Genomic DNA, 144,179 nt, shown 5'->3' with positions numbered 1-144,179 from the left:
CTTCCAATCCCACCAGGCTTTATGTTAATTAGGCAACTACTGGAAGCACCTAAGGATGCGGGCTGGTTGCCAGGGGAACCAACCATCCATCTGAGGTTTGGAATTTTCAGCCCCACTCCTTTGTCCTCCCACCCCCAACATACCGGTAGGACACAGGGGCTGGAGGTTGAATTAATTACCGTGACCAATGACTTGATCAATCATGCTTATGTAATGGAGCCTCCATAAAAACCTGAAAGGAGGGGGCTCGGAGAGCTTCTGGGCTGCTGAACAGCCGGAGGTGCTGGGAGGGTGGTGCGTGCAGAGAGGGCGTGGAGGTCCGCATCCTCCCACACACCCCACCCTGGGCATCACTCCCATCCGGCTGTTCTTGAGTTACATGTACCCTCTTAGAATAAACAGGTAATCTGATAAGTAAACTGCTTCCCTAAATTCTGTGAGCTGCTCTAGCAAATTAATGGAATTCAAGTAAGAGGTCATGGGAACCTACAATTGGTAGCTAGTTGGTCCACATGTGACACCCTGGACTTGTAAGTGGTGTCTTGGGGGGAATGGGCAGGGCTGTGGGACTGAGCCCTTGACTGTGGATCTGACGCCGTCTCCAGGTAAACAGTGTCAGAAGTCAGCTGAACTGTAGGATGGCCCAGCTGGTGTCACAGAACTGCCTGGTGAGGGGAAAACCCCACATATCTGGTGACCTTAAATGTCAGAAGTGTTGAAAGTAATGTAGACGAGATGTAGATGGGAAACACAGGAGTTTTTCCTTTAAAAAATACCATATGCCGAAAAAGAGAGAGAGAGAGGAAGAAAGAAAGAAAGAAAGAAAGAAGGAAAGAAAGAAAGGGAGAGAAAGAAGGAAAGAAAGAAAGAAAAGGAAGGAAGCAAGGAAGGAAGGAAAGAAAGACAAAGAGCTCCTCAATGTCTGTAAGCAAAAGTTCTTGGAAAAATCTATAAAAAGCAATTATTCTCCCTTCTGAACAGTGTAAAATAAAGGAAGTTGTCCCCCATCCAGATCTACGAGGACCGTGTCCTCAGCCACTGCAGTCGCTGTGCACCCTGAAAGGAATTCAGGGCACTGGACTGGGGAAAATGAAGCCGGAGGGGTGACCCAGGGAACAGCAGTGCGGACGCGGTGGAGACGTGCTCAGGGTTGGAACTGAGCGTCTGTGTGCGAGCCCGGCGGGTGGGGAGTCCGGGGCGGGAGGGCCAAGCACCATGAGCCCTCCCAGCCCGCCACTGGGTCCTGGGGCTGCTGGCCACGCGAGGGGCATCTCGGAAGGGGCGGGCCTGGGGCCAGCGCGGGAAGACTGCGGCCTGGGCTCTGCTGAGGACGACATCTAAGCCACGGTGTCCAGGGGCTGGTGGATGCACTCGACCAGCGTTCAGAAGGGAGCCTGGGGCTACAAGGGGCTGTTTCAGGACTCTCCAGGGTAAGGCTGTCGTCGAAGGAGCCTGGCAGGGGAGTGCAGACCTCCCAGGGAACAGAGCCCCACGTGTTTGGCCCATCATACCCTGATGTCTCCGAGCCGTGACGGCCACAACCTAGGTGTCTGTTCCACCAGTCAGCAAAGGGCACCGCAGGAGACAGGAGAAAGGCGTGTCGGGAAGCAGAGCCTTCTCGAGAGAACCTGAACTCATGTTCATCCGTGGCTGCCGGGGCGTCTGCCCTTAGGGTCGGCCCCCGGTGGAGACGCCAGGTCCGTTCTTAGGCGATAAGGTGCCACCCAGGGGCAGCGCCAGCACCGTCCCCAGGAGGCCGTCGGGGGCTCACCTGGCTCTGCCCGAGGACTCAGCCCAGAAGAGACTCACTCCGGGGCACTTGGTGTCTTTGTCTTTCCCAGTCAACCACATAGGAAGGTCCTGAGGACAAAGGCCTTTTCATGGTTGTCCTCCCCACCTGGTGCTCACAGCAACGCCTCAAAAATATCAAGCTTTCCACCAAGGCTTGTCACCCAGGCCCTGGCATGTCAGCGTCACACCGTGCTCTGCCGATGGGTCACAGGCAGGGCAAGGCATTGGCCACGTTAGGGGGTCCACATCTTCCCCTTTCTCATCAGCTAGAAGCACCAGAATTAGAAATGAAAGCTGTGTTGCTCTTAGTAACACGTGAAATGCAGGAAAAAGAGATGAAATAAACTGAGTGCAAATCCTAATAGTTTGTGTAAATGTGTTTCTAACACCACTTATTTTATTGTTCTTTGATAAACTGAGCTACAAAGCTGCAGGCAGCACCTCCGCCAGGTGAGGTGCTGAGGACACGCTCAACGGCAGCGTCCTCTTTCCTTCTGGAAGCCATCAGGGGGACAGGACACTGGCCACCTCCGGCTCCACTAGCTGCCAGGTGTTGCAATACCGGGATAAGTGAGCGCTCCCGGGCCAGAGTCATAATCCTGGGAGGGGACACCTGGAACAATTTGATGGGGAAGGTCCGGTTTTCCTTGACACACGTTATCATTTTCGCTTTTTGTGAATATGGATTGTAAATACCCAGACATAACTAGTCAACAGGCAAATATTCAAATTCAGGTCAAAGATCATCCCTGAAGTGTAGGCCAGTTTTACTGGCTTTTTAAGATTCCCTTCACTTGGTTTAGATGGGACCACTGACCATGTGAACAACGCTGCACAGACGTTCTGGCTCAGCCAGTGACTGACGATGGAGCCCAACTAGATCGGTCCGTCCTCTGAGCCTCAGCTCTCTTAACTGTAAAATAAGGGTTGTCTACAACCACCGTGAATCTCCAGAAATTCTAACAGTGATTCTGTGATGGAAACAAGACAGATCCCGACCCGCTGTGTGCATGTCCGTTGCAGCTCTAACCTCATCCCGATCACACCGGTGTTTTCAGGGTCCAGTTCTCCCACAGAGACAGCTGGGGGAGCAGGCTGGTTCCATCCACCGTGCCTGCAGCCCTGGGGCAGGGTCAACCACTCTCGGTGCCTTTGGGCCCAAGTTCCCCATTGAGTGGAGCCCCTGTGCTCCTCCTCTACCCCGTGGGCACCCCGCCCCCGCCAGGGCTGGGGCAGCCCAGAAAAGTGGCATTCGCACACATGCCTGCACATCTGCCCTCACCTCCCACTCGTATGCCCTTTCGTTCTCAGGGAAACCACAAGAAACAGCAGACATGACTCTGCAAAGAGAGGCAGAAAGTGAAGAAGCCGGGCCTTCACACCTGCCCATGAGGCTTCTTTATTAATCAAGGGTTCTTTATTATTTATCTGGACCTCTCTTTAACTCAAAGTCTAAGTTATAAGATAACAGCTTCATGGAACGTTAAACAGCACTTTAAACAGCATACGCTTAACCTAAGACCAGGGAAAGGAAGTAATTTACAACGGTTATGAATCTGCTGTGAATTCTTCTAACATTTTCATTACATTGAGCCATTAAAAGAAAGTAGTATTTGAAAAAAGAGTCAACTGTATTGAAAAGACTGATTTCGTTCATCAACCTTTTATAATATTCCATTTGAGGGGCTTCCCTGGTGGCTCAGTGGTTGAGAGTCCGCCTGCCGATGTGGGGGACACGGGTTCGTGCCCCGGTCCGGGAAGATCCCACATGCTGTGGAGCGGCTGGGCCCGTGAGCCATGGCCACTGAGCCCGTGCGTCCAGAGCCCTGCTTCACAACGGGAGAGGCCACAGCAGTGAGAGGCCGCTTACCACAAAAAAAAAAAAAAAAAAAAAAAAAAAAGAATATTCCATTTGAAATTCATTATAAAGTAGTACTAGATTTTTAGGCACACTGGCCTTCCTCTGCGTCCAGGAATGTTAATACTTCCTGAGTGAGTCTAACCAGTATACTCATACTTATAAGACGATACCAAAATAGCACCAGTTAAGTATATCTTGCATCAAGAAAGAAATCATTCCTGAGATGCTAGAAAACAAGTACACATAATAAGTACAGACTAGGAATGAGACAGTTTGCCTGAGAATTCCAAATGCTGAACCCAAAGGCTTCACAGGGTTGCTTTTACAAAGAACATGGCATTTTGTTTTGTTTTGTTTTGTTTTCAATTCATGGACCATTTTACAACTGAGCACACTAAAACTGAACTGCGTACAAACACATAACATCTGCTCCATATCCTGGTACAGAGTAGGAGTCCAGAGCATCCGTACCATAACCCACTGCAAGAATAAGTGGATGAATATTAAACATTCTCACTAATGCAAAGTACCATAAAAATGTTTCTCTTCATGGCAATGCATTTAAAATTGTCTGCTATTGTAGGATCATTTATAAGAATACAATGTCCAAGAATTTATTTTGGGAATATAAAGAAAGAAAAAAGAAAGAAAGAAAGATAAAAGTAAAATTTTGTTCTCTTAACTTTGACACATTTATTCTCTTTCTTAAAATATTTTTAGGGGCTTCCCTGGTGGTGCAGTGGTTACGAATCTGCCTGCCAATGCAGGGGACACGGGTTCGAGCCCTGGTCTGGGAAGATCCCACATGCCACGGAGCAGCTAAGCCCGTGCGTCACAACTACTGAGCCTGCACTCTAGAGCCTGCGAGCCAAAACTACTGAGCCCGCGTGCCACAGCTACTGAAGCCCGTGTGCCTAGAGCCCGTGCTCCGCAACAAGAGAAGCCACTGCAATGAGAAGCCCGCGCACCGCAACAGAGTAGCCCCCGCTCACCGCAACTAGAGAAAGCCCGCACGCAGCAACGAAGACCCAATGCAACCAAAAGTTAATTAATCAATTAATTAAAAATATTTTTTTAATATTTCTAGATGCTAAATGCTTTTGGCCGATTTCTTATTAGCAACAAATTCCAAATAGTCAGTCAGCAAAAATATCTGTTTTGTCCTCCTTTTAGATTAGAACAAGCCTTTCACTTAGGACGCATGGCCCCTGGTAACATCCCATAACTGCACAATTTGAAGTGTAAAAACTTAATAAACAGAAACCTCAATTAAATAGAGCCGGGAGGCCGGAAGGGGGAGCTCTCATGCCTGTGCCGATAGCAGACCCCAGCAGGAAGAAGACAGACTCCTCTCTCCTGGCCAGGACTTGGCCAGTGACAAGCCATGGACCCTTTGTTTACTACATCCCTCCTCAGTTCCTTTCCCCTCTATAAAAGATTCTCCTTCCCTTGCCCTGCGGGGACTTGCTGTGGTTGCCATGGTTGCAGACCCCGAATGGGAATTCTCTGCAGCTCTGAATAAACCCACCTTTGCTGGAGAAATATCTGGCAGGATATTTGTTCCAGGTTGACAGAAGCACAAGTGACCTCCACAGTCACTGATCTGATATTTTCATCTGAAGTCGGATTATGCGGTAGAACTAATATCATGACTACCAAACAGCTGGAGAAGACACAAAAACAGTACTAAATTCCAAATATCATTTTGTCTTCCTCTTTTTAATTCCCATCTGTTTGCTGAAAAGCCTACATCTCACCCAAGTATTTACAAAACAAATACAGATTATAAACAAAAGCAGATTCTAGATTTCAAACAAGCTTACGTATTTTGTTTTTCTTAGATAGATCTGTGGCAAAGATCAGGTCTAACAAAGCCTGTAAGGGCGCCATGGGTGCAGCGCCTGCCCTGTGGCAGGCAACCCTCTGTAGCTATTGTACCACGACACCAGTGCATCTGCGAGGTGGGGCTCATCAGCGTCACCCAGCTGGTTTTCCAACCATCCAGCCATCCATCAGTACAAAACCACAAGGCAGTCACATGGACACTAAAAGCTTTCCTGGTCCAAATCCCGGGTACGTGACTTTAATTATTCTCTGGGTTGTGCTAATCCGATGGCTATTTCCTCATGTGAGTTTATCATATTTATAATTAGGTTAATGTAAAAAGTTAGATTTAGGTCCTTAGAATTAGATTTAGAATTAGATTAAGGTAAAAAGTTGAAAAAACAAATCTCACAAATTACCATTTAAGGCATGAAATTAAATTAAATTAAATTAAATTACCATTTACACCTAAGAAATCGTTTAAAGTTGGAAAGAGGAGATTCTCCACGCGGTAAGGAAGAAGCCGTGCAGGTCCCGGTGGAGCCTGAGGGGACGCCTTCAAAGGCTGCTCCAGCCTCAACGCCTAACCAACAGCAGGGATGGGGCGTGGCCACATGAATACTACGAACCAAAACAAAAGGGTAGCAAAAGCCACCCGAAGGAAAGAATAAAGGAAAATAGTTTCTCTTCAAAGCATTTCTCCTGCATCACGCATCTGTGTATATCTTCCCCTTTACATCTCCTACCTTTTATAACAATACTACACTTCCTATCTGCAAGGCTTAATATCTTTATCACTTTTATAGTGATTGCCTGCGAGGCAAACATTCACTGCGAGGCCAGACACCGGGCACCTTGATGCGGAGAGAGCAGGAACACAACCCCCCAAAGTCCCAGCGTTCCTGGAACACACGCAGTGGTGGGTGGACAGGTATGGGTCACAGAGACGGAAAAGGTGGACTTGACAAGACCACAGGGGGCCCTGAGAGGAGGTGGGAAGATAACTGCAGAGGACAGTGGGACAACGATGGGCATGACACCCAGAGACAAGGGGCAGCCATGCAGGCTAGCGATGGCATCAGGGGTGCCTCTCAGAGAAGGGGACACTGCAGGGGTCCCGTGAGCCAGGACGAGCCGGCATCTGAAAACCAGGAGTTTGAGCTTTTCCCAGCACTGACTCAGCAAACTGAGAACAAGGGTTGGGTCCTGGGAGAACAGAGAGCAGCTGGGAGGGGGCAGGACCAGCTCAGATGGACAAGCCCTGGCCCCTGAAGGCGGTCTGAGTCCATCCCAAGGACAATGGACACTGCCTGGAAAGTCTTAAGCAAGGGGGTGTGACAACACAAGTTGTGTTTTAAAAAGATCACCCTGTGTGATATTGTGTAGTATTTTATTTGGCCGCTGCAAAAGATCTATGATGTAGTCAGCTCAGATAAATTACCTTATATATATAATATCAGATATAAATATAAGGATTTTGTATTTTATAACCTTTTCAAAATGTAGTACCAATCTTAGTAGAACTGGGGTTAGGAAAGAGCCTTAATGATGGGGATTTGGTATTCCTAAGGGACATATATAAAAGCTATGCATTGTACTCTACAATAATCATGTTTGTAGAACAGTTTTCAGTGGAGAAGCACTTAATTAATTAAAAATCAAGTTCCCTATGCAAGCAGGAAAGCTTTTCAACTTTCCTTTAAAAGTCAGCACAGGGCTTCCCTGGTGGCACAGTGGTTGAGAGTCCGCCTGCCGATGCAGGGGACACGGGTTCGTGCCCCGGTCCGGGAAGATCCCACATGCTGTGGAGCGGCTGGGCCCGTGAGCCATGGCCACTGAGCCTGCGCGTCCGGAGCCTGTGCTCCACAACGGGAGAGGCCACAACAGTGAGAGGCCTGCATACCGCAAAAAAAAAAAAAAAAAAAAAAAAAAGTCAGCACAATCTCAGATGGCATGATTATCTACATAGAAAATCCAAAAAATTGACAAAACAACTCCTGGTACTAATAAGCAATTACAACAAGGTTGCAAGTATACAGGTCACTATACAAAAGTCAATTGCTTTCCTATATACTATCAATGAACAAGCGGAATTTGAAATTTAAAACACAATACATTTACATCAGTACCCCCAAAATTAAATCCTTAGGTAAAAGCCTAAAAAATATATACACAAAATCTACCAAATTCTGATGAAAGACATCAAAAAAGAGCTAAATAAATAGATATCCCATGTTTACAGACTTTTGAGGAAGACTAAAAATCGTCAAGATGTCAATTCTTCCCAAAATGACCTACAGATTCAACACAATCCCAATCAAAATCCCAGCGAGTTATTTCGGGGAGATTGACAAACTGATTCTACAATTTATAAGGAAAGACAAAAGACCCAGAATAACCCACAATACTGAAGGAGAAAAACAAAGTCAGACAACTGATACTACCTGACTTCAAATTTTACTGTAAAAGGGAAACCTCTCCCAGCAGCCTCAGAAGCAGCGGATTAAAGCTCCACAATCAACTTGATGTACCCTGCATCTGTGGAATACATGAATGGACAACAAATCATCCCAAATTGAGGAGCCAGGAGTCAGTGCTGTGCCTCTGAGGTGGGAGAGCCAACTTCAGGACACTGGTCCACAAGAGGCCTCCCAGCTCCACATAATATCAAACAGTGAAAATCTTCCAGAGATCTCCATCTCAACACCAGCACCCAGCTTCACTCAACGACCAGCAAGCTATAGTGCTGGACACCCTATGCCAAACAACTAGCAAGACAGGAACACAACGCCACCCATTAGCAGAGAGGTGGCCTAAAATCATAAAAAGTCCGCAGACACCCCAAAACACACCACCAGACGTGGACCTGCCCAACAGAAAGACAAGATCCAGCCTCATCCACCAGAACACAGGCACTAGTCCCCTCCACCAGGAAGCCTACACAACCCACTAAACCAACCTTAGCCACTGGGGACAGACACCAAAAACAACGGGAACTACGAACCTGCAGCCTGCAAAAAGGAGACCCCAAACACAGTAACATAAGCAAAATGAGAAGACAGAAAAACACACAGCAGGAGAAGGAGCAAGATAAAAACCCACCAGAACTAACAAATGAAGAGGAAATAGGCAGTCTACCTGAAAAAGAATTCAGAATAATGATGGTAAAGATGATCCAAGATTCTATTTCTCAGATCCAAAATCTTGGAAATAGAATAGACAAAATGCAAGAAACAGTTAACAAGGACCTAGAAGAACTAAAGATGAATCAAGCATCGATTAAAAACACAATAAATGAAATAAAAAATACTCTAGATGGGATCAATAGCAGAATAACTGAGGCAGAAGAACGGATAAGTGAGGTGGAAGATAAAATAGTGGAAATAACTGCTGCAGAGCAAAATAAAGAAAAAAGAATGAAAAGAACAGAGGACAGTCTCAGAGACCTCTGGGACAACATTAAACGCACCAACATTCGAATTATAGGGGTTCCAGAAGAAGAAGAGAAAAAGAAAGGGACTGAGAAAATATTTGAAGAGATTATAGTTGAAAACTTCCCTAATATGGGAAAGGAGATAGTTAATCAAGTCCAGGAGGCACAGAGAGTCCCATACAGAATAAATCCAAGGAGAAATACGCCAAGACACATATTAATCAAACTGTCAAAAATTAAACACAAAGAAATCATATTAAAAGCAGCAAGGCAAAAACAACAAATAACACACAAGGGAATCCCCATCAGGATAACAGCTGATCTCTCAGCAGAAACTCTACAAGCCAGAAGGGAGTGGCAGGACATAATTAAAGTGACGAAGGAGAAAAACCTGCAACCAAGATTAGTCTACCCAGCAAGGATCTCATTCAGATTTGATGGAGAAATTAAAACGTTTACAGACAAGCAAAAGCTGAGAGAGTTCAGCACCACCAAACCAGCTTTACAACAAATGCTAACGGAACTTCTCTAGGCAAGAAACACAACAGAAGGAAAAGACCTACAATAACGAACCCAAAACAATTAAGAAAATGGGAATAGGAACATACATATCGATAATTACCTTAAATGTAAATGGACTAAATGCTCCCACCAAAAGACACAGATTGGCTAAATGGATACAAAAACAAGACCCATATATTGCTGTCTACAAGAGACCCACTTCAGACCTAGAGACACATACAGACTGAAAGTAAGGGGATGGAAAAAGATATTCCATGCAAATGGAAACCAAAAGAAAGCTGGAGTAGCAATTCTCATATGAGACAAAATAGACTTTAAAATACAGACTACTAGAAGAGACAAAGAAGGACACTACATAATGATCAAGGGATCGATCCAAGAAGAAGATATAACAATTATAAATATTTATGCACCAAACATAGGAGCACCTCAATACATAAGGCAAATACTAACAGCCATAAAAGGAGAAATCGACAGTAACACAATCATAGTAGGGGACTTTAACACCCCACTTTCACCAATGGACAGATCATCCAAAATGAAAATAAATAAGGAAACACAAGCTTTAAATGATACATTAAACAAGATGGACTTAATTGATATTTATAGGACATCCCATCCAAAAAGAACAGAATACACATTTTTCTCAAGTGCTCATGGAACATTCTCCAGGATAGATCATATCTTGGGTCACAAATCAAGCCTTGGTAAATTTAAGAAAATTGAAATTGTATCAAGTATCTTTTCCGACCACAATGCTATGAGACTAGATATCAATTACAGGAAAAGAGCTGTAAAAAATACAAACACATGGAGGCTAAACAATACACTACTTAATAACAAAGTGATCACTGAAGAAATCAAAGGGGAAATTAAAAAATACCTAGAAACAAATGACAATGGAGACATGACGACCCAAAACCTATGGGATGCAGCAAAAGCAGTTCTAAGAGGGAAGTTTATAGCAATACAATCCCACCTTAAGAAACAGGAAACATCTCGAATAAACAACCTAACCTTGCACCTAAAGCAATTAGAGAAAGAAGAACAAAAACATCCCAAAGTTAGCAGAAGGAAAGAAATCATAAAAATCAGATCAGAAATAAATGAAAAAGAAACGAAGGAAACGATAGCAAAGATCAATAAAACTAAAAGCTGGTTCTTTGAGAAGATAAACAGGAGTGATAAGGCATTAGCCAGACTCATAAAGAAAAAAAGGGAGAAGACTCAAATCAATAGAATTAGAAATGAAAAAGGGGAAATAACAACTGACACTGCAGAAATACAAAAGATCATGAGAGATTACTACAAGCAACTCTATGCCAATAAAATGGACAACCTGGAAGAAATGGACAAATTCTTAGAAATGCACAACCTGCCAAGACTGAATCAGGAAGAAATAGAAAATATGAACAGACCAATCACAAGCACTGAAATTGAAACTGTGATAAAAAATCTTCCAACAAACAAAAGCCCAGGACCAGATGGCTTCACAGGCGAATTCTATCAAGCATTTAGAGAAGAGCTAACACCTATCCTTCTGAAACTCTTCCAAAATATAGCAGAGGGAGGAACACTCCCAAACTCATTCTACGAGGCCACCATCACCTTGATACCAAAACCAGGAAAGGATGTCACAAAGAAAGAAAACTACAGGCCAATATCACTGATGAACATAGATGCAAAAATCCTCAACAAAATACTAGCAAACAGAATCCAACAGCACATTAAAAGGATCATACACTATGATCAAGTGGGGTTTATTCCAGGAATGCAAGGATTATTCAATATACGCAAATCAATCAACGTGATACACCATATTAACAAATTGAAGGAGAAAATCCATATGATCATCTCAATAGATGCAGAGAAAGCTTTCGACAAAATTCAACACCCATTTATGATAAAAACCCTGCAGAAAGTAGGCATAGAGGGAACTTTCCTCAACATAATAAAGGCCATATATGACAAACCCACAACCAGCATCGTCCTCAATGGTGAAAAACTGAAACCATTTCCACTAAGATCAGGAACAAGACAAGGTTGCCCACTCTCACCACTCTTATTCAACATAGTTTTGGAAGTTTTAGCCACAGCAATCAGAGAAGAAAAGGGAATAAAAGGAATCCAAATTGGAAAAGAAGAAGTAAAGCTGTCACTGTTTGCAGATGACATGATACTATACATAGAGAATCCTAAAGATGCTACCAGAAAACTAATAGAGCTAATCAATGAATTTGGTAAAGTTGCAGGATACAAAATTAATGCACAGAAATCTCTGGCATTCCTATATACTAATGATGAAAAATCTGAAAGTGAAATCAAGAAAACACTCCCATTTACCATTGCAACAAAAAGAATAAAATATCTAGGAATAAACCTACCTAAGGAGACAAAAGACCTGTATGCAGAAAATTATAAGACACTGATGAAAGAAATTAAAGATGATACAAATAGATGGAGAGATATACCATGTTCCTGGATTGGAAGAATCAATATTGTGAAAATGACTCTACTACCCAAAGCAGTCTACAAATTCAATGCAATCCCTATCAAACTACCACTGGCATTTTTCACAGAACTAGAACAAAAAATTTCAAAATTTGTTTGGAAAAACAAAAGACCCCGATAGCCAAAGCAATCTTGAGAACAAAAAAACAGAGCTGGAGGAATCAGGCTCCCTGACTTCACAGTATACTACAAAGCTACAGTAATCAAGACAGTGTGGTACTGGCACAAAAACAGCAATGTAGATCAGTGGAACAGGATAGAAAGCCCAGAGGTAAACCCATGCACATATGGTCACCTTATCTTTGATAAAGGAGGCAGGAATGTACAGTGGAGAAAGGACAGTCTCTTCAATAAGTGGTGCTGGGAAAACTGGATAGGGACATGTAAAAGTATGAGATTAGATCACTCCCTAACACCATACACAAAAATAAGCTCAAAATGGATTAAAGACCTAAATGTAAGGCCAGAAACTATCAAACTCTTAGAGGAAAACATAGGCAGAACACTCTATGACATAAATCACAGCAAGATCCTTTTGGACCCACCTCCTAGAGAAATGGAAATAAAGACAAAAATAAACACATGGGACCTAATGAAACTTAAAAGCTTTTGCACAGCAAAGGAAACCATAAACAAGACCAAAAGACAACCCTCAGAATGGGAGAAAATATTTGCAAATGAAGCAACTGACAAAGGATTAATCTCCAAAATTTATAAGCAGCTCATGCAGCTCAATAACAAAAAAACAAACAACCCAATCCAAAAATGGGCAGAAGACCTAAATAGACATTTCTCCACAGAAGATATACAGACTGCCAACAAACACATGAAAGGATGCTCAACATCTTTACTCATTAGAGAAATGCAAATGAAAACTACAATGAGATATCATCTCACACCAGTCAGAATGGCCATCATCAAAAAATCTACAAACAATAAATGCTGGAGAGGGTGTGGAAAAAAAGGAACACTCTTGCACTGCTGGTGGGAATGTGAATTGGTACAGCCACTATGGAGAACAGTATGGAGGTTCCTTAAAAAACTACAAATAGAAGTACCATATGACCCAGCAATCCCACTACTGGGCATATACCCTGAGAAAACCATAATTCAAAAAGAGACATGTACCAAAATGTTCATAGCAGCCCTATTTACAATAGCCTGGAGATGGAAACAACCTAAGTGTCCATCATCGGATGAATGGGTAAAGAAGATGTGGCACATATATACAATGGAATATTACTCAGCCATAAAAAGAAATGAAATTGAGCTATTTGTAATGAGGTGGATAGACCTAGAGTCTGTCATACAGAGTGAAGTAAGTCAGAAAGAGAAAGACAAATACTGTATGCTGACACATATATATGGAATTTAAGAAAAAAAAATGTCATGAAGAACATAGGGGTAAGGCAGGAATAAAGACACAGACCTACTAGAGAATGGACTTGAGGATATGGGGAGGGGGAAGGGTAAGCTGTGACAAAGTGAAAGAGCGGCATGGACATATATACACTACCAAACGTAAGGTAGATAGCTAGTGGGAAGCAGCCGCAGAGCACAGGGAGATCAGCTCGGTGCTCTGTGATCGCCTGGAGGGGTGGGATAGGGAGGGTGGGAGGGAGACGCAAAAGGGAGGGGATATGGGAACATATGTATATGTATAACTGATTAAATTTGTTATAAAGCAAAAAAAAAAAAAAAAATTTACTGTAAAGCTACAGTAACCAAGACAGTGTGGTGTTGGCGAAAGCACAGACAAATAGATCAACAGAGCAGAGTAGAGGTCAGACCTAGACCCACACATTTATAGTCCAAGGATCTTTGACAAAGGAGCGGAGGCAGAATAAGAGAGAAACTACGGTCTTTTCAACAAATGGTACTGGAACAAGACGCCCACGAAACCAGAAAAGAATCCAGACAAAGAACTTATTCTTCACAAAAATTGACTCCAAGTGGATTATAGACCAAACGACAAAATGCAAAACTATAAAACTCCTAGAAGATAACATAGAAGAAAATCTAGAGGACTTTGGAGTTGGTGATGCCTTTTTAGGTACAACACTAAAAACGCAATCCATGAAAGAAAATTGATAAGCTGGACTTCATAAAAATTTGAAACTTCTGCTCTGCAAAAGATAGATCAAAAGAATCAGAAGACAAGCCACAGACTGGGCAAAAATATTTACAAAAGACATATCTGATAAAAGATTGCTAGCCAAAATAGAAATAGTGCTCTTAAGATTCAACAATAAGAAAACAAACAATCTAACTAAAAAACTGAACAAAAGACCTCAATGGACACCTCACCAAAGAAGGTAAAAACATATGGCAAATTAGCATATGTGGAGATGTTCCATATAATACATTTGGGAAATGCAAATTAAAACAATGAGCTACCACTACACACCTGTCAGAAGGGACCAAAATCAGAGCACTGACAAAACCAAATGCTGGTGAGGATGTGAAGCAACAGGAACTCTCATCCACTGTGGGTGGGAATGCAAATGGCACAGCCACTTTGGAAGACAGTTTGGCAGATTCCTACGAAAGTAAACATACTCTTACTATACTCTTACTACGCTCATACTCTTGATATAATCTAACAATTGTGCTCCTTGGTATTTACCCAAATGAGTTGAAAACATATATCCTCAGTATAACCTGCACACAGATATTTATAGAAAGTTTATTCACAATTGCCAAAACTTGGAGGCAACCAAGATATCCTTCAGCAGGTGAATGGATAAATAAACTATGGTCCATCCAGACACTGGACTATTTAAAAAGAAACGAGCCATCAAGCCATGAAAAGACAAGGAGGAACCTTAAATGCATGTGAGTAAGTGAAAGGGGCTCATCTGAAAAGGCTGCACACTGTGTGATTCCAGCTATAAGACATTCTGAAAAAGCAAAACTACAGAGACAATAAAAAGATAAGTGTTGCCAGGGGTTAGAGGGAAGAGAGGGATGAACAGGTGAAGCACAGGGGATGTTTAGGGCAGTGAAAATACTCTGTATGATAGTATAATGCCTGTATACATTTGTCAAAGCTCACAGAATGTCCAAAACCAAGAATGAACCCTAATGTAAACTATGGACTCTGGGTGATAATGAGGTGTCAGTGTAGGTTCGCTGACTGTAACAAATGTACCATCTGGAGGAGGATGTTGATGGCGGGAACTTGAGCTTGGTAGAGGCTGTGTCTGTCCGGGCGGGCGGACAGGGAGTATACGGGAAATCTCTGCATTTGCCACTCAGTTCTGCCGTGAACACAAAACTCTTCTAAAATATAAAGTCTATTTTTTTAAGTCAACACAATCAAATAACCTTTCCTGAATTTTGTCTCTCTTTCCTTCATTAGACATCCCATATTTCAGAACCAGTTTTTAATTATAGCACATTCTGTGAATAAATTATAGCTTTATTTTCACAATCTGGCTTTGATCAAACCACAGTCCTTGTTTTGCAGTGATAAGGGGGAAATCTCTAGTCTATGAGCAGGTTACCAATTGTCTACTATGCCGGTGATTGTCTATATGCTGTGGATACAAAGATAATTAAGAGGAAAGCTCTGACCCTATGGTCAAAGTAAACACTCATAAGAGGTGTTTATGCATAAAGAAATACCGACATGGGATCCCACGTGTGTTCCACCGATGCACTGTTCTCTGTTCACTACAAACACTCAATGCCTGTGGCTGCTTCTGGAGCAGGTTCTTTCCTAACAGCTCTAATGATAGTCTGAGTTGGGTGTTCTTTCTGAACGGTGCCCATCGTGTGGTCAGTGCTCAGCAACTGTCTGGGGCACGAGCACAACTCTGGGAACAGTCACCTTAGAATCCGATCTGGGAGTAAAGCTAAGGCCAAGGGGAAAGGGAAAACCCTGCCTTGGCCTTGCCTGGGATGGTAAAACTTATTTCAGGGGCATTTGGAAGAAACCAGATAAGTAGCACAGTTTTTGCTTCCCTCTTCTCTCTTTCCATCCCCAAAGGGGCGACCACAGCTCCCACTGTGCCCAAGGGGCTGCCCCAGGACTGACAGACCTCTAGGAAATGTAACTCAAGCATACTCAGATGGGCAGATTTTGGTTTTGGAAAATTAGAGGGGTAAAAGTTCTGCACACCATGCGCTTACCATCAATAAATCAAGTTTATTGATGATTCATTTTTGGAAAAGGAGGATACATGAAGGAGAAAGGAACAGAGAGAGTGGAATATAAAGAAAGGAAAAAAGCAAAAGAAGAGATACAGGGAGGTCTGCCTGGCCCAGAGTGCATTTTAAGTAACACACCTGCACAAGAATATTTCATTTCATGTTAACAAACCTCTTGAATACCTACTTTGTCATTAATACCAAACATCCTTGTCTAAAAGTGTCTTTCTTTGCTTTTAATTTATTTATTGAAGTATAGTTGGTTTACAATACTGTGTTAATTTCTGCTGTACAGCAAAGTGATTCAGTTATACATATATACACATTCTTTTTCATATTCTTTTCCATTATGGTTTATCACAGGATACTGAATACAGTTCCCTGTGCTATATGGAAGGACCTTATTGTTTATCCATCCTCTATACATAAAGTTTGCATCTGCTAACTCCAAACTCTTAGTCCATCCCTCCCCCTTAGCAACCACAAGTCTGTTCTCTATGTCTGTGAGTCTGTTTCTGTTTAGTAGATAAGTTCATTTGTGTCATATTTTAGACTCCACATATAAGTGATATCATATGGTATTTGTCTTTCTCTGACTTACTTCACTTAGTATGATAATCTCTAGGTCCATCCATGTTGCTGCAAATGGGAGTATTTCATTCTTTTTATGGTTGCGTAATATTCCATTGTATATATGTATCACATCTTCTTTATCCATTCCTCTGTTGATGGACATTTAGGTTGCTTCTGTGTCTTGACTTACTGTAAATAGTGCTGCTGTGAACATTGGGAAAGTGTATCTTTCAAGCTGAGGAACGATGGTCTCATCGTATCAGCAAAGAAACTTCACTTTCAGTATATTACGGAGCTTTGGTCAATAGGATAGCATCTTTCTAAGTTTCTTATTTTGGAAATTATTTTAGAACTTACAGCTCCAAGAATTTTTTTAAGAGTCTGTTAGGGGAGAATAGAGATAAACAATGAGTTCAGACTAACTAGTTTTTACATCATTTACTGAGAATAAGAACTGAAGAGAACTAAAACAAAAATAGAGGACATATCTGAAAATACCCTATCTTTCCAGTACCCTAAATTCCTTTCTATGTATGGCATAGATAAATTGGTCTATTTGAGTTCCAGTTGTTCTTTCAAAATGATGGAAACAATTTGGTTATGACAGCTCGGCCCTGAAAAAGGGAATCTCGGAAGGAGAGTGAATAGTCTCCAGCCCTTCAGGAATTCACAGCTCATCAGTATCAAGACACAGTGTTTGTATGAGAATCTTAATGTTTTAATAGGAAAGAGATAAACGACATAGACAATACAAACAGTCATTCTGCCCGGCAATTTCAGGCATGCATGCCTCTATATATAAGGCAGAGAAAAACAGACCAAACCATCCACTACCTTCTAGGTTGACACCTAATAAATCAACTGTAGACAGTATTTCCTGCCCTGCTCTTTCAAACCTCCAAGGAAAATTAAAAGACAGTGTTAACTCAAGTGTGGGGTCACTGAGACTCAAAATTATATTACTTGGCAATATTAGCACCGCAGAAACCTGAGAACACGAGAGGTGAGTCCCATGACCCTCCTGGAAGTCTCCCACACGGAACGCCGAATTAGAATAGTCACGACCAGTCCTTCACCCTGGTGTTCTAGAAAGAGATGCTGAGGCAGAGGGACAGTTCCGTGATAAAGGCTGCATCTCTGGACAGGTTTGAAGGCTCCTCTCAAGAGCCATTGTCTTTCTCCCTAAATGTCTGTCAAGATAAAGCTTCCAGCTTTCAAAAAAACCTCAATCACTAGTCAAAACAAAATAATACAAAACAAAATAACCAAATAAGGGGAAGAAAATCAATCCAAACAAACAAAACCCCTGATTCTGTTAGTCCAGCTGGTCTTCCATGCTTCATTTAGAAGCTGTCCACCTCTCTAGCAAGGTTTTAAAATAAGTTATCTTCAAATTTATATTCATAAAAAAGATAGATATCAAAAGGACGTATGTGCTAGAGTAGCGGATTTTATTCACCTTCAGACTATTTAATCGAAACCAGAAGGCAAATCACTACTCTGCTCCCAGGGTCATAAATCAATACCTACCGTCCTGAGGCACAGTCCTTACCTGAAGGCAGAGAGCAGATGGGGTCCCCCGTTACACACTCCCTTCAGGTAAAATCAGAGTCAGCAATCCTCACAGAGTAAACGCCCTTACATCCTACAACCACCTCCAGTTCTCATATGGGGCTTAAGTCTGCAACACTCTGGTGCAGACTAGGAATCTGCAGTGTTGTGGTGCTGTCAGGAAGATCAAGCAGAGAACAGAGAACTGAGGCTCTATCTTTACCTGTGCATACTGTCCACATTAAGGCACCCGATGAAGGGCAGACACCATTTCAAACAGGAAGGTGCGTTCCGATCTTCAGGGGACCTGGCGGAAATGCACAGTCTGAGTCAGAAGGTCTGGGTGAGATTTAACCGCCTCCCATGTGGTACCAATGTTGTTGCGATTAGTTGTTCAGGTATAAGAACATTCCTTCCATTACTAAATACTATGTTATTATTACCATCAGCAGATGCTGCATTACTGTTGTTGTAGGCTGAATAAAGTTTGCCCCAAAAGGTCTATGTCCTAATCCCTGGAACCCATGAATACGTTAACTTACATGACGAAAAGAACTTTGCAGATGTGATTAAATTAATGATCTTGCAATGGGGAGATGACCCTGAATTATCCAGGCGGGCGCAGGGTAACCACAAGGGTCAGAGGTAAGAAAGAGGCAGGACGGTGAAAGTTAGAGAAGACGGAAGGTCAGAGGCAGAGGTCGGACAGAAGAGAGGACGCCATGCTGCTGACTTTGAAGCTGAGGGAGGGGCCCTGAGCCCAGACACACAGGCGCCTCTAGAAGCTGCAAAAGGTCGGGAAACAGACTCTCCCCTGCAGCCTCCAGAAGGAGCCAGCTCTGCCCTCACCTGGACTTCAGTGAAACTGCTTTCAAACTTCTGTCCTCCAGAACTGTAAGAGAATAAATGTGTGTTGTTCTGAGCCACAAAGTTTGTGGGAGTTCATTACAGTAGCAATAGGAAACTGATACAATGAATATCAACAGTAACGGTTATTAAGAGCTCACTATATGCCAGGCATTGTCTTAACTGCTTTATATACGTAATTTCTCAAAGCAACCCTATTGCTACACGGATGAACCTTGAAGACATTATGCTAAGTGAAATCATCCAGTCCCAAGAGGACAAATACTGTACGATTCTTATATGAGGTCCCTAGAGCATCAAATTTACAAAGACAGAAAGGAGGATGGAGGGTACCAGGGACCGGGGTGGGCGGGGATGTTATTTAATGGGTACAGAGTTCCAGTTTGGGAAGATGAAAAAAAATTTTGGAGATGGATGTGATGCTGCTTCCACAGCAGGTGGATGTAGTGAATGCCACTGGACTGTATATTTAAAACGGTAAGTTTCATGTTAAGTTTATTTTTACACCATTTTGTAAAAACCTATCATCTAATGCAATCCTTGGAAGACCTAGAAAGCAACGCTCTGTGTCAGGAAGAGCCCAGGTGTGAGGTGAGGCGACCCAGCCACTCACAGGTCACCCTGTCCGGGGCCTTTGGGTCTTAGCTTCGGCTCAGGAAAGAGCTGAGGGCTTCCCAACATCCAGCCGTGAGCAAATTCCTGATGGGAAAAGAAGCTGTTTTTTAAAAGCTACCATTGTGGGTTTTATTACGATGATTTATTAATAAATCCCACACAGAGGCTCCTGACCCCAGACATATGTTGCCCAAAATGAAATAACTCAACCCAAGGAGCTGAATGTCTCTTTCTAAATAAAAGATGGCAGGTATTAGAAACAAAGACTGATCATGATAGTATTTCAAGAAAGAAGCCTCCCGTGATTAAATTCTTTCAACGACTCTTTGGGAAACTGAACCTTTATAGTAATAACACGGAGTTTTTCACTTCTTTTAACGTAACTTCGCCAGGCAGGATTTCAGTAAGTCTCTCCACAGTAGAGTCCAGGCTCAGCCGGGCCCTGGAGCCCGGCTCTCAGTTCTGCCCTGTCATTTGTGTCTCCTTGGACACATTGCTGTTCTCTTATTTCTATAATGGGGACAATAATAGAACTCTTCCCATAAGTTTATTACGAGGATTAAATGAGTTAATCATTGAAGGTACTTAGATGAGTGTCTAGCACATAATATGCATTATAAGTTTTTGCTATTTTATTATTATGATTCCTCCCAAACTCAATACAGAAACCTATGACCATGATATTTTAAAGGCAAGTTAATGCTGTGGGTAGACTACTAACATACTGACATAGTTATTGCTAGTTAATATATTAACACTGATCTCTGTCTAAAGACAAAATATAAATAGCTACAAAAGATAAAACATAAATACCTATAAAGATATCCAAAACTCTATTAACCCTCAGAATCAGAGACATAAAAATTAAAACAGCAAGCCAATAACAGGAGTGACCAGGACGGTATCTCAGGAAGCCCCGACCCAGCCTCCCAGGGGCCCCAAAAAGCCTGCAAAGCCACGACTCTCCAGAGCATCTCCATAAGCAGCACCTGAGCACCGGCAGAAAGGAGCTTCTGGAACTAAAGACACGAAGAAGGAACCACAAGGAGACGGGGTGGGCGAGGTGTGGTTTAGCTGAGCCCCACCCCAGGATGGGCAGCCAACAGACGGAGGCTGACCACACCGCAGAGGTCCAGCCGGGAGCAGAGGTCTGCGCCCCACGGGGCTCCCCAGCCCGGCTCCTGCACCAGGAGACGAGCCTCCAGAAAGTCTGGTGCCAAGGCCAGTGGGGCTGACTCTCAGCGGAGCAGAGGGCCAGTGGGATGGAGGCTCCAGGCTTAAAAGATGTGCAAAACCTCCCAGGCTCTGGGTGGAAGCAGTGACCTGATAGGAGACTGGGCACCTCCACCAGCTGGTCCTGGAGGGCCTCCCGAGGAGGAGGCCAGGTGAGAGACAGGGAGGGGAGGGGACCCTGTGCTTCCCAGGGACACAGACAGGGCACAGCCCTCCTGGGAGCTCACTCTACCGCCAGGGCATCTCCAAGTCATTTGCAAACATCTTCTCCCACTCAGTAGGCTGCCTTCTCGTTTTGTTGATAGTTTCCTTCACTGTGCAAAAGTTTTTCAGTTTGATGTGGTCCCATTTGTTTGTCTTTGCTTTTGTTTCCCTTGCATATTTTTATAGAGACAGATCCATAAAGATATTGCTAAGACCAATGTCAAAGAACATACTGCCTACGTTTTCTTCCAGGAGTTTTATGGTTTCAGATCTTACATTTAAGTCTTTAATCCATTTTGAGTTTATTTTTGTATATGGTGTGAGAGATTAGTCCAGTTTGTTTCTTTGGCATGTAGAAGTTCAGTTTTCCCAACACCATTTATTGAAGAGGCTGTCTTTTCCCCATCGTATATCCTTGCCTCCTTTGTTGTAGATTAAATGACCACATAAGTGGGTTCATTTCTGGGATCTCTACTCTGTTCCATTGATCTATGTGTCTGTTTTGGGGCCAGTACCATACTGTTTTAATTACTGTAACTTTGTAGCAGACATTGAAATCAGAGAGGATGATACTTCTAGCTTTGTTCTTCTTTCTCAAGATTGTTTTTGATATTTGGGGTCTTTTGTGTTTCCATACAAGTTTCAGAATTATTTGTTCTAGTACTGTGAAAAAAATGCCATTGTTATTTTGTTAAGGATTACATCTGTAAATTGTCTTGACTAGTAATCTTTTAACAATGTTAATTCTTCCAATCCATGAATATAGTATATCTTTCCACTTGTTAGTGTCATCTTCTATTTCTTTCATCAGTGTCCTATAGTTTTGGGAGTATATGTCTTTTACCTCCTTGGTTAAATGTATTCCTAGGTATTTTATTCTTTTTGATGCAATTGTAAATGGGCTTGTTTTCTTAATTTCTCTTTCTGATAGTCTGTTGTTAGTATATAGAAATGTAACAGATTTCTGTATATTAATTTTCTATCCTGAAACATTACTGAATTCATTTATTAGTTCTAATATTTTTTTGGTGGTGTCTTTAGGATTTTCTATATGTAGTATCATGTCACCTGAAAACACTGACAGTTTAGCTTCTTCCTTTCCAATTTGGATTCTTTTTATTATTATATTTTTTAGTCTGGTTGCTATGTCTGGGATTTCCAATACCATGTTGACTAAAAGAGGTGAGAGTGAGCATCCTTGTCTTGTTCCTGATTGTAGAGGAAATGCTTTCAGCTTTTCACTGTTGAGTATGATGCTGGCTGTAATTTTGTCATATATGGCCTTTAATATGTTGAGATATTTCCCTCTAATCCACTTTGTTGAGAGTTTTAATCATAAATGGATGTTGAATTTTGTCAACAGGTTTTTCTACATTATTGAGATGATCACATGACTTTTATTCTTCAACTTGTTTAATGTGGTGTCAGCAGGTTGGTGGGTAGGACTGGAAGTGATAACAGTACCTTCATCGGCATCTTCTGTGAGGAGCAAATGAACTGCTGCATCAAGAGTGCTCAGTCAAGGGACTTCCCTGGTGGCGCAGTGGTTAAGAATCCGCCTGCCAATGCAGGGGACACGAGTTTGAGCCCTGGTGCAGCAATATCCCACATGCCGCAGAGCAACTAGGCCCGTGCACCACAACTACTGAGCCTGTGCTCTAGAGCCCGTGAGCCACAACTACTGAGCCCGCATGCCACAACTACTGAGCCTGCGCTCTAAAGCCCGTGCACCACAACTACTGATGCTGTGCTCCAGAGCCTGCGAGCCACAAGTCCTGAAGCCTGGGTGCCTAGAGCCTGTGCTCTGCAACAGGAGAAGCCACCGCAGTGAGAAGCCTGCACACCGCAGTGAAGAGTAGCCCGTGCTCGCCACAACTAGAGAAAGCCCGTGCACAGCAACAAAGACCCAATGCAGCCAAAAATAAATATAAATAAATTTTTAAAAAATAAAAGAAAATAAAAATTACCTGGGAAGGGCGGTGCTCATTTTCACAATTAGGGCACTAAAACTAAGCAGAGAATGTATTTTATTTAAGAACCTCATTTGCTTTAAAACTACCTGTTGTTTCTTTCAAGTTTATTTAGATTTCATTATAAATTCAAAGACTTAACTAGTCTAGGTGTAAGAGGATCAATTTAGCGCATAATAACCTGAAAAAAAAAACAATTTTAAAGGAATTAGGGACTTTCCTGGATGCCCAGTGGTTAAGACTCCACACTTACGCTGCAGAAGGTGCAGGGTTCGATCCCTGGACAGGGAACTAAGACCCCACATGCCACATGGTGCAGCCAAAAGGTACAAAATAAGTAAGTAAAAAAGTGTAAAAAAGGAATCATTATGAATTCTTTTAAAACAACTGTAAACCTTTTGATACCAGTATTCACTGCATTGGTCTGTAGGCTTTATTCATTGACACCAATTACCTGATTCAAGGAATGTGTGCAGATGATCGTATTTATATAAAAATAATCTTCCAAATTACGTCCTAGGACCCTCTAGGAAGGCTTGAGATGTAAATGGACAGCAATCTATTTGAGATAAATGGTCGGACAATTAGTTTACACCCAAAGTAGCACCTGAGCCAGAGCTACTTAGAGGGCAGGAGACAAGATCTCTTACTCACTTACCCTTCCAGTTATGGAAGCTTCCTGAAAGCCTTTTCCTTGGAGTCAGTCCCAGTGCCCTGTGGTATCTAAGAAAACGTGATGTAGGCTCCAGAATCCCAGTCCTCTGAGGGCAGAGCATCCCGACACACGGTCCCTCGGCCGCCCCTCAAGGTCTCATCAAGACGCGAGGGGACCTGCGCTGCCCGCAGTTTCCTGGGCAGGAGGCAGCCTCCCGGGGTGGAGAGAACCCCCCTGTCAGAGTCCCAGCCCTGGCTGACCTCCAAACACTCCTTGTAAGGCCTTCAAAGCCCTGTTTACAAGAGTCCACCAGCCTAGACCCAGCAGCCACAGGGATCACTGGGCGTTTTCTGAAGCTCTGAGCAAAGGTGTGGACTGAACTGGGAGACACCGCAGATCCAGAACCCAGCCAGATCCCTTGTCAAGATCACCTTCAGCATCTTTCGTTTCCTCTCCTGTTAACTTAAATACTTATCTACCCCATAGCGAATGTGGAGGCTGATAAATGTTGTTGAATTTAACTATTAAAATACTTTAGAAACGTCTTCAATAAGACAAACGTGATTCACAAACTTGGGATGAGCCATGCTGACCCCATGCGCACTGCCTCTCTCTTTCTGGTCCCCTGCTTCTCACCCAGAGTGTACTCTTCTGTTAGGGCAGGTGACACAGCACTGACTGATGAAAAGCATCCCAGGCCAGGTTTAGGATGATGCACAGCACTGCCTCCAAAATCCCTCATCATCAACACACACACACACACACACACACACAGGCACACACACACACACACACACACACACCCTCCAATAATAAGGGAGAAAAGGGCACAAATGACGTGAAGTGGAGGACAGGTCAGTACCTTCATGAACATGAACCGCATCAATACTCACAATTCATCCCGAGTTTCCATCTGAACCAGAGGCCACAGGTGGCTTAAATCACCCACATCAAGCCCCGCAAACATCATGGAAGAGGCAACAGAAAACAAAATCCTTTCTTTCTTTCTTACGCTGTCTACCCAACACTCAACCTAGAAAACCTTCTAAAAAACAGCAGGCCTTAAATACACACATTGTCAAAAAAAAAAATACACACATTGTCTTTGCTAATAAAGAGGCAGTTCAGACAGAGAAGTTTCCCTGGCTTGGGACAAGAGCTGCTATGGCTTTGGCAGTCTCCAACTTTCTGCTTACGGCAGGGGAAATGCAAAGTCTCTCCAGAGAAAATGCCAGTTATTTAAATATATATATATCCATAGAGGAAAAGTGCTTACAGACAGTCACAATGATTTTTCAAACAGAAACGTCATCACTCTTATTTTGCCAAAGAGAAACTGAGAGACCTCATCGTGGGTCATATCAACGTGACCTGGTGACAAAATGCTCCACACATCATGCTAGATATGGAGCAGACCCCTTCTAATTTTAATTACTTGAAAGCTTAAAATTACTAACAAAATACAATTTACAATAACATAAGAGACACTATAGACATACAGCGCCACTAAAGACTGTATTTTCAAGATCAAATACTATCCAGTTTTCGTTTTCTGAGCACTTTCTCGGCAGATTTTATCCCTGTCAAAATGTTTTTTATTTTCCTTCTAAATTTAAACCACCATTTCCAATCAATGATTTCTCTGTGAGGTGTGAATAAATGAATTGGCATGTTTCTTTTACACTATGCTCGAGCTCATGTTTTCTCTGAGCTAAATCTCATGTATTAGAGGATGCTGTCTAACTCCAAGTCACCATGGATTCCAAAGGTCCGATAAGAAAAATAAGGAATGTTGCATTAGAATATTTGGTTTAATCCCAACTGCGTCCTCCTGGCTTGCCCTCTGATCATGTCCAGACTCAGCAAAGAAAACCCGGATGCAAGAAGCTGGGTGGGGGACAGAAGGGGTTTGCTTTTATTGTCATCCTACCTGGTCCTCGATAATCTCAAAAAGACAATCAAGGTTTATAAAAGTAAGTAGTTTTTTGGTAGTTAGTGTATTCTCCCTCCAAATTCCTTTCTTTATCAGCTAAGATACGTACTTCTGTGATTTCAATTCACACTTAGTTAGGGCTGTTGTGGGTTTTTTTAATTTATTTTATTTGTTTGTTTGTTTGTTTGTTTGGCTGTGTTGGGTCTTCATTGCTGCGCGCGGGCTTTCTCTAGTTGCAGCAAGCAGGGGCTACTCTTTGTTGCGGTGCTCAGACTTCTCATTGTGGTGGCTTCTCTTGTTGTGGAGCACAGGCTCTAGACGTGTGGGTTTCATTAGTTGCAGCACGCAGACTCAGTAATTGTGGCACACGGGCTTAGTTGCTCCGTGGCTTGTGGGATCTTCCCAGACCAGGGCTTGAACCCGCATCCCCTGCATTGGCAGGCGGATTCTTAACCACTGTGCCACCAGGGAAGCCCAGTTAGGGCTGTTTTAATATAGATCGTGTATTCTAGCATCATGAACCCAAACTAAAGACCACCACCCACCATCTCTGGCCAAATGGGTTCAGATGGGGGAGGTTAGGTGTTGTCCACACACCTGCAGTAAGGTTTTCTGTCCTCATTGTTCATTTCCTCAATGCCTACCTTATTTAAAATTACTGTCATGACATCAGTGATACCTGCTTGCATTGTGACAAAGCACCAAGTTACAGCAGCCCCAGGAATTCCTTTGGCAGTGGGGAAAATCCTGGCTTTGCAGATGGAAGTGAACTTGGTGGTCACGTCTCAGCTCCCCAAGAAAACTTTCCACATGACAAAGTCTGCTCAAAAAGGATGAGCAAACTATGTGTGTGGGCGGAGGTGCTCTCCAAGCTGGTCGCTGAGGTATCTCAGGTCAAGATGGAGGTGAAGACCTGGAAAGGCGGGGCATGCCAGCCAACACCGGGCACCTCCAGCGGGCACCACTAGCCCTTCATCAGTGAGCACGTGACCATTTACACAGCAAAACGGGAAAAGCACAGTCACCATTCAGGGCACGGATCCGTCCTCCAAACAGATCTCTCTTGCTCGTGTAAAATCTAACAGAATAGTTTCCAGAAATCTAATTCCCCTTTCCATTGTTCAGTAAAGATTATCCAAAGCCGTAAACTGCTATTGGCTACTTTTAAAAACTATTTTTGAATACTGATTACTCATTTTCCTCTTGAATCTGCCATCACATGACCTCCCAGGTGTGAGACAATGAATACCAGGCAGAGTCCTTAACAGAGAACGTCCTGAAGGAAAGAGTAAAGACCCACAGGAATTGCAACCATCCCTCTATTTCTACCAAACCGGTGGAAAATGAGGATGCATTTCAAATGTTTATAAACTGACGTCATTTCATTTGGAACTGCTTTTTAATAAAAAAGAACACCTTTTTTCTGTTTTCACTCTGACCCATAATATCACAGTCATCCTAAAATAGCACCTCAGTGAAGTCCTGAAACCCGCACGTCTCATGCCAAATGGTTCATCAGTGATCTGGTTCATTTTCTGCCGGAAGCAAGCAGAATAAAAAAGAACAGAACGGAATTCAGCTAAGGTCAAGCTGGGAAGATTCCTTCACAAGGATGGAAAAATGAAAAAGAAATAAGGTGCTTAAGGGGGTATAAAGTTTTCTGAGAAAATTATAGCAGCTAAAAACAGATCATCTATAGCAAGCAGAGTAAAGGTGTTTCCAAAAGCAGATTTACAATTAAATAAGCAGGGCAGGAAGATCCTGACCCAAAGCCTGGCTGTGATGAAGCTCTGGTCCACACAACCTCTCAGACCCACTAGCGTGCACTCCTTTCTTTGACTTTATAGAAAATTACATTTAACCTCAACAGATTAATGCATCTTTGACCCTCAAACTATGTATTTCTTTGATCAAGCCACCAGAGATCTGAAACTTATTTTTTTCTCTTGGCTATTTTGATGACAACTTATAAAGATTTACCCTGAAACATTATAAAAATCATTCACCAGTCTCAAAATGAACAGTGTCTGTTATGCACGTATTTAATACAAGGTTAAAAAATCTGCAGCAAAAGGACAAAACCACAAGTACTTATTTCATAAATGTGGAGGAATAGGGATTTTACTATAGGATTTATGTATACTAATTTCTTAAAATATCATAGTCAGTAAAAGAAAAAATGTACTGAATACCCCCATGCCAAGTCCTGTGGGAAGCTGCAAAGACCAGTGTGTTTGCCCTAAGGCTGCTGTTGACACAGGGACAGAGGGGATGCTGAGAGCATCTGGAATGACCCTCTGTGGGACACAGCCAGACGTAAGGTCTGCAGAATGGCAGAGGGAGAAGCGATGGCTCGGGCTGATGGGGGATGGGAAATGCTTCCCTAAGAATGAGCCAGTCCATCCAGGCTCTGAAAGGCAAGTCGTAGTGACAAGTGGAATTGCAGGAGGGAGTACCAGGTAATATGCATTCATCTGGCAACACTGATTGGGCATCACTTCACACGAGGTCCTGGAGAACACAAAAGGCCCCCGCACTGAATGATGGAGGCTCGTCCACCCAGGCCAGCACTTCCACTGCAGAGTCTGGACAAGACTACAGATAGACCCACACTGTGCGTCTACACTGTAAAGTAATGGAAACCAAGCTATTAAATAAAATATATTCTGCCACTCTCTCCTGACAAGAATACCTCCGTAATCATAAGACCCTTTGAATATCATAATCATCACCTGTGCTGAGATGGTCTGATGATGGACCAGTGGTGGTGGATGACTAATAAAATGAAGACCTAGAGAACTCATACTCACATATTTATGCCACAAAATTTATCTCTTGCCTTCATGTCAAAACAAATCACTAATTATGTGTTTACAATCCAGATTGTCCACATAATCTTGCTCTGTTGAGAATAAGGCCAAATTAAACCTCATTTCTAGAGCCACACTAATTCCTGGAGAGATGTTTTCAGTTTGGAGAAACTGTATTCACTGGGGCAGCAGCAACGGTTAATAAAATTCTTAAAGTGATACTTAGACGCAGAAAAAAACCCAACAGATGTTACATATAGACTTGTAAAGGCGGATTGAATATGAAAAATTAGCATTACCATGGAAAATACCATGAAATATTTTAACTTCCTTCATAGGAATCATTATTACAGATCTCAACAGCTCTTAAAGAAAGATCTAAACAAGAGTGGCTATATGTATATGTATAACAGATTCACTTTGCAACACCTGAAACTAACACAACACTGTAAGTCAACTATACTCCAATAAGAATTTTTAAAAAATAAAAAATGAAAAAAGAAATACCTGGATCCTTACAATATTCCCATTAGATTAAAAATTTCACTCGATTTTATCATTCTAGTTTTAATTTGTTTTATTATTTTTATATTTATCTGACATCTTCAGACGTTCTAGCCTCAAATTCCAAAGTTACTTCTTCTATATTTAGAATCTATCCATTGTTTTCAGTAAATATTGGACACTGTCAAAAAATAAATAAAGTGCCATTTTATTTGACTAAATATGTTTGGCTAAGTATTTTTAGAACATCATACCAATGTTTCTATATTGACTATTACTTGTCTTTGTTAAATACTACCAATTTTTTGCTATTTCTCCAGAAGTTTTTCAATTCTAGCCATTGTATTATGTGTGCTTTTCTCTATAACAGCAATTTTTTATATTCTCTTCATAAAGAACCCAATGCTTCAATCACAAATAACTTCACTGACAAAAGCTGCTCTCCAAAATTAGCTATAAAACATAGAAAAATAGTAACAAAATATAGATTGCGAACGTAAAGGTTCGTTTCTATTTCTTCTTCATCCAATGCAAAAGGTTTCTCACCATGAACCCGAATCAGCTTGTTTTCCGGAAGCAGGGCCACACCCTCCAGGATCAGTTCCCAAAGGACAGCGGGGATCCCAGTCCTGACCTTCTCCCGCGATCTGCTCATTCTGGGAAGGCGTTTCCTTTGTCATCTCACACTGGACAGAACCGCCTTTGTGCTTCTGGGTTAGAAATTTGATGTAAATACTTTTGTCATTTATTCTCATTATTTTGATCAGTAACTCGAGCTTCATTTACTAAAGACTGTAGTTTCATAAATTTTATCAGACCTGACAAAATTTTGGATTTGATGAGAATAATTTTCTGCTCATTTTCATTATTTTGATCAGTGGTAAAAATCTAAACAATTTGCAATGCCCAGTTGGCTCGTTTTTATTGTTTTGATCAGTAATTAAACCTGAAAAATGTGTAATGAACTCTGCAGATTTTATATCGGTCAGGCATGACAGAAGCCTACTCTTTCATTATTTTCAGGTTTTAAAAATTTAAGCAGATTGCTTCTAAAATCCTACTTTTCCGCTGTTTTTTCCCCTTTTCTGAGCTCTATTTTTGTGTCTTCTTTTCCAGCCCTTCCTTGGCATGTATTATAATATTTCTCAGTGATCTGAAGAATTTTTAAAACATAACTGTATCCAAAGGCTGTTTGAATATATATTCATAAAAATCCAAATCAAATGTAAAAACTGAATAAATTATTTTTCATATGTATTTTGACAAAATTTATTTTTCCAAAATAATCTAAACTGAGCAAGATGAAACAGTAGGAGATACCAGACTTCATTCCCCTCACAAAAAAACAATTAGCTATTCACAATTGAAAATAGCCTTAGGAGGGCTGAAGAATCCAATTAAGAACCTACAGTAACACAGTGGAGCAAAGGAAGGCGAAAAACTGCACAGAAAGGATTACTGGGGAGATCAGCTCAGCAGAGACATCAGAGGCAGCGAGGAACAAAGAAGAATGGGGTCCAACAACATCAGCCAAGCAGCAGGTGCCCCTGTTCTGTGGGGACCGGGCAGCCTTTGCCACTGGGGACCACGTCAACTGTAGATTTCCTGCAGCTTCCCTAGTGGAGGACCCCTAGTGTTATATGCACAGGCCCCCCGAGAGGGAGATGCTGCCATGCCCCCCACCAAAAGGAGCCTCTGTTACACTGCCCCATGACCACAGCTGCCAGCAACCTCACCCCAGTGCACACCCAGCCCCCAAAGCCTGCTCTGCTTGCTCTGTGCTCACCTGCACCCAGACAATGGCTCTGCACCCATATCTCAGGCTCCCCCAGCCAGCACTGCTGCAGGCTGGCCAGCCCCCCAGACACAGGAGCCACTGCTAATCCACAAGTGCCCACTCTCCAGACCCCGTCTCCACAGCTACTCCATGGGCACCCACATATCCAACACCAGTGACATCACCACCATGAAGGCAACCACAAGCTGGACCAATTACCAAAGAAATCCCCTCAGCCATGACATCCCCCATGGAAGAAAAAAAATCAGGTGGTCCCAGCAGACTTTGCCACTAAAGACCCCAGCAGCCCTCAGCACCACTGTGGACACCCACAGCCTTGGTCCTCTAGAAGCCCTGCAATCTTCACCAACACTGCCCCCAGCTGACAGAGCTGCATAGAGCCTAACACAGAGGCATCCCCAGAGCCAGAATCACTACTCCAACCCAGCCACACCCTCTCACCCACACACAGGTGAAGGTCTTTCCACACCAAAACCAGTCTGTCAAGTATGAAAGAGGTGACTGCTCCATCAAATATGCAGACATCAGAGCAAGGCTACAAGAAACATAAAAAAACTGAAAAACGTGACACACCAAAGGAACACAACTTAAGCTGCTGTCAGCTTAAAAGAGACTGTTACATTTACAAGAAGTTTCATGTAAGCCTTATGGTAACCACAAGGCAAAAAAACACAAGACAAAGAAAAAGGAATCAAAGCATACCACTATGGAAAATCATCAAATCATAAGGAAGAAAGCAAGAGAGGTAGAAAAAGAAGAAAAGAACCACAAAACAGCCAGAAAACAATTAACAAGATGATAACAGTGAGTCCCTACCTATCAATAATTACTTTAAATGTAAATGGATTAAATTCTCCAACCAGAAGACACAGAGTAGCTGAATGGATTCTTTTAAAAAAGAGAGAGACCCAACTATAGACTGCTATAAGAGACTTGCTTCAGCTTTAAGGACACAGGCTCAAAGAGATGGAAAAAGATATTCCACACAAATAGAAACCAAAAGAGAGCAGGGGTAGCTATACTCATATCTGACAAAATAAACTTTAGGTCTAAAACTATAACAAGAACAGAGAAGGTCATTATGTAACGATAAAGAGGTCAATTCATCAAGAGAGTATAACAATTGTAAATATATATTACCCAACATTGGTACACTCAAATACATAAAACAAATATTAACAGATCTGTAGGGAGAAATAGACAGCAATGTAACAATAACACAGGACTTCAATACCCCATTTTTAACAATAGATAGATCATTCAGACAAAATAAATAAGGGGATATTGAACTTAGACTACACATTAGCCAAATGGACCTAACACACATATACAGAATACTTCATCCAACAACAGCATAATACGCATTCTTCTCAAGCTCACATGGAACATTCTCCAGGATAGATCATATATTAAGTCCCAAAACAAGGCTTAACAGATTTAAGAAGATTGAAATCATATCAGGTAAATATCTTTTCTGAACCACAATGGGATGAAAGCTTACATTAATAACAAGAGGAAAACTGGAAAATTCCCAAATATGTGGAAATTAAATGGCACACTCCTGAACAATCAATGGGTCAAAACAGAAACCAAAAATGAAATTTAAAAAAAATCTTGAAACAAATGAAAATGTAAACATAACATAGTAAAATTTATGGGATTCAGCAAAAGCAGTTCTAAGTGGGAAGTTGATAGCCATAACACCCACGATAAGAAAAAAGAAAGACCTTAAATAATCTAGTTTTACACTTCTAAGAACTGGAAAAAGAAGAACAAACTAAGCCCAAAGTTAGCAGAAGGAAGGCAATAACAAAAATCAGAGCAGAAATAAATGATATGGAGACTAGAAAAACAGTAAAAAAGATCAATGAAAGGAGGAGCTAGATTTCAGACAGGTAAAATTGACAAATCTGTAAGAAGACTAAGAAAAAAAGAAGACTCAATTAAATAAAATCAGAAATTAAAGAGGAGACATAACAACTGATAGCACAAAAATACAAAGGTTCATAAGAGGCTACTATGAAAAATTATATGCCAACACACTGGATAACCTAGAAGAAATGGATAAATTTCTAGAAAAGTACAACCTACCAAGACTGGATCAAAAAAAAAAAAAGGAAAATCTGAAGATCTATAACTAGTAAGAAGACTGAGTCAGTAATCAAAAACACCCAAAAAAGAAAAGTCCAGGACCAGATGGTTTCAATGGTGAATACCATCAAACATTTAAAGACAAATTAACCTCAATCCTTCTCAAACTCTTCCAAAAATTTTAAGCTGAAGGGAAACTTCCAAACTCATTTTACGAGCCAGCATTACTCTCAATAACAAGAATAGTACGAGAAGAGACAATCACAGGTCAATATCCCTGACAAAAAATACATGCAAAAATCCACAACAAAATAACAGCAAACTGAATTCAACAGCACATCAAAAGGATCATACACCACAATCAAGTGGGATTTATCCCTGGGATGCAAGAACGGTTCAACATACACAAATCAATAAATGTGATACACCACATTAAGAGAATGAAAGATAAGAATCAAATGATTATCTCAATAGATGAAGAAAAAGCATTTGATAAAATTCAACATTTTTTCACGATAAAAACTCTCAACAAAGAGGGTTTAGAAAGAACATATCTCAACATAATAAAAGCCATATAGCAAGCCCACAGTTAATATCAGACTTGGTGGTGAAAGCTGAAAGCTTTTCCTCTAAGGTCAGGAAAAAGACAAAAGTTCCCACTGTTACCATTTCTAATCAACATAATACTGGAAGTCCTAGCCAGAGCAATTAGGTAAGAAAAAAAAAGGCATTCAAATCAGAAAGGAAGAAGTAAAATTGTTTCTGTTTGCAAATGACAATCTTAGATTTAGAAAACCCTAAAGACTCCATCAAACTAACTGAAAGAGAAATTAGGAAATCAATCCCATTGACAATTGCATCAAAAACAATAACATACTTAGGAATAAATTTAACCAGGGAGGTAAAAAAATCTGTGTGCTGAAAACTATAAGATGATGATGAAAAAAATTGAAGACACAAACAAATGAAGAGATATCCCATGTTCACAGATTGGAAGAATTAATATTGTTAAAATATCCATACTATCCAGAGCAATACACAGGTGCAATGCAATCTTTATTAAAACCCAATGGCATTTTTCACGAGAAATTTATAAATCCTAAAATTCATATGGAACCACAAAATACCCCAAAATAGACAAAGCAATCCTCAGAAAGAAGAACACAGCTGGAGAATCACACTTTCTGAGTACAAGCTATATTACAAAGCTATAGTAATGAAAAAATTATGATACTGGCATTAAAAAGACACATAGACCAATGGAACTGAATAGAGAGTCCACTATTAAACCCACACATATACGGTCAATTAATATTTGCCAAGGGCACCAAGAATGCACAATGGGGAAAAAATAACCTCTTCAATTAATGGTACTGGGAAAACTGGACAGCCACACACAAAAGAATAAAACTGGATCACTAATTTATACCACTCACAAAAATTAACTCAACATACATTAAAGATTTAAATGTAAGAACTGAGACCTAAATCTCCTAGAAGAAAACACAGGGGAAAAGCTCCTTAAGATTGGTCTTGGCGATTTTTTGGATCTGATCCCCAAAGCAAAGGCAACAAAAGCAAACACAGGACTACATCAAACTAGAAAAATTCTACATAGCAAAGGAAATCATCCACAAAATGAAAAAGCAACCTATAGAATGGGAGAAAATATCTGCAAATCATATATCTGATATGTGGCTAATACCCAAAATATATAAAGAACTCATACAACTCAATAGCAAAATCCCCAAATAATCTAATTTTAAAATGGGCAAAGGACCTGAATAGGCATTTTTCCAAAGAAGATATACAGATGGCCAACGGACAGATGAAAAGATTCTCAACATCACTAGTCATTAGGAAAATGTAATTCAAAACCACAGTGAGAGGGCTTCCCTGGTGGCGCAGTGGTTGAGAGTCTGCCTGCCGATGCAGGGGACGTGGGTTCGTGCCCCGGTCCGGGAAGATCCCACATGCCGCAGAGCGGCTGGGCCCGTGAGCCATGGCCGCTGAGCCTGCGCGTCCGGAGCCTGTGCTCCGCAACGGGAGAGGCCGCGACAGTGAGAGGCCCGCGTACCGCAAAAAAAAAACCAACCAAAACACAGTGAGGTATCACCACGCTTGTTCGGATGGGATGGCTGTTAACAAACAGACAAGAGATGACAAACGTTGGCAAGGATGTGGGAAAAAGAGAACCCGTGTGCACTCTTGGTGGAATGTAAACTGGTACAGTCACTACGGAAAACAGTATGGAGGTTCCTCAGAAAAATGAAGAATAGGACTACCATATGATCTAGCCATCCCACTTCTGTGTATATCTCCAAAGGAAAAAAGTCAGGATCTCAAAGAGATTACCTGCACTCCCAGGTCCACTGCAGCACTGTTCACAATAGCCAAGATACTGGCAACGTGGATGACCTGGAGGGCTTCGTGCTAAGTGAAATAAGCCCAACAGAGAAAGATAAACACTGTGTGGTATCACTCTTATGTAGAACCCTAAAATTAAACTCAAGTTGAACTCACAGAATCAGAAAATAAAACGGTAGTTGCCAGAACCTTGGGGAGTGGGGGAAATGGGGAGATGTTGGTCAAAATGTACAAACTTTCATTAAAAGAGGCTCTGAGGATCTAATGTACACCATGGTGACTATAGTATTGGGGATGTGAAATTTGCTGAGTACAGTTAAAGCATTCTCACAAAAACAAAAGAGTATGTGAGGTGATGATGTGTTATTTAACTTGGTTGTGGTAATCATTTTATAATGTATACACAGATCAAATCATCACATTGTACATTTTAAATATATAAAAATTTGTCAATTATACTTAATAAAGCTGGAAAAATAAAAAAATATATAATAATCTAAACTAGTTAAATGCAAATCATAATCTATCAAACTTTAAATCAAATGTATTAAAATTAAATCTTTACTTATAAAAATGTAATTAAACCTTATTATTTTTACAAAAGTAAATCTATTTGTAATTAAGCATTCCAAGTTTATACAGTTACCAGCGTAAAGAGTCTGTTATCACACTCCACACACATTATGTCTAGACATACAAATATACAAATGTAGAGTGTGTGAATTCAAGAGAAAGATGCAAATCCCTTGCTAACTTATGAGTACGTCCAGTCCAGGGATGGGTTCATGAAGAGAATCAAGGAAACGGATGATCAATGAGATTGGGAAATTGATTATGCATGAATGAGAATGGCTGTCATGCCATTGTGAATGGAGGGATGTGACAAGGTAGCGTATTTGTGTTCTCTCTGACCTACATGTTCCTACAGCTCAAATCGCCTCTCTGCTCCAGGGTCAGCACCAGTATCTCCCACAAGTCCCGGCAGCCTTTGGAGAGGTAACATCCCCTTTTGTTTTGAGGCATTAGGGCAGGAGATGAGGAGAAGCATCTTCTGGGACCACATGGTGATGGCCACGAGAGCGGACATTCGGGTTCTGGGTGCACCCTGCCAGCACCGAGCCCTGGCTCCCAGGGACAGAGGCCCAGGGGCTGCTCGCCTGCCCAGGCTTGGCTGAAGGAGGTTCTCCTCGACTCGACGTCTTGAGACACTCTCCTTCCAGCCACGAAGCCCCACTGCCCTTCTTTCAGTTTCTCTAAGAGCCAAAATCTCCTCAGCCTTAGACTTCACTCCTCTGCTTGGAAGGTCTTTGAATGGCTGTCTCCTCATTCCGTAGGTTTCAACTTAAACCCCCTTCTCAGGCAGGCCAGCCCTGATGCTTCTAAGTAAGCTTTCCCTACGCCCACCCCCGCTGGCAACGTTCCATCCCTGAACAGTTTTCTACATAGGACATCTCAGAATTTGCACTCTATATATTTGGGGGGTTGGGGTTTTTTTTCTTTATTATCTATGTTCCCTTTTTTAGTATAAGAGCCAGAGGGAAGGACCAAGAAGCAAAATATAGCTCTTTTTTTTTTTAGCTATTAGTATAAAATAGGCACTCCATGAATATTTGTAGGAAGGAGAGAGGGAAAGAGACTGGAAAATTCTCTGTAGGCAGGAATTATTTATAGATCAATTCTCCACTTAAAAATACTGCTAAAGGGACTTCCGTGGTGGCGCAGTGGTTAAGAATCTGCCTGCCAATGCAGGGGACACAGGTTCGAGCCCTGGTCCGGGAAGATCCCACACGCCACAGAGCAGCTAAGCCTGTGCACCACAGCTACTGAGCCTGCGCTCTAGAGCCCACGAGCCACAACTACTGAGCCCACGTGCCACAACTACTGAAGCCCGTGCGCCTAGAGCCCGTGCTCCGCAACAAGAGAAGCCACCACAGTGAGAAGCCCGCACACCGCAACGAAGAGTAGCCCCCGCTCGCCGCAACTAGAGAAAGCCTGCGCGCAGCAACAAAGACCCAACGCAGCCAAAAATAAATAAATAAATTTTTTTAAAGAAAACATTGATGAAAGAAATCAAAGATGACACCAACAGATGGAGAGATATACCATCTTCTTGGATCGGAAGAATCAATATCATGTTTTCATTTTTCTTGGACCAGAATTGCTGGGTCATACGGTAATTCTACGTTTAAGGTTTTGAGGAATTGCCAAGCTGTCCTCCAACGGGCTCTGCTTCACAATTCCATCAGCAGTGTTTCTCCACATCCTTGCTGACACATGTTATCATCTGTCATTTTTATTTTGCCATTCTCGAGTTAAAGTTGTAGCTCATTCTGGATTTGCATTTCATTAATTACTAATGATGTTGAGCATCTCCAGATGGGTTTTATTGACCATTTGTGCACCTTCTTTTAAAAAATAGCTCTTCTAATACTTTGTTTAATTTTGACTGGGTTATCTGGTTTTTTAACTTGTTGAGGTAAAAGGGTTCTCATATATGATTTGAAATTTTTCTCCCATTCTGTCTTATTACTTTTTTGATGGTGTCCTTTGAAGTGCAAAAGTTGTTGATTTTGATGAAGAACAATTTATCTATTTTTTCTTTTGTCAGTGTGCTTTTGGTGCACAGTATCCAAGCATCCATTGCCGAACCCAAGACTACAAAGGAATGTGGTGGAGGATGGGGACCCTCGGGGGAGACCAGACGCCCGTGGGGCAGACCTGGCCAGTCCTCGAAGGTCCCTTCCAGCCTGCATTCTGCCCTGGGGTTTCTCTTGGAAGTCAGGTGTAACAGAACACTTTGCTATAGTTTTACCTGATTGGTTACCTTTATTTACCATTCGTCAAATTCAACTTTCTGCTAAGAAACAGAGTATATTGAAACTTTCACATTGAAAAGTCCTTCCACTAAGCATATATGATTTACACAATTTCCAGCAGTGGTTCTTTTTTTTTTTTTTTTAATTTTTATATCTGGCTGCATTGGGTCCTCGTTGCTGCGTGCGGACTTTCTCTAGGTGCGGCGAGCAGGGGCTACTCTTCGTTGTGGTGCATGGGCTTCTCATTGTGGTGGCTTCTCTTGTTAGGGAGCACGGGCTCTAGGCACGCGGGCTTCTGTAGTTGCGGCGCCTGGGCTCAGTAGTTGTGGCTCGCGGGCTCTAGAGCACAGGCTCAGTTGTCGTGGTGCACGGGCTTAGTTGCTCCGCGGCATGTGGGATCTTCCCGGACCAGGGCTCGAACCCGTGTCCCCTGCATTGGCAGGCAGATTCCTAACCACTGCACCACCAGGGAAGTCCCGAGAGTTTCAAAATGGTAGCAGAATATTTGGTAAACGATATGTGCTTTGATATCTCTATAGATGGAATCAAATTAAAATTGAGGAAGGGAATAGCTTTGCATTTTTCTAATCTTAAAGCCCTGATTAACCATAATCTTTAAATATAGTGAAGTTTTTTATCTATGGTTAAGAAAAATATTTTCTACATTAAGGTTAAAATTCTAAAAACATGGAAAGAAAAAAAAATCAAGGAAAGTGTCAATATAACAATACTACAAATTAACACTTACTAGCACTTTGGCCATTTATAGTGTTAAATGTGTTCTTTACACTGTTTCCACTGTTATGTGACAATACACATATATTTAAATGTGCTTTAACAAAAACTTAATTCTGCTGTTAGGGAGAAACTGAGCCAGGCTCCATACGCCTTTGCTTTCAAAGGCTGATCTGCCTTTTCTTTTTCAGAATTTTTATCTTAATCAGTGAGTTGTGGTCCTTCATGATATTGCTTGCATGAAAATGTAATCCTCTGTCAAGGTTTTGTGGCCCCACAGAAGTAGAGGCCCAATCTGTACAGACTTTGCATGTATTCCTCTCGGCTTTCATAGCCTGTCTCCAACAGGGGTAAAAAACGGAAGGTTCTGGGCTGAAACCAACCTGCAAGTACAAGTGGTCGGGCCTTTCACTTTGAAAAACTGTAATTAGCTGCTAATATTTAAAAGTCAGGGGGACTTCCCTGGTGGTCCAGTGGGTAAGACTCTGCGCTCTCAATGCAGGGTTCCCTGGTCAGGGAACTAGATCCCACATGCAGAAACGAAGATGCCGTGTGCCGCAATTAAGACCTGGCGCAGCCAAATAAATAAACAAATGTTTTTTTGAATAAATAAATAAAAATAAAAGTCAGGGAGGAACTTCCTGGCAGTCCAGTGGTTAGGACTCCACGCTTTCACTGCCTAGGGCCCAGATTCCATCCCTGGTTGGGGAACTAACATACCTGCAAGCCGTGTCACTTGGCCAAAAAATTTTAAACAGGGAATTTCACTTTTGACTTCCATATTTTCTTGAAAAATACAGCCAGCTCATTATCAACGGGCCCCAAGCCCTGAGGGCAGCACCCACTCGGGAGCTGGCTGGCCCCAGGCTGCCCCCGCTCCCCAGGGCTCCAGCTGCAGGTCAGTCGCTGTCCCTCACTCTACTCAGGGCAGGTCGTCTTTCGCCCCCCTGCTCCCCTCAGAGGACCCTGACAGCCAGCTTCCTGTAGGTATGTGAGTCCGAAGCTCGTGCCCTGAGCCGTAAACAGTAGTCACAGCGAACCCTTCCATGGCGCTGGGCAGAGCCAGATACTCTCCTAAGCGAGTAACGCGCACGAGCTCATGTCACCTGAGAATAACCCCAGGGGGAGAACACCGCTAGCATCCCCATTTTACAGACTAAGAAACCGAGACCCCAGGAAGCTGGGGACTCGCAGGGGGCCGGCTGGGGACCTGAGGGCCCAGCCACGGGGTGTCATTCTCCAGCCGAGGAAGGCTCTGCACAGCTGCAAGGACAATGCCTTCTCCCTTCCGCTCAGGGCCTCCAGGAGAGGGTGTCCGGCACGGGCCGCCCGCCGACCTTGGCACCTGATGGAGCTTCTGCAGAAACTGACGCCACAACAGGACACAGGCAAGGTTCAAGGCCAAAAGCCCAGCTCGCCCTGTCCTCTGGCCGCCGCAGAGGACGGGTCCCGGGCTCAAGAATGCGTCTTGTGAGTTTTTACAGTAAGACTGTTTTTCGTATTCACGAGCACATAAAATTAAGAAGATGCTTAATAAAAATTACTCTGGGGGGCTTCCCTGGTGGCGCAGTGGTTGAGAGTCCGCCTGCCGATGCAGGGGTACGCGGGTTCGTGCCCTGGTCTGGGAAGATCCCACATGCCGCGGAGCAGCTGGGCCAGTGAGCCATGGCCACTGAGTCTGCGCGTCCGGAGCCTGTGCTCCGCAACGGGAGAGACCACAACAGTGAGAGGCCCCCGTACTGCCAAAAAAAAAAAAAAAAAAAAAAAAAAATTACTCTGGGCCGAATATAAGTGGGCTTATGTGCAACGACAAACCACCAGCTTCAACTTTCATTACCCAGCTAGATCCTCATTTCACGATTATGACGAAAAATGACCCGGCGCTGCTCGTCCTACCTCTTGCTCAAAATTCCCGGAGTCTCACTCGGGCCACTTCCCTCCGCCCAGGGATGCACCCGAACGGGGCAGGCGGCTCTATCCCGCGCGCACCCGCCACGACCGGCAGACACTCTACCGGGGACGCTGAGCCCTTCCAACCGGCTCGCCCTAGAGGCACTTCTCGTCTTCTCCTGTTGGGGCGTAAAGCCTGAGCACCACGATGAGAAGGGTGCGCACTCCACACACTGTGCGACCCGAAGGGCAGCTCAGGGATGCGGTTTCTCTCCCCACACGGAAGGCGAGGACGGCGGGTGAGCACCCAGGCCCATCTGCCCGCCCACTCCGGTGTGGCCTCCCGGGCTCCGACCTGCCTACTCGCCCGGGCCCCCACCCCGCGCTCCCGGCTGCTCTGGGGACCCGGGAGCATCGCCCACCGCAGGGCGCGGGGAGGCCCAGCCGGGAGCGGGGACACGCGGCGTGGACGGCTGCTTCACCCAATTCAGAGTAGGGAAGATTTGGGGGTGGCGGGGCGACGATAAAGGGGCTAAACTGGGACTCTATGCAGGCAAATCACCCAAGGAATGAAGATGGGAATTCTCCGCGGTAAGTTTTGGAAGATGCTAGAAAGGAGGCCCGATCCTTTCACCGCTTCGGGGCTCGCGCTTTCCAGTCTAAGCGCCGAAGCCTGGGGTTACGGGAAAGTGAGGACCCTCCTCCGACGACCCGAGCGGGGGCGGGACCTGGGGGGACAGAGGCGCGGCCTCGGCGGGCGGGGCGGGGCAGGAGGCGGGGTGGAGTGCGCCGCGGGGACGAGGACCCGTCCGCGCCAAAGCCGCCGGTCAAAGGCACCTCCTCTTGGCGCGTCGCTCCACCGTTTCCTGAGCCCAGCCTCTCAGCCCCCGGCCGGGCTTCGGCAGCTCACGTTAATTATTTATTGCATCCACGCAGGACAGCTTTTCTTCTTTTTATCCGGTAACACTTCCAAACCCTGCAGGGCGGGCGCAGTAATAATTGGCAGACCCCGGGGCACATACTCCCTACTCCGAACTGTATTATTCCACTCCTGAAACCCAAAGCGCTGCACTAATACGAGATTCCCACCGGCTGCTTCTGGCTGCTTCCTTTAACACTGAGTGTTTAGCGCCCGCGCCCGGCCCTGGAGCAGACGCGCCCACGTCACGCGTGTGAGCACGTGAAGTGGCACCGATGAGCCTCCAGGACCCGCCGCCCCGGCGGCTGCAGACCCGCCTCTCACCCGCTAGGTGCCCGGGGGCGGGCGGCCCTCTCCCGGCGACACCGCTGGAAACAAGACTTCTGCCACAAGTATGTCTTGCAGTTCAACGTGTACCTTTTGGCCACTCTGTAAGCAGGTATTTAAGGTTTTGGTTTTATCTTTTTTTTTTTTTTTTTTTTGCAGTATGCGGGCCTCTCACTGTTGTGGCTTCTCCCGTTGCGGAGCACAGGCTCCAGACGCGCAAGCTCAGCGGCCATGGCTCACACGCCCAGCCGCTCCGCAGCATGTGGGATCTTCCCGGACCGGGGCACGAACCCGTGTCCCCTGCATCGGCAGGCGGACTCTCAACCACTGCGCCACCAGGGAAGCCCTTGGTTTTATCTTTAAAGACTGAAACTTTCAAACAAATCTCATCCCTAAAATAGAACTTTAAAAAATGCAAAACAGAAAAACAAAGTGAAACTTGGATGGTTAATTTAGGCAGCAACTCCAGATGACCAGGCTGCGAGACAGAGGTACTGAGTGGAGAACGTTTTGTCAAATTTTATCAACCTTGTGAGTATAAAGAAGAAACAAATTCATTCTCCTTCTCTCAGTAATTCTTCCGTCCCTTTACATTCTACTGATGGTGAACACTGCCCTCTTTTGGCAGAATGTTCCAACTTTTAAATATGTGGGGTTTTAGGGTTTTTTAATACAAAAATCAGAAGAAAAAACTCAATCTCCATGAACAGGAATGATTTTAACTTGAACTATGCTTGACATCGTTCGTGTGTCTCTTATTGTCTATATCAATAAACGAAAAAGTCAGCTTTGTCCTTTCAGGCCCACCGCTAACAATGCCGATGCTCTTGGTGATGTTTGCTATTTGGAGGACTTGGACAAGACATGCGGGTTTGTGTGTCGTTTTCAGTTCAAAATATTCAATATAATAAATATTACATTGTATTCGTAGGGCATTTTTCTGGAAGGAAAGACTAAAAACTTTCTACTTTTAGAAACCTGACAGTCAATGAAAAAAAAAAAAAAACCCTACTGTTACCTTCCATGACTATAAGGCTAAGAACTGCAAGGCCCAGAGGAGCACATGAATGCCAGCCTCGTCGTGGCTGTGGGACCTTTCCTTGCAGGCCCTAGGAAACTCTCCAGCAGAAAACTGTGTGTGCTAGATAAAGCATTAGAAACATTTATTTTAAAAAAGGCATCAGTGTGCTAAGTGAACAAGTTAGTAAGACATATACAAGTGTCCAAGAACAAAGTGAAAAGGGAAGCCAGCAAGGTACGTGAACACTGGAGTCTTGTTCAGCTGGACTTAGTGACGTTAACTTCAGATTTGGGGCAGCAAGCCTACAGGAAGAAGGGGAAAAGCCCTTTCCTAAATGGGGAGGGCTTCATTGGAATCTCCACATCCCCATCAAGTTCATTAAGGAGAACTAGAAATAATCCACCTTATCCCCTCCTTCCCCCAGAGAACGCAGAGAAAACTGCCTATTTCAAAACTTGCTACGAGGAAGGAGTAAAATCTCCCCGAAGATGTAACGTCCCCAGGTTAGCTTTCCCGTGGATGTTCAGGCCCCTCTCCCTGAGTGGTGTGAAACCCTTCAACGCAGGACTTAAAGAGGCCGGGAGCCAGCAGTGCTTCTGGCAAAGACCAGTCGGCCTCTAATGAACTCTCACAGATAGAGTTCCACGAGCTCCGGCAAAGCCCGCAAAGCACAAAAGAAACGGGGTCGTCACAGCTAGCCCTAGCCCTCAGAGACATCCTGAGCAGAAGCCCACCGTAGAGTTCAGATACTGGAATCAGATATGGAATAGAAAATAGGTTCAGCGTGCTTACCAAATTCAACATATTAATAAAGAGCAGGAAATTATTTTTAAAAAATTTTAAAAGGCAGAACTAGAAAATTTAACAGACATTAAAGCTCAGTGTAAGGGTTTAACAGCAGACTTAAAGCAAGTGAAGACAGAATTAGTGGTTGGAAGATGTATTTGAATAAATTATTTAGAATCCAATGCTGAGAGGCAAAAAGTTGAGGCATGGGCTTCCCTGGTGGCACAGTGGTTGAGTCCACCTGCCGATGCAGGGGACGCGGGTTCATGCCCCAGTCCGGGAAGATCCCACATACCGCGGAGCGGCTGGGCCCGTGAGCCATGGCCGCTGAGCCTGCGCGTCCGGAGCCTGTGCTCCGCAACGGGAGAGGCCACAACGGTGAGAGGCCTGCGTACCGCAAAAGAAAAAAAAAAAAAGTGGAGGCAATGTCTGTAAGGAAAGAAAATGGCCAAGAATTTCCAGAACTGATCAAAGAGGCCAATCCACGCACCTATAAAAGAAGTATCAGGTAGGATTAAAGACAAAAATTAACACCTAGCACATTATATGAAACTACAGAAAATCAACAATGCCAAGACAAGAGTATTAGCAATGTCAAGACAAAACTGTAAAAAGAGATAAAAGATAACCTTCAAAGAAATGGCTATCAGTGGACTTCTCAACAGCTACAATGAAAGCCAGAATGTAGAGAAGTAACTCCATTGTTTTAGAGAAAAATACTGTCATCCTAAAATTATATTAGTCATATTTTTCAAGAACAAAGATAATTTTTTTTCAGACAGACAAAACTAAGAGTTAGCTACCCAGGGTCTTTCACCAAAAGAAAGTTTAAAAGATGTACTTTAGGCAAAAGAAAATTGAGATGATCTAAGAGTCAAGAAGAAATAATGAACAAAAAAGTGGGAATGTGGGAATCCAGCATCACTACAAACAGGGACCAGCCTCAGAAAGACAACGTGCAGTGAAAAGGAGGTGCACAGGAATGAACAGGGGTGATTCCACTCATACCGCTTGGAGATACAAGCGTATGTGTAAAACCACGGCAAAAAGCCAGGTGTGATCGTCACAAACGGGCACCCTGAGAGGGGGGTTAAGATGAGCGGGAAAGAGGGGCACACACAGGTAACGGTAGCGCTAGCAGTCAAGCCTCATGGTTCGTACTCACATGTACTTACATGAACACTCAGTCATTCCTTGGACTTTCCACGCATCTGATAAATATCCTCCGTATCTACTTGAATAGTTCATAAAAATAAGTTTTTAAAACCCTACACCGTTCAGAGGTGGCAACAGTCAAAAGGAAATGAGATGTCCAAATACAGACAATTCTATACCATAATTCAGCATATATCCGTAGGTGTACTGACATTTTCTAAGTTTAAGAAGAGAAAAAAGGCAGGCCACTGGAGAACGATGCTTAATTATATGCAACTGTTTATTTAAAATAATTTTTCAAGTTTTCCCATAAATTAACAGGTTTTGCTTCACTTTTGTCCTCTCAAACAGCTGGAAACCAACACTTACACATTTTGTATTTTAACTACGATGTATGCTATTTTAATGACATTTCTCTTTATTAGTACTAGAACCAGATATATCGACCGATAAGCAGTACAGATTTAAATGATGTTCCTGGTAGTTATGGTATTGCTGGCAGTTTCTCGGGCTTTATCAGATTCTGGATGCTATTTCAAGCCATCTCCAAGCAGCAATCTGACTGAGGGGTAGGTCGTCGTGCTCCCTCCCTAGGCCTACTTTCTCTCCGCAGAACAAATAATTACCCCACTGCAAAATCCCATGAATACACTGCTCATCATTTTCAATTACTTCATCTTTATTTGCTACCTCTCCACCTATAAAGCATAATCATCCACACGCAAATATAACATGATTCATTAAAAAATAAACACCCAAAATATTCTTAATCATTCTAATATATTCCCATTAATAGATAAAAGGGCTTTCACTTAAAATTTCATTTTTTATTTCTACTTCTTTATTTAAAGTCAATAGTAAAGTCACAACTGTGAAATAAATGCATTTAAAAACACAAAAGATACATTTCAATGACAAAAAATAGGCAGTGATTATGAAAACCTACTGTACATTTTGCCAAAGCCAACAGAATGGAAGCTGATATGAAAAACTCCATCTTCAAACATATCCTTAACAAAAACGTCCCTTATCAATAGTTAACACCATGATTTAAGAAAACGTTGTGTTGACGTTATCTGAACACTTGCCCCGAAAACAACAAATCTGGTGGGGGGGCGGCTAGATAAAAAAATATGTGGGCACCAGGAACTCAAAATTAAACTTCTAAAATGGACACTGATTTCAAAATAAAATGAACATTTCTAACGTGATAATTGTATGAAACTATATTTTTTTTCCTTGATAGAAATGAATGGGGCATTTCTTAACAATAACAGCTTAGTAATCACCTAAGAAAAATTGTGGAGATACCCCCAATGCCCAAGCCCAGTCAATGGTAAAAAGCAAACAGCTTCCACGAAATTATCTTTCACATTACTAAAATATCCTGATTCACCTGGGATAATTCATGCTTAGGCTATTTCAAACTGTTGTTTTTAGATGTGTGGAATTACCAGAGCTGAGATTTTTTTAAACCATTCCTCTAACGGTTGAGTCTTTGCAGAGACATAATAACCCTTCCACTACACATCGACTGCGTTTCCTCCAGCATACTTGTTCAACAGTCGTAACAGTGATGCTGGTGGTGATAAGTGATACTCTCAAATTTTTCCTTTTAAAAAATATATAATCCATGGAACACTAAATAGTAACTATGCTACACTGTATACTTTCTTAAACAAGGCATGACTCTTCAGGCCCTAGTAGGAAGAAAGGAAACACACTAATAATGGCATTTACCACCTGTTTCACTACTGACTTTCAAATAATGAATACAGTAGTATGGGATATTAAGCAAAAAAATGAAAATCACTGTTACTTTACCACAAGAAACAAGAACAAAAGAAAAACATGGGAAGAAATTAAATGAGCCCAGTGTAGGTCCCAAAGATTACACTATGATTCCGAATTTTCAAAGAAAAGGTCATCTACGTATAATTTCTGTGACTACTTCCTATGCTACGAAGATGAATTTCAAAGCGAATGCAGGCTGGCGCAGCCCTACTTGTCAAGGATGAACCTGCCAGTGAACCAGGATTCCCTTTGCTAAAGTGCACCTGTGAGCAGCCCCCTCGGGCCGATGCACCGATGAGCCATCAACAGTCGCGTACAACAACGGACTCTCTTAAAGCAAGTACTTTATACAGTGGACTACAGGGAAAACCGTCCTAAATATACTAGCTTCTAAAACTTCAGAGTAAGATAACCTCATCATTTTTAAATACTGAAAATGTAAAGGGTCCACACAAACTAAGAGTTGTATTAAGTATATACGTTTTATTTTAATATTCACTTGACGTGCTCCTAAAGTCTCTATGAGAGAAGCAGATGTTTTCCCCATGTCTTTTGGCAACAGATTCAAGAGCAAGAGTAGCAGTGCTGTTGAACTCCCTGAAAGGAGGCTTTTCAAAGCTACGTTACTCCGTATCCGCATCGTTATTGCACTCATACATTGCCCGGAACAGACCTACAGCAACTCAGCAATAGTGACTGCAAAACACAAAGCTTCTGATTTCCTTGTTAGATAAAGGTTTCATGGAGGAAATGCAAATGGCTGCAATTCGAATCAGACTACATATGCTTCATGATGATTTCACCTTATGGAAAATTAAACCTAACCCTCACACTACTAGTCTGTAAGGAACCAGATGAGGATCTGAAGGACCCAGTCTTGACTACTTTACATTCCACTCTTGAAGTCGCTCCAAGTTAAAACAGCAATTTTAACAAGATTTAAAGAAAAATATATTTTATAAAAGGGATTCTTTTTAATCACAGAATACATCATTTGTATTACTAAGACAGAAACAAGTTATACTTTTTCCACTAAAAATTCACTCTGATGAAAGAAAGAATTCTCTTTTAACTTCTAACAAATGCTACATTTTCAAGACTAAAGGAATTATCAGTAGGCATTCTTTCTTCTTGCTCTACGTTATTTTTCCCTAAAATACGTCAAGTAAGCTTTTAAAGACTCGGGCAGGGGGAGCTTCATGATCTTCTCCCTCAGCAAGTTCTGGGGCGGCTCCTCCTGCTTGCGGGCTTCGCCGTGGTCCTTCTCCTCCCCCTCTTTATCTTCCTCCATCTTCTCCTCCTCCTCGCTGTCTAGAGGCTGAGGGATGAGCTGATTCCCCACAAAGACGTAAGTGTTAATCCTCTGCTTGACCCTCTTCCTTTTCCTTTTGGGCGGCGCCCTCTGAGGAATGCCCTTGGCCTGCATCTCATCATTTATGAAATTTCTAAGTGTGCGTCGAATGTAAATGCGAGCCAAGTCCTGCAGATTCCTGACAGCACAGGGGGCTAAAAACACACGGAAAACATAAAGAGTTAAACGTTATATACTGTTCACTTCTTAGTGAATATTAGAAGACAGGACATAAGAAACTCTGACTCTCATCTAACACAGACTTTAGGAAGGGCGCTTACTATGTGCCGGACCACGGCAGTACTGAGGGCGGCGGACGGCACCGGGGTCTGTGTGCACAGACGTGGGCACATCCCCAGGAACGAGCATAAACCCTCTCGGGAGGGATAAATACCTTACAGCAGCTGGAGCACATGTGAATTAAGTCGTGAGGGGACGAGAATGGAAGAGGTTTTACCCTACACATTTTCTCTGCTCTCTGATGTTGAAAAGCATGTGAAGGACCTATTTAAAAATGAAGGCACTGTTTGAACAGCTGCCTCGGTCTGAGCTCTAAACTATTACACGCATGCACACGCAGTTTCCATCCTTCTGTAAATCAACAGGCAGAACTGGTTCACAGGTACAGGGCCACCAGAAATCACGCCGCAGCACTCTAACAGCCCCCAAGCACCACAGATCTAAGCTGCTGATGCTCACTTCTATCAAGCGCACAGGCAGAGTCGGAACAGGCCCTGTCTGCTTCACTCCTGCCTCCCACCGACGCGCAGGTGTTAAGACCTAGGCCACACGCCCCTCTTGGTGGCCTCCTCCGGTGCTTTGCACCCAAAGAAACTTCTCAGGTCCCCACCTGAAATTCGTTTTTCCGAGTTTCCACCCCTGTGGGAATAAAACCCTTATCAAGGATTCTTCTCAAATACCTAACAAAACAGAACACAGCCCTCCTCAGGTCCACAGCACGGGAAAGCCTTCACCACTTTTCCGCTTACTTTTATACTTTTTCTTAGCTACCTCCTTCCAAACCTTCCTGTTACCGTGTCAGTTATCCGAATGTGTACGTGGTCGGTCTTTGCCCTCAGCTGTGAGCTCTTGCCTGGGCCCTTCCTCATCCTCCCCCCACAGGGCCTGCAGGTACACGTCCCGTCCTGGGTGGTCCCCTCCTGCCCGAGTGCCCGGGGCTCCGCCCAGTCACAAGCTGGGCACATCCTGCAGCGGGAGATGCGGTTTGTCATAAAACTCCAGGCAGGAGGCATCTTAGACCAGTTCAGAGATCCCTTAGCACATACTTCCTGGCCTGCTACAAAAACCTTTTCTTCAGACTCTCTACTGAAACCCAAAATGGAAAGGAATTCACGTCTATCCTGCCATCTGCACCTGCCCCCAACCATGCGGGGAAACTGGAACCACCCGTAACAAGTCTGCCAGCAGCCAGCTGTGTGAGCACGCAACAGACTGAAACCAAGAGAGCCCCGCTCTTACAGAGCGTATACGTCTGGGGAGCGGCAGATAAAAAAGTATGGAACAAAGCACCAACGACGTAGCAAGTAACATGGGGGCAAGGCTGCTCCCGACTGGGTGGCCCTTGCGGGACCCCTGAGGAAGTCAGAGCTGTGCCTGGATCCACGTGACAGGAGGAGGCCAGCCCAAGCGCGCCCTGGGCGGAGGCAGGCGGGCGCGGGGACGGGTCCCGTCGAGGTCCGGAAGGCCACGGCCATCAGCAACTGCAGGGTGCTAAGGGGGCAGGGTCGTAACGGATGAAGAGCACGGCCCGGCCCCTCTATGGGGTGGCGGCTGGCAAGGGCAGGAGCGGGCGTGCCAGGGGCCTGCGTGAGACAGGACCACGCTGGGGCGGAGAGAGGGGACAAGCCTGAGTTCTGCTCTGAGGACAGGACGGACGGGGACTGGACGCGGAGCGTCTTTGGCCCCAGCGGCGAGGCAGACGCTAACGCTGATTACCGACGTGACAAAGAGAAAGAACGGTTGGGGAGGAGAAGACAAAGATTTGCTCTGCTCGTGCTGTGCGCCCTAAATGGAGGTCTGGGCGCTGCCGCCACCCCGTGGGCGTTTCACACGTGGCAGCCCGTCAGTGCCAGGCGAGGCAAGCGGGGAGGGGCCAGCAAGGTGCTCGGGGCCCCAGAGGCCAGGCGACGTGCCGGCCCTTTCCACCCGCGGCAGCTCCACCAGCACCGGGCTCAGGGCAGGGCCCGGCTGCAGACGGGAGTCATGGGGTCATCAGCCCCAAAGGCCAGGACGGCCCCCACAGGGGGCACCGGAGGGAGGGGGCCGGAGGTCAAGGGACCACTGCAGGAAGCGGGGTAGAGAGCAACCGGGGAAGAGCTTCAGAAGCTACAAAGAAGAGAAGGAGTAACTTAAGTCTTCTCGGCTGTCCCTGTGGGTGTGACCCGCCCACACCCCGGGCGCTCTCCCAACACCTCACTGTCCTCCTCCTCCTCCAGGGACACGATCACCACGACGACTGCAGGGGCAGCCCAACTTCAAAAGCACCACCCGGCCCCGGACTGGAAAAGGATTCAGACCGGGCTCCATCCAGTCGCTTCTGACACTCACAGGTCCTAAAGTAGCACCCACAAGAGCCCCATTTAAACGTTTCCTGATAATACGAAAACTTCTGGACGATTCTCAGCCCCACTTATTCAAAAATCCCAGCATTTTCTGTACTTCAACGCTCCTTGTTCCTAACGCTTCTAGTCACGAGAAGGATTCAATGGACCAGACGACACCAGTCCTGACGGCTATAAAGTTTTCCTGTGAATTGAAGCTTTCAGGCCAAAACTACAATGAAGGCTATCTCTAACACACACATCAGCTCTGTTTGTTTCCCAAAAGGTGGTCTCTGTGTAGATTTTGTAGGAACCTAGCAGTCAGCACTTTCATTTTTATTTGTTAAGTAAGACTGAAAAGGGCACTGGATTTAGGTCAAACCCCATTTTTAACCTACGAAACCGCAACTTCGTTTGGCTCAGTGTGGCGCAGTTCCACAGTTCATGAAATCACCTGACCTCTGTGATACTGAGATTTATAAGAAGAAATGTACATTTGGCTTCCCCTCCTGACACAGAGCTCCTAAAACACGTGGAATTTCCTAAGTGATGAGAGCATCAAAGTGAAAAGCAGTGCCTTTTAGTGTTCATGAGAAGCTCCCTTCAACCACACGTGACTTGATGTGACGGGGTGACCTTCACTAAACCCTTCAAGGTGCTAGGCTGCTTGTCGGGGACACCAACCATGGGATTAGAGAAATGGAACTTTCAGGCTACCCCTCCAGAGACGGGAAAGGGGCTAGAGGGTGAGTTGATCACCGAGAGTCGATGATTTAATCAATCGAAGCTCCACAGAAGCCCCTAATGGAAAGGGCTCGGAGAGCTTCTGGGCTGGTGCACAGCCGGAGGTGCCGGGAGGGTGGTGCGTGCAGAGAGGGCGTGGAGGTCCGCATCCTCACACACCCCACCCTGGGCGTCACTCCCATCCAGCTGTTCCCCAGTTAGTCTAATGAGTCATCTGTTCTCCTGCATTCTGGGAGCCGCTCCAGCAAATTATCGAACTCTAGGAGGGGTCATGGGGCCTGATTCATAAGCAGCCTGTGAGAAGCTGGAGGAGGACACAGCCTGTAGCCTGCGGGGTCTGTGTTGGCACCGGCGAGTGCCGCAACTGCGCCAGACGGCAGTACAGCTCGTTGGGGTCCGCAGAGGACTGCGGGATTGCTCAGGGAGGAGAACCCACAGGTCTGGAGACAGGAGGATCCGGCAGGGGGTGTATAAAGGAAACAGAGCTTTTCCTTCACCCCTTCTAAAGGGCCTGCTGTGAAATTTATTTTTAGAATGTCTTATACCAAAGAAAGAAAAAGAAATATGACTTTAAGTTGAGTAAAAATTTGTGATGAACCTGAGGAAGAGTTATAAATACATTTTAGTAATTGTTTATATGAGCAATTTCATAGCTACAAAATACATTTGGCAAAGGATTTGCACGTGTATTTTTTAGGGTTTTTTTGTGCTAACGTTCTTTCACGTTTTTATTCCCTATAATTAATGAAATAATGTTCTCTACACAGAAACCTATTTTAACTTATTTTAACAGAAAAGCAAACGTGTTCTTATTCTCCACACATCCTATTCCATTTCAATTCCTAGCTACCTGGTCCCCAAGTCCACCTCTCCACTGGTAAGAACTTGAGCAGGGGAAACGGGTGTAATTTACTGACCGTCCCAAAATCCCAACACTATTCTTTACTAATCCATTATTACCTGCTAAGCACTTTATAAACACTACTTCACTTAATTCTCAAAACCACCCCAGGGCTTTCCTGGTGGCACAGTGGTTAAGAATCCTCCTGCCAATGCAGGGGTCATGGGTTCAAGCCCTGGTCCGGGAAGATCCCACATGCCGCAGAACAACTAAGCCCGTGCCTGCAACTACTGAGCCTGCGCTCTAGAGCCTGCATGCACAACTACTAAGCCCACATGCTACAACTACTAAAGCCCACGCACCTAGAGCCCATGCTCTGCAACAAAGAGAAGCCACTGCAATGAGAAGCCTGCGCACCACACGGAAGAGTAGCCCCCGCTCGCCACAACTAGAGAAAGTCCATGCGCAGCAACGAAGAGCCAACGCAGCCAAAAGTAAATAAATAAATTAAATAAATTAAATTTAAAAAAAGCACCCCAAAAGACCACAAAACCACATGGGTTGCAAGAGGGTAAAATAACCCTGAAAATAAAACGAAATCTCTCCCAGTTTCCTATGAAATGAATTCATTTAAAAAGCAAATTAAATCAAGAAGTTTACTATGGTAAAGTTCTAAAGCTCATTTTTGGCAAAGAACTTTACTTATCGGTTTCCAAAGCCATGATACACACTGGGCCAACCACTGCCGCGCTCACCATTCTTCCTCGGGGTCTCAGCAGCCCTCAGGGAGCTCAGCACTCCCGCTTTCTCCAAAGTCCGGTTTCACACACCACACACTGCTTGCTGTCCTCCCACTTCTCGGCCCTGCCTCTGCTCGTGGTCCAGCTCTGACCTGGTGGATCACAGGCCCAGTCCCAGCGCCTCCCCTGAGTCTCCTCACCCATCCTCATAGCTCGTGCAGCAGGGTGACACCCACATGCCTACCTAACAGGAAACTCAAGACAGCCAAAATAGAAGTCTCTGATCTTCCTACACCGATTTCCAAGCTATTCACCCTCAGTTCTCAACAGCAATAAATGGTACCGTCACTCAGTGAGGGGCTCAGGGTAAAACTTTAGAGCCCTCTTTCTCCTCCACCATCTTCCTACCTTCAAACAACTCCACCCCCATCAACACTGGCTCTCTCCTTGAGGACAAGGAAAGTCTCCATCAGCTATCCTCTGCAGCCCAGCCGAGGAGCTTCAGCGACCCTGAAAGTTATTGCTGATCTTGGAACGAGCAAGCTCTTTTCAGCCTAAATAAAGGCTTTTCTGTTTGCTGTCCCTCTGTATGGAAAATGATGCCAACAAATGTACCATAATTAATACATTCACAACTGTAAGTAACAAATTCATCTTTTCATCTGACCTGCCCCTTCTGTTCATACCTCCCTGAAGGCAGCTAACAGGGCCTGGTGCAAGGTAGGAGCTTTATCCAAAAATAACAACAACAAAAAACTCAATCCACGGAATACATGACTGCATTATTTACTTAACTCTTCATAGTTAACACAGCCCATTAAGCCCAAGCACAGCTGTTGAACAACATAAGCCACAGTCGAGTCAGAAAGGACCAGCGGTTACTTACGGAGGCCCACGGAATCTGGTTTGCCATTGTCATTCTTGCTCGGCTGCACAAGTGGGGCAAATGACACAGCAAGGATGTTTTTACTTTCCCAAGTGTTTTGTCCAGTTCGCATAATTTGTGTTAACTATTTAGAGGGAGAAAAGAAACAGAACGGCTTAATCTTGGACGTGTGATCACCTTACAGTCAAAAGTTTGTTTTAACAGGATAACAGCAGTGATCGCTATATAATCACTTGTATCTGAATGCAACCGAATTACTTTCGTTTAAATATTTACCATAAAATGATACAGGAGGAATCACAAATACTTGCTGTTCAAGACAGACGCTTGAGCGCAAACAGCATGACTCCGCAGGTTGTATCTGGGGTCTGAGGGCTTCTAGGGGTACTCTTCCAACCCACACCTGCCAGTGGCCCCCAAAACACACGTCTCACACAGGTTTAGTTGTTTGGTTAAAGTGTTTTATTAGTAAAAACACGTTTTCATTACTGTACTAATGAATCAACTTCATGAGCTTCCATGGTGGTTATAAAATACAGATTCTAATCCTAATCCCAACTTGACATTTCATGGATAAATGTAATTAGTCACAAGGGGATTAGAAGTTTTACCCACTCAGCAAATATCCACCATCAGTTCTAGAGAAAAAATATTAGCTCAGTACATGACTGAAGGAAGATGAATTAGTATCTTCAATTTATATTACAGAAATCAGCCTGTTATATTTTACGTTAGTACAATAGTATATAATAAATATTCAATAAAATACCAATGGGAAACCATATTTTAAATGTTCAAAAATGTCTCTTTAAAGGAAAACAGAAAAAGACGATTAATCTGGGAGTCTCAACTCCGGAAGCATTCAAGTAACAACATTTTTCCAAGAATGTGTTTTAATGAATGCATTATATTCTGTCTTTCTAATAACTGACAAACACAGTACGTGGTGATGGTGAAATCCTCTGACCTGCAAATCACATGTGGGAACTTAGGGGACCCTCAGATATACAAACTCCAAAACAACCACACTACGTCCCAGTCATCTCGGACAATCTATCTTCTACTTACAAACCACAAGGTGTTTTAAACATCTCAGATGCAGGTTAATATGAATATAAAAGATATTTTTTGAAATGTATATTTATAAAATTTCAAAGTAAAAGACCCACCCATTTTCTGAATAGATTAGGATTTCATACACTTATACCTAATAATTCCAAAACAAAGGCAGACAATAGGTGAAAAATACTTTCAAATGTATCTACGTATACTAAAAGAAGATCCAAAAATTTACTCGTGTCTGGAATGGAGTTAAGCAGTTCACACCAAACTCCGAACAGGATTTCCTTTTCATATGTTCAGCCAGAAGCAGTTACACATTCAGTGGCACTCCCTCCCCTCACCCGGCGAGGACCCTGACGGGGGAGCAGCAATGCAAACACCAGGCGGGCGCAGCTCAGCGTGGCTCTCCTAACCCTAGTTAACGGGTCTTTTCCGCACCTGCCTTGGTTAATAGTCGAGAGCCCGTTTCAATGTTCTCCTCTATAGACAGATCTGTGAAGAGTATTTATTTCTTCCTTGAAACTTACAGTGTACCTTTCACTGAGGTAACGCTTCCCGTCTTACGCTAAGTGCGTCTCCTACATCAAGTGAAAGGACAGTGGAAGCTACCTGGTCTTCTATGGGCATGACCAGGATGCCCCCGACTTTCAGCAGTATCTTCATGTAGTGTTCGTGGTCCTTCTGGACTCCAGCCCCACAGTAGACCCGATCATACTGGTGGCTGTCTGACGCTATCTGCAGACAATTGCCAACCACAAATGCAGGCTCACAGAACTCGAATCTATACGGAAAACAGACAGTATTTTAGCTCATTAAGCAAAAGGTCAGATCTAAACAAATTAACAGAGTCCAGCTTCTTGAAAGAGTGAAGTTACCAAATTAATTATAAGGATAATATATTATAAAATTTGATTGAAATATCAGATTTATGAAGTTTAACACTGATCAAATATATTGTTTTATTATCAGTGATGCAGGGTACATTTTTTCAAAACATTAACCTTTTTTTCGCCACACTGAAACCTTACTTAAGGCTTAAAAGGTGAATATAGTGAAAAGCCATCACGACACCAACCTTGTGATGCCCACAAAGGACCTACAATGAGGATGAGAATCCCAAAGGGTCAAACACAAGAGACAAGGCTTCACTCCCCCCGCTCTTTCCAAAAGAAGCCAGGGGCCAGTGGACATGGAAGGGCTTGTGCAGTCTCCACTGCGGGCATCTTGCTGCAGTTAACAGTGGCAAAGCTTGTCAGCAAAAGACACCGGTGCCCTTACCCTATGCTCAACCACTAAAGAGTAGGGAGATTTTCCTAATACATTTTGGCAGAACTATGTTACAGGTTGGAAAAGAGAGCAGAATGAAGTGCTTTTTGGCCCCCAGGATCTCCCTACACAACAAAAGAAGAGAGATGGATGGTTTCAAAGCAAAGGCATCTTATCCAGGCCGCCTGTTCCTGGTTACAATGTTGGTTCATTGTATATAGAGTTATGCTTTTACAAACTATCCTGTTTAGACTTCTACTTTATTCCTTAAGTTCTGGCAAATCTGAAAACAGTCTCTAAAATATATAATTAATTAAAAGCCTAATGCACTAATAAAACACGTAATTTTTAAAAATTAATTCATGAAATATCCTTTCACTTTTAAGTTGATTGATGTTAATTTGACCACACAGCAAAATCAGGCTATCATTTGAGGATGAAATACGAAAAATGACTCTGAATCATAATCTCTTTTATTTTGTAAAATGTATCCTGTCCTTTGGTAATTAACAGACTTATTACGCAGTAAGTTCCCATTAAAATTCACTAAAGTACAGACACACTATGGTCATCGATATTTAAAGAAGACTTTCTCAGCATGATGCCGTCCTCAACTTCCTGTCCCCTTGGTGGAGGGGCTGGGGGCCTGAGGGACAGTGTAGAGCCTGCACCCTCCCTCCACCGCTTCCCCCACGGCTGCTCAGCACAGGTCCACGCCCCTTAGAGGGCCATGTGGGGCTCCTTACGGTTCTACCTGGATGCCCCCCCCTTCCAGACTCACTCCCTGGCTCTGCCCCCTAGGCTACACACTGCGCGGCAGCCACAGGTTAAATTGTTGGCTTCTCATCACTTAGAGGAAATATTACAAAGTGTCTCCTGTACCTGTGTCTGTGCTGTTCCTCTGACTGAAAGGCCCCTCCCTCTCTTCTTGATAAACGCGTAGCGTCACTTGGAGACACAGTTCAGATATGAGCTACACAACGAAATCTTACCCAACTCCTTAATCAGATCTCATCCTTTCTACTTGCAAAGTACACACAAAAGTGTAAACCTACCTATGTAATGGACAATGTTTAATTCTCTCTTACACTCAACACAACCTAGGATTGTCTAAAATACGGCTTTCAAATAACTAAATAATGTGGATCATGTGGTTTAATCATCTCATCAAACTCAAAGTAAGCATCCTTTAAAAAGAAAAAAGACCAGTATTTTCAATCTAAAAATCCTCCTTCTTATAAAAATTCATTTTAAATAACTTAATTTTATAATAATTTAAGCCAGTCTTAGAATTTTCAGGATGAACGTGAGCAGGGAATTTACATTTAAAAATCTGAATTATTAAACCTCTTTTACCATTAAGTCTGTTAAATCAACTTAAAAATATGCTTATAGTTTAAAAGTTTCCTACTAGTTAAAAATACATGATAGCTCACAGAACTATCATCTAGGAAAACACCACTACAAGTAAACAACTTACAATTAAAACCACTTCTCATATTCGTGATATTTTTATATACTCTCATCCCAGCAAAATGAATTAGAAGGAATTTAGTGTCTGATTCTAAAATCAAATGTGTGACTCTAGCCAAGTGGCCTGACACTAGTGATTAGGACAATTCATTCCAAATACTGTTTGTGGAGCACCAGTTGTGTGTCAAGACTGGAAATACAAAGGGAAACACCCATGCCTACATCTAGTGGAGGAGACAACAATCTCAGTAATTAAAGATTGATTTAAAAGTGTGATAAATGCGCTAAAGGTATGCGACTCCATAAAGAAGACAGAGGATGCAAGGAAACCGACGCCCTGGGGAGGGAGAGGAAGGCTCCCTGAGAAATGGTTAAGCCTGATCGGAAAGGCGAGACAGGACAATCAGACCACACCATCCAAGATGGCAGTCACTAGCCACATGTGGATACGAGCCCCTAAAATGTGGCTCGTCCACACTGAGGTGTGCTGAAAGGATAAAAATCACACAAGATCTCAAATATTCAGTATGAAAATGTAAACTATCTCAGTATTTCTTTTATATGCGTGTGTATATGTGTAGGTATATATGTGTGTGTGTGTATGAGTATGTGTGTATGTGTGTCTGTGTATACTTCAACAGCCGCATAAACTGAAAACACTGAACTTTATCACCTATCAACAGGAGCTTCAAATATTTTCCTTAATACAAACTTCCCTTTGGAATATTCTCCTGGTTTTCCCGATATCTCTTTGAACACTTCCTCTGAATTTTAATTGTATCTCCATCACCTATTACGGGCCTCAAAAAACACTAAGTAGGTGAGAAACATAAGAAACATAATTGTTTCGTCAGCTGTTCCACCTACCAACTTTGAATATGAACCCAAACTTGACAAATTAAATATGTTAATCACAAGAACCCCAGGACTAGAAGAGAAACCTGCACAGAAACAGTTACAGAAAGAATATGTGCCCATGGCACCTTCTATATCAATATGATGGTTCTTGTTTTACTAAATTGGATAACTATAAATAACTGTAGCTTCATGTTACAAAATACATGATTTTTTCCCCAAGTGCCAAAAAAAAAAAAAAGCAAAACTCAAACAGTAAAAAAAGCAAAACAAACTCTTTTGCCTTTAATGAATAAATCAAACCAACTGTCCTCTAACTGAAAGGTAAATTTTTTTTTTTTTTTTTTTTTTCTTTTTGCGGTATGCGGGCCTCTCACTGCTGTGGCCTCTCCCGCTGCGGAGCACAGGCTCTGGACGTGCAGGCCCAGCGGCCATGGCTCACGGGCCCAGCCGCTCCGCGGCATGTGGGATCCTCCTGGACCGGGGCACAAACCCGCGTCCCCTGCATCGGCAGGCAGACTCCCAACCACTGCGCCACCAGGGAAGCCCCTGAAAGGTACTTTTTAGGGGCCTTTCTGAAGATCTTAAATAAGCCACCTTATTCTAGGAAAGAAAGTCTTTTCCCTTGTAATGCAGATCTGAACAAGTATATCTGCTTCCACTTAGGGAATATTACAAAGAATCATTATAGAGAAAAATTAGACCTCTGAATTTATAAATAATTTCTACTAATGCAAATGGACCATATACCTCTAACAAATGCATATGGGGTCTTTACACTTTCATTTAACATACCAAATTAATTTCCTTTACCAGCATACTCAAATTTTAAAGCTTAACTGAACCTGAGACAACATTCCAAAAAGAGTAGAAGGATTGGACTATTTCTAGACACAAAATAGTAAAGCCTCAAGGACGTATCAGGTAGAAAGGTGAATATTTTAAAATATAGGCACAAACATAGTAATTTACTAGTTATAAGAAACATGTCTAGCAGAGACACTGTTCCGTCTGGGTACTGTTTATTACACTTACAGCTATGGCTTCACCTTCTCCACCAATAATTCACGAATCCTTCAGGTTAGCAAAGAAAACAAAACAACTCTCAAACTGCCTGTACTTATAACGTTATTTTTTTAAATACACAAATGCGTTATAGATTATCTTTCCTAATAAAGGATTTAGAGATGCCTTTATTATTTCTGACTAGGTAGAGGTGAGGATCTTACTTAGACATTTTGTATTCTGAAACTGAAATTAGGGCTCATCTTTAAAATAGCATTTCATGTAAAAAAATTCATACAAATCCTACTGCTAATAATACTTTTTCAAAAGACTGTGATTAAAATTTTTCAGGCAAATGTTTACGGATGTGCTCATATACGTATGAAGAACAAATGACTGATTTGAGGCATGGATGACAGCTACAGTGTGGCTAGAGTCAATTACAACTGCTATTATTTCTTCCAGTGTAAAGAAGAAAATAAAGAGAACAGTTTCCTCCTTCAGCTTTAACTAGATTCTGAAAGCTGCATCTTCCCTAAGTTTCCACAAACCTCTATAGGCAAAGGACATATTTTATAACAAAAATACCATTCTGTATAATCTGGAAGACTGTAGTAATAAACTAACCAGAAGTTTTCACTTTATTATAAAATAGTGCTACATTATTTATAGATTTATACATAAAATCTAGGTTTAAAAATAGTGAAAGAGAAAATCCAAATTCCACCTTTTCACATCAACCACACACAAATGGAACCTGAGAAGGGAAAAAAAAAAAAAAAAAAAAAACCCAGCAAAACAAAAATAAACAAAAAAAAGAGAGACAAGAGACCTACCAAAAGGAGACTTCCTATGTGGTTATCATTTTAATCCTAAAAGTATGGTTCTTGTGTTCTCTTCCAGTTTTCATACTTGATTCGGGGGAGCTCATTTAAATTTTATGTCTGTTAGTAACATGAAAAGTAGCAATCATTTTTATCCTTTGAAGAAAATTTCCAAAACAAAATTTCCCAGATACAGATACCTTATACTCCTATATTACACCAAATTATACTTCCTAACAATGTAAGTTACCTGTATACAAAAAAAAAGTTAAACAGTTCTAAAATGTAATAACTACAAATTCACCCACTTTAGACTTATTATTTATTGATTTAAACCTGAAAATCTAATGGCTTTTTAGACTTTTACGTTGAAAGGGAAAATTATTTGACATGCCCTTACTAAAATAAAACGTGCACGGAAAATCATTTGTGGGAAAAGAGAGAGCACAGATAGCTTGGTTTATGACATGAGCGCTTGGCCAAACTAGCACCCGGATTCCAATCACTTACCTCAGCGCTCTTCTTTACAGGTGCGCGCTGGATTATCTTCATCTCGAGATGGACAGACGATTCCATTCACAGCAGGGACCTTGCCAACTTGCCCATATAATTCTTTTGATAAGCTGCTAGGAGAACAGGGTGACCTAGCCTTGCCCTGCAGCTTCCCTCTCAGATGGATAGTCTAGGTCTAGGAGCTGACTGAGAGTAGAAAAACAACATTTCCCTTCAATACACCGCTGGAGTGGGAGCTGACAGTTTGCACACCTAGTTTATCATGTGCCATAGGATGCTGTCATTGAAATTTCAGACTATTATTCCCATGGAATAAAGGACTTCAAGGACAAAGGAAAGAATCCTATCTTGTTCTCATACCTCGTCCAAAACAACCTGCCAAATGAATCACAGACACTTCTTTTTCTCAAAACACTCTGCCATAATATACATTTTGAACTCTAACAGCTAGGACTACTTCGTTAAAACAAAACTTCAGGGCTTCCCTGGTGGCGCAGTGGTTGAGAGTCCGCCTGCCGATGCAGGGGACACGGGTTCGTGCCCCAGTCCGGGAAGATCCCACATGCCGCGGAGCAGCTGGGCCCGTGAGCCACGGCCGCTGAGCCTGCGCGTCCGGAGCCTGTGCTCCACAACGGGAGAGGCCACAGTGGTGAGATGCCCGCGTACCACCAAAAAACAAAAAAACAAAACACTTCACAACCTTCCACTGGGAAGAAAACCCAAGGAAACGTTAATCTCTTGATCTCCAAGTACAGTTATACCATTCAAAAACTCGTACAGGGGCCTCCCTGGTGGCGCAGTGGTTGAGAGTCCGCCTGCCGATGCAGGGGATACGGGTTCGTGCCCCGGTCTGGGAGGATCCCATATGCCGCGGAGCGGCTGGGCCCGTGAGCCATGGCCGCTGGGCCTGCGCATCCGGAGCCTGTGCTCCGCAACGGGAGAGGCCACAACAGTGAGAGGCCCGCATACCGCAAAAAGAAAAAAAAAAAAAAAAAAAAAAAACTCGTACAACCAAGGATTAAGCTACTGAATTTCAAAAAATTTAAAAAAACAAAGACTTTACCTTTTCAAGTGGTTTCCCTTCCAACTGTATCAAACTCATTTCAGAATAATTCAAGCATTATTTAAAGCACAGTGTTAAGAGTAAATACACAGATTTCTCATTGAATAGAGCTTTAGGAGACTCCACAGGACCAAAAACAATCTCTAAACATTTTATAGGGAATGTGACAGGTACATCGCATAAAAGTGAGCCTTCATATATTTCAACAGTAATTTCTTATAAAGTAACTTGGGATCAAAACTATTTTATTTCTGTCAAACAGTATGTTATTCCCGGAATAATTTCTTCTCCTGAAATGTGTTAGAAGCCATCAAACTTTCCCCCACGCCATTTCTAACCGACGTTAAAACACGTAACTGGGAGCCCTGATGACTAGTTTTAAGCGTTTTTCTGTCCCAACATTTGAATGTTTGTCATGATTAAAAACTGTGCTTACAACCTATAATATCTCTCATAAAACTACCATCTGAACATTATTAATATACCAAAGTGTTCAAGAACTAGTTTGAAATAATATTGACTATATATCTACAGATAGCGAAACTACTTCAAGTATGCCATAATTCTCTTAAAGATGAAGCGGGACTGCTCTAGTGATAAACTGATAGAATACAGTATCATTTAATTTTTTCCAATGCAAACTGAATTATGTGGAAAAGGAGCCTATAATTAAAAATAAAATTAGGACACCAGACATTGCCACAAATCAATCAAATCTTCTAAAATGCAGACAGCTAAACTAGCTCTGAAGGTAATTTCAAGTGTGTACCTTGACTGACCCTGAGGGACATGCTTCCTCTCCTGCCCACCTCCATCACCCATACCACAGGTAAGTCTCATTAATGAACAGGTAGGCGTGCTTTCTGATAAAAATGCTATAGTGCACGTGACCATGCTAACAGCACTTCCTAAATTCTAATCTGGAAAAAATAAATAAATGATGGAAACAAAAGTGCTGCTTCAACTTTTGTATCTGGGGCCAAGTTGCTAGGCTGTAATTCATTGGCACAGCTCACCCCTGGGAAGAAACACTAGAATAGGTCAGTTTTTACATCATCAGAGCTAAATCACAACTAAACAAAAAGGCTAGCCTAGCTGAAGTTATGGACTGTCTAACCCTGTTTTCCCATCTGGGAAATGTGGACATCAATATTGCCTCTAGGACTGTGGGTACAGCTCGTAGAATGGCACTTGGCACTTAAAGAACAGGTAATACGCATTACCTGCTGTTAGTTTTATCATCTCATTACTGTCTTCATGACTCATTTCTACAACAAACTATGTAGAAACAACAGTCCTCCATTCAAAGAGAATGAAAATCTTCAATTAGTCAGGCTACGCTTCACTCATGTGGCCACTGACAGTAGAGTATTTCCAAAATCAGGTACGGCATCCTTGGAGGGGAGAGGAGACAGGACCTACTGCCTCACAGGGAATGGCACACCCGCAAAGCATGCCCTCTAGGGCGCCAAGTCAGCTCCATGTAAACAAACACATAAATGAAGCCGTAAATAAATGCTACACCAATTACCAACTTACTTGCAAAGCACTTACAGGATAAAGGTTTATAATTCACGCTCCTTCAACTGCCTTACTCTTCCAAGCAAACACAGCTGGAGACATTATTTTGCTTTTACTCTATGTGCACAAACACTGATTCAGATAACCTGACCTTCCCCAAACTTCTCCTTCCCTCATGAAAGCCCGACACCTAAGGGCCTTTAGAACTTAGGCCCAAAGACTCATTTGTATCAGAGTGGGCTAAGATAAAAACGTCGCGGAGCGTGTGTGTGACGGGCAGAACCGGAGTCAGCAGACCACGGACAAGAGGCCAAATGCAGCCCGCACTTGTTTCTGTCAATGAAGTGGTACCAGAACCCCTCGCCCACCCCTCCACAGGGTGTCCCAAGAGGCCTGTGCACTGCAGTGGCACAGCTGAGCAGCTGCCACAGAGACCACTTGGCCCAGGAAGCCAGATACATTCGCTATCTGGTCCTTCATTTGAAAAAGCTTGCCAGTGTTTTAGAGAACCTTTGAAATCAAATGTCAGTTCATTAGGGAATTTCCGTGCATGTGGGTATACCACAGGCAGAGCCAAGGAATAAACCACACAAGAGAACTTCCCCTTCCCTCCTATCTCCAAGTACAGTAAATTCAGGGTAGCTTCTCCAAATTACTTCATTTGCTGATACAGAACCAAGACACAGAACGTTTACAAGTATACACATTATACTAAGGATCTTTTTTCTGAAAGAAGAAATAGTACTTTCAAGACTCAGGAACCAAGCTTGCTTTACAAAGCACACACAGAAACATACATCTGTATATTTTTAAAAAAATATGTATCTTACATTACATATTGTAATGTTGAGTAGTTTATTGAAGCTTTTCCCACCTGCTATGTTTGGGAGTTCACTATGATCTCCAATAGATATACATAAGAAAACTTTAAAGATACAGTTTAAATCATAAGTGACATGACAATACTTTCGAAAAAGGAACTGATAAAAAAGATCCAAACCAACAGGATAAATAAGATTGGAAAAGTATTAGGTTTTAGCTTTCTACTGTCTTCGTGTTACACACAATCAAGGATAGCCTGGTACTAAGGAACAATACTAAGTACTAAGGAATACATAAATAGCAATTTGTTTTCCTGAGTTACTTTATATTTTATTAATTAAAACATGTATTTTGATGACCCGTACACAATTAAATATAATAAAATTGCTTAGGAACGGAATTTTAAACATCACTTTCCAAAGCAAGGTTTTCAAATTTAAAAATTGAAAATAACTAGGAATATTATCAATAAACGCCAAGAAAAAATCAAAGAAATCATCAAAATACAAGTAAGATAGGAAGAAAACTACTACATCTTCATTATTTCTATCACCAAAACCAAATGACGTTAAAGGAGCCCATTAAATGACTCAACTTTGATTACTTAACTTTCACCCAACTCACGACTTTGTGCAAAACAAAGCATTTCCCAGCACCTACTACCCCTTGTATGTGCAAGATACCTTCATAATCTGAAGTACGTAACCATTATTTCAGTAGCTACTTTAAAACCAGAATAGATAACATTTCCAAAACTGTCTTTTTTTTTCAGAATAGTTTATTAATATAAGAATCTGTTTTAAAAGTAAGTTGTAACACTTCAGAAACAACCATATTATAAAGTCTGATTATTTTAACTAAAGTAACAAGACCATGAAAAATTATAAAGAAACATTTAGATCAGTCATATCACCATATTTGATGATTCACCATTTTATGAATAACCAACCTGCATAACACAGTAACAACACTCAAGAAATACAAGCCAAGGACATTTGATCATCTTACAATGACACAAAAAAATTATAGAAAAAGTTCTTTAAAATTGAGACACTTAAATATATAAAACCTTCAAAATTATCTGTGTTATAGATGATTTAATATTTAAATTACATCAACACAGAAATACTTTAAAGAATGACATATTCTACTGTTTGCCAGGACCGTGCCCACTTGTCAGCAAGAAACTTGACTCCGCAGATATTGTAAAAAGGTACTTCGATGATTCAAAGTTCTTCCTTGAGTTTGTTCTGCCTGATTAATGACCCAAAAGTGAATTATCTGTGCCTTTATGTGTTAACACCTGAAATATATTATCTAATATATAGTTCTTTAGACTTTAAACATTTGCTTTTAGTAATATTACTTTCATATTTTCCAAGTTTACTTGTATTCAAAAGGTCTTGTATTCAAAAGGTCTTATGTGTACGTTAAGTTTCAGCATCAAAACAAATACTTAGAACAATAGAAATTCAATAAATTCAACAAAGTTCCAGAGTTCTAACAACCAATATAAAAAATATCCATGCCCAGATCTTAAGCACTTACCATACCACTAATTATAAGACACGGAAATGATGAAGACACAAAAGGATACTAACATTGAAACTCAATTTCTTATCAAATAACTTGAACTCAACACTATTTTCTTTCTGTCAAACAGTATGTTATTCTTGGAAACAGAATATGAATCCACATGGTAAGCATTTGAAAAATGATTCAAAAACATGAATTAAATGTTAACTCTTTATAAATAAGATAAAGAACCGTGTTCAGCAAACTAGTGCAGAAAATTCAAGTGATCTGCTCAGATCCACTGGCTTGATCACAGAACAAAGCCAAAGCCGAGCACAGGCACGCTCGCAGCTCGCAGATCCCAGCTCGCCGCCGGAGGTCCGTAACACCCAGTCACGCTCCCTCCCTGGGCCTTCCCCCTGCACTGCGGACTCTGCGGCACCTCGGGTTTTCTGTTCTTCAACCCACCAAGTGCCACTTGCCAGGGACACACACAAACTGGCCGGGGCAAAGGGGACTGAAAGGAAAGGGCCAGGGAAGGAGGAAGAGGAGGGGCAGAGAAGGGAGGAGCAAGGAGGGGAAGACGCTCCAGGAGACCCTCAGAGGCCCTCCTGCTGCCTTCTTAGCGCTGACCCGCAGGCCTGAACCCTAGGAAACAGCCCTCAGCTCGGAACCCACCCCCAGCCCAGGTCCCCACCTCCAGGCCAGGCCAGGCCAGAGCTGAGTGAGGCCCACTCCCAACAAGCTGGGTTGGAACCCTGGACCAAAGCTCTGCTATACAGTAAAGGGACTAGGTTCTAAGCTTGATTCCTATCAGTTTTAGGCCTTTCTCTCTTTGAAACTATGACTAGTTGAGAGAGATAAATGCCCTCCAAATCTTCCAGTTTCACAAGAGTTCACGGACTTCAGCAGAAGCGGCCTTTGCCCCACAGTACTACCACTGCTGAATTTTAAGGACGTTACACAGCAAACAGACTTCCTTGCCCGCGCAAGGGCCAACGCCTGTGCGGCAGTATTTCTTCTAAGGAAAGTAGGAGTTCAAAACAATGGTTCTATAAGCAAATTTCTCAAACACAGCCCTCACAGCACATATCAATATACTTCGATGACGATTTTCTCTGGCTAAATTACTAAGGAACTTCATGTTTTTAAGCAAGTCCTCCATATTCTAACAGGTATCGCTCTTATGCTGCAAATAAAGAGGGCAGACTATTAAATTACTATCCCAAAGGTGTAAACACAGTTCCCAAAAACTATTCTAATGCCAAGCGCATCTTTACATTCTGTCTTCAGGAAAGGTACTTGTATGCTGCGTAATGAATGGAACATCACCCCACTAATAACGTGACAACGGCATATAATTAAAACATAGAAGTTATTTATTTGTCATTCACTACATATGTACACAGAATAAAAATCACAGCAGTTTTCGAACTTAATTTTTTCTCTCATTTTATACCACACTGATTTTTGCTGCACTCAACTGACAACTCAGGATCAGTAAACTAACCGTAGTGAGGAACAGACATGTCACACGTGTCTACTTATCAAGTGCTTTCAAAGCAGAACTATAGATATGAATACTTACTTATCAAAGCTATCACTATTTTTGATGAAGCTCTCCAGTTTTTCCTTGGCATACTCCACCACATCTGAATGAAGCTCAATCCCATGATTTACTCCAAAAGGACCTGTAATTGTAGCAGCAGCATTTATAAAAAATATTAAGAATGTCTTTACAGAGCTCGTCTAACTTCTGCTCATTTACCTATCACAGGAGCATTTAAAGAGGGCTTGAAATACGCTAGCCCCAGATTCTAAAAGCTATATGGAAATCTATTTACACTGCTTTAAAAAAAATCAGTCACAGAGTTCTCTCCAGGGTGTAGCTTATCTGTCAGGACAATACTGCCACAGAAATAATCATATTTCTGTATGAAGTTCAAGTTAATTACCATTATCTTCTCCTTTGTCATTTGTTAAAAATTCGGTAATTCTCAAATGTCTGCATCCACAGGCTGACACAGGTATGACAGAAGCCTCGTACAGTACCCCCCACCCAGTGAATGCTACTTTCCTCCAGGGCTGAGACCACACCCTCTGCCTCTGGAGCTCCCACTGTCCAGGGCAGTGCGGCTCCGGGCGGAGCTGGTTTGACTCTCCTGTTCCCGCCCACTTCACACCGCTTACTTGGCGGTTCTTTTTGCACACAGCCAAGGATGAGTGACAGTCCAGGAACGGGGAACAAGGCAACGATCTAGGGACTGCTCCTTCCCCCACCCTGGTACTGGCCAAGAATGTGACCAACAGGATTCCCGTTTCCTAAGGCTACTGTGCCTCGTGCCTGCCCCATGACCCCAAGACAGTAACACACTGTTCTGAGCTAGTCATCTCATTCCTCCCAAACTTCTGAGACTGAGCCAATCAGGTTTTCCACTCTACGTTTTTGTTATATTTCTGTCTTATTCTGAGATTGGTCTCTCAGGAAAAAGTGTGTGTGTTATTTTCTGTATCTGGTATGTATCTTAGGAACTACTTAACTGGATGTGCCCCCTACTGAATGCCATTAAAAATACAACATATACTGGAGTTCCACAGACCTCTAAGAACTTTAAAATAACAAAAAAATCACAGTCCTCAATTAACATTTTTGAATGTACAGGGGGCACATGAAAATACCGGTTTGTAATCTAGGAATTACCTAACTGTAAAAATTAAACCAAAATGTTCAGATACTATCTTCAAGTCAAAAGCAGATAAACCTACTATATTTCTATTGCATTTGATTAATTTAAAAAAAACTGATTCTACTTGGAAAATGTATTCAGATTAAAAAAAAAGATTAAATAAAAAGGTACTTGATCCTTCAGACCACAACAGTTATAGCATTAACTTCCTTTGAAATGCTTTATACTTTTTTAAATGTTATTCGGATCAATGAAATCTTAAATGTTTTGCTTCTCATTTTTTTTTTCCTTACTGTCAAACCGTTAGTCTTCATCTGCTAACTGGAACACCCATCCAATATCTTTTAAGATCTCTTGTAATTCCTTAATATTACCAAAGACCAATTGACAAAAACTAGAATTTCCTTTTTTCAAAAAATAAACGAAAATGGCAAAAAAATTAAACTTAGAGAAGTACACGTAGTAATGTCACTTTTCAATTTGGTATTGAATCTGACTATTTTGAAAACCTGAATTTCCGTAAGGAAACAAAAAAGGCTAGGAAACACTGAATAAAGTTTTCCTCATTTAAAAAACCTCAAATTACACTACAGTTACTTAACATTATATACATAGTAAGGAAAATATTGCTCTAGGAAATGAATCTAATTTTCCTTCTACCCTTTTAAGGTAATCCACTGAATGTAAAACGTAACAGAGACTTTTTTCATTTTAAGAATCTAGTCATACTCATCAACCATCTGGAAAACAAAAGGAGGGCTATATGGATGAGAGGTCAATAAAAAAAGGTCATTATTGCTGGGGCTGAAGTTTCCAATAGGACTGAATGGATAAGCACTATAATAAAGGCGGCAAGTAAAGAATGTAGAAATCAAGGCTTCTGTTCAATATTTCAAACTGCCTTACTAACAGAGGGAGTCTGAACTTGAGAGTTCTAAGTCAAAAGGGACTACGTAGGCTGTTTGTCACTTAAGACACCACTGGTCTCATTTTCCTTTTCTTGCTTTCTGCTTATACAATATCTAAAAGCAAAGTGGCACCTTTTGGAAATAAGGTTTAAAGTTTGTTAAGAAAATTTCTTAAGGTTGTTTTTCACGTCACCTTGACACAAAATAAAGACAATTTCATTAACATACAATGGATTTGTTTGATAGTATCATAAACACACATGTATGATATACTATCATTAATTTCTAGTACAAACACCATTCATGATTTTTTAATGGGTGGAATTGCTTAATTTTAAAATATCATGGAGATATATCTTTAATTATCACTAATAAACTGAACAGTAATTAACATGTTGAAAAAAAGAGATTGAAAAGAATGCATTAATAGAAGGCAGAACTTAAATGGCAATGTCACCAGTATCTCATTTATTTAGAATGTGATATACAACTAGAACACATCAAGTATATGATAAAATTGCAGTGTGATGCTCTTTATTACAACTCATTTGACACCTGTACTAAATAGAACGGAAAAATAAACACAGAAAACTAAAAAAGCGTACACAGCTGCTTCTAAGGAAGGGGACTAAGAGGTCTGGGGTGGGAAGGAGACATTTTCACCATTACGCTCTATTGTCTAAAGTGTGTCTTAACACATGCATGTATAACTTTTTCGACCAAAAAATAATGAGCTTAGGTTAGTCAAAGAGATTAAAAAAAAAAAGTACAAGATTTTCAAATAAATAAGTAATATACAATAATTCTAATAGAAAGGTATAAGCTGTTGCTGGAGAAAACTGAAATGGCATCCAAAAGACGAAAGCTTAAGACTCCCTATCACCATCTAACAGGTGAAACGTTAATTGGACTGTGCTGAATAGATGCCAGTGTTATTTTGTATATGCCAATGTGAAGAGATTTTTCTATGAAATAATAAAAGCTTAATTTTTGTCATATAAATTCTTAAAAAATCAAAGTACTGACAGTTGACCACTATCTTTAATTGCTAAATACTAAAGAGAAAATAGAAACTTACAGAAGTCACAGTTTATTAAGACAAATACAGTTATTAGAAAAACATAGGTATCCTATATTAGAAATTATTTTTAAGGCTGGCAAAAGTCCATTTATTAAGAGCAATAATATAACAAAATTCCTATATAACAAAAAAATCTAAAGACTGTTTTTCTTTTGTAGTATTTGGACCTAAACCAGCTTATTTATTATCTTCCAGTTAGTCAATAGTAAGAGCTTATACATAAAGGTCGCTGATTATTAGGTCTAGGTATCAAGTGTCTATCAACACCTCCATTTCTTACTACACGGCTGCTGACCCTGTGACGCCCAGCACCCCACGCCCCCTCTGAAGCACTGAGTGTGGTGTGCAAGCCCGGGCACCTGAGAGCTGCACAGCGCCCGGGATGCCCAGCGTCCTCTGTGCTGTGCGGAGAGCTAATCCGTGGAACAGCCACAAGCAAAAAGCCCCTCACAGCGCATAGCACATAACCAGAGGAGCTCTGTAGATGAACAATTCGCAGCCCATCTGAGACCGAAACACCGCGGGGTGCTGAGAAACCGGGTGGATTTAAGGCCAGTGCCTTCGTTTCCAATCCTGGCTCCTGCTACAGCTGAATAATCAGAGCAGTCACTTACCATGTGAGGTCTTTCCTACTGTATGAAATGGGTCTGTGGGAAAATCATGTAAATTATGTAAAAGTCTTTCACACACCATAAAGTACAAGATGGGTACAAATCATTAGAAATTATAACATGCTCTGCCCTTGAATACAGAACTGGTTAATTGTAGAAGCAAAACTGCAGCTTATAGGTGGTTCTCTACCCTGACTGCATGTTAGAATAACCTGTGAATTTTAAAATCAAATTTCAAAGTAGATTAAATTTAATTTGATTTAAACTGTAAACAGGGGGAGGGAGTCTCTCAGGGTGAGGCCCAGGCTCTGCAGGTGACCCTAACAAGGCAGCTTGGGTTGAGCACCCTAGCTATAGCCTCCTAATTATTGCCATGCCCAATCTAAATGATTTTTTAAATCTTTTTGGACTATTCAAGTCTGTGCTCTCGTTGCTAAAATGAAAATCAAGAGTTAATAACTACAAATAAAAGCATCGGGATAAAACTAAATATTTACCACAAGAGGGAGTAGGTGAATCAGTTATTCGGTTTCCATGAAATTAGCATAAAGTTTCTCAGTGAGAATTAAAACATACAGTCACCCTTCAGTATTGGGGGGGGGGAGGTTGGTTCCAGGACCACCCCCTGAAAATACCAAAATCTGTGCACGCTCAAGTCCCTCATATAAATGGTAGTATCCACATGCACCCTGCACATCCGTACATCCTCCCCTAATCATCTTGACTACTTATAATACCCAATACATAAATGCTACGTCTAGGAAATACAGCGTAAATGCTACGTATATAGTTGCCGGCACGTGACAAATTCAAGTTCTGCTTTTAGGGACTTGCTGGACTTTTTCACCCCAATATCTTGATGCATGGTGGATGAATCCATAGATGCGGAACCCGTGGATACAGAGGACCAACTGTATATGTAAAAACACCTTTAAACAAGTTACAATGATATTTTATTACTAATTCTAGTTGAATAAAATAGGCATCTTTGGGAAGATTTACAAGTAACTTTAGAAGAATTCAGAGATGGTAACAGGTGAAAAGCAGACAAGAATAGGTTTCATTCTTTCTTTCCGTGAACACCCTGGTGTATAACGCCAAGAAACAAAATAGTGCAAAGGTAGGTGAAGAAAAGGGGAGAAAAAATGAGATCAGCAAAAGATTAAGTAACCAATAACCAGATAAGAGAAACTGATCAAATGCATTTCCACTTATGATATAAATATTTTCTTATGGTTCTCCACCTTACTGTATCACGTTAAAAAAGCATATTAACAAAAGACACTGTCAAACATTTACTGAATCTTGCCATGTTAAGCTTAAAATTCTTTAGCTAGTGGGACATACCTAAGACTGGAGACTTGTTCTCTGCTCTCTAGGTTTGGGAAAGGCCTCGTGAAGCAAGCCTTGGAATTTACCAGAACGTTCCAGTCCCTCAGGCTTCTCTCAGCTTATGGATATAAGTACTGTTTTCTTTTACTACACGTGAATCTTAAAAATATGTTTACACGAAATCTGAAAGTGTCGGTTTAAACAGTTATGGAGCATGGACCCACGATCCTCAGTAAACTATATGTCTAAAATGTCAATATATCAAGAACACACGTCACCATCAGCTGCTTCAGGTATTTCCACCCAGTGGGCTGATAATACCCAAGTCTAACGTGACCAGAGTAATTTAGGACTATCTCTCACACGTCTACACCAGAACACTACGCCACAGCAGTCAGTAGGCTGAGGAGTGTGCGCAACTGTAATAAAACAGAACATGGTTTAAAAGGTGACGTGAACAGCTTTAGGTCTTGATCCGTTAACGCACTCACTTTCCACGGAAGCCACTTCGTCAGCCCTTTTGTTGTACTGCGTACACCTGTGAAGATACTCCAGGGCCAGTGCAGTGACCACGTCACATCAATACCCAATAAAAATTCCTGAACTAAATGAAGAACAGCCAACAAATCTGACCCAGTGCTTCTAACGCTAGTTTAGAAGCGACATGCACAATTTCAAGGGTGTGGGATGTGTCTTCTGCACTGTGGTATCCTCAGCAGCTAGCTCAATGGCACGTATAATAAATACTCTTTGGGAGAATGATAAAGTACATAAACTTAGCTACCATCCCAAATTTAAAAGGTGCACAAGGAAGACTGAGGCAAATGATATATATACAAAGCATAAAAATGTGTATTTGTCACGTCTTCATGTGTCAAATCTATTTTATCACAGAATGAGGCATTGTACAGAAGTAAATCTTACAGAAAAGTATATGTCATTGAAAATAAATTTCTTACTAATTTTGGCTGTTTGCTAGAAATCTTCTAAAATGCAATACAGACTTTCCTTTATGTACCTAGGAAAGTTCTTCTGATTTCAAGTCAACTGCCACCCTCTAAGCATCCTGCGAGTCGGTGCCGAAGTGGAGGTGTCCCCAGGGCTCCATGCGCTGACTGCTCTTCAGGTGGGAGGACGAGACAAAGCGGAGGAGACAGGTGAGGGGCCTTTCGGTTCTTTCAGGTTTCTAACCCTGTGAGCAGACTGCCTATCCCGCAAGATAAAGTTAAGGACAGAGAAGCGAGACTGCTGTTCAGGCCCTGCCTTGAGTAATTTTTGTAGGAAAAAGTACCTTTCACCAAAATGGAAACACAGGAGGTATAAGCCACTTGAGCTGCTCTGTCTTGTGTGGGCGAGGGTAAGCAAGGGCAACTTGAGCTGGAGACAGGCTGAACTTGGGAATCTCGTGCACACTGAAGAAGAGGCGTGCAGTAAGCACTGCATAATCAAGTATCCAGCTTGTTGGCCAGCTTGGAGGATGCGGAGTGTCCAGAGCTCAGCAGACAGACCTGGTGCTGGAAACCTGGGAATCCTCTGCCTGTGGAGGTGACCTGAAGACAGAAGGAAGAGCCACCCTTCACCATAGGCTGAAGCCAAAGAAGCTTCCACAAAAGGACAGAGGAAGTGTATGTAAAGGCAACGCAAAGAGCAGCGGAATCCAGGGGAAGATTCTCTGCAGGCCAAAGGTGAGGGAGGCCGGACGGGCTGAGGCTGCGGGAGCTGCCCGCACAGACCACGTGAAGGCAGGTTCCAGGAGCAGCCCCGCGACACAGGTGAGCCTCTGACGGGGTGCTCCGTCTGGCACCCAGCTCAGCCTAGGGGAGACTGCCGGGGAGAGATGCGGCCGTGGGCGCCAGCCCTGGAGGGAGTCACCGGGAGACGGAGGTTCACGAGTTATTTTACACAGAGACACAAATTCGGAAAGGGTGAGGAGTGTTCTGGAGTACACAGTCAGCACACGGTATCTGTGGTCGTTTATGTTCTGTAAAGTCCAGAAAACACGAAGCAAATGCTACACCACGGCTACTAGGGAAATACGCACACACACACGTACATACGTACCTCACAGAGATAAATAACGTTCAGTCCTAAAGACTCACCCTGGTGGAGTCTACTTTCTCTATTTTGCAAAAGAAGCGAAGAGGTTCAGGAGAAAGGGGCCCAGCAGCCAAGCTGCTCGCACTGCACTGCGACTCGATCCTCTGGCCGCCGCTCTGAGACGCTGAAACCAGGAGCAGAACCGTCCCTCGACCCAGGCCAGCTGGGGCCAGGCCCACAGAGCAGCTCCCACCACCACCCCCCGCCGGCGCCCGCACACGCACACCAATGACAGATACTGACGTCAGGGTTACAGACGCACTTCAGCAAGTTGGCAAATTCGCAAATAACGGTTCAACTGGTTTTGGTGCATGGATGATCCAGGCTGGGGAGCGTTAAGCCTGAAGGTAAAAACTCAGGATGCAAAGTGACCCACCTCAGACTTTTCACAGCACTAAGGGAAGTGCCTTTCAACCTCGAAGAGCGTGAAGAAATATAACCAGAAGAAATTACTATGAAAACTTGGTAAGACTTCTACAGCTTGCACTGTTCCCTAAAACTGTATTTTTATTACTATTAGCTGCCCCGTAATAATCAGCAGTAACACCCATAAACACAGAATCATCTGGGGACTTCCACAGGAGCAGCAATGAAGGAGACGGCTGTCAGTAATGACTTCCGCTCCACAACCAGAAGTGAGGGAAAACCCCAAGAAACACAGTAATGGTAGCAACTCAATGCAGGGCATATGGGCAGAAAAAAGATGCACGGAAGCCCAACCAGGACTAAGAAGTAACGGTGTAAACAGCAAGGAGCTTAACTGATCTCAGAAAACGGTAGTAGCCTAAACGCAAGGGTTCTTTTCAAAACAGATTTGCTCAGGGCCCAAAATAAAGCCCATACCAAGAACAGTCTTCGTAATTCTTAAAAAGAAAAAAATAATAATAATCTCCTAAAAAAGAAGAAGTAGGGTAGAAATATAGAGGGAAAACTGAGGTTTGGCTTGATGCAGAGAAGAAGAGAAGAGAATCTACCTTGGAGAGAACCCTGGAAAGCTGCAGAATGGGTTTTGTCTCACCAAAGATGGGGGAGACGAGGCAGAGGGCTGCTCTGGGTCTCCCTCGTTCTCAGGCCTGAAGCGAGCCACGGGGTTTTCTCAAAGGGGTACTTAAAGAGATATGAGACGATTATTTGAAAATCGTATTTCTGATCAAGGGCTTGTACCTACAATATATAAAGAACACTTACAACTCAATAATAAGTACACCAAAAACTTAATTTAAAAATGGAGAAAAGATCTGAATAGACATTTCACCAAAGAAAACAGAGGAATAACCAAAAAGCACAGGAAGAGATACTCCACATCATTAGGCACCAGGGAAGTGCAAGTTAAAACCACAAGATACCACTTTATCCCCACTAAGATGGCTATTAAAGAAAAAAAAAAAAAAAACCCATCAGTGCAGCTATGGAGAAACTAGAACCTTGTGTATTGTTGGTGGGAATATAAAATGGTGCAGCCACTCCAGAAAACAGTTCGGCAAGTTCTTAAAAAGTTAAACATGGGCCTCCCTGGTGGCGCAGTGGTTGAGAGTCCGCCTGCCGATGCAGGGGATATGGGTTCGTGCCCCGGTCCGGGAGGATCCCATATGCCGCGGAGCGGCTGGGCCCGTGAGCCATGGCCGCTGAGCCTGCGCATCCGGAGCCTGTGCTCCGCAACGGGAGAGGCCACAACAGTGAGAGGCCCGCATACCGCAAAAAAAAGAAAAAAAAAGTTAAACATAAACTCACCATACAGCCCAGCAATTTCACTCCTAGGAATCCACCCAAGAGAAATGTAACTGGATGTCTCCACCAAGATTTGTACATGAATGTTCACATCAGCATCATTCAAAATCAGCATTAACTGGTGAAAGGACAAACAAAATGTGGTATACCCACACAATGGAGTATTACTCAGCCACCAAAAGGAATGGAGCACTGATACACGCTACAGCCCAGATGAACCCTGAAAATGTAACGCTAAAGGAAAGAAACCATACACAAAAGAGCACAGACTGCAGGATTCCATTGACATGACAGGTACAGAAAAGGCAAATCTATAGAGACAGGAAGTAGGTAAGTGGCTGCCAGGGGCTGGGGTAGGGGATCTTTATGGGTGATGGAAGTGCTCTCAAATTGGATTATGGTCATGTTTGTACAACTCTGCTAACAGACTAAAACTCCCTGACTTGTACAGTTAAAATGGGTGAACTTTATGGTGCGTAAATTAGAACCTCATCCAAGTGAGGAAGAGGGCTAAAATGAGAGAGAAAACATGAATGTCTGAGGTCAAAGGCAATGTCAGTGTAGCTGAATCAGCAAGCACCACTTAATGTCCTGTGGTAAAGAGAAAGAAAGAGTACAGAGGCCAAACATGACGGCCACACGCAGCTTGACCAGCCCCCTTGGAGGTGAAGGCATTTAGGTCCATTGGCAGTGCTTTTCCCATTAAACACGCAAGCCTGCCCACTGTGTGACCTGTAGGAACTAACGCTGCAGAGCTGAGGCAGTGGCGTACCGAGTGCTGGGTGGTTCTGCCAGTCTCTCCACAGTCACGCCTACTAACTCAGGACCTAGGCAAGAGACTGAGAGAATCATTAAGCCCGATATTACAGGTTTTATAAGAAACACTTAAGTTTTATATTATGGGTTACATAAGGAGTGAATCCCTAAGCAAAAAGGATCAGAATGGAGACGAACCATTCCCACCTGAATCAGAAAGATGATCAGAATAATTTGCCTTCATGGTTCTGATATTTAATGAGGACATGAGAGGCCTCTTTTCCGGCATCCTATTCAATGGTCTTCCCTGGGCAGAAGACAGAACTGAAAGGAGGATCAATTAAGGACTAGATTCTGTGTGAAAATCCTTTGCTCCAGGAAGACTCCTAAGGACAAGAGAGTGGGACAAGAATTATTCTTCAATTGGGAACGAAACAAGTTGTCCAAAATGAGGCATGATTTAGAACCTGGAGTAACCCATTTTCTCAGTGCGGGGCAAAACTAAATTCCATTTATGAGTAACTGCTCCAAATGTGGTGGAATCACAAGACATTTCCTGCAGCCAGGATCACCCTAACTTCTCTCACTGAACAAGAGCTCTCAGGACTGCAGCCCATCCTCTCCAGGCAGAGATCCCTCAAGGGGCCTCCTCCTCAGACGCCCTGCCCTCCCGGCCCGGACCACACGGAGCGTGTCCTCGGGCGAGGAATGCTGCCCACAGGGAGGACGCGCCGCCCCATCTTGTGACCGGAGAGCAGGGCTGAGGGCCAGCGTGCTAGAGCAGCGCAGTAAGGAGACCGCTTCTGTTGCTACGGCCACTGGGAGGCACTGGGGCCAAGCCCGATGCAGGGCTCTCAGATTATTACAGGCAACACGGAAGCAGCCCCCTGTGCAGCTGGTTCTAAGTGATTTTTATGGATGTATCCCCCTCCTTGACTTTAATTAAATGCTCGAGAAACACAAACCAAAAAAGGGGAGCAGGAGAAAAAAAGATTAGCTTCTTCAGAAGCTGGAGAGATCCAAGATTTATTAACTGTAATAAATTTTACAGTTTTACAGACTCCGCTCTCTCTGCCTTTCCTTTTTCTAAATGTATTTATTTTATCTTTCTCATCAAATGAATATTTACCAGCAAAAGGAGAGGTATTATATCTTGGTCTTGACTGCAGGACCACACACAGACAAATGCTGGAATACTGTCCAGTCAGTGCGGTCACACATGTTGACTGAAGACTCGCGACCCCCTGGAGCCTGCTAACAGGAGGAAGCGTCATCACTGTGGGTCACTCAAACCAGGGTCTGTTTCCCCACAATGCCCGTGGATATAGAGGAGAAAGCATTCAAGATATGATGAAGTCTGCAGTCGGCCTACAAATGCACCTGGCCCCAGTCATCTAATTTCTTGGTGACAAGTACTAAGGAATGGAGTTTCGGAGGGTGACCCCACTGCTGGTAAGGCTGCTAGTTAGGACCCCTGCTCTCCCCCCACCAGGCCTTTGGCTAAACTGCCCTCCCTCAGCAGGAGCCAGCTGACCGGCTAGAAGAGTGAAAGGCAGAACAGGTGCTTGGACGTGGAGTGCGGCTGGACTTGAGTCTTAAGCAGCCACAGTTGCTCAAGAAAGGCACTGGCTCAAGGAAGGCAGCTCCCACTTTGGAAAAGCAGCTCTCCCTGCTCCCCCTCCGCTAAGTTCCTTTGATTTGGAGACGGTCTCAAACCCTAGAGATTCCTTTTTCAAAGAGGCTCTAATGATACAAGTGCTAGGTTTCTGGGATTCCCAACCTGATGAAAAATTGCTATCTCAGGATCAGGAGAGCACCAAATTTAAATGTAAGCTGCTAAATTTCTTTCTTGGCAGAAATTAATAATGTTACCGTTTTTGACCAGTTATTATGTATCAGGAACTGACTCAGCTGTGGGATGAAAGGGCTTTTTTATTTTTTTTTTAAGTGAAATGATTGCAGGTTCCATGACTAGGAGAGCAAGTACGGAGCTAGTCAGTGTTTAGGAGGGGGAACTTCAGGCCTGAAGTCGTACGATGTGAACACATAATTTACCGTGCAGACTGGGACACTTTGGGAGAGAAAAGGACATCGTCAATACTGATGCTAGGATAACCGGGAAAAACCAGGACTGCCTCAGCGCACCAGGACACAGGATCGCCCTCCTAGAGTACAGCCATTTCTCTACTTAAAATCCTTCCATGATCCCCATCACTGTAGTCTGTAAACCAGTCTCATCCCTGTAACGCGGGCACACACCCCAACCACAGCACACAGCACACAGCACACGGGATGAGAACCGTGCATCTTCCTCTGTCCCTCCACTCCCACCAGTCTGCAAACTCAAGGGCAGGAGTCCATGTTATAAGCCTGACACTCTACCTTAATGCTTGTCACACAGCAGTTCTCAGTAAATACTAAGCGGCTCAGTGACACTCATGATTGTTCATCCTCCATCCAACATCACAATGTCTTAGAGCAGACTCTCCTGTGTGCATGCTTTGTCCACCCGCCTTCTCAATCCCCCAGCTGTCATTTCCTAGCTACGTGACTCTAGGCAAGTTACTGAACCTCTGTGCCTCGGTTTACTCACCAACATACGCAGGAATCATGACAATACATACGTCACAGGGTTATTGGGAGCATTAAATGAGTTACTGTATGTCAAGTGCTTTCAGCAATGCCTAGCCCTCGTAGTAAGCACCCAGTAAGCTTCTTGAAGGCAGAGACATTTGTCCCTTTTGATCACTGCTGTATACTCGCTCCAGAAATAAGGCCTGGCAGAGAGACACTCAACGAGATGGCTGAAACTTAATGACATACACACTTCTCTCCCGGGTCCTGTGCTTTGCCCCACAGTGCCACACCCTCCATACCCCACAGACTCCTGCACCCTAACAAGAGCACAGCACCATCCCCTTCACCATGGGGCACTGACTGATAGCCATCAAACTCTCGATGCCAGCTGTCAGGATGCCAGCTGTCAGGACACTTTACCTGAAGTAGATTACATGATACTCCTGAGTTTCCCACCTTCCAACTGTTCAATTCTAAGTACAGACAACGGCTGGGGGTTCAAAAACAGTTCCAAGAACTTTTTAAGTCTAGGACTGAACGCAAAGCTAACTATCAGGGTCAGGGCTGAAAATAAGGAAAGATTACTACTATGACCTTGTGTTTCCACACTTAAGGAAGGTAACTACTTTTAGAATATACATTCAAACATATATTGTACACAAAGTTACAAACCCTATAAATCATAAACAGTAATACAAACTCAGCTTACTTTTTAAAATAGAATTTTACAAAAATTAAATTACCTAAAATTAAGCCCACCATTGTACTTAAATATCCGGTTCCACTTCCCAGGTTAAGAAAAGACAATCCTGGTTGAAGTTTCAACGCTTCCATAACTTCTGAATAAATGCAAGGTGCTGACAAGTGTATGTTGCCATGCTTCCAGGCTAAGTCTTTGTAAGCATTGTCTCGGTAGCCTTCCAAATAGTAATCTCCGCGATCAATCGCTCTGAAGGCTTGCTCCACTCTTTCAGTGCGGATATACTGAGCTTCTTTTAAGTTATCAATTAAGTCATCATTATCTTCCCCAGCACTCACAGCTCCTCCCATGATAGTATTCAAATCAAACCATAAATTTTAAAATGTAATAAAATTAGCAGAAATGGCTTCCAATAAGGTAGTGTGGTTTGTTTTCCTTTAATATTGCACTTGATTTCCAAAAATAAATTAATCCTGAAAGGGAAGAATAAAAATAAACAGGTTTAAATGAATGCTCAAAAGGAAAGTTATTCCACCTTATTAAATATATAATAGTCATTATAACTAACTAGCATTTCTCAAGGACATATTCTGTTCCAGGCACAGAGTTAAGCTCTTTAAATATACTGTTTTATTTATTCTTATAACCACCACAAAAGGCAGCTTAAGTTTGATCTCATCTGTACAGACAGGAAAGCTGGGACCCAGAACTAAGTTAAATCACCTCATACTGTGAGGCCCAGTATGGCAGCCACAGTCACACATGGCTACCTAGACCTAAATTAATTACAATTAAATACAATTAAAAATTCAGTCACACCGGCCACACTCCAAGTGTTGAAGAGCCCCACGTGGCCAGTGGCTGCCATGGTGGACAGTGCTGCTCTGGAAGGGGACGCTGCTGGGGCGTGGCCCCCGGCCTTCCAGACTCCAGAGACCACGCTCCTCCATCACTGAGCCACGTGGCCTTCTTGAGAGTGTGGAAAGCCTAGGTAAATATACACGAGTTACTGGATTTAAAGTTCCTAAACTTAAACATCCACTATCAATTCCTAAATGCACCACATAAATTCAAAATGTTAACATAAAGAAGAATAGATTACCTAAATACGGAATGCAAAATGGAACTACAACATGTTTAAAATGTGTGTATATAAATAAATATATATACATATATGTAAATATACATATTACAATTGTGTTTGGTAAACCCTGTCATGATAAATGAGACCACAAATTTTGTTAACAACTTTAATAGTTTAAGCGTTAGAACATACGTTATACACACGTAGGGACAATGAACTTCTTTAACAAGTCAAACTCAGCATCTTTGAATGGAAACATAAGTGCAACTTGATAAAATAAGAATTTCAATAGTACTATTCAATACACAATTTAAGCTTTATTCAATGCGCTACTAAGCAAATTCATGTATCAATTAATTTCTGAACTGATAAATCAGGCGAGAGGGAAAGTAAGAAACGAAAACACCCATATGGCCAAAAACCAGAGTTCTGACAGCCCACTCGGTCCGCTCCGGACTGGAGAGAGGACGAGCAGCCGGACCGCAGCCGGACCGCAGCTGGACCGCGCGGCCGCGCCCCCAGGGCCTGGCCCACTGCCGGGCCCTTCTCTCCTCCTCTCCAAGCAGGGGAAGCACTGCAGACTCGCGCCGCGCCCCTATCTGGCGCGCTCAAGCTCACGCACACAAACGCTGGCTCCGACGTCCCCACCCGCTCTCCTTGGAAAGGGCCAGGGTCCGCAGCGCCGTCCTCCCCGCGAGCTGAGCGCCCTGCAGGCGCCACGCAACGAAGGCGGACGGGGACAGACCCTTTCCAGCTCAAGCACCGCGCGCCGCACGGGGTGCAATTCCAGCATTTAAAGGTGGTGGGATTTGGGGCCGCGCCGTGAGGCTTGCGGGGTCTTCGAGGCCCACCGCTGGCCCGCCAGGGACTTGCCCATTTAGAGGTGTTTTTGACAGCATGGCCTCTAGGCACAGGTTAGCTTTCTCACCGGGTCCTCAAAGTCTTCCCGAGACGACAGAAAAGCTGGCGACGCTGGGCGGCAGCAGCTGCCGTCAGCCCCCCGGGCAGCGCTTGCTGAGGATCTGACGAGAGCGACTCTGACTACACAGAGGCATTTTACAGACGGCTCTACCGAAACGCCATCATCTACTAGCCTGAAAAATCATTTCCCTTCTGCTCTGTTTTATGGCTGAAGAGTGACCTGACCCTTCTCGGGTCCTTCTGAACTCTACCCAAAATCATCAGAGCAAAACGCACACGTGGACCTCACCACACGGCAGCTCACACTCTCAGTGAGAAAGGCAAGGGGAAGACCCAAGCACGCAGGGACTGGCACCATTTGCTGCCATCTGTGTACCACCTCACCAACGCCACCATAAGCCTGGGAAGAAGGCCCTGGCACGCCCACTGTCAAGTGAGAAACCGTCCGTAAAGGGGTGGGGAGCTGCAGCTCACGTGACACACGGCTGCTGAAGGAGCCCACGGAGCCCAGAGGGAACTGGCTCCCGGGATCAAGGAAGCTTTCTTAAGGGCATGGACTGTGCAACACAGTAAAGGGAGTTAGGGAATTACAGGCTGAGGAAACAGCTCAGCCTAAGTCAAGAGAGCAGGGAAAGTACACGGAGCTGGGTAGACTTCATCCTGTAGGCCAGTGATTTCTTTTGAGAGTTTGATCACAAACTCTCCTCTACTAAAAAATGAACAAATTAGAAGTGGTGCCTACAATTTCAGAAGGCTCCTGAGCTCCTAGAGACCCAGGAGTCCACTCTAGTTTAGGAACATCTACTACAGGCAGCAGAGTCAGTCAGGTATTAACAAGGGAAATTACTTTTCCATTTTAGAAAGTGCAGTGCATCTCTGTTTCAGATCTACCGCAACAGACCAGGCACTCAGAAGGCTGGAAAATACATCACCTTGTCAACAGGGTGTAGCGCCCAACTGCGAAATCAGATTTCCCAGACTCCTTTCTCTCTGGTCTGGTAGGAAAGAAACAGATCTGAACAGAAAGCTGAAAGGGTATGCAGGAGGGAGGAAGTCAGGAAAGGCTTCCTGGAATAGGAGGTACAACCTGCTGCAGTGCATGTTTCTTCAACACAAATGAGCTCACACGTTCAGCATACACGGTAATGACGTGGAGATAATGAAGGTGTGGTCGTTTTACAATACATGCTCGTGTTCTGAAGTGACAGGAAGGCACAAGCTTCCACACACTAAAGGCATACCATAGCAGTTCATAAAGACTTCAAGCAAAAAGCTTAGAATAGAGTACCTTCCTATGTAAGACAATTAGATGATGGTACAGCGTCTTCAAGGGATCTGGGGGACTGTGGATGCAGATGTTAAAATGCTAAGACGTTTTCCCTGAATTAAAACAACAGACTAATGAAGGCTAAACCCAGGTTCCGATTTTTTAATTTTAATAAAAATGACATCTATATGCAAATAGAATGATAATCCATAAGCAAGTGGTCTTCCAGGGCCTCAATGTCAAAGGAGGACGATGAACCCTAGGGGTTAAGGCTGTGAAGGCCTGACTGACCGTGATGCCAGCTGCAAACCCCAGGAGAGGTTTAGCTGTCCCAGAAATTTTATTAGGATTGGTACTGTTTCTGCTGGTAAGCTGGTTGCACAGGCTTTGAGTGGCACGCCCCAACGCTATTTTTCCCACAAGCCCTGCTGTTTTGCAAAACATTAGGTGTTTTCAGATGTTATAGTAGAAAGACCCAGTACTTGACCTCTCAGACCCTTGAAAAGATCCTAGGAGACCTCAAGGACCCCAGAGCACATGTGGCATGCAGCTGGCATAAACAACTACAAACTCACATCAACAGAGCACAGCAATTGCACAAGGTGTTAGGGGGCACCCAGCCCAGACACAGTGGGGGCAGGGGAGGGGATGGAAGGACCGCAAGAGTTGCCTAAAGAAGGCCTGCGCAGCAGACAGCAGAAAGCAGGAAAGGCATTTCGGGATGTAGAAGGGACAGGGGCATTACACCCGCTCAAACACTGCAAACAGCACCGCAGAGGTGACCTGGAGACAGAAAGCAGTGCTCCTGAGGCCAGAGGGACCAAGGGGCCTGGCAAACTCGCAGGCCACAGCACATGGAGCCTGGACCTCCTCCTGCAGACGGGGCAAGCCAGGGAAGGATTTCAGACAATGAGAAGCGCACTGAATGACTCAAACAGGATGTGAAGGGAAAACCAAAACCATAAAAGAAAGGGACTGTTGGAACTGGAATACATTATTTGGTCTGTGGAAGGCAATATTTACATAGTCATAACAGAAAACATGATGGCTGATTTAATTTGAATAGTCATTTACCCACACTGGGAGGATGAGAGGGAGGTAAAGGGGGTATGGGAGTTAACCCTTCACCTGTAGCAGGACGTAAAAGCTATCTTTTTAAGTTCCCTCTGGAGTGTTGAGCCTCCTGGGGGGGGACAGGTGAAGCCAGGAACTGCTATGCTTTGTCTCCAAGGGTGGAAGTATCACTTAACTTTCTAAACTGTGTATTTGCATTATTTGAACAAAACTGACAAGGTAAAAATGAAGACAGCTATATATATTTATTTAGACCAGATGAAGTACAATAAAGACACATGGAGAATAGTTTCCTAAGGAATAAAAATACATTTAACAAATAAAATAAGTCTACAGCAGAAAAACCACGGAACAAAAGAGATCATAATATAATAATTTACACTACAGAGCTTGAAAGATGTCATTTTATCATATACAATGTTCTGAAAAACTGAGTGAAAAATGAATCACATAGTACATATAAATTATATGTATAATTATAAATTACATTTTATAATATTCACTGATTTGATTATAAAAGTAGTATATGCATTTGCAGAAAACCTGAAAACCAAGTAAAATAAATAAAAATTATTGATAAGCCTAACCTTTGAAGAGTCACTGTTATTATTTACTTTCTAAGCATCAATATTCTTATTTTTTTAACACAATGTTGGTATTATACTGTATATATTATTTCAGACTTTCACTTAATATGTCTTAAGCATTTATTCATGCCATCAAAAATTCTTCCAAAATCCAGGGGCGTGATATTCCATCAGACAGATGCACCAAGTAACCAATCCCCTGACTACTGGACCATGAGATTTTAAATTGATTATAATCAATGTACATATGAGGAGTTTGCAAGTTACATCTGTAGTGAATATTTTGATAATTCAACAATCATCTCCTAACTTGAAATACAGTTCATTTTTTATGAGTAAGGCAAACAATAATAATCTCCTAACTTGAAATACAGTTCATTTTTTATGAGTAAAGCAAACAGTATTAAAAAAGCCATTACAGCATTAGGTCATGGAATGTGTTTGCCAGTTGTTAATTCTGAGATAATTCCATCTCGATCATGGAAAAGTGCCAAACACAAGTCAAGAGACCAAGGTCTAGCCTTGATCCCATTGATAACTTTGCTGTATGGCTCTGGGCAACCCTCCAGAACATCACTTCCTCACCTGTGAAATGAAGAGGCTAATTCTCTGATTCCTAAGGTTCCCAAGGGCTCTGATTTCTCTGCTATTTTGGCATCAGTTAAACCTGCATTGAATACAACTGAGTTTTAGTTATCTAGGAATGAGTGTCTGTGCCTCAGCATTTCTGTTACTTCAATCACAATTTTTTCTGCCCCACTCCTGCCATTTTCTGTAACATAGAAGAAAAAAAAAATTTAGGGGTGTTCAAGTCCTGCATAAACAATAAAAGCAAAATAAGGATTCTGAGAGAAAGAAGAAAGGGTAAAGGTAGAAAAGGACAAAGTGTCAGAATAAAGGACTGAACAGCTTAAGCAGTTATGTCCCAGAAGGAAGCTGTGAACAGCTTTGTGAACAAGCTAAGAACAGTTTTCACTCCTGAGGGTGGAGGAGCAAAGGGCACATTCACATAAGCTCACCTGACATGATTTCCAAGTGCTCCAAAAGCTGCTTGCCATGCTTTCAAAATTAGGTCTGTGACTTTAATGTACCTGGCTGTGGGAAAGAACTACTGGCAGCCCCATTCAACATCACGGTGTCTTTCAGGCAGCTTAGGGATGTTTTATGGAAGGTTAAAGCCAAGTCAAAGGAGGCAGGAAGCAAGCCGGTGGCAGACAGACGCCACGGGGGCAGGAAGAGAACAGGCGGAAGGCTGACCCCTCCCCTGCCTTCCTGGCACGGGTGGCCAGCAGTCACTCCCTGTGCTCCTGTCCCCGCAGAGGTGGGGACGCAGCCCACCCAGATTTCGGGGAAGGAGACTGTTGACCCAAACAAAGGAGAACACACTACAGGAGGGCACGAACATAGGCTCCTTCTTCCTCAAGCCCTCAAGGATCTTGCCATGGGAGTCATGGACCAAGACGGCTCTGAGTACAGAGAGAACCGCACGGGAACCTTTCTCAATGACAGACAGACATGAGGAAACATAGAGACTTATGAAAGGACGAAAAAGAAAAAATAGGATGAGCCAAGGTTCGCTACTCCATGCCAAAAGCTGCTGAGAACATCTGATTAACTCCACATCCAAAGATAATGCAAAGCTTGCCCTGGTTTCAGTACTAATAACACACACATGCAATTCCCTATGCACCTCTACCTACCAGGCACTGGAGTCTTTCTTCAGCATCCCTACGAAGAAGCACTAACCTTATCTTACTGATGAGAACAAAGTTCAAAGACCACGAGACAAGCTCACAGCTGGCAGGGGTGAGCCACAACGCAAATGCGGTCTGTCAAGCCATGGACCCCCCTGAAACACAACAGCTGGCCCAGAGGCTCCTGACCTCTCACTCAGAAGAGCCTTTCATTCTCTTAGCTGAAAAGATGTTCAGTTCAGATCTCCTTCCTTCTCCTCAACCTCTCACAGTTCCTTTTTTCCCCTCCCTTTTGTACTCTTGGTTCCAAAGACAGACGAATGGATTAGAAGAGAGGTCCCCAACCTTTTGGCCACCAGGGACCAGTTTTGTGGAAGACAATTTTTCCACGGATGGGGGCGGGGGCGCGAGCGGTGGGCAGCGGCAGGCAAAGGCTGGCTCGGTCACCCGCCTCTCACCTCCTGCTGCGCGGCCCGGCTCCGAACGGGTCTGCGGCCCGGGGGCTGGGGACCCCTGGATTCGAGGGAAATGAAGCATCTGATGTCATTTACTGACTGTACAGCCTCGGGTAAACTGTTTAACCTGTGATCTTCAGTTTCCCTATCAATATAATGGGAAAAATAATAATCACATCATCAATTTGTGAAGAGTAAAGAGTGCGTTACATATAAAGCTCCTAATAATACACAAATCCAGTAAATACTTCACTTTCTTTCACTTCTATGACACAGTGCACATTCCAAACTTTCATTTTTCAATCCAGAAGACCAAAGAGGGAACACAAAGAAGGACCAGTTCTGGAATCTGGCGCAGTTATCACCTAGCGAGTGGCCTGTGTGAGACACGATTCTAGAGGGAGAGTGTGAACCCTGCAGCTGCCGCGCCAGGAAGAAAGGCAAACTGATAAGCCACTGTCTCCTCACCAGCCCTTCAGTTCACTGCCACAGACAGTCTGAAGAAACGAAAGAAAATCTGTTCAAGTGTCCACACTAGACACTCTGACATTCGGCAAGTGCTAAGAGGCCTAGATGCACAGATGCGGACTTCTCAGTTACCTTCTCAACCCCACGACTCCAGAGCTGCTCCCGCTGCCTTGCCCCACAGCGCCCCTCATTCTTCTAATTCTCCCCTCCTCCCCACCTGGGACAGTGGACAACTGCATGAACTCACAGATGTACAGAGAAGCAGTAGGTGGTGGCTCGCTGAAGAGGTCAAGGTACAGGACATGAGGGGATAAAGAAATACACATTTTTTTAAAAGAAGAGATATGAAGCAACTCAATCTGAAATTTTTTTATTTTGAAAATTACAGAACTTTATATAGCTCCAGAAGTCTCTCCTCTCCTCTTACTCAAAGATCTGAATCTACGGCCTTGTCAAACCTCTACCACTGCCGCGCAAGCACGTGGTCACTGAGCACAGCCCTAATCGTAGACCACAAACACCCTCACTATACACGTGTCTGTGACCTAACAAAACCAATCCTCGGGGAATAAACTCATCAGGTTTGAGGATATTTACTTAACATCTTTCAATTTTTCAAGAAGTATTAAGAAGTGCTATACTACAATCCTTAACACTTAAAAACAATCCTCATAGGAGCCACAGCCTGCAAGTTGTTTACCTCCTCTAACTCGGGAAAAGCCTGAACCAGAACACTGAAATGGCAGCTGTGCTGTCCGCTTTCAGTCCGTTAAGTGACCATGTTCTTAGGATATAGTGAGATGGATGGGGAAACATGAGAGAAAAGCATACGCATTTTCAGCTCCTCTTGGGTCATGCTTTCAAAGTGGGGCTTATTGGAAAAATTATGAATTCACACAGGACAATATTCAAATAAAAATAAAAGAATACTCCAAAGCAAAACTACATGGCTTGGAAACTACTCATCAGTTCAGATGATTTGTATCTGTTCCCTTCCTCTAATTTGTTCCGATATTTCGTTATAAAATAAACCAGAAGATGAGCTCACGCCAAAGATGTTCTTTCTATGTATTAACGTACTGTGTAATGCAAAGACTGGCCTTGTCACACAGTATGATTTTGAGCAAGTGGTTATTTTTCCTGGTTTTGGTTTTTTCAACTGGGACACAGTCATGACATCAAATTATTTTGATGGCACCTTTAAAAACTTTCAAAAAGTCTAAGTAAATGCTTTAGTAAGCAAAGATAAAGAATGTAAGTAGGTTAACTACAGTTTTCCAGTATTATAAAATGGCTTTTTTTTTAACATCTTTATTGGAGTATAATTGCTCTACAATGGTGTGTTAGTTTCTGCTGTATAACAAAGTGAATTAGCTATACGTATACATATATCCCCATATCTCCTCCCTCTTGCGTCTCTCTCCCACCCTCCCTATCCCAGCCCTCTAGGTGGTCACAAAGCACCGAGCTGATCTCCCTGTGCTATACGGCTGCTTCCCATTAGCTATCTATTTTACGTTTGGTAGTGTATACATGTCCATGCCTCTCTCTCACTTTGTCACAGCTTACCCTTCCCCTTCCCCATATCCTCAAGTCCATTCTCTAGTAGGTCTGTGTCTTTATTCCCGTCTTGCCCCTAGGTTCTTCATGACCTTTTTTTTTTTCTTCCTTAGATTCCATATATATGTGTTAGCATACGGTATTTGTTTTTCTCTTTCTGACCTACTTCACTCCGTATGACAGACTCTAGGTCCATCCACCTCACTACAAATAACTCAATTTCATTTCATTTTTATGGCTGAGTAATATTCCATTGTATATATGTGCCACATCTTCTTTATCCATTCATCTGTCGATGGACACTTCCATGTCCTGGCTATTGTAAATAGAGCTGCAATGAACATCGTGGTACATGACTCTTTGAATTATGGTTTTCTCAGGGTATATGCCCGGTAGTGGAATTGCTGGGTCGTATGGTAGTTCTATAAAATGGCATCTTTCTGAAGTCCATGATGGTCACTTTATCTACAGACAGACACTAGTAAAAGCTGCATAAAACAAAAACACCTTGTTATATTTCAGTACCAACTCACATAATAGCATAATTACCTTAGGGTATTTCAGGACAGGTGGTATTACCTGCACCATATGAATGAAGAAAACCAACTGAGAAAGAGTAAATTGTTCTAATTTCCTAAATACAGAGATATTTCAGCCTTATTCATAGATCTTATGTCATGCACTACTACTAATATTCACATTGTCAGAAATAAAATGACTAGAAATGCAGGTCTGAGACCCTTGAGAAATGCAAACACACACACACACCACATTGATACTATAGCTTCATTTCATTTATGGGGACAAATAGTTCTATCCTTATTTTTACTCACAACCCAGAGAAAGTTTAAGAAGTTCTGAGAAATGAACTGTCATCCTAAGATGATCGTAACAATGCTATGTGGGCTCTGAAGTAAGTGCTAAGAGCTTCACCTTAAGTTCAAATGATTAATTTGTCATCCGTGGTTCCTTTAGTTAATAAATCTCATTTTGAGTAAACTGTCCAAACTAAGCAATCAAAATGCCTGCAAAAGCTTTTAAAACTATAGCTCAGTACCTCCCTCCAGCCTGCACTCAACACTTCTTCACCACGGATCCAGCAAGATGAGCACGACACAGGCACGCTGAGGAAAGAACGCCCAAGGATGGCTCCAGCGCACACAGACAGTCTCTGCTCAAGGAACTCAGTCTCTTAAATAGTTAGCATATTTTCAGAAAAAATGTTGAAAAATTACTTTTAACTTGGCTAAAACGAATTCACAGAACTAAAGATCTCTAGTAATGTAAGAAACCGTTTCATTTTAAAATGAAATTAGACTGGTCTTCAAACTATAAACAGTAGTCAAAATGGGTGAGTAAAATCATGTTTATTAATAGCGTATTTAAAACACTAAATGTTCCCTCAACAAAAAGTTACTCAAAGCAACTAGTATTACCTTACGTTTGGATATTTTAATTTTTAAGTGTTTTGCACAAAAAGACTTTACTTGATGATTTCCTCATTTAATAAACAAAAACTGATAACCTAGTCTCAGGAACTCTGATAGGCACAGAGGTTACGGTGCTGAGCCACAACCCTCCGCAATGTGAAATTCTGGTCAGAATTCAACAGGAGCCACATCAACAGGAATATAACTTAATTTCACTTTACTCTTTGCTACCCTTACAAGGATCATTTGTAGAATGAGTATTAGTATATCAAATCGTAACTTCGCATCAAGTTGTATGTTCATTATGAGTCATATTCTAACAGAAAGTGCTCTTTTAAAATAAAAATTATACTTAAATAAAGGCTCATAGGATACTGTGTGGGTTCTGGGTCGGAACCCTAATTGTACAGCTTCCCAGCTATGCAGCCTCAGGAAACATAATCCATCTCTCTAGGCCTCAGTTACTACATGGTAAACCCAATATTAATAATAATAACTACCTCAGGATCAGTGAGAAATATATGGGATAATCTACGTAAACTGCCTGTGACAGTCCATAACACACACCATGTGCTCAACGGCTGTTTTTATGATTTAATACAGACCTACTTAGTCCTCTCACAAAAGAACATGTTTCCATTTCAAGAAACATTCATCAAATGTATAGAAATCTAGCAATAAGATATAATAAAGATACATAAAATACTGCGGATGTTAGGTGCCAATTGTCAATGAGATCTCAATAACCCTATGGTGTTTCTGAGGGAAACCAAAGCATGGAAAGACCGGGGCAGGACTGCGAGGATATACCTTGTGAGCTGGATGGAACTGGAATCAATGTAAACTCATGATACGCGTTTAAAATATATACATATAAAATATACATGTGTGTGTATACATCTACATGTATATATACACACACATATAAAAATAAGAAGCTAGAGAAAACACATATACATACATAGTCTTCCGTGTTCAAGAAGACCTAGAAGATTGATAGCGACTGCTTTTCACTCTTGTTGCAAAAGGTGCGGAAGACGCTGTGCATCTCTACCTCGCGCTCCGCTCTCCTATCTGTGCACGCTGATCTCCCCATCCGCACACTGAGGACCCTGAGGTGTCCACTCCCCCAGCGTCAGTGGGGACTCTGGCACCTCAGCTGCAGGTTCTCTGCCGCCAGCTCTCACCATCATCCTGGGCACCTTCAACAAGTGCTCGAGCACCAGAACTCCGACAACGGCAACTGTCTCACCTCTGAGGACCTGCCCACCCACGGCCCCTCGGAATCCCTACTTCCTTCTCCAAGCGCATCTCACATCTCATTTGCTGATCCTTCTCCCACTACACTGAATCTTCAGTGTCTCCAGTCCTTGAGCTAACTTTTTCTATAAAAGGTCAGAGAGCAAGTATTTTAGGATTTGCAAGCCATAGTTTCCATCACAACTTCTGAACTGTGTGCTTCTAGAGCAAAAGCAGCTACAAACAACTTATAAATCAAACAGTGTGGCTATGTCCCAGAAATTTTATTTATGGACCCTTGAAACCTGAATTACATAGAATTTTCACATCATGAAACAGTACTCTTCTTTTAGTATTTTTCCAACCATCTGAAAATGTAAACACCCTTCTTAGTTTGTAGGCTACACAGAAACAGACAGCGGGCCCAGCGTAAGCCACGGGTCACAACTTGCTAACGCCCACCAGCACCACTTTCTTCCCAGACCGAACAGGCCCCACAAACAAGGCTTCACCCCCTTGCCCTGCCCCTCCTCCTGTCCCTCTCGGCCCCTCGCGCGGACTTTCCACCTCACTCCTCCTGCGGGCTCCTGACCTTGGACAGCCCAGCCATGGCTCGGCGGGCTCCCACAGAGCAAGAGGGTTCCCGGCACCTGGCTCCCTCAGCGGCCGCCCTGGCCACTTTGCGGAAAGCAGCCTCTGGTGAAACACCTCTCTAGCATTTTTGCCTCATACCCCAGAGAGCAGATTTCTGGAAAATTCCATCAAGGAGGCACCAGAGCAACTTCTCTGACATCCAATGAGCCACACACCCTCCCAACAAGGCCTGGATCTCAGCGCCAGGCGGGCCTCTTCCTGGAGCGCTCAATCCCAGCCCCAGGAGTAGTGGCTGCTCCTTATACCATTTCTATATTCTTTAGGGCTCTCTTTACTTACTAGCCAATCCCATTACAGCTAACAATTCTTCACATTAAACTTTCCCTGTTCAAAGTACCGTGTGGTTTTCCTTTCCTGTACAAACTAGACTCATACAAACCTGAAAACCAGAAAGACTACATTCAGGTCCATCAGAGAACGAAAGACAGTCAGGCAGTAAAATGAACTGAGGACACACGAGACCCTGATACTCGCCAGCCAAAACACCCACAGTCCCACGGATCTGACGGGAGTTGCTATATCCTGCAATGACCCCCGCTTTTTTTAAAACTTCTAAGTATGTGACTGTGTTTTATCTTAGTTTCTTCGCAAAATGTTAAACACTTGTCACCAGCTTCTCTGTGCTAGGAGAGCTGTCCACCATGATCACAGAGGAAAGTTAGACGGCCAACAGCAACTAGGAGTCTGAGGGCAGCAGGCGCCAATTCTGCCATCTTAAAGCTCTTGCTCAGGGGGACTTTCCTGGTGGAGCCATGGCTAAGAATCCGCCTGTCAATGCAGGGGACACGGGTTTGAGCCCTGGTCCGGGAAGATCCCACAGGCCGCGGAGCAACGAAGCCCGTGTACCACAACTACCGAGCCTGCGTTCTAGAGCCCGCGAGCCACAACTACTGAAGCCCGCACGCGTAGAGCCCGTGCTCCGCAAAAAGAGAAGCCCCCGCTCGCCGCAACTAGAGAAAGCCCACGCGCAGCAACGAAGACCCAACGCAGCCAAAAATTAATTAATTAATTAATTAATTAATTAAAGTTCCTTCTCAGGAGCTGCATCACTGGGTCACACTCTTAGACAGAAGGATGCCTGGTAGCCTCAGCCACTGGGCGTCAGCTTAAACATGAGCTTGTTAACTGAAACACAACATCTTTCTGGCTCCCTTGCTTCCCCTGTATAGACTTCAATAATTATTAGCACACCTGGGAAAGGACAGAATAAAACCAATGAAGCACTCATTAAATTTCAGGTAGACATGGTAGGCAGAGGCTAAAAATAGAGACCCACACGGAACGAAGGGACAGGGAGACGGCAAAGCCAAATTCTTGAACCGAGTGCCAGGGCGAAGCAATGGTAAAGGTTACCTTTTCTTGCCGGTGGCATTTCAAAAGGAAAGGAGACCAGACCATCAAAAAACATTTATTGGAAAATGCAGTCCCAGAGCTGTAGGAACACGGAGGGAAAACGAGATATACAAACAGGCCCTAAAAAATTCAATGCATTTGTTGTATTACTCATTTAGCAGAAAATAATTTTGGAAGAGAGCAACAGTAAAAAACGCTAAATAAGCCATATAAACGTTGCTGCTGCCCTAAAAATGTGACACACTGAACACCAGAGAACAGCAGGAATAGCCAGAAAGACAACCTTATGTTTCTACAGAGCATTTGGTTTTATTTTAATGCGTGTCGTGTGGGGAGGTATGTGTGTTCTGGAAGAACAAAAATATTTTCAAAAATAATAATCTCTAATAATTTACCTTATCCAACTACCTTACTGTCATTTTTCCATTTTTTACAGCAGGGGAGCCTAGGGTAGAAATTTACTTATGTCTATTTACAGTGAATGCAGAGGGATAGTCTTTCTTTCCTACTGAGAACAAAGAGTATATACAACTTCTTCAAATATAAGACTCTTTCCCCCAAACTGGAAGGATTCCATGTAGCAAATTCACAAGGACCCCAGCTTCCATCTGCCAGAAAAGCAACTTAAATAGCTGTTAATTTTGCCCATGCCTTCCTCCAGCATACTGCCTCAGGATTTTGAGGGCAGGTATGTATTTCTCCTTTCTCCTGCTCTGCTGATTCAAAGTCACCCTCCTCTTCAGTACAAATTTTCCAGTGCATTTAATAAATTACTAGATTAATTTCACAGGACCGGGGGTCCCCACCATCACTTCAAACACAATACACCCAAAGCCTTCTACACAGCCCTCACCCTGCAGGGCAGCTACTTGCTTCAATTACTCCCACCGCTCTCAGTGAAAATTCCATTCTATCACCATCCTTATCAATTTTAGCTAGATTACAACAACTAACTTCAAGATGGTTTTCATACTTGCGGTTCTCCCAACTTCAACAGCATCTGTATACCATTCTGATTCACCTACCCAATACACCACTTCTGTCATTAAAAAAAAGGACGAAGCTCCAAAAACTCAGAGGTATCTCCAGGATGCTGCAAAAATGAGAGAAAATCCCACCTGGTAGGGCTCAAGACCACCCCCATTTAAAAACAGCAGTAGGACTTCCCTGTTGGCACAGTGGCTAAGAATCCGCCTGTCAATGCAGTGGACACGGGTTCGAGCCCTGGTCCGTGAAGGTCCCACATGCCGTGGAGCAAATAAGCCCATGCGTCACAAATACTGAGCCTGCGCTCTAGAGCCCATGAGCCACAACTACTGAGCCCACGTGCCACAACTACTGAAGCCCACACGCCTAGAGCCAAAAAGTAGCCCCCGCTCTCTGCAACTGGAGAAAGCCCGAGCGCAGCAATGAAGCCAAAAATAAATAAATAAATTAAAATGACACTAATATAAATGCTCTAAATCAAGCCTTTAAAAAAATTTTTTTTAATAAAAATAAACACAGCAGTACTAGTTTTTTTATCAGCTTTGTGAATGTCATCTAAATATTTTGTTGGGGGAAGGGGTTGCTTCGCAATCATTTCACTAAGGAATCAAATGATCACAATGTGTTATTACCTGTATACATTTTCTATCACTGCCTTAACAAATTACCGCAACTGAAACTGCCTAAAACCACACAGGTTCATTATATTACAGTCCTGGAGGTCAGACTCTAAAACAGGTCTCACTGGGCTAAGATCAGGGTGCAGGGAGGGCTGCATTCCTTTCTGGAGGCTCTAAGAGGGGGGGTTACTCTTGCATTTTCAAAAGTCTAGGGTCCGTCTGCTTTCTTCGGCTTATGACCCTTTTCTCCATCTTCAGCCACACCAGGCTGAGTCCTCAGTCTGCCTCTTTCTTCCACTTTTAAGGAACCCTGTGATCACACTGGGCCCATCAGGGTGATACAGGACACTCTCCCTATCAAAGTCAGCTAATTAGCAACCTGAATTCCCCCGAGCCATGAGGGGTAACACACTGACAGGGTCCAGGAATTAAAGCATGAACACCCTGGGGAAGGGAGCATTATCTGTCTATCACACTGCCCAAAGTCTACAGCCAAATGCTGCTCCACAGGGAATTAAATCTGTACACTTGGGGACTGAATCCATTCTACTCACCTAAGATACAGGAAACAAAATAAGAGATCACAAGGATAATCCGCGGCAAGAGATACGCTCCTATTCCTTTGACGAAACGTGGAATTCACTTTCTCTCACAGATAAGGCGGTCACATGAAGACAACCCGAAGTCCCCTGAAACAACAGTAACTAGACTGCAGATGACTACACAGGGACTTTAAAGATGACCCTGAACTTCAATTTGAAGGACTAACTGGAAACACTGCAACAAATAAAACCATCCATTTTTTGGTTTGGTTATTCTTAAGGCATGTAACCATTTTTTCTTATAAATGAAAATGTATGCCCAGTCCTAACCCTTGAGCAGTATCACAAAAAAAAACTTGAGCATTCCTAACATGCTACACCACTGGGAGAAATTGTGCCTAGGCTTAAAACCACTTAGGGCTCAAACCTGCTCAATTCCTGCCCTTACTTTTAGGACAGTGGGAAGCCACTGCACAGATTCATTCTGAGGGCTGACAAAAATTCAGTTCGGCGTGAGCTAAGACCCCGTACGTGAGAGCTGGCAGCTTTTCTCAGCTGCTGGTACTTGTCAGGATTTTTGCAGCAGATTCAAAAGTGCTCAAACTTTACAGGCTGGCCTCAAGAGGGAGCAGCCTTTTAAAAACAGACTGCCCTACAGGTGGTGCTTTGCATGTCATCGCTAAAAACAAAGGGAAGACGGGCGAGCCTAATGGGCTCCCCAGCGGCCGCATCCCAGCTCCCTGGCTCCTCCTGACCCCCCACACGACACTGACGTGAGGCTGCTCCCGAGGCTGGCCTCTCGTTTACACGGACACTACTGCTGTGCACGCCCCTGCTCTGCCGAGGGACGGCGGATCCCGTGGTCTTTGAAAAGCAGTGTGTGACTCATAAAGCATTACTTCCTTTATCATTAGTGCGACTGTCATTAGCTGAGCATTTACTGCATATAAAGCTTTGCCATTTTAAGTCATTTAATCTTAAAACTGCGTGTAATAGCATTACTTCCAAGGAAAGGGATTGCCTAACTTCCTTGGAAGGCAGAATGGGCTTTGAGTTCCAGGTCTATTCTCACACCAAGCCCTCTGTCCTTAAAGACTGCAGATCATTTCACAGCAAAGAAAGCAGATTCAGCAGATTCAGGAAAAGGAACTAACTCTGAATCTCAGTTCATGCATCTATAAAATGAGACTAATGATACTCACCACACAAGACACTCTTTGACAAGGCTGTTGTAAAGATTAAATGAAGGGAAAGTCATACAAAAGTGTGAAAATGTTAAAGCACCAAGATATTAGCATCTCGTACTGCACCGTTCCAGGGAGCATCCGTCACACACACAGGAGACTTCCTGAGGCAGCGCAGGGAATGGCAATCACACTGTGTCTGTGTGAATGGGGCCTCCTGGAGCCGTGCGCCGCGGATGTCCATGCACACGTGCATATGCAGGTGCGGCCCCAAATACATACAGGATGCACTATCTAGGCACAATAAAACCAGGGATTATTAAACAGCGACAACTGAACAAGTCCTTAACAAGAAACAGAAAGCTTACAAAAAGCTTTTTTGCCATAAACAATAAGGTGGCTCAACTAGTTTAAGACCATGGTGATCTCTCCCTTTCCATCAGAACCAAACCAATTTCAGGAACAGTTACAATATAGATATTTATATAAATCACTGCAGAAAAGCCTAAATCTTTCTTTTGCCATTTCTAATTTCTCTGGTTCATAAAAGAATAAAGGTTCAAAATCACTCTATTTGCAGGAAAAAAGTCAAGTCCATTAAACCATTAAAATGGTTTAGAAGTATTTGAAGTGAGTCTTTCACAATGGTATTTACAATACATGTTAAATCACTACAGACCACTGCCAGGCTTTTTCTTAAAACTAAAACTGTAGTAACTACCTTCATGTGTTCCAAAATCTGCTCTTATATTTGATTATCAAGGTGACCATGAATTTAAAAATCCACTCTAGTCATCAAGGGACTACAATGCAGGGAGCTTCCCTGGTGGCGCAGTGGTTAAGAATCCACCTGCCAATGCAGGGGACACGGGTTTGAGCTCTGGTCCAGGAAGATGCCACATGCTGCAGAGCAACTGAACCCGTGAGCCACGACTACTGAGCCTGCGCTCTAGAGCCTGCGAGCCACAACTACTGAGCCCCTGTGCTGCAACTACCGAAGCCGGCAAACCTAGAGCCCGTGTGCCACAGCCAGAGAAGCCACCGTAATGAAAAGCCCGTGCACCGCAACGAAGAGTAGCCCCCGCTCGCTGCAACTAAAGAAAAGCCCGCGTGCAGCAACGAAGACCTAATGCAGCCAAAAATTAATTAATTAATTAATTAACTAACTTGTAAAAAGAGACTACAATGCAAACAGGAGACTAAGAGTACCAGGACTCACAGGGGTCACAGGGATAAAATACACCGTCCTTTGAAATACTGTCAAACAAAGAAAGGTTCATTTTGTGTTTGTTTTTGAACTATGGCATTTCTAAATATTTCTTTCTAATAAACTTAAGACCCAGTATCTTAAAGACAGATTACAAAAATACAATGATACACAATCAGAATAAAAGCTCTGAATTATGAAACCAGGAACAGCAATAGAGGTGGATACTAACCCACCTACTGACACATGGGGGGCTCCCATCACCAACAGCTACACCACTCAGCACTTGGCCGTTCGTGTGCACAAACCACCTGACATGCTAAGTTGAGGCCCTACCACAGCCTTGGTTACCTGGCAAAGCATCCAGGTCAGAGAAAATTCAAGCACTCACATTTTCCATGCTTCTATCACCAAATGTATCTGCCTTATACGGCAGCAGGATTTATAAAGCTGGGCTTTTCTAGTTGGTGTTCTCCTTAACATAGAAATCTCTCAGAATTAACTAGAGGACACACACCCCGGGTGATGACATTCCCGACAATCTGTTGCTTTTTAATCCATATTTTCTAGTCTTTCTACAAGGAATTCTTACCGCTATAATATGTGGCAGAACATGGGGATGAACAAAGACAAATGACCTTTTTACCTATTATTTCTACGATGGCCAGGAAAGTGTGTATAAGTGACCAAAAGAGAATCATACGCGTTCAGAAATGAGTCAGTGCAAACGAACCCTTGTTACAAAAACCTGAGCCATGTGGACCCAGGCAGCAGATATAGTACCAGCATAAAGAGAAATGCCATAGCTACCAAACACCTAAAAAACTAATTTTTTGATGCCTATCAGAAAAACACTCAAATCCCATATTTAGGACAGAATGATTGAAAAATAACAAAGAAAAGATAACTCATCCTGTTCAGTAAGCCGCATCTACTATGGTTAAAAAACAAACAAACGAAAGAAGGCACAGCTTGGGAAACCTTAAATGACTCGTTAGGAGTAACCTGATAGACCAGCGACACAACTTCAGCAGCTGTTACACTTGTATACAATGACAGTCTGTATTTATAGCTCCCTTGGTCAGAAGGAATCAAAGAGCATTCACTATTCACCTGACATCCCATCATCACCTTATTCACTTGTCATGACATTCAATTCTGACTTTTCGTTACTCTTACCATGACTTGTTATTCAATAGGATTCTGACTGACATTTTTAAGATACATGAATGTTATTTCTGTTTATACATAAAGTCTGAAAGGATTCACACCGCACTGTTAGAAAGCCATTATTACCCAAGCAACCCACAAGGAACAGATGTGGATGGCAGAGGTTTGCTGAAGGAGGAATTTGTTAAACTTCATTTATTTCAGTAGTTTAAATCTTACGCCTGATCATACAATAATACTACAGTAAAAAATTTAATGACCTCATAAAATATATTGTGTTGCTGGCCATGACATTTCCTTCTAGATGACACCCAGGGATCTTCGTTCATTCCCTTAACAGATTTCCTACGTTAAATATACTGATACAGGCCACAGTCCCAGAGACGAGTTTCCAAATATCAAGAACCCTTTCCCAGCACAGAACTTCTAACCGCAGACAGAGGTGGCCTCGCGCGGAGCGGACACTGGCTCTGGAAGCTGCGGCCAATCACCACTGCCATTCCTACTCTTCCTGCCCACAGTCGCCAGGGGCTCCAGCAAGCACCTTCACATGGCCCCATCCTTCTCTCACAAGTAATCATCAGGCCTGAAAAGGAAGCCATTTCATTCCCCAAGAAACATCCATTTCAGTTTTCAATTTTTATTTTTCCCTAGAGAGAAAGATCTACTTTTTATTTCTCTTCCTTCAAACGGGTGCCTCAATGGGTATAACAGTAGAAAACTGAAAACAATCTAAATGTCCATCAGTAGGGAATAAGGTTAAATAAATGATAATATATACAATCTATATATGTAGCAATATATAGCAGATACTTTGAGGCTGCAAAAAGGTTTTTTTAAAGAATGAAGAAATTCTTTACTGTTGTGGAATATTAGAGATACACTGAGTGAAAAATGCAAGTGAAACTGTTTGCAATGAACCTCATCCTAACTGGAAAGAAAAAGAGTATTTATTCAAATTTACTCCTATACAAACAGTTTCTTTTGTATCATTCCAGAGATAAGTGGCTACCTCCCAGCGGGGAAAAGGGCAGGCTGAGGAGTCATCTTCAGGCTAGAAACTTCTCACAGCACTTAAACCTTGAACCATGTGACTGCAGTATCTATTTTCAAAATCTTTCATTTTAAACTTGCTTAAAACTTTTATCTTTAGAGAAGTATTTGTGATTACTTTAATCCTTTATGAAGTCGAGAGCAGGAAGACTGACTAATTAGTCTGAGAATCAATCTCACTCTTTTATAATCATGCATTTAGTATTCCAAAAAGAAACCCCAAATGTGTCCCCCTATCACCATCACCAAGATATCCTACATTCTCAGCTCCTAACAGAAAAGATTATATTTTTATATGATAAAGCAGAAACTAATTACTTAATATAATACTCGTATTACTTACACTGTAATACAAGATGCAGAGGCAGATATAAGAGAAATATAAAATTTTAACCTTTGCATGGTAACCATTAACCTTGACAGATTCAACATAATCTGAAATTTCACATGAACTCTTCAGGAAGCAGACTGATGTATAATCTGTGTGAGGGCATTTCAGCTGACCAAAAAGTTGGAGCTTCCTGGTGTCACAAAAAAGGAATAAATGACACTGCAGGATAGGCCCGTATCTACATAAGCACAGAGAAAGGTGTGAGGCCAGAAAGCTTATGAGAACATTGTAGTTCATTTGACAATATGTCTAATTCAACAGCATCGAAAAGAATTCAAATGTCAAACCATTAATTTTAAGAATTTATATACATATATTATACATATGTACAATTGTCAATAACTCAGACACGTGCATACAAAAACAAAACAAAACTGAATTTTTAAGAAAAAACAACTTATCATAAGTACCTAGAAATGAATCTGAAAATTGAACTCATTTGATAGCCTACAACAAGAAAATCTGGTTTTGTCACATACACAAAATTAAAAACTCCAATAAACTATTGGGTGTCATCTACCAACTAAAGTCAAATACTGCTTAAATTGCCATTAACAGGGCAGGTGACCAGAGATCATTTTCATATTCATTCACACCAATCTCCTGAGCGTCCACAACACACGGTTTCCGTTTTTGAGCATTTCTAAATCCAATTACAACTGTCAGAGTACTCAAAAACAAATTCAGAGTAGAAAGTTCTCATCACAAGGTTAAGCAACTATATGAATGAGAGGAGACCTAACTCGCAGACAGGGAAGAGGAGCCCTAGCGAAATACAGCGCATCAGCAAGCCTTCCGCAAGGAGGGCCTCGAAGAGCAGAGACAGGAAAGGGAGGAAACTCCGAAAGAAAATGCATAAGAAACCAGAAGTTTGAATAAAACAAGGAACAAATTTAAGAAGGAGCGCCGGGGCCATGTAATGCAGTTTTGAAAAGGCAAAGGTGAAGAACAAGGACTGTATTCCAGAGTCGATCAGCAGCCACGCGGTGCGAGCACAGAGGTCAAGAACACAAAATTGGAAGCCATGCTTGGGATTCCAACACCAGTTCACCTGCCTACTAGCAACTCCTTCAGGCTCATGAACTCTCAATTTCTTCCTCTGTAAAGTGGCCTAACAGTACCTACAACATAAAACTATTACGAGGACCAAATGGGACAAAGCACCCAGCACAGTGGCTGTCAGAAGAAACACTCCATAAGTTTTGGGGGTTTGTTTTGTTCGCAAGCAGGGGGAAGAAAATGATCAGGGCTGCATTTAGTACAATTAATTTGATAGCAGCAAACATGATGGGATGGTAAAACCTAGAGATTAGGGATGTCTCCTGTTAATGGCAAAGGGATTAAAATTACTTAACTGCTGGGAAAATGGAAAAGAGGCAGGAGAATCAGGAACCCCATGCAATAAAATGACAAATCATTTATAAGAAGGGGGAAAGAGAAGAATCAAAGGTGTCCTTTGATTTTGAGTCTAGATGACTAAGGAAATGTGAGGATCATTAATACAAACAAGTAAATGAAGGAAAAAGAATTAAATTTGCAAGGAAAACACTTCAATTCTGAATCTATTTGATTCAAGATAACAAAATGACAGCCACTTTAAAGAGTTTGTCAAGGAAAGCAACAAAAGGCAGGTCTGAAGCTCTGGAAAGAAAATGAAGCTGGTGATGCAAACTGGGACCTCAGCAAAGAGGGAATGAACAGGGGGATCCGGGGGCCTGAGGTGGCCAGAAAGGAGAAAACACAGCCCCAAAAAAGGGAGACGAGAACTCTATCTCAGGTAACACCTGTACGTAAGTCCAAGGTGCTGGCCTGCAGCAGGAACGGGGAAGACAAGGGCCTCACGACACTTCACAGTCCACAGCTCTCAGATGCTCACTGCACTTGAGGTTATACACTGAACTGACTTACTGCACTGTGGTTATTACAGGTTTACAAGAGCCCACACGTTACTGCAAAGTGTTAATTATTCCAACTCAACCCCCAGCAGGACACAGCTACCACAGGATAATAATCGTAATTAGACTTTCTTTCAGTATCTCAAAGAACTGTAACTTTTAAGTGCTTATCTCCCTTGACTTCCAACCACAGAGCTGACTCTGAGGACTCCCCTTTCCCTCTGTTACTCGGAGGGCCAACGCTCAGATTATCTCCCCTCTCTTTTGGCCTCTCTTGCATCTTAACTACTTTCTCCCTAAAAACAGAGCTATCAGGGAACAGGTCCTTTAGGCAATTCCACAAGAGTTCTTTCATACTTAGCTTTTAAATCTCATCTAGATTTTAAACTCTAGATCATAGCTGACGCCTTTGTTACCATTCATAGGCCCTAAATAGTTTATTGACGGCTACTCATGAATGTATGCCGCCCCAAAAGGATTTTTTGGCTAAACTGGAAAACTCTGTATTTCTCCCCGTCAGCCATAAGATCTCTCTTATTAATTTTTGAGACTATGCACACACAGAACTGGATTCCCCATCCTCCAACAGCTGGAAGTCCTAACGTATTCTAAAGACATCTTGCTGGTGCTGAATTGTTTTTTTGTATCCCACAACTATAAAACCCACTCACATCCAGTGTAAGTTGTCCAAGAGACAAGTGATGGCAGATATGCCATTTAAATGTGAATCTAATTACCATCCTTAACAAATGCCCAGAAAAAAAGCTCAAATATTTTCCTATACGTGGGTTTCTTCTCAAATACATATTACAACTGATCATACTTTAACTTCAGTACGTGCCATATTTCTTCAAACCACACAGCTGTCACATCTGCTGGAAAACCAAAACAGATCAATAACCATAACATTATGACATATACTCTATTAAACTGCCTGTCATGATGCAGTTTTAGGAGACCAAAATAAATAAGCAAATTTTAATCTTTTTAGGACCCTCTTTGTATTGTTTTCATCATATTAGTTTACAAAGAGTGTAATGGGGTTCATAAAAATAATACTAAGTGAAATGAGACTAGTCTATAAGGAATAAAAGCATCTGTAAGAGCTACAATTCACTATGACATCCAAATTTAGCATGGCATCAAATGGAGTGACTGAAAACTAAAGTAACACAATCCCCCATCTTCTTGCTTAATGGCATCACCTCAAGGAATTCAATATTTTAATAATACACCATCAGAAACCTCATCTAAAAGATATCATTAGAGGGACTTCTCTGGTGGCACAGTGGTTAAGAATCCACCTGCCAATGCAGGGGACACGGGTTCGAACCCTGGTCCGGGAACATCCCACATGCCACGGAGCAACTAAGCCCACAAGCCACAACTACTGAGCCCACGTGCCACAACTACTGAGCCCGTGTGCCTAGAGCCCGTGCTCTGCAGCAAGAGAAGCCACTGCAATGAAAAGCCCGTGCACCGCAACGAAGAGTAGCCCCCGCTCACCCCAACTAGAGAAAGCCTGCGCGCAGCAACAAAGACCCAAAGCAGCCAAAAATAAAAATAAATTAATAAAAATAAATAAATAGATATTGTTAGAGTTTCACACTAAGTATCCTTTAGATTATTTTCCAATACATACAATTATATTTATGTCTCTACTTTGTAAGGAACGTTTCCAAGCCAAAAAAGAGAAGGAAACTCTAAGATCAGTAATTTTGTAAGGTAATTTTCATTAGTGGGGGCAGCACAGTAGAGCAAAAAACAGGTTCTTGGAAGCATGTCTGAAGCATGAAGCATGCCTGAGTCTAACGCAGTCAGCACCACTAAAAAGGCAGTGGGGTCTTCACCAGTTTAATCTCTCAGAGCCTCTGTTTAAAAATTCAGAGAATGGAGAGACTGCCACCTATGTTGTGAGAAATACATAAGAAAGAGCATTCTATTACCAGCAAGGATAACTAAAAAGGCCACGGATGTTTTTGATTCCTTCTAAACACAGTTTCCCAAACAATAAAATGCTACACAACTGGGCCTCAGATTTCAGGCTATACATGTTGAGAACCAGATGGTTCTCTGTGATTACCTTACTCAGTTGTTTTCCCTGGAAGCCAGCACGAAGATGAACGCACAGCACATTTTTAATAGATACAAGGCGGTGATTAGATCAACAAAGCCTCCAGTTCTTCTGCACGCAGAAATATCAAGTGCAGTAGAGAGTCCCTAGTTTCCCGTCCTCTTGAATAGTAAGCAGCTGCTATCAGCCCTCCACTTCACAGCTTACTCCCTATGGTTTACCTGCCTGAGACACAAACTTGTGGGCCACTGGCCTCCTACCTTTACCTCTTCGTCACACAGGGACCAGTTCACATTTGAGGGACTGAATCTGTTTTCAACTGAGCATATGGAATTCAAGTTTACTCTGAAAAATGCACTTAAGGAAACAAAAAATGAAGTATTTTAGTAACCTGCTTTATGAAGTCACCCAGGCCTCCTGTAAGCTATCATTAAGCTCTGTGTAAACATATTACTCAACTTCCTAATATGTAAGTATCCCCAACTGGCAGACATTCTTAAAGTTCTACCACATTATGTTTCAAAACATTAGTTTGTAGACCTTATTAAAAGCTAACTAAAAGCTAAAAGATTACAGAACTATGGACGACAATGTTCATCGATTAAAAGAATAGAGCTCTGTAGGTTTTTAAAAGAATGAGATACGTCATAAAATGGAGAAACAACCATGAGTAGAACTGGCCAATAAGAACTACATACTATATATGATCCCACTTTTGTTTTTTGTTTTTGTTTTATTGAAGTATAGTCGATTTACAGTAATGTGACAACTGTGGTTTTAAACCGTATTTATTACACGCACAGACAAATCCTTAATGGCTAAACACCACACTCTCAGACTGGTTCCCCTGGGCAGTAAGCTGGGGCGGGGGGCGGGGGGGTGGAGACGGGTGGGAGGCCGGCGCGGCGGGAGGACAAACTTCGGCACTGTGCGGCTGCGCTGTGCTTCCTTAAAGAGCACACAGTACTTCTGCAACATTGATACATAACAAACTGCGAGCAAAAACTATCGGGAAGACCGTACTTCCTCCTCCGTACCCAAAGGATGCCAATGTGTAATTTAAAAAACACAGTTGGGATCTCTAAATTTTAAGAGGACAGATGGAAACCCAGTTCTGGAAGTGGGGAACAAACAAACAAAAAAATAATTGGATTCGCAAAATTTCTCCCCGTGTGGTTCCACGCCGGGGTCCCCTCTACTCCCGCGGTGGACGAGCCCGCACTCTACAGCAGTAACCGCCCAACCGAGACCCGAAAACGAGAAAAGGCGGCGCCGTTCCAGCCCCCGAGACCCCGTCCAGCTGCAGCGCCGAGGCCGCGCGAGGCGCCGCGGGCAGGTCCGCCTCCTCCGAAGCCGACAACAACAAAGTCGCGGCGGCGGGGCCCGGGCCCGGCCCCCGGCCCTTCCGCCTCCTTGGACGCCGCGGCCCGCAGCCTCCCCTCAGCCCCCAGGCCCCCTCGAACCCTCAGCCGCCGACCCCGACCCCCGGCCCCTCGGCCCTTCCGACCTCCCGGCCCCAGGCCCGCCTCCACCCCCGGGCCCAGCCTCCCCCCGCCCCCTCGGCCGCCCAGGCCCGACCTCCCTCCCTCCCGGCCCCCGACCACCCCCTGACTCCCCTCAATCCCTAGGCCCCCTTCGGCCCTTCCGGCCCCTTGGCCCCCGACCCCGACCCCAGCCCGAGGCGACTGCCTTACCTGTGGCGAGGCGGTCGGTGGGCCCGCCGCAGCGGGCGCAGGTGAGGCGCTGGGACTCGGCGGGCTCCGCGGCAGCCGGCGCCGCCGCCAAAACAACACGTCCACCGCCGCCGCCGGGGGTAGGGGCGGGGCCCGGAACGCTGGTTGGGGAAGCCCGAGCGCCGCGGCCTCCGAGCCGGCGGGGACCGGGCATGCGCGGACGGCAGCGGGCGTGAGGGCCGCCGCGAGGACGCTGAAATCAACAAGGCCCGGGGACGCCCCATCCGACTCCGCCCCTCGGCTCGCCCCGCCCCTAGCCCAAACCACGCGAGGTCTCGATGGGGCCCGAAGTCACGGAGGCAGAGAGAGATCCCGCGAGAGCAGCCGCCGCCGCCGCCGCCGCCGCCTCCGCCGCCGCCGCCTCCGCCGCCCTCCCCACCGCTTCCCCGCGTGGGTTGGCTGTTTCCGGAGCTGGGGTCGGTCGTTGAGCTGGTGCTGCTCCGCGGTGCCTGGCGGCGTGTGGGCGCTTGTCCATCCGTCAAGGCGGGCGGCTTCCACCCCCTCGGGCGGCGCCGGGAGAGGAGGCGGGGCCGAGGGCTGCCCGGCGGGAGGGCTCTGACCGCGGCTGCCGGCCTTGCAGACGTGCGGACCGTGTCCGCGGGCTGCCTCCGCGGGTGAACAGTTAGAGCTCCCTGAATGCCGTGCTGCTTCCCACCGTGGCTGTCTGTGTGCAAAAGCGGTTAAATCAGATACTGTTGGCGGAAGCCCTGCAAGCGAGGTTAGAGCAGAGGTCCTTAGGGAGGAGCTCGCAGACGGAGCAGAGTTGCTAAGAGCTGGTCGGCGTTCTGTTCAGCAACTGTGTTTGCAGTGAATGGAGTGTGAATGCGGGTCCGGCGGCCGCTCCGCTCCTCCTGCAGTCTTTCTGTCTGCGGTGCCCTTGACCCCTGCATTCCTGGTCCCGGGCCCTAACTGTATACTCACTGTGATGGGGTCACGGAACAGTCTTAAAGGGTTCGCTTTCTGAAATTCCCAAGCAGGAATTTCTGCACTCGAAAGTCTCCTACTATAAGCTAAATAAGTAAAAATGATCAAGTTAGGAAAATAGCTGAAATCATGAACCACCTGCCACGGCATTTTCCCTCTTTTCTCCCCTTCATTTCTTTATGCATTTTCTTTACTTTCCCCATTCTGCAATAGGAATTTCTCAGAGTTCTAGACTTTTTTTTTCTTCTTCCGCAACTGCATTAAACTCGACCACATGTCATTTTTAGTAAGACGACCAGTAAGGATGTAGTTAGCAAACAGGACCAAGTGCTGTTCTTGTGGGTAAGTGATTCAACAGCAAATCGGCTGACAGCTCAGTGTCTTCCTGGGGTTCTCCACCTTCAGACCATTTCTGATTACTGCCTGCATTTAGTACTTCTCGTGCATAATTTACTTCTGGTGAGTGTGTGCCTTCCTACTGATGTGTAATCCACAAAGTCTGGGTGCAGGCCCGTGGTGTTCCCTGCTGCTCTCCAGCACCCAGTACAGGGTCTCCTGCAAGACTGGTCCTCTGTAGTTGTTGAATGGCTGATATAATTTTAAATGATACCATCATCCAGAATTATTTAGAGATTTGTTTGGACTTTGATTGATCTAGATGCCCACAAGACAATTTATTCCTAGAGCTCTTGGTCCAGTGTTGCAGCGAGTGTGGTCCTGGCAACAGGAAATTAACACTTGCTGCAGTAACTTAATTCTTCACACCAGGTCGCTTCAGTTTTAATATTAAGCAGGAAATAGCCAGAGTGCACACCTCATGAATACAGAATCCTGTGTAGGCAGGAGCCTTGTAGTATCGGAAATGCTCTGTTATTTGCACGCAGAAGGCTGTCGACTGAAAAAAAAAACGCACAAAGTGAGAGTTGTGAGTTAAGTTTTATTTGGGGGAAGATCAAGACTATAGCCCGGGAGACAGCTTTTCAGATAGCTCTGAGAAACTTCCCCGAAGAGGTAGGGGACGGTCAGCGCTCTACAGGATTTTAGTGAAGGGGGCGCACACACGTTTTGGCAGAGGCTGGCTGCTAGTCACGAGGAGCAGATGTCACTGTTTATGCTTTTAGTGCTTTTCTAGGTATGAGGAGATGCAAGAATTGGGCTCATAAAATCTTCTGAGAATATCTGTCTGAAAGCCTGTTCCGCCAGTTCTTCCTGGAGCACAGAGCGCCTCATTCCTGATCTCCACCCTGAGCTCCTTTCAGGGGGTGCTGAAGGTCAGCGGCTGCAGCGGCTCATGAGTTAATGCTTGTGAAGGTGGATGGCGAGTGCCAGTGTGTAGTTGGCAGGGCATTCAGCAGATGCTTATTAAACTAAACCAAATTCAGAAGACAAATTACTGTCACCCCCCCTGGAGTTCACATTTCCCAAAGTCATGGCAAGAGTTGTTGCATGTTCTCTTCAGCCTCAGGATTGGAGGTCTTCGTGTGTTGCCCAGATTAACCTTAAATCACCTAGTTATGTGCAAACACCTCTGTTGCATAAGGGGCCTTGGTTGTGGTTTATAGTGAGTGCCAAGTCTGGTCTGAGGCCTGAAAGAATTTCTTTGTATCTTTCATTTGACCTGCAATGTCTGGGGAAAATCCAGGACTAAATCCTACTAAATATGGAACTGTTTTGTTCTGCAACTAAATTTCCTTGTACTATTTTCAGTACAGTTACAAGTCCATCGCCTCCTTCCCCGCCCCACAAAAAAATAAAAATAAATATCTCCTCTCTAATAAAAGAGAATTAGTTTCACTGTACTTACTTTTCTGTTTGGAAAACAAGGGCCACACAACGGCATTTCCTTACTGATTTTAAGAAACATAAATTTGGTTTTTTGGGAAGATGGTAATATTTCTAGAGTAGGACTAGAATTTGAAAATGAAGGAGAAAACTTCAGACCCTACATTCCAGAGAAGTGATATCTATATAATTTACAAATCGAGGAAATACAAAGCAGTCTCAGAGCTGACAGATGAAAGGGAATCTTTTAACTTCGTGACAACCTTTGTTTATAGCCATTAGCACTTTGTTTTATTCCAAGGTGTCTCCTTGGTGTTGCGTCCCACTGTGATCACTTAAGATTACTGAGAAACATTAAAGTACTGAGAAACATTAAGTCAAAATTAAGGACTTCTCTATGACAACATAAAAGTAGCTATCCTCTAGAAGAAAAGTGAAACAGACTTTAAGTCAGTGGTTCTCAAAATGTGGTCTTGATCTCGGGTGGCCTCAGCCTGCAGCGGCCTGAAGCATGGTTTCAGTTCCTGGCCAGTGACTGAGGTCGGGTCACGGCAGTGAGAGCCCCGAATCCCAGCCACTAGACCAAAGGTCAGTGACAAGGCCCTGGCCCTACAGCTTTGCAGAAAAAGAATTCCCACAAAGACGGAAAGTAGTAAAACAAGTAAAGTATTTATTAGGAGAAAAAAAAGAGTACAGTACGTGTGGAGAGACACACGGGCGGACTCAGAGAGAGAGTCGTGCCCTCATGAATCAGTGAATCACTTTTATGGGGCATTTCTTCCTGGTTTCCTGGCCCAGAGGCATCAAATCATAAGGGAACTCACCAGAAGTGCAAATCCAAGGGGCCCAACCCCAATTTAACAAGTCCTCTGGGCGATTCTGATCAGTGCTAAAAGTCTAAAAAATAGACTTTTTCAGTACATCTTTTTTCTAGAGTACATATAGTTCATAGATATGAAACTGGGTGGAAAACAGGCTTGCTTTGGTGAAAATACTCCATTCCTGGTATTCCCAGTGGCTATAAATCATCTCCTAGTAAGGAAATTGTACTCATTGTTCATGGACCTTCACCAGTGTTTCTTCCTTTATAGGCCTTTCTCAATCCTTTGAGCCACAATATTATGTTGTTTTGTTGATATTTTTCACATTCAAAGATGCTATTCGTGATGATGGGTGTGAACGGAAAGACTGCTCAAGCAACCCTTCCCATGTGGGAAAATCACCTGGAACTGTGCACCGCTTCTGCTTCTGTGGGCCTGAGCCTTTAGTGAGTCTTCTTTATTTTTTTTCCCTCTGAACTACCCACCCAGAATGCCACGTTGATCTGCAGACTCCATTAGTTTCCCAGCATTTCAAAGCTATACTGTATTTTCTGAAACTTCTTAATATGTTAAAAACAAACAACAGCAAAAAAACTACGACAAAGTTTATGTAAAAGTTATTTTATAGTAAGAGTCTTCAAAAACCAACCTGGAACAGCAAAGAATTCAATTCTTCTGAGACCAAGCAACGAATGTAAAAACACACACCTTGCTGTGTCTACCCACCTCCCTCCACCGGAAGTATTTGCAGCAAAACACTGAAAAGCAGAAAAGTTGCTTTTAGTTTCTCAAATTCAGTAACCAAAAATAAATAAATAAAAAATTCAGTAACCACTGAAATCTAAGTATTAAAGGAATTGTATGTGCAATTAAAAATAAAATTATACTTTCCCAAAGTCACTTGACCCTATTCTTTGAGTGGATACTTCCAAAATTTCTGCTCTATTTAACATTAAGAATGAAACCTGTTTGTGCAGACTATATTCAATTAGAAATGACTTTTAATTGGAAATTTAATCTCTAATAATATTAAGCCATAATATACATCTATTTGTGTTACCCTGTTTTTATATATAGATCCCTTTTATTCTGACAATACATAAAAATACCAAAGACATTTAAATGACTATTTCAGGCCTCATTTCTCACTTTTTCAGGATTTACTTGAAAATAACTTATCTGATAATGGACTACTGATTCCTGCATCAACTCTTTTTCTCTTTTCTGTTGGCTTAGAAGTCTTTATACTCAAAGAAGCTATGCAGATAGCCCCTTTGATCACCTAAATTGAGAAGTCTTAAGGTTACTTATCTTGTTGCATTTGCCTAAGACTCTAATTGTATACTATGTAATATTAAATTGGCCAGATGGTTTTCAAAGTGATGTATAATATCCATTTTATTAATAAGTAAATTGATAGAGATTCAGTGAAAATAAGAATAAGAAAAAAAAAAGGACAAGGGCCAGCCATGTGAAAGAGAAAATTTCATTTATAAAAAGATTTGAGGGCTTCCCTGGTGGTGCAGTGGTTGAGAGTCCGCCTGCCTATGCAGGGGACACAGGTTCGTGCCCCGGTCCGGGAGGATCCCGCGTGCCGCGGAGCGGCTGGGCCCGTGGGCCGTGGCCACTGACCCTGTGCGTCCGGAGCCTGTGCTCCGCGGTGGGAGGGTCCACAACAGTGAGAGGCCCGCGTACCGCAAAAAAAAAAAAAAAAAAAAAAAAAAAGATTTGAGAGATTGCTGTATTTATGTTCATATGTTTTTATCTCATATGATAAACGTTGGGTCTAAAATGTTGATGAATTTGATAGTTTATTACTATATACACTTAAATAGATGAAACAACTATTTTGAAGTGATGACATAACTTTAATTGCTTCGTCCTAAACAATTGAAGGGCTTCCCTGGTGGCGCAGTGGTTAGGAATCCACCTGCCAATGCAGAGGACACGGGTTCGAGCCCTGGTCCGGGAAGATCCCACATGCCGCGGAGCAACCAAGCTCGTGCACCACAACTACTGAGCCTGCGCTCTAGAGCCCGCGAGCCACAACTACTGAGCCCACAGGCCACAACTAATGAAGCCCACGTGCCTAGAGCCTGTGCTCTGCAACAAGAGAAGCCACCACAATGAGAAGCCCGCGCACCACAACGAAGACTAGCCCCTACTCGCCACAACTGGAGAAAGCCCGTGCGCAGCAACGAAGACCCAACGCAGCCAAAACTAAAATAAATTAAATATATTTTTTTAATTGAAATAATTGTTTAATGATTGTATAGATCTTTGCCTATTTTTTCTCTTACCCTGGAACCTACGTTCCCTCCACATGTCAGATTTCGCCCCCTCTCTGACAGATTAAAAGTACAAAAAATCATTTCCCTAAGACAAATATTTACATTTTATCTTTGTTTCAAATTTTGCAAAACAGGCTTCTTTCTAAAATTCAAATATGATTATGTGGTTTCCTTTTTCATTAGAATAACAGCTTAGGGAAGAAATTGCTCTAATAAGCTAACTATATATCATAGGTTTATATATTTTAAGCTGCTAACATAATAGATATAATGAAGATTTTTTTATTGACAAAAATAGCATTTAAGATACTCTATTTCCATGAAAACTTTCAGCCTCTTCCTCTCATCCTTTCTCCACGTCTTCACCATCTTTTCTACTGTGGGCATTCAGGCACTAGTAAATGGAAAGAGGAAGTTATTCCATTTTCAGAGATCATTAACATTTAAGAGAAGAGAAATCTAACCATCCTGCATCTGGATCAGATCCACCTTTAGATTTTTTTTTTTTTTCTATCAAAGCTTATTCCATAGAGCTGCCTATGGGCAAACTTCTATTATAAACTTGAAAAGTAATGGCATGTAACCTTCAAATTTGATAAGATTAGGTTTTTTGTTTGTTTGTTTTGGGGCCACGCCCACTTCTTGTGGGTCTTAGTTCCCTGAACAGGGATTGAACCCCGGCCCTGGCAGTGAAAGCGCAGAGTCCTAACCACTCGACCACCAGGAAATTCCCAAGATTAGTCTTTTATGAATGAATGGCTGAGAAGGAGAAAAATACTGGAAGTGTACCCATTTTCATACTTCCTATTCCTTGGTACTGTGAGAATTATATTCTATAAAATATATATATATTACATTTGTGCTAAGAAGGAGGAGGGGGGGTGGGGAGGAAAGGAAAAGCCTCCCACTCGCCATTTAGTAAAATTCATAGAGGCCAAATTAATTGATTCTTCTAATCTTTTTGAATTATCATTCCCATATTATCTTATTTTTAACGGCTCTTACAGCTGTGTTCACATTTAATTTATGGTGTCGACAGGCCTCTCCACATAGATTGTGAGAAGCTTAGAAGAGGCCTAGGGCCTAGCACAGTGGCCCGCGGGAGGGGCTCTACCAAAAAAGCATCAGTAGAATGTTCATGGTCTATAAACCTCTGCGGGAGAGAGACAAACAGTCTGGTTAAGTGATGCACTCATTCATTCAACAAGTGTTTATTAGGATGTGAGCTCTGCTGGGCAAGGAGATACAGCAGGTAATAGTTGGAAAAGGCCCTGCCTTCTTAGAGCTCATATTTTAGTGCAGCTGTACATAAACAGATAGAGGAAATTATGGGACAATAGTATAAAGAATTTCAGAGCTAACCATTACCTTAGAAGGCATTTGGTCAGCTCTCGTGTTTTAACACATGGATTGAGTATTAACTGTAACTTTGCGATTACAGTAGATTTCATATTGATAGGATACTGGAAGTTCTTCCAGTAAAAGGAAATATAAAAATTATCAACAAAAAAGGAACTTCTTGTAGGAAAATAAGCATTTCTACTTCATTGTCTGCAGTAAATAGTGACTTCAACTCTAAAGTTAATGTTTTTTAATCTATAGAGATGCTTTTCCTTCACTAGGGATACTGCTTGTAAATTAGATGCATTGAAACTATAGATGTAATTTTTTTTAATTTATATGTAACTAAATTTTAAATTAATTTTTAAAGAATCTATTAAAAATTTAATGAACATTTTCTGAGAAACTGTGATAGATGTTCAAGATATGAAGCAAAATGTGACATCGTTGCTTTCTTAATAAACTTGTATTCAAATAATGCAAGGAAGAAAGTGACGCATGACATAACAAAAAGGGTAAAAATAAGATGCTATTGCTTCGTGGAAGTGCTCCATGACAGAAGTCAAATTTGAATCATGATCCAAAATTTAGATAGAATTTTTGCATCAAAAAGATGATGAGAATGGTCATTTTAGGAAAGGGAATAGCACAGAGTAACAGCGAAATAGGTCGTTCATGGTGCGCTTTCAAAGAGCAGAGATTAATCTCGTTTTTCTAGAACATAGGGTACAAGGGGATAACGGGACTAAGTCTGGCAGGTAAACGGCAACTGGGCTTGTGGTCTAGATTCATGAAGCAATGAGGAGCCACATTGGTCTTATTTATGTGCCGTTGACTCCAGTGCCTTATCTCAGAGCTAAAAACTATACTGTATGCAGCAATTGCTGTAAGAGTTTGCTATCATCTATCTGAAAGTTTGCCTCAGTGAGTCATGGTGTAAATGAAGTGTGTGTGTGTGTGTGTGTGTGTGCGTGTGTGGCACATGCTTAAGCTATGGCATCTGAATTCTGAGATGAAGATGATAAATTCTTTGGTCAATAAGCCTGTCTTTATTGATCAGATAACTGAACCATAGTAATGAGTCCAGGCACTGAAGTGATAACTAGTATTTATAGATTCTTCCTGCTCTAAGTGGGTTGATAATCTTGAACACAGTAATTAGGAGGAATTGACCAGAACCAACTGGCCTTCAAATAGAGTGGTTTTTTTTTTAAATCCCGTTAAATGGAATAGTTTGCTAAAAATAATACTAAAAATAGGGGTTGTGTCAACAAATTCGTTATTAGGGCAGAACAGAGAATTTAAATGAAAAATCCTAAAACAAAGCCTTGGCCTAAATAATCATCAACACCCTTCCTTTTGGCAAAAATGTGGTATAAATCAGAATGTGACTTAAAGTCTATGCTTTTTCAAGGAGATATTGACAGAGTCTGGTCCACCCCAAACACTCTGGAAGAGTGTTCAGTGTAGCCCAATTTGAAGGTCATGGTTAAGTGACAGAGGCAGTCCAAGAGCACAGGTGCTTGGATCACGCAGCTCCCCTGCCAGGACCAGCTATAAACCAGCACTTAAATGAGCAGCACATCAGCGCTCCTCCTCTGCCTGAGACACTGCCGTCTCGCTGCCTGACCCCTCTGTGGTATCATCCCCACCTTCCCCACCAACATTCCCTCTGCCTCTCTACAATGTGTCCTGTTGGACCCAGGACTAGCACCACGTTTGAAAGAACTTATGATAAGGGATTCACGCCAAGATGCTTCATATACAAAATCAGCTTGGTTTCCCTCCAGGAGTACTTTTACTTAGACAACTCTCTTAAAAATGTAGAATTCTTACGAAGGAATTAACTAACGATGTTCTACTCACAGAGGACTTTGGCCTCAGCGGTAAGCCTCCACTGAATGTTACAGGGGGAGGGCTTTCTGTCTTCTTAGCTTCCTTCAATTTCTAATTAAAAGGCTGAAATATGAAATACATCTCTGACACTAGTTTATATTTTTATTCTGCATCTGTTCCTTTTCCCTTGATCTGCTTGAGCAGGTAGGCAAGTCATGTGGCTGCTTGCCTTGTGGGAGAGGTGAAGTTGGCAGGACAGAAAGCTGACTTTGTTAGCACAATTATGCCCCAAGGCCTCCCTCCCCAGATGGGAATGAAACAGATGACCCTGCGTCCAGTGAGCAGCAAAACAAAACAAAAACCTGTTTACCAAACCAGGGGCGAGACCTCAGAGAAAATGGATGCACAGTATAGCTGGAGAGGCCGGACTTTCAGACTTGGAGTTTCCGGTTGCACTACATTCTCTCACGCCCGTAGGGTAGAACGGACTCAGTAGGACCTCCAGAAGCAAGGTCTACACCAGGTGGGACAACGGGCATCTCAGCAGTAACTACTGTGAGTGTATAGCTCCAGGCCAGGACAACCTCCTCGAGGGTTTGACCTCACACAAGAACCCCGGATGTTTAATCATTACGGACATAGGAGACCTGCAAGTATAATTCAAACGGAAATTTCTCATTGGTTCCATAGGTTACGAACTCACACTCAAAATTCATTAGACTAGGAGAAAATATTTGACTGTATTGACTTAGGCTCTAAAATTGCACAGTCTGCTGTGGTTTTAACTGCATTCCAACATAGCACTGGAGAATATTACTGGACAGCTGTCTGGCGGTCAGATATTCTCAGCCCACAGACTGAAGGTGACCATCCATCCTGGTCTGCTCGTGGCAGTCCCAGTTGATGGCTGCTGTCCTGTCGTGGTTATTAACAGTGCATCCCTTTACTCTCAAGTGTGCAGGTTTGGATGATACACCGCATGGCTCCCTGATACAAAACTCTCAACTACCGTCTGCACAGGCTAGATTCTGCCTCTGTAACAGCACAGAGTTGCAGTGGTTTCCCCCGACACAAGTTTATCAGGTGAACTCTAGGCCACTGTCCCCGTGGGTTGGCTCAGGGCTCCATACCCCACCATATTAACATGTGCTTCCCACGACCTTTACAACGGGAAAAGAGAGCTCTTAAAGTGTCTCATGCCAGCAAATAAATGATCCAACTTGCTGGCCCGGACTATTCATACGGCTCAAACTATTGGCAAGGGTAGGGGTGGGTAATTTTCCCATTTTCCGAGAAGAAAAGAGCAGAATATGAGTGTGAAAACTCTCACTGCTAGCTATTCAAGCAAGAAGCCAAGGGGCCTATTTATTGTCGTGTTATGAAGCTGAAAAATGTACTCTCAAGTAGGCAGATGAGTTCTTTGCCACTTACCTCGTGCTTAACCACAGTTCTAGTAAAAGTGACTCTCTGAGGTCCCTAGTCCCAGTTCTTAGAGTCAAGATAAGAGGGTTTAGGGACTTCCTTGATGGCACAGTGGTTAAGAATCCTCCTGCCAACACAGGGGACACAGGTTCGAGTCCTGGTCCAGGAAGATCCCACATGCCGTGGAGCAACTAAGCCTGTGTGCCACAACTACTGAGCCTGTGTGCCACAACTACTGAAGCCTGTGTGTCTGAAGCCCATGCTCCACAACAGGAGAAGCCACTGCAATGAGAAGCCCGCGCACCGCAATGAAGAGTAGCCCCTGCTCGTCGCAACTAGAGAAAGCCCACGCACAGCAACAAAGACCCAACGCAGCCAAAAATAAATAAATAAATTTATTTATTTATTAAAAATATATATTTAAAAAAAGATAAGAGGGTTTAAAGTTTTGTTTGTCACCAAACAAGAGAATCAACAGCAGACAAGAAAAAAATCCAAAATACGATTCAACATCCTTTGAGTTTGAGAACATTACCAGTTAAAAATAATAGTCATAAAACAAATGCACACTTCATAAATATATATGTATTGCCTAGCCCCTAATGTAACTAGTAGTCAGGAGAAAAAAAAAAAAAACTAAGCTAATTCATACTTATGCATTAATGGTCATTAGCATTCCTGTTGAAGAAATTAACCATTTGTTTTGACTGTGGAGAGAAACTATGTTTCAATAGAAAACCATAGCACACCCTTCTGGGTTATCAGATTCTAGTCCTAGTCGCTGGCTTGGAGCTATTTTTCACCTCTTTATAACCTACATGGTATTGTTACCTACCTGTCAGTTGGACTGGATTCTGCTGCTGTGCATATTTTGTCCATCCTTACCAAGTTTTCAGTTCTTCACATTGGTTCATATTGTTTTTCTCCCCTCAGTGTGATCTTGGGAAGCTTGCCCAGGGGTCTGGTGGCTGTGGTCTAATGGTGCCAGAAGGTCACTACCTCAGCCCAGCTGTTACTAGGGCTCTGCAAATACTGCTCACCCCAGAAACACTTAGTGACCACTTAAGAAGAAATGTTTAACTTAGCGCTTCTTTGTTATAATCTACCATGTTCTCAAAATTATCCCGTGTTGTCATTTTGCTTAATTACAAACTTTTTGTTGTCATTTTTATTCTTTTTTTTTTTTTTTTTTTTTGCGGTACGCGGGCCTCTCACTGTTGTGGCCTCTCCCGTTGCGGAGCACAGGCTCCGGACGTGCAGGCTCAGCGGCCATGGCTCACAGGCGAGGCTGCTCCACGGCATGTGGGATCTTCCCGGACCGGGGCACGAACCCGCGTCCCCTGCATCGGCAGGCGGACTCCCAACCACTGCGTCCCCAGGGAAGCCCATCCCGATTCTTTTTTGCTTCACAGTTCTTCCTTCGGTTTATCTCTTTTCTCTCACTTTTTACTTAAAAGCTGCAAGAAGAAACCGGGCATCAGCTTCAACATTCTTGAAAATCTCCTCAGCTACATAGTGACAAGGACTCTCTCCTTTGACCGGACTCTCTCCTCTGAGCTCTGGTTTTGACTAGGTCTTCCCTTGGGCTCTGTCCTTGGCTTACTTTGTCCAATTTTAGCAAGAATCCTGCTGATTCAGTTTAGTGAAAAGCCCCACCCTGATCAAATTCCTCATCCTCAAACTTCCCTAGCTGCCTTCAGCAGAAATCCTGTCCGGCCAGTTTAGCCAGAATCCCCCTACCACGGTGCCTCCTCTTGGTAATTTTCCATCCACAGACCGCCACCTGCTTGTCGGGGTACTTGTGCTTATACTTGGCGTTAAGCTGAATCTCTTTGCTTCCTGCAAACCCCGTCATAGTGGTCGCTGAATGAAGTCAACCTTACTGTCTTTCACATGAGTCATGAAAATGTTTCTTTACCATTGTCCAAGTTCATCACTTACAAGTTCTGCTTTCCACAGAAAGGCAGGAAACTGCCAATATGGAACAAGGATCCCCCTCCTTCAACTTCCAGTAATGTTTTCCTCATCTCCTTCTGGGCCCTCACAGCAGAGCCTTCAGTGTCTTTGTTAACAGTCTCTTCCTGATGATTCACGAATTCTCTAAAACAATATCCTTTCTCTGCCATGCTTCTCACTGACTGCTGAGTCCATACTAGCAGACCCAGTAACAACCACATTTACTAATAGGGAAGAACAAATCTTTTACCTTAACCTTTGTATTCTATTGCTTTTGCTCCAAATTCATCACTAATGGGATGTTGCCTATAGCTTAAAGTATATACAGTTGCCCATCTCAGGGAACCCCGCCCCCATGCTTGAATGTTAAGCTAGAATACCTTTGTTCAGCTCACAGGGAACACCCAGACCCCGCCCACCTGTAAATGGCTGCGGGAAAGAAGACATTAACACATCCCCTCCAGAATCTGGGGAAACCAGGAGATATTTGTAACAACCTATAACCTAGATTGCCTTTTTTTGTTGTTTCTTGCTTTAACAAATGTGCGACTGAGCCTCTGATAAAATGATAATGTATAGTTCCAGATGAGATTGTCGATTTAAAAAAATAACCAGTGTGAGGGTTACGAGTTAAGTTTTATTTCGGGCAAAATGAGGACTGCAGCCCGGGAAACAGCATCCCAGATAGCACTGAGAAACTGCTCCAAAGAGGCGGGGTGGGGGTGGGGGGAAGGTCAGTGCGTATATATATATATATATATATATATATATATATATATATATGTGTGTGTGTGTGTGTGTGTGATTTTGGTGAAGGCAGAGTACCTGCAATGTAGCACATATTTTTTTACAGAGGGTTGCTTCTAGTCTCTTGCGGGTTTCTGCTGGTCCCGTGGAGCAGACGTCACCATGAAGGAATTTAGTGCTTTTCTAGGTATGAGGAGATGCAAGAATTGGGCTCATAAAATCAGCTCCTGAAAATACCTGACTATCTGAAGACCTGTTCTGCCGGTTTTTCCCAGAGCACAGAGCGCCTCATTCCTGATCTCCACCCTGAGCTCCTTTCAGGGGATGTGGAAGGTAAGCGGCTGCAGGGACACCTGATTTAATCCTCGAAGTCGTAGATGGCGAGTGCCAATTAGTAGTTGACAAAATCTTTGCCAGACCTGGGGATGAGCATTCCTAGCACCATGGGACGAAATGGTTATGAAATGCCACGAAAACCATGGTCAAATTTAGGACCATGAAGGGGCCCTGCTGGCTGAAAATGGACACTTGCCACCTGCGTCTCCGCTGTAGCCGCCGACCTTCAGCACCCCCTGAAAGGAGCTCAGGGTGGAGATCAGGAACGAGGCCCTCTGTGCTCTGGGAAAAACTAGCAGAACACGCCTTCAGATAGTTAGATGTTTTCAGGAGAAGATTTTATAAGCCCAAATTCTTGCATCTTCACATATCTAGAAAAGCAGTAAAATCACTAATGGTGACGTCTGCATTGGCCATTGAGGAGAGAAATGCATTTGGACGTAAAAATGGAGTACCTGTGTCAGACTCAGACGCGGCCAGCCATTCTCAAAGCAGTGTCGGCCGGAATGTGGGTATCTCTGTCAAGTTTATGATTAACTTCCTTATCTGAACCTTTATTCCTTTTCTTGTTCAAAACTTGTTCTCCTCAAGACTGAAGAGTAGCCAAGAAAAGGGGGAATTGTAACCGAGCAGGACCCCGGGGCCTTCCCAGGACAGGCCTCCCCCATGCCCTCTGCTGCAGCTCCTCTCTGAAGGACCTAGATGGTAGTATTTGATGCGAATTTCCTGAGCTGTTTTGCAGATGTGAAAACCCCCCACCAAATGGAAGAGGTTAACTACTTGCCGACCACGAGCGCACAGCCCCGGGCCTCCTGGAGCCTCAGGACTGAAACCGTGAACCCCTGTGACACCGCCCTGTGACCTCACCATCAGCCATCAGAGGACTGTGCACAAGCTGATCACCTACCCTACGACACCCGCTCCCTCAACTGGCTTTTAAAAGTGCTTTGCCGAAACCCTTCGGGGAGCTCGGGGCTTTTAGAGCATGAGCCACCCATCTCCCCGCATGGCCCTGCAGTAAACCTTTCTCTGCTCCAAACTCCGATGTTTCAGTTTGTTTGGCCTCACTGTGCATCAGGCGTATGAACTTGCATTAACAATTTCAACTATAACAGTCTGTTCGAGAAAATCTAAGGTTTTTCTGTTATCCTCCTCAGAATTCTTCTAGCCACTACGCTTTATGCAAACCTAAAGCCACTTCCACGCTTTTAGGTATTTTTTACAGCAGCTCTCCAATCTTGGTACCAAAATCTATAATTAGCTTCCTATTGATGCTAAAAAAAAAAAAAAAAATTACCACCATCTTAGTGGCTTTAAACAGCACATATTTGTTATCTTACAGGCCAGAAGTCTGAAAAATGGGGTTTACTGAGCTAACGTCCAGCTGTCAGCAAGAAAACCAAGCTCCTCTGCCGGGTTTACGACTAACATCTCCGTCCAAAACGATTATTCCCTTCTCTTGCTCAGCATCTGTTCTCCTCAAGATTGAGGCGTATCAAAGAAAAGAAGGGGGGCTTCCCTGGTGGTGCAGTGGTTAAGAATCCGCCTGCCAATGCAGGGGACATGGGTTCAAGCCCTGGTCCAGGAAGATCCCACATGCCGTGGAGCAACTAAGCCCGTGCGCCACAACTACTGAGCCCATGTGCCACAACTACTGAGCCCACGTGCCACAACTACTGAGCCCACGCGCCTAGAGCCTATGCTCCACAACAAGAGAAGCCACCGCAGTGAGAAGCCTGTGCACCGCAACGAAGAGTAGCCCCGGCTGGCCGCAACTAGAGAAAGCCCGCGTGCAGCAACGAAGACCCAACGCAGCCAAAAATAAATAAATAAATAAATTTACAGGGGAGGGAAAAAAAAAGAAAAGAGGGGGAGTGAAACCGGGATGGGGGTGTGGGCTCCTGGGCACAGAAGCCGTTTTTTTGTCCCCCGTTTCTTGTAGGCAAGACTCCAGCCTCCATGACCTTCCCTGAGTTCCAAAGGGCAGATGTGAACAGTTGCTCATCACCCTTGAAGTATTGTTATAAAACCCGTCATCAAATCCTCCTGGTTGGGGACACACAGTTTTTGAGGCAGGAGCCCACTGTGGCCTCCTTTGCCTGGCAAAGCAATAAAGCCGTCCTTTTCTACTTCACCCAACACTCTGTCTTCAAGATTCGATCCGACACTGGTGCACAGAAGCCGAGCTTTCAGCCCCAGCAGGACTTATTTCTGGAGGCTCTGGGGGAGCATCCCTCCCTTGTCTTTTGTACATTCATGAGGCTGCCTGAATTCTTTGGTAGCAGAGCAGTTCTTGTCTAAAACTTTTCTGTACTGCTAGGCTGTGCCTTTCTTTGTCTTTTGACTAGAGATAGCAGGCTTAGCTTGGGACTTCTTGTGTCGGCACCCAATCTGGGATAATGAGGCAAAAGGAAACCCAGGGAATCCACTGCTGGGTCATTCCTTAGGTCCCAAGTTTCCCAGTCTGACTGGCTTCTCTCTCCAACTTTCAGATTCTTCTCGTATGCATCTTACATGTAAAGTCCAGGGATTTTTAGTTGTACTTATCAGGAGAAGAAGGGGAAAGAAGCTTCTCTCATCTTTTCAGACCACTGTGACTTTTCTGAGGCTGCTTCTTCAAAGGATCCCCGCATCTGGCTGCTGTGTCAGGTTCTCAGGATCCCTTTTTTCCCTGGGTCTCTCCTTATGCTGCCCTCTGAGTCAGCCTCCTGTAACTGGGGCCATACATCCTAGGAGTCCGTGCACCCCAGACAAGCTCTGTCTTCCCTCCTCTCCCAGCCAGTTCGTGCTCTGTGGGCTTCTGGGAGCCACAACTACTGAAGCCCACGTGCCTAGAGTCCATGCTCTGCTACAAGAGAAGCCACTGCAATGAGAAGCCTGCGCACCACAACAAAGAGTAACACCTGCTGGCCACAACTAGAGAAAGCCTGCGTGCAGCAATGAAGACCCAACGCAGCCAAAAATAAGTTAGAAAAAAGAAAAAAAAGTGAAGAGAGACAGAGACACAGAGAGAGACAGAGGGAGAGAAAGAGAGAGACAGAGATATTTTTTTAATTTTAAAAATTAATTTCTTAATTTTAAATTAAGAGAGACATTAATTTCGAGGAATTAGCTCAGGCTGGCATGTGAGCCTGGCAAGTCCAGTGCCCGCAGGACAGGCAGGCAGGCAGGCTGGAAACTCAGGCAAGAGTGGGTGTTGTAACCCTGATTTCAGCACTCATAGAGCAGGCTGGCCGGCCGAAGACTCGGGTAAGACCCTTGTGTTAGTCTTGATGCGTTACCCCTCCTTCTCTGGGAAACCCCAGTTACTGCTCCTAGGTCGCCAACTGATTAGATGAGTCCCACCCACATTAGCAAGGGCCACCTCCTTCACTTATAGTCAGCTCACTGTAGAAGTTAGTCACCCCTAACCTTCACAGCAGCCTCTAGACTGGTGCTGGACCAAAAACACCTGGGTACCATGGCTTAGCCAAGCTGACATATAACATTAATGCCATGGACTGAATGTTTGTGTCCCCCCAGATTCATATGATAAACCCGAATGCCCAGTGTGATCGTACTTGGAGGCGAGGCCTTTGAGAGGTGATGAGGTCACGAGACAGGAGCCCTCCTGCATGGGATTAGTGCCCTTCTATGTAAGTGGGGCCCCAGAGAACTCCCTCAGCCCTTCCGCCATGTGAGGACACAGAGAAGACGGCCATCTGTGAACCAGGAACTGTCACTCATTTGCTGTGAGCGTCCAGACATCAGAAGAGCACTTAAGCTCACTGTCAGGTCCTACCTATCCAGATATTCATTTATAACGATCCCTGGAAATGTTTTATTAATTTACATTTTTCAATTGTATCAAAGTCATGGGTGTCATGGTTAATAAAAACCCTATCTTGCTGTAGAACTTAAAACGAAATCAATTGTTCTTTTACCCATCCTTCTTTTTTTTTTTTTTTTTTTTTTTTTGTGGTATGTGGGCCTCTCACTGTTGTGGCCTCTCCCGTTGCGGAGCACAGGCTCCGGACGCGCAGGCTCAGTGGCCATGGCTCACGGGCCCAGCCGCTCCGTGGCATGTGGGATCTTCCTGGCCCGGGGCACGAACCCCTGTCCCCTGCATCGGCAGGCGGACTCCCAACCACTGTGCTACCAGGGAAGACCCTCTAAGAATCTCTTGCTTCCTCAATAGGGTGGGCAAAATACCTGATTTGGGTTTTACATTATCCCGAAAGTCTTCTTTTGCTAATTATGTGTATCTGCTCTCCTGACTCTTAATAATCACAATTCCTGTAGTCATAGAGCATAACACATGCTGGGCAGTTTACAATGTACTGTCTCATCTGCTGTCTTTTATTTCTCATCTGAAATGTCCGTTTCTCAGGGTGGTGTTCCCTCTGGTCCCAGCCCCAGTCATTCTCTACCCCACACCCCTGTTTTATTCTCTTCGTAGCTCTCATCCCTGTGGGAAATAGTGTCCTTTATGCATTTATGAGCCTCACCCCTCTAGAAGGTGAGGTCCCTGAAAACAGCCACTTTACCCCCCTATTGCTGTGTCCCGAAAGCCGGCGCAGTGCGTGGCACAGGCTGGCTTGGTGAAGGTGGCTGGGTGTTCACCGCCATCTGCTCTCCTTCCTCCTGGCACAGGACAGGTTACGTGTTCCAGCAGCACGCACACGGAAGCCTGGCTGGATGCCTACCTGTTGATCAGTGCGCTGCCAGCGTGGAAATTCGTGCCCTTCCGGCCAAGGCCTCAGCAACGGCGTGTGTGCAGACACTCAGCGCCCCTTCCCTTTCCAGGAGGACACTGCTGCAGCCTGAGACATCGTGCTGCCCCAGGGGACGGTGGGGCGGTGCTTACAGGGCCTGGTCCCTGAGCATGAAGAGCACACGGAGCGGAGCTGCCCTGCCAGCCCCTGCGGCACAGCTCACTCGGCAACTGTTCTTTATGCTTTGAGTCACTGCATTACTGGGACTCTACACAGCAGCTTTGCCTTTACCCCAACAAAGTTGGTACTTAATAAATATTTGTTGAATGAATGACTGAACAATCATATTTTCGTTTATAACTGGGGAAACAACAAAGGTATGCACATTGCTCACGGTCACCCAGTTTTGGATGTAATCCCAGATTTTACTCCAGAGCCCAAACCTTATCCTCTCTCCCAGCGGTTCCCAAGCTTTAGCTGCATCAAGATGACCTGGAGGGCTGCTTGGACCACAGCTTGCTGCCCTCCACCCCCTGCTCCCAGCTCCCAGTGGATACCAGGCCCTGGTCTGAGGGCCACACTCAGAACCACTAAGCTGGCTTCTGTGCTCTGCTTGGATGGTAAAGCCGGGATGAGCTTATGCCGTGTGCTTTGTGGGTGGGAAGGGGGGCAGTGTCACCTGTAGATGAGTTTGAGGGATAACGAAATATGTCCACTAAGGCAACAGTTCTCCAACTCTAGTGTGCCTGAGCACCACATGGAGAACCTGTAAAAACTCCAGCTGCTGGGCTCTGTCCGCAGGGATTCCGATTGAGGAGCTCTGAATGGGCCTCGTGGATTTGCATTTCTAACCAAGCTCACAGGATCATACAGTGAAAGCAATGTTCTAGGGCAGACCATATGTCCTTGTTTGTGCCAGTGCATCTGTGGCTGCAAGAACTGAGAGCTTTTGTTGTTTTGTTTTACTATTTAACTGTCTACTACTTTTACATAATTTCCTCCAAAGGAGCCAGGCCTGTAGCGTCCTCTTCTCTCGAGACATAGTCAACAAGGGTACCCAGGGCTCGGTCTACCTTGTCCATCTCAAATCCACCTTCCCCTTTGTCCCGGATGGAGTCCACGCATTTCATCTTCCTTCTGTCTGAGGACAAGGACGTGCCCACCTGGGGCAAGTGGCAAACTATCTGAGATGGCCTTTGTCCTGTCTTCTTGTGAGGGTCTTAATCCCAGTTCTAAGCAAGCCTCGTGTAAACAAAACACAGAGACCTGGCTCACCAACCAGTTTTGCTGGGACTGACCCGCTGCGGGCGCTGTGCCCTCTGTGCTTCAGCCAGAGGAGATTAAGGCGATAGCGAGAGGCCGTCTGTGCTTTGGGAAAACAGGCCCCTAGAGAGTTAGATGTGTATCTCGGGAAGAATTTTAATGAACCCAGAGTTTTGCATCTTCCCATACATAGAAAGGCACTAAAATCATTAACTTGAGATACCTGTTCTTTGTGATTTGCAGTAACCTTTTACTGAGATGTATACTGGGCTACACGTATTCCCCAGCCAAAATGATAAATAATAAACTAGCATCCCGCCCTCCGTCCCTTTCTTTTTTAATTAATTAATTAAATTTATTTATTTTTGGCTGCATTGGGTCTTTGTTGCTGCGTGCGGGACACTTAAAAAAAAAAAAAAAACAGTGCCATAAATAAATGTCACATCTCACAGAAATCATGATTTTTCCAAAGATGAAAATTACAGGAAACAGGACCGTTGAATTCTAGGAAGTCATTGTCTGTACCGAGGACAATGGTCTTTTAAATGTCGACATTCCTTTTAAATTGCGCCTTTTCAGATAAGCCAGTGGCCGGTAGGTGGTTATACACAAGGCCTTGGGGTCCTGTTGATGGTTTGTGAAATTTCTGGCCTTTTCAAAATGCTCAAAGTTACCATGTCATAGCCCAGCACCCTCCTTGTGTCTTTGTTGAAAATAAGAAGACATATACTAAGGGAAAAAAATCAACACTGTTTTTGTGAAGTATTTTTTCTAAAGAAAAGAAACACCTTCAGTAAAAAAAAAAAAAAAAAAAAAAAAAAAAAAAAAAAAAATTATCTTTCTACCTCCAATATGACATAACAGAGCCTTTAAATATTCTTTTGTACTCATATGGTGAAACTACCATTCCCTATTTACGAGGATTAATTCACGAAAGTAGCAGATGGTAAGGACTGGGTATGAAAGATAGGGGCTCAAGGGGAAACTACAGTGTCACAGTGAGTGGGAGAGAGAAGTAATGACCACCCTTATCTGAAATAATCCGAGGAGAGAGAGGAGAGATCCTCAGGAGATGCAGAGGCCGCCGTGAGTGACGGGTGACAGAGGTGACGTTAAATGAATCAGCACGAGGACCCAGGCTGTGTGAGCTCCTACGGGCTGCGGGTGATTTCATTAAGGAAGGTATGCGTGGCCCAAGTGTAGAAGGAGGCCCGTTCCGGAAGATTCCAGAGCATTCTTCCCAACCTCATCGTAGGCGAGGACATCGTCTTTCTTGCCTAAGCGCTTTCCGCCACTTTCCACACGGCCATGAGGCACAGCCCCCATAAATGCCTCCATATTTTCACCGCTGCTTGGAGAAAAAAAATTCCACCCTTCTTAATAATTTAGACTCACAACCCTTCGGATCCAAAAGATCTTGGTAGAATTGGGCGAACCTTGGCCAATTCTGTGGAATTGTGGAAACCTGTGAAAATTCTGTGGAGCCTGTGGAAAATGAACCTCCCCTAAAGATTTTATGGGAATTTCAGGGCCTATTCTGCGTCTACACTTCTGTTTCTACGAGAGTGGTCTCTGGGAAGCACCACGCTGTCCCACGGGTGAAGCCCACGAATAATCAGGGTGATCCACTCATACAAACCGTGGGTCTTCGTGGACGTGCAGAGGTGCTGGAGGCCTGTGGTCCCTGGGGAGTGACACTGGGCCCGGGACACACGGGGTCCCCACCCTGCCCTTCCGTCCTCTCTTCTCACACTGTCCCCCATCTCCTTCCCTGGGGCAGAACCACACTTCTCCCACTGCTGCCTGTGTAGGCGTTTGGGGTTGCTTGGGCGTGATGCTGGGGTCTCACCATCCATCTCAAGGCGCCCACTGAGGCATTTTTCCCCCAAAAGGAGTTCTCCTGAGCTGCACATCCTCTTATCGTCCCTCGGAATTTTCGCTCTGTCTGGCTCTGCGGCCCAGCGAGCCTGGGGACCACATGGGCCAAAATCCCTCATCTTAGGCTCTGGTCACATCAACCAATGGCGGCTCTGAGGTGATGGGGCCGGGATGGGGGCCCCCCAGGTCCGGGCGGGCCTCTCCCCAGCAGCATCCCCGGGGAGTGGCCCTAACCCTCGCTGGCGTCTTGAAGCCGTGATCCCTCTTGGTGAACCGTCTGCTGATGATCTCCAGTTACCAGCCTGACAAGGAGGCAGGTGCCTCTGCTCTGAGGGCTGGAATTTCCCCACTTGATGTCCCAGGAGCACCAACATGTCACGGTTTGTTTGCATCCCGTCTCCTTTCTCCAAACGCCCAGCCTCTCCTTGAACCCAGCAGTGTTGTGACTTTGCTTCCCCTCCTGCAACACAAGTCTCCTTTCTGCCCACACCTGCCTCTCCATCTCCAAGGCCCTTCTCAAGCGTCCTGGGTCTGGGAGTCTTTCACCTGCCCCCCTCGCCCAGAAGGGCTTGGATTCCTGCCCCTGACTGCTTTGTGGCATGTCTGTCTACCCCACAGGAATGATGTCTTCATTCCCCCAAACAAATGTGCATTGAGCATCTTCTATGATTCAGGCACAGTTCTACATCATGGGACACAGCATCGATCAAGACCCCATCCCTGCCGTCCTGGAACTGATACCCTCGTGGAGAGACAAATAGTAGACCAGGAAGCAAGTAGGTCTGTGAGGCCTCCAGTGGGGATGGGTACCACAGAGATGAATGGAGCGGACTGAGGGTCCGTCTGTGTCAGAAAGAGGGGTCCCCAAAGGCAGAGAGTTGTTGCCAGGGGGGCCTGAGTGAAGACAGGGTATTTGGACAGAGGCCTCAGTGAATTGCGGTGATCTCTGAGGCTACGTCTGTAAGCCATGGAAACATCAGTGCAAATGTCCTGAGGGAGAAATGGGTTTAGCACTTCCTTGTGAGGAAGAGCCGGGAGCCGTGGGCTGGGGGAACCCTAGGACAGGAGGTGGGGGGTCCCCAGGGAGGTGAGCCCAGGAGCACAGATTCAGAGGCCCCTGGAGAGCTATGAGTTTGGGGAGGAGCCCGGACTTGACTGTGCACCCTACTTCCCCTCCCCAGGGCCCGGATGAGCAGAAGGGTAAGCTCGAGTCATTCACAGTTAGTTCTGTGATTTTTCTTTCCCCTTTTGCCAACATACTTTCCTAAGTGTTATCAAAATAACTGTGGCTTTTCTTAACTATGAAGCACCAGGCAGCACAGCTGACATCCACAGGGACAAGGCTGGGAGGTGGCCCGTCCATCCCCAGCTAGCCTCTGCCTGTGTGTGGGTCTCTCTGTGATGTGCAAAGTTCCTTTCAGTCTCGGGTGCCTGGGCTCCCTGCACGAGCGTGAGGGCAGGAGGTGACGAGGCTCTTCCACCTCTGTCAAGACCACTGCGCATAGTGGTCACAGATTTTTTTTTAATATAAATTTATTTATTTATTTTTATTTATGGCTGGGTTGGGTCTTCATTACTGCGCACGGGCTTTCTCTAGTTGCGGCGAGCGGGGGCCGCTCTTCGTTGAGGTGCGTGGGCTTCTCATTGCAGTGGCTTCTCTTGTTGCGGAGCACGGGCTCTAGGCGCATGGGCTTCAGTAGTTGTAGCACGCAGGCTCAGTAGTCGTGGCACACGGGCTTAGTTGCTCCGCGGAATGTGGGATTTCCCAGGACCAGGGCTCAAACCCGTGTCCCCTGCATTGGCAGGCAGATTCTTAACCACTGCTCCACCAGGGAAGTCCCTGACACCCCTGGCCTTTGATCCCTCTTCCTGGTGAATGTTTTACTGGTGAGAAAAGCCATATTCCACAGGGTTCCTGGCCCTGATGGTTACTGTAACCACTCAGCGCTGCCCAAACAACCCAAGGAGCAGCCTATCGTTCTATTTTCATATTCTACTCGAGCCGTCTGTCTAAGGGACACCTTTGCAACCTTTCCCCGGATTCTGTGTTCAAGTTTACTTGAACAAACAAACTTGCTTATTTGTTTGTTTCTTTCCTCAATGTACATTGACTGTAGGATGTATCACCCAGAGGTCAGACTTTTAGGTATGTCCACAGGGTGACAATATTTTTGCACATTATACTGGTGATGTAAATGATACTCTGTCCATTTTCCACTTTCCCACTTCAGTGAGCTCCCTCCAAAGCTAAAGGTTCGCTACGACCAGCGCATCAGGACACTGGTGGCTTGGGTCTGCCAGCTTCCAGGGTAGGTCCCACCTGTGACAGAAGAGACAGCCACCAGGTTCTGCCTCTCGGTGGGTCAGAGGCTGCCCCCGACCCCGAGCATCCGGGCAGACTTCAAATAGAATGTTGACTTCCTGTGACACCGGCATCACGGGATCAGACAACGCTTCCACCCCTACCTCAGAGTGGGGTTTGGTCAAGACTCACAGACATTAGTAAAGATCTCCTGGCTTTATGTGAACTGTCAGGAACATAAAGCCCACTTTCTAATCCGGGCAGGGTAAAGGCCAGGCAGGGTAAGAGGGGTTCAGGTTTTCTGAGGTGACTGTTTAATGAGACAGGAAATTAACAGAGACAGTGGATTAAACGGGGGAAACGGGACTTACGGCAGGTCTGGGTTTCAGAGCACCCCCCTTACTTGTGATGCGCCCTCTGAGATCTCAGTTCTGGTCACCCCCCATCCCTCCCCTCCCTCCATACGACACCAGGGTCTCAGAATCAAGCATTCCCACATCTCACAGGGCGGTAGGATCAGTGACAAAAATACCACAGAATGTGTTTGTCCGGAAATTACATTTTGTCTTCATTTTGTAGACCACTTCCCTATTTGCAACGCGGACAAAGCCTCCTGCGGAGCCCGCTGTTTCCATGACAAACCCTCCCAGCACCGCCTCCCACCCCTGCACAGCGTGTCACACCTGGTGCCACCTTAGTGCATTTGGACTGTTTATAACAAAAATGCCATGTAACTAACTTATATGTGGACCTAGCCCCCAAAGCAAACCAAAACAAAAGAACAAAACAAAAATAAACTCATAGATTCAGAGAACAGATTGATAGTTGCCAGAAGGGGGTGGGGTGTGGGTGAATTGGGTGAAGATAGTCAAAGGTACAAACTTCCAGCGATAAGATAAATAAGTACTGGGATGTAATGCACAGCATGGTGATCATAGTAAACAATACTGTACTGCAAAAAGTTACTAAGAGAGTATATCTTAAAAGTTCTCATCACAAGAAAAAAAATTTGTCACTATATGTGGTGATGGATATTAACTAAGCTTACTGTGGTCATTATTTCGCAACATAGCCATGTATCAAATCATAATGTTGTACACCTAAAACTACAATGTTATATGTCAATTATATTCAATAAATAATAAAGAGAAGCAAAATGAGAAAAAGGTACAAGGATTAGAAGATAATTATGGGAGGTCCAACATCAAAATAATGGGAGTTTCAGATGTACTACAGCAACAACAAAAATTTTAAAAAGGGGGAGGACATTTCTAACAGGATACTTCAAAAAATGTTGATGTTGGGAAAAATATCTGCTTCTCCATTTGAAAAATGTACTAAATATCCAGCAAAAGAAATGAAATGTAGATATTTTCCATCTGTTTTATTCTACACTAGGACTTTGTCTTCCTTCAATGCCATTTGAGAAAAAACTTGGCCAAGCCAGAGGTTATTTTTAAAATTGGCCCCTAGAGGGGAGCCCAGCAGATTCTACCTAGACCTCCCGGCAGGTGGAGATGTAACAGACGGGGGCCTAGAGGAGTCTGGTCTGAGGGGGACTCGGGCAGTGGGGAGGTCCCCAGGGAAACAAGTGCCCAGTGTTCCTGGGGGCTGGCTTTACTAAAGACCTCGTCTTTAAATTTGGCTCAGAATTATTTGAGCTCCCAAACTTCTGGACTTGGCAGTGAACTTGTTAGCGATGTCCAGTGTTCTGGAAGGTGAGGAAGGCAAGGACCTCATTCAACCCCGAGGGGGGACTTTAGAAAAACTAAATTTGGCTTGGAGAGATGACAAACCTGTGACTTTCCTCATCTAGGGAGTGAAGCTCATGCTTCCTGTGAATGGACTCTTTTATCCATTTAATGTAACAGAAATAAGAAATAATCATAGCTCCACCGGAATGTTTGACTCCACATGTGAAATTCAAAGCAAGAGTATGTGGAGTATGAACGGTCTGGATGCTGTAGGGTCTGTAATCAAGTACAGGCAGCATCTCCATGGGAATAAAACCTATACACCTGAGGAAAAAAGTCCGTAGACTCGGGGCCCTTAAGCAACATTTATTTCTCACTGTTCTGGAAGCTGGGAAGTCCAAGGTCAAGGCTCCGGCAGATCTGGTGTCTGGTGAGAGCCTGCTCGCTCGCACATGGGGCAAGGGAACTCTCTTGGGCTTCTTTTCAAAGACACTAATTTCATTCATGTGGGCTCTGCCCTCGTGACTGTGTGGGACCCTGGGTGGGTCGCCCCCAAAATGTGCCTCAACAGCATATTGGTTATTTTTGCACTAAAGTTACTTAAGAAACACCCGATGCAAGAGGGACACTCTGACCCTCCTCTCCGTCTCCCTGAAGCAGGAAATCAGTCTCTCATGTGAAAGGTCTTCTCCCTGCATCCAGAGGTAGAAGGACATCCTTATCTCCAGAGATCAGGGATTCGGCCAAGAAGGCTGGATGGACAAAACCTGTGACTCCTTTAGTTGACTCCCCAGGCCCAAAGTCTGTTTAGATTCTTCACTAATTGAGCACCCAAACCTAGGTTTCTTTGTCCTGTCAGTTCCTCACCAGTGTATTGTTTCTTTGTCTAAAAAGTATAAAAGCTGCCTGCTTTGGCCACTTCTTAGTGTCATTTCTGTGGAACCTCCATGCACACAATTAAAATTGGTTTCTTTTTCTCCTGTTCTTCCGTCCTGTGTCAACTTTATTATGAGTCCAGCCACAAGAACTCAAGAGGGGTAGAGGGGAAATTTCCCCTCGCTGACATGACTTAATCACCCCCCAAAGGTCCCACTTCCCAACATGTCACACTGGGGGTTAGGTTTCAGCGTGAACTCGGGGGTGGGGGCGGGGGGGCCACACAAACACTCAGCTCACAGGAGACACAGTCTGATGCACTGCGCTTAGGGTTTCAACACATCAATTGTAATTCAGCCCGTAACAAGGAAACACGTTTTTTATTCCTGTAACAGAAGGGGAAAGCTGGGCAGACCTGGGTAGGTGTGTGGACTTGGGGGCAGAAATGGGGGGAGGCTGCCTAGTTTTCGGGGTCTAGCATCTCAGGGAAACAAGTTGCTTGTTGGACCTTAACTTGCTGAAGACACAGAGCAGGAGTCCGGGCTGCGGGGAGGCCTGGTTCAGGTTCGTGCTCATGAATTTAAAGTGAAACCAGTCAGCTGGGTCTGTCATTTCTTCCAGCAGCTGATCCGGAAGAGCAGAAGGAAGGGGAAGGGCCTTGACCAGCAGGCGCCACTCACCCCCGGAATGAAAATAACACGCAGTGACCAGGGGCTAGAATCCATCACTCTCTTCACCCAGGGTTAGCTGCTACCAATCGCACATTTATCTCCTTCTGGTGCTCTCCGAGCTTGGATAAATGAACTTGCATCCAATGTTGTTAGAACCAAGACTTTCCACTGACCATGTCACATCTCCGGGCTTCAGAATAGGTGAACCGGGCCAGCGAGATCCTCTAGGTGAGACCCACCTGCAGGTGGAACAGCAGCCAAAGCTCCGACCTGGAGAAGGCTTGGAATCCACTGCCTTTCTTGTTGCCTTGTAACCCGGGAGCCTGGAGAGGTTCCAGCGCTGCGCATTCATAGCCAGCAGCGAACTCCTGTTTACTGGCTCAGCAGACGTGTCCTGAGAGCGTTCCACGTGCAGGTGCTGTTCTCGGACTGGAGGAGGTGAACAGATCTCTGAAGTTTGAAGGGAAGGGGAAAGGAACATAAATGTAAGCAAAATTCCTGTGATTTTACATGCGGATAGCACTATGAAGAAAATAAAGCGCAGTAAGGGGGTTGGGGGCCGGGGAATCAGCCAGGCAAGGAGTGAACTCAGAGGATGTGCATTTGGGGAACACGTGAAGGAATTGAAGTTTTAGTGACTTTTTAGTACTCATAAACAAAGCTAATAGAGACGTTGAAGGCACACAGACTGTCAGTTTTCACGGACAGCGGCTAGATACTAAAATATTCCCCCGCCCCCATCCTTGCAACTGCTAAGTGGGCTTTCGGACTAGCAGACTCGTTTGATGACACAGAGGATATTTCCATATCACAGGACTGTCACATGAGCTTTTTCCAAATATAAATTCACCTCTCTGCCAAGGCACCATGACATGATAGCTAAACAAGTTTGGTATTAAAAGCAGCGGAGACATTTAGAGAGAGAGATAAGATCACAGTCTAGAAGGAAGCTTCGCATGCATGTGGCGTCTCTGTAGATATGTGTGTCCATCTCCCAAAGTGCTACACTTCTGCCTGTTTCAACAAATTTAGAAATCCACGAGGGCGTGGTTTTCGTTAAGGTAGGTCAGTCCCAAGTGTGCTACTCCATTTAGGTGGTGCCGTTTCTAGGGTAGGATTTTGCATCTGGCTATTTGCCATGTAGTTGAGAATATGCTGTCGATTCAGTTTCCATCAGGATGGATTCCCACCAGAAGCAGAGGTTCCGGCGAATCTAAGAATCCATCTCTGTTCTCCCTGGCAGATCATTGCTCGGTCAGGTGAATAAAACAGTGGATGTAAAAGCCTTTTGAAAACTGAAAAGCACAATACAAATACATAGTTCTGTTGTGTTTCAAAACTGTTCAGAGAACGATAGATGTACATTTGCCCATCTGTAGGAGACTGGTTAATTATACTATATTATCATATATCGAATATTTCTGGAAAGTTCCAAATGCACAGCTTCCATTGACCTGAGGACGTGGAACCCTCTCAGCATCAACGTGTGATACATGGAGTATTGCTGAGCAGGGCAGCTTGTCCGGGGTTCAGTGTCAGGGTTTTTACTGAGACTTTATTACAGGGCATGATTGATTGATTGCCCGAGGGCTGAGCTCAGTCTCCAAGCCCAGCACCTGCCCCAGAGGCTGGGCTGATATAAAGTGGCCCATATACCCACCATGCGTCAGCTTGTTAACATAAACTGTCAGTGTCATTTGAGGGGCTCAGTGAAGACACTATTATTGCTTCAGAAATGCAAGCAGTTTAGGGGTTCCCTCCCAGGAGTTGGGGACAAAGGCCAGACCTCTTATGGGGTAAGGTCAATTCTTTACCACACAACCTTTGTAACAGAGATGAACTACTATTGTTTAACTAAATCATGAAAACAGAAATTCATACATATTGGAAGCATGCAAAGCTAAAACTATATATCTCGCACATATGAATTGCTTATAAAAAGTAAAAATACCGAACTTCCCTGGTGGCACAGTGGTTAAGAATCCACCTGTCAGTGCAGGGGACACCGGTTCGAGCCCTGGTCCAGGAAGATCCCACATGCCACGGAGCAACTAAGCCCGTGCACCACAACTATTGAGCCTGCGCTCTAGAGCCCACGAGCTACAACTACCAAGCCCACGTGCCACAACTACTGAAGCCCACGTGCCTAGAGCCTGTGCTCCACAACAAGAGAAGCCACTGCAATGAAAAGCCTGCACACCGCAACGAAGAGTAGCCCCCGCTCGCTGCAACTAGAGAAGGCCTGCGTGCAGCAACGAAGACCCAATGCAGCCAAAAATAAATAAATAAATAAATAAAGTAAAAACCCCTTATTTTCTTATTTAGAAAAATGATTTGTCAAAATGTATCAAAAAGTCTTTAAAAAAAGCATGCATTGCATCCAATGATCTCATACTGTGACTCATTCAAAGGGTAATATCAAATAAATTAAACAATTAATGTCGAAAAATTGAAAATAACCTAAATTGGGAAATGTTTATGTTTGGAGGAATTTAATGAAGCTCTTTCAATCCACCAAATTGAGACATGTTTCTATATATATAGTGTTATCTGAAAAAGTATGTAAAATTATACATGAGTAAAATTATATTTTAGAAGGCATACTAAAATTTTTATGGTAGCGATCTTTGATCTGTAGAAAAGAAATAAATTGCTAATTTAGTTTTACTTTTCTGTATATTTCAATTTTCCACAAGCTTGAGTTTATAACAAATTAAAATTTAAAACATAAAACACAAACATAAATTTGCATGGAGAGTTAGTTTGTAAGTAGACTTCTTATGTACCCTTCACATACATTGTGTTCAGTTGTTTTAATGGACTTAGACACTAGATTCACACACAGAATTTGTACAAAATCCTTGATTGAAGTTTGGATCTCAAGAAAGGATGGGATTAGATTACTCGAAGCAGGAGACACTGCCCCCTTGTGGCAAGATTTAGAATTTCAGGGATGTTGCCCAGAGGAGTAAATCAGTTGGAGTGTTAATTTATAAACCAGGATGGATGCCATATTATTAAATCGCAGTGAGTCAAAAGAGTTGTCTATTTTGGGGCGGGGAGAGTGAACGACACTGAAAAACTAAGTGAAGAGGAACTCGTACCTATCATAAAAGTCCAGTACACAATATTTTTGGGGTGGGTTTCAAAGTATGACCCAAGGAACAATCCTAAACGGAGTTGACAAACTGAACACTTATGAAGTAAATTTGTACAGTGTGACATTGTTCCCCACCCTGAAAACTCCTCCTCCAGTAGGCCTTACCTGTAAGAAGCCCTGTCACCTGTAAGAAGCCTTGTCACCTGTAAGAAACCTCATCCCAGTGTCCAAGCAGGGACGGCCACTCCCCTCTCTGTGGTCCCATGACATCAAGGATGTCTTGCATAGCAATTATTGGATAAGTAAAATTCGAGAAAAAAACAGATGATTTAAGATTGTTTCCAGCCTTTCATCTTCTTCCAAACCAGAGACAGAAGGGATAGGAGGAAAAGCTGGAGGCCAGGAGAGGAAAGAAGTTTATCTCTGGGGAGACCACAGGGCACGTAAGAAATTTTAGGAGGGTCTCATGTTCCCTTAGAGTGTTTGAAACCATGTAAAGTCCAGGGAGCGCACCCCTGTGACCCTGTCCAGCTGGGGCCCCCGGCCTGCCCCCTGCTCCAGCACCGCTCACCTCCAGGAGCCCCTGGGGAGATGCAATGTTACAACACACCTGTTACTGGCTTTGCTCCCTCCCCGTCTACTGGCCACGTTTCCTGGGATCAACTCCCCTGTTTCGGGGCCTGGGAAAACCCAGGTTGATTTTAAACTCACTCTGGATGGGCCGTGTCCTCGCTGTCACCACTCACTCCAGGACGGCAGGTGAGGTCCTCCACGTGACTGTCTCAGAGGCCTGGTCTCATTGACCTAATGCGCAGCAGATTTTTGTGAAGTGAGTAAATGTATGACTGAATGAAGGCTACCCCAGAGCAGCCACACGGTAATGTGGGAGATCCCTAAAATGCTACAAGTTAGGGTCCCCATGGCTTTTCCACTTCAGCAAACATACCCACTCTTCATGAACTGAGCCATGTTAGGTAGTGAGTGAAGCTCTAAATATCTGAATCACGTTTGCGCTCTCCAAATGAGTCATAGTTTCCAAACTATGTGATGTATTATTGGCTTTAAAGATGTTTTCACTATTTCAAATGATAATAATACAGTTTCAGAGGAAGAACGTTTTACTGAGTTTAATGATCCCAGAGACTCATTACTTTTCTTTCTTGAAACACGGAATCAAAACATTTCCATCTCTTCCTAAATCATTTTTATGAAGCTGACTTCCTCCACCACTGAATTTATAGAGAAACCTCTTAATTCAGAATCAGATATTACATACAATGTGTTAAGACTTAAATATGTAAGTATATATGTAAAGTAGCTTATTTTCTGCACCATGGAACAATACAATATTCAGGTTGATATTTTAAACAGTCAAAATACAGAAACTGAAAGGAATAAGGGTTAATTATTTTTAGTTGGTCAGGAATCAGGTTTAAGACGCTAAAAAAATTATATTCAGCAGAGGATGGTTGATACTCTTCACATCTCATGCGTGGTTTGAAAGCATTCTAATTTGACAGCGTCCAAAGCAAACCCAAGTTTGCACTTTCCTTGTCACTCTGTACTGATGAGGAGTTGGGGATCTAATATTGCATCTCACTTTTAACTAATGTGCACACGGTGCCAGGGTTCTGCTGTGGACTGAATGTGTGCCCCAGAGTCCTACATGGAAGCTCCAACCCCAATGTGACACGGGCGTTTGGAGGGAACTAGCTCAGGAGGGTGGGCCCCCCTGAATGCAATCCGTGCCCTTAAGAGAAAGGACACCGGGATGATCTCTGTCTCCCTCTGCTATGTGAGCACACAGTGGGGGGCAGCTGTCCCCGAGCCAGAAGGAGTTCTCACTGGGATGCAAACTTCACACCTGGACCTTGGGTTCCCAGCCTTCTGAGATGTGTCTTATGTAAGCCTCCCAGTCCATGGTGTTTTTGTTACAGCAGCTAGAGCCGAATGAGACAGATTTCCAAGAGCACACCACCAATGAGAACTAGAAGAGCCTGAGGGGAGGCTCAGAGGAGGCCCAGGGGAGGCTGAGGGGAGGCTCAGAGGACCGCTGTGCCCCTGGCTGCCCAGCACTGGGTGGGTGTTACTGGCCTCGTCACTTTCTGAGCCTGAAAGCCTGCAGCTGTTCCGGAGAAGGTGCAGGACGGCCGTGCCCTCTCGGAGGTACGGGGGCAGAGGGGTCACTGCCCAGCAGGTGCTCTGTGGTCAGTACAGCCTCACCTGGGTGGATGGTCCCGTTTATTCTTATTTGTTCTGCCCTTTCCACCTTATGGAGGGAGATTAAGCGGGAGGCGAAATGCCCATCTTAGGGAGCAAGAGGCAGGCGGAAGAGGACGTGACCGCACAGCTGTAATGCTGACTGGGCTGGCGTCCACACGAGCCCCCACCACCGGCCTCTCAGGGGCCCAGTTTGCTCCTCCCTCTGGTAAAGGTGGGGTGATTTCTACAGTCCTGTCAGGAACTGCGAGGAAGGGCATCTCTAAGATTCATGAGTAACTTTTTTTTTTTTTTTTTCTTTTTGCGGTATGCGGGCCTCTCACTGTTGTGGCCTCTCCCGCTGTGGAGCACAGGCTCTGGACATTCAGGCTCAGCGGCCATGGCTCACGGGCCCAGCTGCTTCGCGACATGTGGGATCTTCCCGGACCGGGGCACGAACCCGTGTCCCCTGCATCGGCAGGCAGACTGTCAACCACTGCGCCACCAGGGAAGTCCCCGGGTCAGTTTTAAGATGTCTCCCAGCTCTTCAGGCCTGGAAATGGACGATGCTCGTGTTCAAACAGGCTAGAAATGAAGCCTCAGATGCCGTAATTGCCACTGGGACCCACCCTAGTCTAAGAAAACAATTCTGAGACTCTATTTTGCTGAAATGAAAGAGCTCTTTGTGTTTCAACCTTCGAAGGCGGCCCTCCCCGCCTTGTATGTTACAACACCATAGCTACAGCCAGAGCTTCTAGGAAGAATTTTCCAGCGAAGAACAAAGCTTCTGGAAGCTGAGATTAGAGGACTCCAAAGGAGCCTGGAGAAGACGGTTCATATTAAATACACCCGACAGTGTTAACGTAAATAAAAATCAGGATATAGTCGGTGAAAGATATTTTAGGTTTCATTTTAGGGCAGGTCCTGGGACAAGATGAGCCAGATAGTTAGAGTGTTTCTTTCTTTCTCCTCTGATTTAGGGTTAGACAATCAGCAAGGTATTTTTAAACTGTGGACAAAGCAAAGAAAGCTAGGAGTGTGGTTAACATGTATGATTTTTTTAAAATGCATGTTTTGATGGCTACATTTTGGAGATTTTATAATTTTATTATCTAATAATCACCTGCATTAAAGTATTTTAAAAGTGTAATCACATCCAAGCTGGTGTTGAGCACCTTTAGATACTGTAATCTTTTAAAAATTAATTTGAAAATGAATTTTTCTATCATGAAAGTTGGGTTAAGCTTATCATTCATTAGCATGTTGCTTCATTTTTGTGTTGTAAACAAGCGAGAAGGATGTTTATATATTTTTTCCTTTTAGGAGATCAAATTCTGTACAATAACACTGATAAACCCTGATTTGTATACTTTAAAAAATTATATTTGGAAAGATATACTACATCCCTTCAAATGTCTCTCTGGTATTTTAGGTAACAAATTAAAAGGGAAAAAAAGAAATGTGACAGCTGAGAAATAGGAAAGAGTCTATTTACTAAAAACTAGTTTACAGATTGAGTTAAAATAATGTGCTGAGGAGACTTCTGGCAGACACATAGGACTTGTTGACGTTTTGATTGCAGTTTAATAATTTGTTGATTGCATTATAATCACAGCAATATTGCATTTTAATCACATGCATACATTTGGTTAACAAAATTAATGCCTTTAAATCACAATTTGATTTTTGCTGATACATAACCAGTTCTTTTTCTGTCCCTGCTCCAGTAAGGATCATAATCAGTAAGCCTGGTTTGGAATCAATTCTTTTTGGTGAACTCCCCAGCCATAGCCGGCTTCTAGCCTACCAAAGACATTATCTTTCACACAAATGTGGAAAAATGAATAATGCTTCATAGAATAATGTATAATAAATTGGGAGCATGCCTCATCTAGCATAAACCTGCAATATTCCCTGTGTGAGTAAAAGCCACAATTACTGAGGCTGGCAATTGCCCTGCTCTTCACACACTGGACACCTGTCTACTTGGTGCTGAGGCGGCCTGGCTTCAGAGGACCAGTGGTTGGACCAACTGTTGCAGGAGGGGACCCAGGCACATCATCAGACCTGCTCAGATCTGCAGACACTGTGAAGCTTGTAACGTGCCTTTCCCCACATGAGTCCAACATCTACTCATTTTTAGTAGAAAATATTATAAGAAAGCAAAAATGACTCATCATCCACTGCCCAGAAAATCTCTGTGCCGTTTTAGAAATAAAATGAAAGTACTACACCTGTGGTAGAACATTCAAACCATGTAGAGGGGTTTGTAGTGAAAATAATTACTTTCCACTCATTCCCACCTCGTTCTCTTTCTAGAAAGTCCACAGTGCCATGAAGCCCTTCCAAAAGAGTTTTCTATAATAGAAGAATATTGTTTTACTTCTTTACATCTGAGATGTGATTTTCATGAATAGGCCTGTTCTACTTGAATTGTATCCCTTACTCCTTACAGCTTCAGGCAATATCATCTCATTTTACAGATGAGGAAATTGAGATTGGATCGATGAATTTACCTGAAGTTATACAGCCCAGAAGTGGTGCACCAGGTTTTGTGCTCAAGACCCTCAAGTCCAAAGTTAGTTTGCACTGGATCAGTCAGGGGACAGTCAGAAAGTGGAAACCACACCAGTTATTTCAATGGAGAAAATTTACGTAACGTTCACTAGTATCAAAAAAATGGAAAACTCAGAAAGGTGGACACTTCTTCCTGTCTCCTGGACTATGAAGGTGATGGTTGGATCCCTGGGCACCATACTGGACCTTGAGGTTATCTTAAAGATAAAAACCACAGGACTCAGAACTTGAGGATAAAAAAGCAGAAAGAAATTTTGAGGATCTCCAATGACAGTGGAGTTTATGTGTGATAGATATAGATGTTTATCTTGGACTTCCCTGGTGGCGCAGTGGTTAAGAATCCGCCTCCCGATGCAGGGGACACAGGTTTGAGCCCTGGTCTGGGAAGATCCCACATGCCACGGAGCAGCTAAGCCCATGAGCCACAACTACTGAGCCTGCGCTCTAGAGCCCATGAGCTACAACTACTGAGCCTGTGCTCTAGAACCTGCAAGCCACAACTACTAAGCCCACGTGCCACAACTACTGAGCCTGCGCGCCTAGAGCCCGTGCTCTGCAACGAAGAGCAGCCCCTGCTTGCCACAACTAGAGAAAGGCCACATGCAGCAACAAAGACCCAATAAATAAATAAATAAATAAATAAATAAGAAAAAGAAATAGATGTTTATCCTGTTTAAGTCATGGTCTTTTGGGGTTTCCTTTACATATAACCAAGCACAATCCTAGCTACTTATGGATACAGGATTCCAGGAATGTTTACTAAATTGTCTCAGATCATGCAGTGTATTCGGAGCAGAGCTGGGAGTCAAGTCTAAGATGTGACCTTCCTGTGCATCTCATGAAGTACTACGCAGTACCGAAGAATAACACAGAATATATAGCAAGTCATAGCAGTTCATTAATGCAGCGCACTGTCAAAGCTCCACTTGCATACTTAAATGGTACTTAAATGAAGTAGCAAAAAAAGATCAAAGATTAGGATCAGAGCAGGGTAAGACAGTTTTTTTTTTCTTTAAAGTTTAAACAATCTATTATGCAGATCACTGATGGTTTAACATTTTTAAACTAGGACATGTGTTTTCATCTCAGCAATGAGCTTCATCGGTAACAAGCTTTCAGTGATTGGGTTTGTGGAAAAATGCAGCTGTAGGAAGGTGCAGAAATTCTGAGCTTTACAGGTACTGCTGCGAGTCCAGTCTGGAGCTGATGGGGGAGCTCTGTGACCGCTGGGTCAGGGCGAGGCCGGCTGGGACCGGGATGCTGCCCTGCTGCAGGAGAGGCTGCTGCGTATGCGTTGCTAGGGCTTCAGGGCACAGGCTTAGAAAGGAAAACCCAGGTAGAGGCAGAAAGCTTGCTCAGTCCCTTTCTCTGAATTCACCTGATCCCCATGTCCTTTAGAGTTCTTGGCAGGATAGACTTTTACTGATTAGCCTTGATTTTACATTTTAAATAATAGAGTCTTAATTGATAATCTGAAAAGACCACATGTTAGAAAATATAAATCTAAGCCCAAATGACAAAAAAAAATTTGATTTCGACCTTCCTAGGTACATTCTCATCTTTTTCATTTACATACTCAGTTTTAAGCCATCTTAGGGATTTGATGATGTCTTAATAAATTGATACAGTGAGTTAGTATAATTAACATAATTATGACATAATAAATGAAACTTTGTATTTTGTTTGACACTTATACCTTGGTGAGTTAGGTAATGATTAAAAATTATACCACTAGGGCCTCGATTTAATTAGTGTTCTTTGACTTGAAAGATACAGTTGCTAGGTAATAAAAATGCTGAATTGAGATCATTTAGTCATTTCAAAGAAAAGGACCCTTTCTTTAGTCCCATAGGATATTATAAAGTCTCTAAAAGGAGAGCTGTTCAGAAAAGGCAAACTGGGTGAGAAATTTTAAATGCTAATGATTCAGTTCTTAGTTTCGGGCTACTTTAACCCAGTGAGGAGGTGCAGTAACACTGGGGCTGATAGTGGAGGCATTTGAAGCTGATGCAAGTGGAAATGAAGGGAGAGGAGCATCATGGGAAGCCACAGGAGGACGGATGTGGCTGGAAGGGTGTACGGGCACCAGTCCCAGCAGCCCTGGGACTTTTGTCAGCATCAAACTGCCACACAGCCCCAGGGAGGGGTATCAACTGCCTCTGGGCTTGGTGACCAAACGGTAGACCCTCCAGCCTGCAGTACTTCTGAGAATAAAAGGAGTCCCTAAGTTTAATAAAATTGAACACCTATTGGTTTTATTATAGCGGTAGACCTGTAAAATAATTACATTACAAATAATGTTCAAATATAAATTTTCTAAAAAATAAAAGTAGCATATGTTTGCATACATTGAAGAAAAAATGTAAGCTACTTTATATAGATTACCTGATCATTAAAATAACATAAGCAAGATCATTATTCTTGGTATATATTCAAACACTTTAATCAAATTTTTTAGACATCTCTCTCTCTTTTCTTTTCTTTTTAAAATACCATGGCACTGGTATTTTTCCTGGAAAATATTTCACAATTTTGTTATTTTGTTAAGTTTTTAAAAATAAAATTGCCTGCAGTTTTTTTCCAAATTGCATTTAGCATTA

The 144,179-nt window shown here is 43.6% G+C and overlaps 1 protein-coding gene across 16 annotated transcripts; it reads right to left on the bottom strand.

The window, feature by feature from the left end:
- Window positions 1-45,182: 45,182 nt before the first annotated feature.
- On the bottom strand, window positions 45,183-107,136 carry PCMTD1 (protein-L-isoaspartate (D-aspartate) O-methyltransferase domain containing 1). Of its 16 annotated transcripts, XM_082601643.1 has the most exons (10): window positions 105,146-105,389; window positions 97,365-97,640; window positions 96,175-96,309; window positions 89,504-89,825; window positions 85,746-85,827; window positions 80,271-80,700; window positions 67,339-67,441; window positions 55,503-55,674; window positions 53,832-53,955; window positions 45,183-48,214 (listed from the first exon to the last, which is right to left on the bottom strand). In XM_082601643.1, the coding sequence occupies exons 6-10, from the start codon at window positions 80,575-80,577 to the stop codon at window positions 47,850-47,852; spliced, it is 1,071 nt and encodes a 356-aa protein (XP_082457769.1). In that variant the 5' UTR covers window positions 80,578-80,700; window positions 85,746-85,827; window positions 89,504-89,825; window positions 96,175-96,309; window positions 97,365-97,640; window positions 105,146-105,389; the 3' UTR covers window positions 45,183-47,849. The 16 variants fall into 16 exon arrangements, with proteins under 16 accessions (XP_082457769.1, XP_082457775.1, XP_082457772.1 ...); XM_082601649.1 differs by lacking the exons at window positions 89,504-89,825; window positions 96,175-96,309; window positions 97,365-97,640; window positions 105,146-105,389 and adding exons at window positions 105,403-105,493; window positions 106,831-106,916; XM_082601646.1 differs by lacking the exons at window positions 85,746-85,827; window positions 89,504-89,825.
- Window positions 107,137-144,179: the final 37,043 nt, after the last annotated feature.

Source organism: Mesoplodon mirus (assembly GCF_964341445.2).
Source record: "Mesoplodon mirus genome assembly, chromosome: 16".
NCBI classification, from domain to species: domain Eukaryota; kingdom Metazoa; phylum Chordata; class Mammalia; order Artiodactyla; family Ziphiidae; genus Mesoplodon; species Mesoplodon mirus.
This window is presented reverse-complemented; position numbering and strand designations above follow the sequence as displayed.

Excerpts from the sequence above, each read along its gene's own strand:
- PCMTD1 (XM_082601647.1), bottom strand. The coding sequence starts at position 80,577 with ATGGGAGGAGCTGTGAGTGCTGGGGAAGATAATGATGACTTAATTGAT. Across the intron at positions 55,675-67,338 it reads AATAGTGATAGCTTTGATAA|ATTCGAGTTCTGTGAGCCTG; the intron begins GTAAGTATTCAT and ends TTTTCCGTATAG. Across the intron at positions 48,215-53,831 it reads ACCAGATTCCGTGGGCCTCC|CCCCCTGTGCTGTCAGGAAT; the intron begins GTAAGTAACCGC and ends GTGTGTTTTTAG.